The 144,179-nt window shown below is 40.7% G+C and overlaps 1 protein-coding gene across 1 annotated transcript; it reads left to right on the forward strand.

The window, feature by feature from the left end:
• Nucleotides 1-7,351: 7,351 nt before the first annotated feature.
• Nucleotides 7,352-117,274, forward strand: LOC137278676 (zwei Ig domain protein zig-8-like). The gene is made up of 8 exons (XM_067811182.1): nt 7,352-7,712; nt 62,969-63,135; nt 76,084-76,205; nt 84,052-84,265; nt 87,022-87,051; nt 99,311-99,595; nt 110,141-110,164; nt 110,605-117,274. The coding sequence occupies exons 2-8, from the start codon at nt 63,060-63,062 to the stop codon at nt 110,715-110,717; spliced, it is 864 nt and encodes a 287-aa protein (XP_067667283.1). The 5' UTR covers nt 7,352-7,712; nt 62,969-63,059; the 3' UTR covers nt 110,718-117,274.
• The last annotated feature ends 26,905 nt before the right edge of the window (nt 117,275-144,179 follow it).

The raw sequence follows: 144,179 nt of genomic DNA on the forward strand, positions 1-144,179 counted from the left end.
CAGGCACCCGGAGACTGTCGACGGGGTGGTCAAGTTTCTATTTCAGGATATGACTGTAACATCGTTCAAGGCGACGTTAAACTGAAATCATTCGCTCAGTCATGCATTAATTTAGACAGTGTACATGTCATTAGCCTTAACAAGGTAACGGCAGTTGGAACCATTTGCTTCTCCTTTCCCTTGACCATCAACAAGTTCCAGCGACACTGACCGGAGAAACTGGTGTCCACTATTACTCCCATGGGACGTTGCCCTCGTTGACCGCTAAACTGACCAATTCAGCTCGTCTTTTACAGCGCATTCAAACCCATTCTCTCTGTGTATTAATTATAGGCCCTGATGCTCAGGTCTATTGAAGCTGGAGGGCTTCATCACTACGGAATAGGATATTGTCTTTAACAATCAACCCTGATCATTGTGCTATGGAGCAAGTCGTAATTGGGTTCAATATGACACATCAATCTTCCTCCTGGTCACTAGACTGGGCACTCGTGCATTCAGTGAGATACGGGGAAAGGCACCCAGACACTGCATTAGTTGTGGCATCGGTGGGCGGCACCAGATGAACAACCTACCGATATATCCTCATCCAGGGTAACAGTTTCGTAAGAGAAATTGTGTTGATTAGTTGTTAAGGGGTGGGGGACAGGTGAAGATGGAATGACTGTTGTATAAGTAATTCATGTCATTACACTCGTGTTATCACACTATTGTGTTTGAGTATGTTGTCAGATCCTTGTTGAACCCTTCCCTCTAACTGTATGTAGACCCCGAGTTGTATAGTGTATCACATACTTAACTGTTATACGGTTTCAGGTTTTTGTCTTCATGAATGCCAGCTTTAAAGCTTAAATAGTAACTGTTGAATCGGAATAATTGTTCTTTTTTTTTTTGGTCTATGTTTGCAATATGTCAGCTGCCGGTATATGATCAAATAGGGCATGGTGGGCGAGCTGTCTGAGGTGCCAGGCTACTGACAAAGTGAACCTGGAGTGTACACCTGTGGCCGGGTGTAAACACTGTGGAGTCAGCTTTCTGTGCAGACTCTTTCAGTGCTGTCACAATCTCCAGCGCATGATCCTGTGCTGACAAACTGACAAATCCTTTGGAAAATGACCAGATGGTGGCCACATGAATACGTGCAAACACCAACTTGCAGGTAGTTAACACAGACAAAGTCCACCCAGTAGTGCATGAATACCAAGTAAGTATCGGAAAGACGCGATAACTTGGTGCGCCCAGTGGCTACAATTGTTGTATGCTCCCCAGTGAGTTGAGATTGATAATATTGTGTACCTTTGAGTCTGAGTGTCAGTTTTCGACAGCGCCTTGATCATGTACTAGTTGCATGGATATGTGCGCTATATAAATATGCTATAGCAGTAATATCTAACCGAAACAAGTCAGTTTGGAGAAAATAAAAATTACAGTGTAAGACAACGAAAGAAAAGACACTTATCCAAATTTTCGATTCCATCAAGACAAAATTTAATGTGTGGAAAGAAAGCAAAAAATGGGAAAAGAAAAATACATTTACCAGCACAAAATAGACTGTACTGAAATAATGAAAAGCTCTTTTGCATGCAACTGAAGACAAAGGATGATAGTGAGAATGAACGGCCTCTCGTGAATGCCAATGAAAGGTCTGAAAGGTTGAGGTTGTGGTGTGTGCCCGGTGACTGTAAGCTTGAGGCACCACGGGTCCGTTATTACGAGGTCTTTTGTCTGTTACACCTTACCAGATTGCCCGAAAAGGGTTATCAGAAAGTCCAAATCGAATACAGCCCTATGACCTGAAGGCATCCGAAACCGGTGCTGAATAACTATTACACTGCGCCCAAGCACCATTATTTTACTGTTTCACTTCACTGTTGGACACAGGCGGTGCTCCACTATGGTTCTGGAAAGGTCACACAATACTCCTTCCCCCAAAAGGAGACTTGACTGGTCCGCAAACCTCCGCCCTGTCACATATTTGAACACACAATATAAAATTTTCACAGGGTGTTTGACAAACCTCGTATCACCTTACTGTTCTTCGAATGATATGACTTACAGAGAGCAGAAGGGGCATTTGGGATGCTTTGGGTGCAAGGATCAATTTCTTGTACAAAAAGTGATTTTGGAAAAGGCTGAAACATATCACGCAACCTCTCCATCCGCTGGAATGACTACAGAAAAGTATGCGACTTTGTCCCACGTGAATGGATTCTAAAGTATCTTCATTGTATACCAATATGAGACACGTATACGATAGACTGCTGCTTGATATACATGTCTTTAATGAGTGGGGTGTGGTTCCAGGGCAGGTGCAGACTTTGAAATCTACTCCGATCGAAAGGGGAATATTCCAAGGGTAGTCATTTAGCCCTTTGCATTTTTCCCAAGATTCAGCACAGATTCCCAAGACCACTTACTCATCCCTTATATATGAATGACATCGTGTCCCTTGCCGAAGGAGATTCCAGTTTGAAAGAACAGGTTTCTAATGATGTTGCGCATTTGGACTCGACAAATGTAATGCCTGATTTGAAACGTGGCAAGTTACGGACACGTTACAAAGGGTATAGTTATCGAGCATCTTGTGGAAGATCAGAGTTACACATAACTTGCAATGCAAGTTCGAGATAAGCTTCAGAATGATAAGATTCAACAAAAACGTCGGATCGAGTATATAACTCACTTAAAACATCTGAAGCTCAGAGAAAAATATTAGCACAAAATGTCGACTGTGCAATGAATTTATAGAGACTGTCCAACACATTGTCAGTGGATGCCTTTCCTTTCCCTTCCGTTTTCGGTGCCCTTGGTTTGGTACCCCATGGCCATTTGGAGCAGATCAGGAGAGTGGCCAATTCTCCTCCGGGAGCCCAGCCCTTGTGACACTCTGGTTAATGCAGATGGCTGAGGTTTTGGGGAGTTCATAGTCTCCGCAAAGTTCTAGTTTTAGGTGCAACGCTTTGAGCTTTATTGAGCTTTAGGCGCAAAGAAAGAATATACAGAGTGAGTGAGTTTAGTTTTACGCACTCAGCAATATCATAGCTATATGTAAACAATTGTGTCTGCGCCAGACAGTCCAGTGATCAACAGCATGAGCATTGATCTGCGCATTTGGTAGGGATGTAATGTGTCAAACAAATCAACAAGCCTGACCACCCGATCACGTTAGTCGCCTCTTGCGACAATCCAACTCGCCTTTTGTCGGTTGTTGAAGACTTATACATATCCTACCCTAGAACTTCACGGGTCGAAAATATAGAAAAAAACCAACGTTTACGTTTCGTGTTACACAGCATACTAAGCGTATTGTTTGTATAATTTAGGCAATGCAAGTATGTAATGAAATTCGAAAATCATCCGTAAAATAACTGGAATATTATTAGACAAGTCCTGCCTCGATCATTTCATGTCATTTATCCGTTATATTTGAATAGACCTATTGTAAATACCTTTAGTATATGTGTTCACAGATTTCTTTTGCCTCACGGTAAGAACACTTTAATGGCGATAGGGAAGTACAACCCTTATTGATACAGATCAACACATAACATCTGTATACATATCACGGTTTCAATCAGTCAACAAACGTTGGTTTCCCAGAAAATGCCCCCATAGATAATAGGTAAGTCAGCTGTTCCAGTTACTTATACACACCTGTATCTCCTCCGCACCTGTAATCAATACCTGCATCTTTACGTGTTCGTGCTGCCGGTATTGAGGAGCATACAGACAAAGACCGACACCAGTTACATTTTGGATACAATCGCCTTTCTAACACGTGAAAAACGTTTGCACGAAATCCTGTTTACACTGTAAAAGGATACTGGCAAATACCCCTACATGTGGAGGACATATTTCTGTCGATATTCTGTAGATGATGATGGTGAACAAGTAAAGAGATATTTCCTGGTAGCTTGATAGGCCGCTTAACACCGCCATACATAGATGGCGCTCCGAGCAGGATGACAAGTGAAGACTGTTCCTGGCCAAGTAAAACATTATATTCAAGAAGTCTTTGAGCCACGGAGATGTTTATGTATATTTCCGGGGATACGGGAGGCACGGGGGGAATATTTGGACACTAAAAATGGATTGACCTGAAAGGTTTTCAATGGATGAAAGAGGAGAGGGGATTGCGAATCTTTTATTGGCAACGCTGGAAAGGAGAAAACTTTTCATTACCGTTTTTTTCAATTTGATTCATGAAATGAGTACAATGTGGTGTTCACTGACAGCCATATTTTGAGTTCCAAGCAAATGTGATAAAAATAACCACGTGCATCCCTGGCGGATCGGCCTGTGTTTTTTATTCATCCCCTGAGGATGGCGTGCGTTGAGTCTGAATTTCAGATTATCCCCATCAAACTACAGAAAATGTCCAAAAACACCAACTCATAACTTGTGCAAGTTAAGACTACTTCGGCAATACATGCCGAGATTGTGGGCGATAAGCGAGTAAGCAGGACGTGCCTGATGCCGGTCCATAACATCGCTGGTTTATCGCCCTGCTGTCAGTCAGCTCCGTCAAGTTTATACCCTAGGATTTCTACAATCAGCGAGGATAACACGGAAATATAGATGTCTGGAAGTAAGTATGGCAAGGTTATACTCCTGGTGTGTTTTGTAAGTCAGTAATCAGGTGTATGTGTGTAAATCATGTACACTGTGATAGCTTCACTGGGGATCTTCCATCTTTAGGAAGTTTGGTCACGAATTGTACCTGTGTGTCTGTATGTTTGTCTGCTCATCAATAATGGCAAACATCATTTTAGTAAAGTGTCTATGTATCTTCAGCAGCACGTTCAAATGTCTCAGAGCAGTGGCCTACTTCCCATCTGTCTACAAATCTGTCTATCTGTGTATAAGACAGGACTTACACATATTTTCCAAGAGCGGTATAAACCTGTTTATCAATCCATCTATAACAGGACTTACATATGTCTTCCAAGAGCAGCATAATCTGTCTATATGTGTATCTAAATGTATGTTAATCTATCTGTGTATCTAACTATATGTTAATCTGTCTATCTGTGTACCTAACTATATGTTAATCTATTTGTGTATCTAACTATATGTTACTCTGTCTTTCTGTGTATCTAACTATATGTTACTCTGTCTATCTGTGTACCTGACTATATGTTAATCTATTTGTGTATCTAACTATATGTTAATCTGTCTATCTGTGTACCTAACTATGTGTTAATCTATGTGTATCTAACTATATGTTACTCTGTCTATTTGTGTATCTAACTATATGTTACTCTGTCTTTCTGTGTATCTAACTATACGTTAAAATATTTGTGTATCTAACTATATGTTAATCTGTCTATCTTAGTAACTAACTATATGTTACTCTGTCTATCTGTGCATCTAACTATACGTTACTCTGTCTACCTGTGTACCTAACTATATGTTAATCTATTTGTGTATCTATCTATATGTTGATCTATCTGTGTATCTAACTATATATTACTCTGTCTATCTGTGTATCTAACTATATGTTAATCTGTCTATTTGTGTATCTAACTATATGTTACTCTATCTGTGTATCTAACTATATGTTTCTCTATCTGTGTACCTAACTATATGTTAATCTATCTTTGTATCTAACTATATCTTACTCTGTCTATCTGTGTATCTAACTATATGCTACTCTGTTTATCTGTGTACCTAACTATATGTTACTCTATCTGTGTACCTAACTATATGTTACTCTATCTGTGTATCTAACTATATGTTAATCTATCTGTGTATCTAACTATATGTTAATCTGTCTATCTGTGTATCTAACTATATGTTACTCTGTCTATCTGTGTACCTAACTATATGTTAATCTATCTGTGTACCTAACTATATGTTACTCTGTCTCTGTATCTAACTATATGTTACTCTGTCTATCTGTGTACCTAACTATATGTTACTCTGTCTCTGTATCTAACTATATGTTACTCTGTCTATCTGTGTACCTAACTATGTGTTAATCTATCTGTGTATCTAACTATATGTTAATTTGCCTGGAATGAATACAACTACCTTTTTAAATGCATTTGCCTCCCCATCCATATATATATATATATATATATATATATATATATATATATATATATATATATATATATATATATATTCGTTATCCATCCACAAAAATACGTATATGTGTCTTCGAGCACCTACTTACCTACCTACCTACCTACCTACCTACCTACCTACCTATCTATCTATCTAACAGGACTTACATATATTTTTCAAGAGCAGTATAAACCTGTTTATCCATCCATCTACAACAGGACATACATATGTCTTCTAAGAGCAGCATAAACCTGTTTATCCATCCATCTATAACATGACTTACATGTATCTTCTAAGAGCAGTATAAACCTGTTTATCCATCCATCTATAACAATATGTACATGACTCTTCTGAGAGCAGAATCTATCTATCGAACCACCTATTTATTTATAACAGCTCGTAAATATTTCTCAGAGCTGTGTCTACCTATCTATAACTGTACAAACACATCACTCATGTGGTGCATTTCTATTCAGCTACCCCTCTGTTACAGAACGAGCAATCTCTCGTTAGGTTAGCACATATACACATATGTGTGTATTTGTGTGTACGTGCATATATATTCTTAAAACAGTATCTATGTATCCAGATATTTAATTACAGTGCTTAAATATCTCTTTATAGAGCAGCTTCTGTGTACAACTGTACGTACATATCTCGTTTTAAAGCAGTATGTACTTATCACCCATCTATCATAGCACGTACACATCTCTTCTTAGTGCAGTATCTATCTATCTATCTATCTATCTATCACAGTACGTACACATCTGTCCTGAGACCACTATCCTGCTCTTTGTCGCTGTTCCTCTGATTGTCAGCCAGTTTGTTCTGTAAGTGCAACTGTGTACAATGTACATACGCATACATATGTGCTCGTTTAAGTGCCTCTATCCCAATTCCTTTCTGTATACCAGCGCCAGGAAATAACCACGAACAACATGTGATTAACAATTCATCACAAATTTAGGATACATGTTAATTCATGCATACCGTGACGTTTCTGTCACACAAGGCACTGTAATGCTAATTGCAAGTGTAAACCAATATTTTACAGAGTTACTCCCCCTACATTTCTACTCCCGTTCTCACCAAAGTGCGGATCTCATCCACTCTCGATAGCAGAGAAACTACACCAGCTGAGAGACGAGTGAAAGCGCCTCTCTTGTAGCTCCAGCATCGCAACAATCGCCAGCCTCCACTGCAAACCAAGCGACGAGGGACGCGGGAAGTTTGCACACAAGAAATAGATATTCCAAACTTGTCAGCCCCGTAATGAACCGGTAACAGCTGCGAAGACGGCGGTATGGGGCGGGCTATAGTAGTTGTTTATCCTTCACAATGAAAGGGAGCGAGAGACGCTAAACAGATATTGGCTTATATTGGTGTATCCCCACGCTTGACCTGAGGAAAAAAGGAGGCGGTCTTTCTTCGAGTTTTGTGTGTGTCCTGTGTGAGATGTGAGGAGAGCGAGAATTGGAAGGGAGTAGCACAGGTTGTCAGCTGACGCCTGGAGTCACTGTGTGAGTGGCTCACCATTGTTCAGTTGATTGGTGGAGCCTGCCTGATGCATGTACAGCGAACGGTGGACTCGGTGTGCTAGACTCGGTGGAAAGGATATACACTACTGGACTTAACATCAACAGGTGGGTTATTACATCGTCTTTTGCCAACCCTCAGTATTCTGTCAGCATCTCTTACATCCGTTGTGTAGACTTTTCAGTACGTTCAAAGTTTAGTCTGGCAAGTTTCTCGCATGCTTTGCTCGAGATATGTGAAAACCATTAGCTGTAATTAAATATAGATATATTACGTTTTTGCCAGTACGACTCTACCAACTCAGTATGTTATGAAATTGTGATTTTGTGATTTTAAAAGGTTATCTTCTCTGGAACTGGTGCCTGAAACATATTCGCTTATCTTGGAATCTGTATGATATACTTTGATTACACACTTGCAGATAGTTCGTGTGAAGAGAGTGAAGGACGTATAAGTGTTCTATCTGTGACATCAATACCCCAAACGGGAGACTTCATGTATTGAATATACATAGCCTCTGACAACTTTATCAAGTCGATTTCAGCGAATGTCAAGCACATGTCAGAAGGTACACTTCACGCCGTGTGATTAATACCGGTATCTTCCCTATTCTTTGTTCGCTCGGCGGGGTATTTATCACAACAGATTTTACAAACCGGCGCACCCTTGACGCCGGCAACGGGACATATTTATGAGTTCTTTTCAAATATAGTTTCGCACAATGTAAACTTTGATACACATTCAGACACATTGATCGTGAATGTGTGTCTGTTCAATACTTCTTTAAGTCCCAGTTAGCCTCTGCTGTCAGTCACAAGCCAGTGCTGCAAGGTGGTAGCATGCATGAAGGCATGTGGCCGTGGGTACATACCGAGTGGGGTGGGCTGTCAACCTCACACTGGCAGCATTCACTCCCCACAGTTATTAGTAATAGGTATGCTGCCAGACCCCTCAACGTCGGTCATTTCCTTTCACTAAAAGATTCATTGACAGTGTTGACATTTGCAGATTCCCAGGAAGCGATTCCATTCAATTTATGCTTCCTTGAGGTTAAAAAGAAGCAGTTCAGAAGTTGTTGTTTTATATGTTTGGATTAAACATTCAAAGATTGGAAAATATTATGTAGTTGAGTTGGTAGCAATCATTGTCTGATGGGGCTGTTAGGGTGTTTGTATGTGTGGTGGATGTTCCTTTTGGACGAAATAAATAGAATGATACCATCAGTTATTCAGTATTTGAGTCGGCACAATATATTGTGCTATCTACTGCTGTTACGTTTACATTTCCACCGTCTTTGAGGCGAAGGTTACAATTCTATTAGAAAAATGGGCGACATTCGCAGTAGCTTCTTTTCAGACACCACGAAACACGCCATGTAAAGTTCAAAATTATTGATTGATTGCATTTTGGCGGATTAACATTTGGCCATGTTATGAAGACAGGAGAGTACTCGAATTATTTCATTTGTACATGAAAAACTACAACAGCAATGCGTCATAGTGTACTTGACGGTTTTCTGGGGCGAACGAGGAAACAGTATTTGAAACTTTATTTTGTAATATCAAGATGTGGTCAGGCAGATGGGTCTACTGTGAGAACACAGATGGGACCGTTGTGCCAAATAAAACAAAATTGGCCTCCACATAGGTTATCCAAGTGGTCAGTTTGTAATTAACGTAGCGGCGGATGAGATAATGACATCAGAATTTTCTGTAATATCTCTGAACTGATCTCTAGGGATAGTCGGACAGTCGAACGGGAGTCCAATATCTCCACATTAATGAGATTCCGGAATACAGTAAACCTAACTCAAATGTCAAAGCGTTCTTCTTTAATGTACACTGATCCTGGCCCTGGGTGGACGACGGGTACTTTGTACATGGAATTGTTATTGAAGAACCCTATACAGGGTATTCACTCGATGCTGATAACATAGGATAGCAGGATTTAGCGGCTACCTAGCCGAAGTCACAATGTTGATGAATTTGTCTGCAGTTGCCAGCATCTGCCACTGCCCTTTGTGATATACTACGGATACTGAAGAAAAAAGTGAAAGGTTAATTGTTTTGTATTGAGGTGTCTTGACGCAGGCAAATATATGTACGGCAGAAGACTATGATTGATGAAATCTAACGGTGTAACTATCGGTCATCCGTATAAGAGACATTACGAAAGTAGTAATGAGAAAAAATAATCGAACAAGAGCTATTTTTGTTACTAATATCTATTACACCAAGTCCGACAAGCCATCTGCAGCATTGTCACTGATAGTGAATGCTATCTGGAATAAGTCTAGGTCTCAAAGCACCCATTGCATCCCAATAACCGAGGCAGTAATACATGGTGTTATCACCCAACAAATATCTGTGTTGTTAAAAAGGCGGCTCAACATACGGCATGTCTGCATCTACAACCAGCTGAATCTTGGCTCTTAACTCAGGCGTACTCTGGCAGTACATGATAAAATGAAGTTTGAAAGTGTGCTTGCGTGGTGTCGCTAATAGCTGAGAACACGTTGCACATTTACAAATACGTCCAGGGCGCCACCGAGGCATCGTCTTCATGTCCAGTCACTAACTCCTGCAGCCATGCTATCTTGTCGATGACTGATGATTTTTAATCGTCAGATAGTCTCGGTAAATAGAATATTTTCCGCACGTTTTTTATTTAATGTTTATTCTTTGCAAACGGGATAATTTCCTCTTCAGATTCCATTCAGACTTTTCCCCAGAAGTGATATTGATTTATTACCTTATAAGCTGAGTGATACTAGTAATATAATTGAATTTGTGAAAGTGTTAAAAACAATTTACTGCGAGATGACGTCTCGTAAATTCTGTTCACTAAAGCACTGATTTGCATTTTTTATTAAGATTTTGTAATATTGAAAGTTTCCATGATTTGAAAACTTGGCAAAGCTTTGGCGTAATACGATGATTGCTGTATAAGGTGATGTAGGCAGGACCATCGTTTAACTCGCTGGTTGGCATTTCAATACTTTGTGAACATATCTAGGAAGTAGGATAGTTGCCCACAGATACGCCGCGCTCATTATGGCCTTTGGGTTTATGGACGACAAGACAAGAACTAGTAAAGCCGTCTCTGAATATTTCCGGACAAGCTTAAGATAATGCTGCTGTCCGTGGAAGGCAAGTTGTGGTATCAGGCCGTAAACTGCTGCAGCTCGACCCAGGAATCACAGCCCAACCACGTTGCCATTAATCTTTTGTTTTTATTTAACCAAGCGTCTGTGTGTCTGCAGTCAAATGTACTTGATAGATTTATCAATATGTTGGATGGAACCATGATTTGTTTCGTCTGCAGGAATAATTCGTCTCCTAAACTCCATAAAACTTTCCAGTGCAGACAGTCTGTTGAATATAGTCTACAGACATCGAACTTCCCCATGTCCCTTTGCAAGCTACAGAAAGTGTGTAACAGAGTGCCGTCATTTTAAGTCCCATGGGTCTTTCGAAGTTACTCATCTAGCCGGAGGTATATCTACAGTCAATCCTCCTCATCCTCATGGCCAGTGCTCCCTACCAAATGCACCTAGTCCTGGGAAAGCCGAGTATATCTACTGTCACATCTCCTATCCTAAGTCTTTCATGCAGACCCTGAAACAAATGCATCTAAGAAAGCCCATTCAAACCCACAGAGGGAATGGTTGGGGTAGGGGTTGGGTGTTTTCAGGGGGTTAAGACCCTCACCTCCACGCCCCCCGAACATATCTATATACCTGTCAGAATATGTCCAGTGGTCCCACCCACATCCACCTAGATTCTAGCCCGGGGAAGCTTTGTGTAGTCTCTGTCTTACTTCCCACCCATAAACTTCCATGGCGTCAGGAGAAGTTTCAACCACCAGGAATGTTCGTCCATCCCTAACACAAGATATGCCCTCTGGAACCAAATGAACCCTAGCGCATAATCTCACAGCCATGGCTGTGAAGAGGAAATATCAGATTACATCTGATGGGATAATATGACTCTAAACCTCAGATGTAGTTCGGCGTTAATACCCAATATGTTGTGTCACAATTATCACTTGAAAAACGTTTAAAACGTCATACACAGATGGTAATGGATCTCGAAAGCAGTATATATCTTACTAATGGTATTTGTCCTTTACTATTTAGCTAAGCTGATGTGAATCCTGATAACAGTGTTCTGTCGTTCTCAAGTGCCATATTAATTCAGGTAGGGTGAAGACATCTTGGACTATAGAAGTAGCCTCGAGGATTTATGGAAATGTCCGCTGATAAATGCATCCCTATACCCAGTTATTTCGTGCTAAGCTTCAGAGGAATCGGTCAGGGATACGGTCTGTGGTGTTAGTGTGTCCTGAATGCTACACATACGCTAACAAGACCCAACGATGACCTGCATGATGATGATGACGACGACGGCGACGACGACGATGATGATCGTGACGATGGAGCCTCCATGAACGGCTCCCAGTGCCACTGAACAGACGCCTCCCCGAAAAGGGTGAATACCTCTTGATGAAGAGCAATAGGAGTCCCGTGCAATACTTCTCGGTTTGGTACGCATGCGTTCTTATTTTTACAGTCAAAACCCAATATCAGACCTACTGATAGACAGGCATGTCCGATAAAGAACAGACCTTCTCACGAATTTGAACTGTACCAAAACGTGGATTCCGAATGAAAACGTGATCAAAATGACGCCCGCATTATCAGACATGTTGAGATTCAATCGGTTCTTTCCAACATCGACGCCAAAATTCTCCTGCTCCTTTGATGGCTAGGTTTTGTTCCTGTAATGTAACATTTTGTTATGCTGTTATGTGCGTAGCAAGGACTAGGAAGACGTACTTTACGGTCACAGTTGGAGACCAATATTCCCTACTTACTGCCATTTATTGAATCGATGGTGTAAGAGATATCATCTCAAGATATCATCACAGGGTTGTTAGACGCGAATCATTAAGTACCGTCAACACAACGTTCCGAATGCTTGTCGTCGATAATTCCATTATGTTTGGCAAGATAGTTGAGTAATCAATATTAGTATACGTCTGTAAATCAGTTATACAGCTCGTAAATCCTACATATGAATGATGTAATTCAGTTATTGTATAAACCCGATGCATGCATTTCTCTCTCACTCTCTCTCTCTCTCTCTCTACACACACACACACACACACACACACACACACACACATACACATACATCTGTTGTTTGTGTTTTTGTAATTTACCCATATTTTGCTACAGTGTCCCTGTGTCTGGATCTCTGTTTATTTTAGAGATCTCAAATGTTTAAATTCTGTATAAAAAAGAACACTGAGGCGCAGTTTTCTTTACGTCCATTAAAAAAAACTATGTCCCCAGATAATATCATCTAAATCATGTTCAGAATGGTATTGCTTGCATTCTCCTCATAATCAAATCAAGATTTGATTGCTTGATTCAGATTTAGACAGGAGCTGTTTTTATAAGCCACCCCCACCTCCTCCTCCCCAGTAACAGCTGGTACTGCTGTATATTTGGAGCTAAACACCGTTCAGCATTTACCTTAAACTCTTGGCATCATGAATGACTAGTAAAAACATTAAAATCAGTTATGTCCTGATGATGACGGCAACAGGAAAAGAATGAGTAGTGTCTCCAAAACAAGCTCTTTCAGTAAACATGAAGAGGGGGAGTCACTTTAGCACGCGATTGTAATTGTAAATTGCTTTTTTTATACACGTTAATAAATAAGTTTGAATTTAGCGGACTCCTACACACCTCTACAAAACTCTTCCTTGCATATTTTGTTCCATGACGGTTGTGATGTATTTATTGCTGATTTTGCGTTTTTTTGCTGGTACCATGATAAGAAGTCAGATAAAATGAGGATCGTGAGGCTGGTGCATAGCAAACCAATTTGTGTGAGACTGACAGATATTATGTAGGCAAATAAGACCTACAAGCAGCTACATGTGAGGCTCGCTACTTTTGATAATCCCTCGTATTTATTTCAACTAGCCGACAATCTTTAAATGAAGCTACTGTTTTATAAATATTTTTGTTTATTTCAATCACCGCATCTTAGGTTTTGGAAAATAACGTCCTTAATAGGAAATTTCATTAATGGTAGGAGGCATGTGTGGCCGGTCCAGTGGGGTACGTCGTGGTTTTCATCGGTACGTCTCGGATCGGTCACTGCTAAACTGGTTACCATCTACCAATAGAATTAACAAGTCTTGTGCCATGATGAACCCGAACAACTTATATAACGGCATCATATCACCCCCAGCCCACGTCAGGATTAGCGTCATATATAAACGCTACAATGAGATGATTTATTTTTCACCATTGCAGATCGATAGAAATAAGGTAATATATACTACAGGAAAAATCATTGTTTTCTTACTTAGATTTACTGAATCTGAATCCCTCCTCCAGCATTTGACTTGTGGTGAGTATGTCTGCGATTGGGAACACCCGGTGCTGTGGCGGTCTGGATCTGGAATGATTAAGTCCTCCCCTTGAAATCTGTTCAATACTGAAGTTTCAGATATAAGTGTGCTATTAATAATAATGTCCACTGAAATATTGTGTTACCTTGAACATCTCTCTCTCTCTCTCTCTCTCTCTCTCTCTCTCTCTCTATATATATATATATATATATATATATATAATATGCCATCTTGCCTTATCTGCATACACACAACATCTACAATGAACCGCCTGCACACAGGGGATAACGTGCAATATAATTTATGAAGGCTTAAACCTCATTCTGAAACTCTCAGATAAGCAGTCTGTGTCCTCTCCTTCCTAAGTGTTGCCATTAATCCCATGACCTTCTCAAAAATGTTGGAGAGGTGTATATAGTTATGTTCTGTGTCCCAAACATGCAGACCTCCACTTCCCTCTACTGCTTGGCGATTTGTAGCATGTGTCATTTGCCATCCACAATTACAGTATCCAGGAGATTTGTCACGAAAATGACGAAAACACAGTGACGTGAAGAGGATTCGCAGCACCGATGACGGATTGGTATTTTAAGTCTTGACATTCCAATTTCCGACCTGCACCTCCAACCACGAAGACAGCCAGGATGACCCTCTGTGGCATTGCCGCCGTGACTGATTGTTCAATTGTGTCTTGAGTGTAAAGTTGTCGTTGAAGGTGACTCAGTAACATTTTATTGTACAGTGACGTACACAAATGTCATTTTGGCTGTGTTTGCATGCGACTTGTAATGTATTCATTGAAACGAATTAGGAAACGATGCTCAAAACACGAGTTGAGTTACGCAACGACTGCGGCTAAATGTGACAAGAAGTCCAGAATTTGCAACTGTCGAGTCTCATGAGCAAGTCACCAAGACACAGGTGTAATCTTAGTTGTGAATATCGCGTGTAGCAAGGTCATAGATGTCTTCTTATAACACCCCCTTGGCGCAGCAGATAGTGTACATCACCTGCTGTCATACAGTGTGCACACACTGTAGGTACACGCTCAAACATAAGGGCGAGTACAGGTCGTCTTCATTTGCCCGCAGGTCTACAGATATACTGACATCAAGTATGTCACACATTACCGTTAACGAGGGGAAGAAACAGATGACGGTAAAGAGCAGAGATAGACACCCTACACCCAGTCATTGTGTTCCCAACAGCGATACCATACAGCGCCATTGTGAGTCAAACGGTCCTTTTAACGGATAGATACACGTGATATGTTTTTCGAGCAGTGTTTCCTTATGGCATATTTTAAAGCCCAATTTTAAGAAATTATTACATCAATGAACACTGTATTACTATCTGTGGAATTATATTACAGTGCGTATCGTGCTTGTTGTATGTTGTGTGTGTTTGTTGTTAAACGTCGCAATAAGCAAGATATGGCCTCAGCCTGTAAATAATCGATTCTGGACCGGACAATCAAATCAAGTGATCAACACCATGAGCATCGATCTACACAACTAGCTATAGAATACAATGACATGTGTTATCTAGTCATTTAGCCTGACCACCCTCTGTTAGTCGCCTCTTACTCTTGCAACAAGCAGGGGTTGCTGAAGATCAATTCTTATCTCGATTAGCACGTGCCTTGTTAATCGCGATTTGTCGTTGTCATTACTCCTATTGATCTGTGTACAGCAAGAAGCGGGTAATATCGTGATATAATAAACTGTAAATTGTGTTTCAAACCGAACGTTTAACCGGAATTCATATAATTATCGAACCACAACTCCATGAGATTACAATGCGTTTAGGTCATATTCGAACTGTAAATATCAGAATGATCACTCAATTACGGCATGAATAATCATGCAGCAGTCATGTCGCTCACAGATGCAGCGGCCAGTTAACGTAAAGTGTTTTACATTTTATAACCTCTATATCAACGTCTGTGTCTTCTGATAACTACAGACGAAGTTAGTCGAGAGGCAAATGTTACGTTGGTGGTAACATTTTGCCCACCTTCCACAGCAATGTGGGCAATGCGCGATCTTGGCCACGGTGGCGGTAATGAGACTCGCTGGTTCACGCTCCGCGCGGGCTATTGATAAGAACATATTTTGACACACTAAGCATTGTAGCTTGTAGACCTGCACGATTCTATTAGGGAGTGCTTGAAGCAATTTGTCCAACAATATGATGTTTTGTCGTGCATAGAAATGACATATTCCAGCGGCTGTTGTACACTCACACGTGTGGTGTGTTTCGGTTTGGAGAAAGAGCAATGGACTGAACTGAATATAAGACATAATGCCAAATATGAAGGATTAGAATTTCTCATACAATGATGTCATTTGTTAGTGCACTTTGTATGAAAATTACATAGTTTTTGAATGTGAAAGGACATAATAGGCGTCACAGGTTTGAAAACATCAAATAATTTTGACAATCCATTTTCGCATGCGAAACGCGAATACACATCCGCTGATTAAGCACCAACTGAAACGTGATATTTATATCCATAAGATGTAAATGACAGAAGAGCTGTAGAATGCTTCTAAAGGCTGAGTGTTTGCATTCATGACATTTATAGAAAGTACTCATCTGTCGGGTGAACTTCTTTCTTCAGCATCGCGTGCGAGCAAAGAGAAAAGGAATTAATAATTCACAGAGACCGACAGTGTATTATTGCATAATCTCTGTTATTTGGCTTCGCGGGATGCATAACGTTCCGAGATGTGTTGGGTCGCATTCTGAAAAAGTCAGAACCGCATCAAAGAGGGTGATAATGGCTTGGTTAGCTGGAGAAGTTCACCACCTTTGAGCACGTAACTGCGAGGAAGGGTACACGCACGTTGAAGTAATTTTACCAACGCCTTCTGAACCTACAGCAATAGGGTTCACATAGCGACCCGGGAAACACAGCCTCAGTGGTCGAGACGCCGCCGTCTCAAGTTGATACATAGGTTTGTGGGTGGCTGTCGGACTTTGGGTATTAGTTTGAAGGAGGGGTAACATCTGAGCATCGCAGGAGAGACCTTCGTTACTAGGCGACAGCGGAGAGCGTGTGCTATGGGTAAAGACGTTAAAAACTCGGCAAACGTCACTACTGTCTCCGGTGTTTCGGTTCTGATGTACACCGAAACGTTTTCAGAAACATGTTGTGACGCCTAGAACAATTACCTTGATATTTGCATCAAATGGGTACCAGGCAGGGTAAAAGTAAGGATAAGCTTATAGGCAATTGCACATGGAGATGACCGGGGTTTCGATGTACGGTTAGAGGCAATCCCACTATTGAGTAGTGCAATTTTGCCTTTGTTTAGTAGGTAGGGATTGAATTCTACATTCAATTTTACATGTCGTTGTCACACTGCTGCGTTACAGGCAGAGAGATGGACAGATAGAGAAAGGTACACCTTCCTATCAGACTGACTATCAGAGAGGGAAGGAAAGGAATCGACTGTGATAGTCACACTCACTGTTACTCATTCTTGAACCTCATTCCAACACCTGTCGACATACATGTGGCGCTCACCGGTTGTGCCTTGCAGGAAAAGTGTTACGAAGTATTGGTGCGTGATTGTGTGGGTTTATATAGAGCTGCTGACACCTCAGTAAGTGGGGTACAAGTGTAATATTCATTGATGTAGGTCCGCTAAGGACTTGACGCCATCAACGTGTCAGTCCTCAGATCCCTGATGTAATTACCATCATGCTCCGACAAGCCTAAAACACACACAGATTAGTAATTAAGGCCCCGGCAGGAAATGATTTATTCAAGCAATGAAAAAAGACATACGCATATTAGAGTAGGAAGAACAGTATTCCAGAAACAACCACAAAAGTCCTGAAGCAGAAACTCCTCGGGGTTCTCTGCCTGTAGACCATTCTTTGCTCCTACCAGCGTCTACATAACACTGTTGTATAGCGGAGGTTGTGCAGCAATGGTAGATTGTCCATCAAGTCATGGGAAGGTACCAGGGGGATTGTAGACACGTGAACGTTGCATGTACTTTAAGAATACCTCTGTAGTTATCACATCACCGTAACAATCGATGTGCAGGAAATGGCGTTAGTTTTATCCTCATAAGAAAAAATACTTTCTCTGTGTGTCGCGCCATTGGACAGCAACCTTCTTGAACCTGAACTGATAACCGAGAGTAGTTTCAGGGTGTAAACTAGAAGGTTTTATGTTTCTGAGGCACCATTAAACAGTGATGACTCGTTTCCTCTTTTGATCTCATGCCAGCCTTATTAAACTCTATGGTAGCTTGGAGACATGCGTTTATTGTTTATATACAAACGTGAAAAGACAAATCCCGGATCCTGCAACGAGCCCCACCTGCATAACAATTCCATTTATGTGGTCGAATGTAATTTTGATGCATTGAAAACTACCCTCCTTTGATGGAGATGTGGATTGCTGGCTTCCACAGCTCCATCTTCACCGACTTTGGTCTTTGGACGCACACACAGAGATGACAAGTTCAACATCCTGTCTCAAACTTTGGGCTCATTATGACGCTGATATTGCCTTCCGCCCATACTGGACAGGTAGACGTGTCAGCATGGTGACCATATCTAGGAACATTGTAATGAATAATGCATTACTGCTTATCGATATAATAGATGGCTTGCTTTAATGGAATATGATATAATGGAAGTGTAAGCTAATCACTACAATATCGCGCGATTCTGGGTGTCTCGAAACAAGCTATTCGCCCCTCCTTTCTCAAGGTAAAACCGCTTACTTATCACTCTTCTATGTCGAGGTGAAAACCACACATTTGTCACCCTTCTATCTCTAGATACATCACACACTTATCACTCCTTCATCTCGAGGTAAAACCACATATTTTCACCCCTTTTATTACAAGGTAAAATACACACATTTACCACTCCTCTATCTCGACGTAAAACTGGATACTAGTCAATCTTCTATCTCGACATAAAACCACACATTTGTCAATCTTCTATTTCGAGATAAAACCAAACATTTATCACGCTTCTACCTCGAGGTCAAACCACATACCTATCACACCTTTATCTCGCGCTAAAACCACACATTTATCACCCTTTGCTGTCGTGGTAAAAACACACGTTCATCACTCCTCTATTTCGAAGTAAACGCCACACACTTATCACGCTTCTATCTGGAGGTAAACCGCACACTTATCACTCCTCTATCTGGAGGTAAACCACACACTTATCACTCCTCTATCTGGAGGTAAACCACACACTTATCACTCCTCTATCTGGAGGTAAACCACACACTTATCACTCCTCTATCTGGAGGTAAACCACACACTTATCACTCCTCTATCTGGAGGTAAACCACACACTTATCACTCCTCTATCTGGAGGTAAACCACACACTTATCACTCCTCTATGTCGAGTTAAAACCATCTCCATCTCGCCGCACCTTGCTGAATACACTTGTGTGATCACCTCCATCCGGAACATATCAAATGCATAAGTCAACGCTTTCGACCTATAATTAGGAGTTATCACCTCACTTGATGTGACACCATTCCATCGCTTTGTATAATTAAATGAGCTAAAACAGACCTGCAATGTCAGAAGTGCACAGCAGTTGACAGAAATAGTTCAAGTTTATGACATGGCGTTGAACGGTGTTAGTCACTGGAGATATATAAATCTCCCGTTATTGCACCAACACTACAGGCGTGGCTGTAAATTGGGTTTAGTGCAATTCAATACTTACACTACACCGTGGACTTATACATAGAAAGTATAATGTGATATATGCCCTGCCACCAGGTGCTGTGGTAATTCAGTTACGCTTCTCTATTGTGTAACGGAAACCAACGCAATGAATGCTTGGTAATTCCCTGCCTTTGTTCTTTTAGTGATGGTGATGAATGACTGCATAAAGTGTAACTCACGGATGAATTTCCTCAAAACTAATATTAGATTAGAGCAAATCAATACCCTTTTAGCCCGAGTGTCTGAATTTGTTTAATACGCCATACTTCTGTTTCCTGTTCCATTGACCAACTGTTGACATATGCACATTATATGCAAATAGATTCCATTTTGTCAACGTAAATTATTTTCCATTAACCATTTTTTGTAATGAAATATCTTTTTTTTCCATGACATGGTAGTAAATCATAACGGTTGCAATGTGTTCTGACGGTTCGTCTTATTAGTTGCGGAACTTAATGGCATTTGCTATAGACTTGCAATAACAACAGTCGTCTGTTGAACAATAAAACAATAGGGCAAATTGAACACAATTGTGTTTAGGACTCAGGGACGATATTGTGTTATCCATTTTGTAGTGCAGGTAAGTAAATAAATATCATAGCCAGCAGTCTGTACGTGCTCAGTATTCTGCTAGCAAATATCACCTCTCCCATGGCCTACTGGTATTTGTACTGTAGTCCAGACATATGTGAGAAGTAGTTGTGCTACAGACATTATCTGTGTCGTCATCTTTGCCAACCCAGGAGCGGGCAGGTGTTTCAGTTGAATAGCTGATATAACCCCTTCTCCTCGTCAGCAGTGTGATACAACATGAATAGTCAGAAGATGTATCTTAGGTAACTGCTGTGCTGTCACTGTTGTTGACGCTGGTGATAACTTGTTTGTATTCCTGGAACGTTTGATTTACTGGTACCATTTTGGCTGCTTGCCCCATAACCACCCCTGAGTATTGCCAATTTCTAAAAGGAAAAGTGTTCTGTTGGACCCTTTGATCGTAATTTCAAAGGGTAATTGTAAAGTTCAGAAAAGTGAAGCCATGTAGTTGAATAATTTAATGGAACTCTCCATGCTCACATTTGTCCTCTTCGGCGATATTACACTCCACAGAGGTACCCGGTACCCGGTACCATCAGATCCAGCAGGTGAATGTATTCATGCTGGATATGGACAACAACACATGACGAATATCTTCATCCAGACACAGTGGGACACAGGAGAAAGGCATGAAGGTCTTTCATCTCATCCGTCAGTAAACATTCAAAATGTGTTTGTATATAAATGAAAACATGATCTGAGGGAAAGGGAGGAAAAGAGACACTTGATTTATTTTTGATGGAAACTTTGCTTCCACATTCCACGAGAAGCCACTGTTGCTTAGCATCACATGCATCTGCAAGATCTCGCAGCTACAGGTTTTAACATTTTCTGTTGATCTTCTGCAACCCTGTGCACATGGCGTTACCCTGCATCGCGTACTGGATAGGGTATGTTTCAGTCATGGCAGAGTCGGCATACACATTTTACACTGATGTGGAGGCTTCCACCAGGATTTAGCCGGGTTTTCAGAGTGTGATAATTTGTCATCAATGCCGTGTAATTATTTCGGGCTTGTCGACTTTGGCCGCCAGTATAGTCGGTCCTGGGAGAAATGAATTTAGTTTCGTGTAAGTAAGTTCATATTATTGCTGCAAGAGTGACCGCTCTATCTGAATCGAAAAGACGTCAGGAACACCAAAAAGTACACGGTTCTGTTCAAAACTAGGTCAAATAGGTGTTAGAATCGATGTTCTGCAATCAGTATTTTTTGAAAGAAGCGACTAGTGGGATTGGATGGCACATGCCATTGCATTCCATTTACGTAGATCGGTCTTCATTATGTCAGTCACTGGACTGTTTGATCCAGCCTGGACTATTTGTAGACAAACCTCAACAATAGCTGGAATATTGATGAACAATAACATAAGCACTTATTTTGTACCAGACTCCATTCACGAGGTAAATGCTCATAGCGCTAACAGTCAAAGCAGGCATATGATTACCATGGATAACCCAATCTACCTGTTAGGAGCTAGAAGGTTATAGTCACATGACGTATGCCACCTGGTACCCATTTTCTGCTGGGTGAACAGAGGCAATTTGAACATACTCACTTGTCCAAGGTGAGACTACATTTGTCACATGTGCTTCGTTGTGGGGCAGGACTGCAGTCCTAGAACACGATCGCCCACCCAAGGACTGTCCGAGCAACTTATGCTGACCTGTGACCTCAGCTTCATGCCCAGGACCAAACACCACCACACATGAAAACTGACCGCTTATGGTGTTTTTGTATGTGTTTTACTACTTTACTCCAATAATAGGGGTTGGTGAATGAGGTTGCCGTCATCCACTCAGGAATGGACACCATAGCTTGGCCACAGCTGGAAATGGCAAGATAAGAAAGTTAAGCCTGCTGAAAATTTTAGTTTGGTTTCCTGAACAATATTACAACACTTATAAAGCGAAATGTTGTTGTTGCTGTCGCACAGGCCACAACAGTACTGCATCTTTCTTCATTGACGCAGATCTCAGCAATATTCAAGACAAACGACATCCGTCTGTAAATATTCAAGACAGTGTAGTGATGGACCTCACGATTATTGATCTGTGGATTTGGGATAAGATGACACCCATCAATGAAATCAGCAAGACTGACCATCGGATCCTGCCTCTCGTCTTTCACGTCTGTTTGTTAGTTGTCTGACGTCGCACCCAGCAATACTCGGAAATCAATATGTAATCGAGTCTGGACCACATAATCCAGTGACTGACATTACGAACATCGATTTGCTCAATTAGTATACAATAACATTCATCAACAATGCCACCAAGTCTGATCTGTAAATCTGGTTAGTCGCCTTTCGAGAAAGGTATGAGTTCCTGAAGACCAGACTGAACCTAGATCTTCTCGAGAGTGTACGGCTTAATCAGCAACACGGTGATTCACTTCAGACATGGATATTGCCAGTGTGGTCGGTACAATATAGCTGTTAACTCGCCTGAGAGGCATCTCATTGTTTAGTCATATACCTTCGTTTGCGGAAATTTAAGAAGACCTAGTTGGATGTAATGACTCTTCACATATGGACTCCAGAGGATTACTTAATGTGATATCAATGGTATGCTATTTCAGGGTATATCTTACATTATTTAATTATGAGGCAATTAGCTGCCTCTTCATTTAAGAATACCAATGTGGACGTGATTAGGAAATCCATAAATATGAAAACATAAATGTCTTCTCTCGCTTATACTGAACTGAGATTTAGTCCAAGAGAAACATTAATTGGCTAATACATCCTTTTAATTCTCGAAAACGAGTCTTCAGAACCTTGGAATGCGCTCCGACATTGAGATCCTGAGGTAATTGGCCAAATCGTCCTGCGAGGGAAAAAAAAGTAAGTCCCTCGCTGTCTTGTCTGATAGGCTGGTGCCAACATATCTTGATTTCTAATTTGTTGGAGATCAACGTGTTGAAATTAGGATCTTCTGTTTAGCTAGGTTTCAAACTTTCTTGCTCACAAATAAATCAAGAGGACTTCCTATCAGGGTGTATTAGGCTCCTGTTGCTCTTTATCACGTTAAAAACAGAACCTTAAATAGTGTTCGAAAGAATTTAAAGAATGAAAGCGAAAGTTGTTTGTTTCAACGTGGCATCTGGAAAATGGCATAAGATACTGAATGCGATTATAGAGTAACAATATTAGAATATCTGACGCTTTAAAACTGCCATTGTCATCATTTGATAGTTTCGCAAGAAGATAAATACTAATTACGCGAGTCAAGTCTAATACTAGAACTTCACGGAAGTACTGCCATTTTCAGTTTTTTAACTGATTGGATTTTTAGCAATGTGGTTATTTAGGCAAGTGGTTTGTTTTCTAATTAAATGTCATCGTTTGAATCGTGAGACAGGTCAAAGTTTGGTGAATGGCGTCACTGTTACTTACAGTGTTAGGAACTGCTTAGGGTTGCAAGGACGTTATATACGTCGTTACTCAGTCCTCTCCTCATTATCCACTTAACGTCTTGTTTGTATCCGTGTCTTGTGTTATGCTTGCATGAGGTTTCTCAATGTCTTCGAGGTACCCAACGTTTGGAAAAGCAGTCATAACATTTTAATTCGTCACCTGCAGCACTACTCGCAAGTATTTGGGAAATTCTCTAAGAGAGCAAAGGGGTACACTGCTCTATGTGCGTATCTATTTAAAAACAGCGATGAAAGGCCATGGTTGCTGGGAGGCTTTGAGAAAATGGGCCTCTACTGCTTCCTGGAACAATTTGTATGTCATCTCCTAACAAGCGCCCTGTCAGTAACTAGTACCGTCTCGCTGAAAGATGCATATTTATTTTTGCACCAAGCTGTGGTACATCTTATTAGCCTGCCATGGCATCCCAAAGCACTTTTCAGTTGCATGTCGGCTATGAAGCTTGACCAAAACGATTTTATGTTAATGTTAGTTATTTATTCCAGATGAAAACAGGAACTCAGTCTCTGCCAAACTGATCCAATATTATTTTCAGCTGCACTATACCGGTTATCCAAGCACTTGATATATTCATGAATAAACGCTCAACCGGAATTGAAAATGTGAACCTTGATTGGTGTGTAATCTAATTCATCAAAGATAAATAAAGACTGTTTTCCACATTATGATACCACATGTCGTAACCACGGGTGTGAAATTGAGTTAATGTTCTCACGACCAGCATCTTAAACAAAATCTGCATTTGAATCAGGAATGAAAAACAGTGAATGCATCAATTTTCGGTTTGTCACTCAAGTGCAAATTGCTTGATTTTGCAGAACAGAATATTTTATATGAGCCAAGCTGCACAAGTCCTATCAAAATTAGATGTTTTTGTCTCTGATTGATCAATTAGTTTAGACCTTTCACAGCACAGTATTACTCTCATGTAGCAGATGCCTGGACTCTTGCAACAGCCACGGAATGTTATCAGGAACTAGATTCTGCCTACTGGAACAGATGCACTATATCTGCACGTCTTATGTAGATAACTCCCAATCTTGCTGATTACTGAGACACATTCATACGCCACGGTAAAGATCGATTACAACTTTTTGATGACTATCGTCGGATATAATTATTTTTGCACTTATTTATGTAAAGGATATTGGTTACATGAGGTGATACGATTCAACCGCTGACATTCCATTGCATATTGAACGCAGAAAAGCTATCGAAACTTATAGCTTGCAAATTTTCCTCCGAGTTTTCAAGTAGAGCCGAGTTGAAGGGTAAGGTTGGCCATTAAACCAATCAGGTGAAAGATTAAAGGAGAGAAGTGATCACACAAATATTGGAGTGGCGCTCCAGGGTCGGTCAACGGGAATCAGAAATCGGGACACACTTCAGCTCAATCTTCAAAGCCGGAAGAAATACCGATTTTTTCCTGGAAGACAACGATCCCAAAAATATATGTTTCAGAAACATTTAATGCGAAATGAGACATGCATTTGACATCTGTAAATTAATCAGTTACATAAGGTGCAAAAAGATGCAAATCACAATAAGTTGATTAAGTTTACGCCTGACCCTGTGATACATAAAGATGACACTTGCAGCTTCATTGAAGACATTACCGGGAACCTGTCATTTAGATATTCTTCTTCATTTTGCAATATGGCAGGATTGACATTTACAAACAGAAATTATTATTCTCGAATTATCGAAATGTTTGCGAAATATGAGAATACCTCTAAATCGATAATGGGCCGCACTGGGCCGCGTATTTTCCTGCTGGCGATTAGCCCTTGATAAAGAACACTGCTTTTTCCCACAAACGTCAAGCAGATTTCGCTGCCATACAAACTAAATTAGAGAAGGTGAGATTTAATGTCTGAAACGAATGCCTTGAAATAAATTCCTGTGCAGCGATTAAAGTGTTATAGGAGATAGAGTCGAGCAGATGATGAAGGAACTGACGAAGCTCTATCTGTTAACGGCGCGGGTCCTGTGGTGTTTGTATCTAATTACAGAAAGATGCTCAACAGGGTTTTAACATTGGATCTCACTAATCTCTTGATTCAAATAGATGAGAAATAAAGAGTGCATCGCGGAGACCCATTGTGTAAAAGTATCTTTGCACCAGGGAAACCATATATTTGGCTTTCTGTTGAATTTAAAATATTTTTGTTATGTACTGAGCCCTCCTTGCTCAGCACTAATGGCTGATGACTATTATGTAAGGGCATCCAAACACTGCTTCTGACTTAACGATGTTTCCCGTGCTAAATAGACGCAAGAATGGGCCATCACGTGCACAGATCTTAAGCTGTCAGGTTGTCGTAATTAAACATATTTTCTTAAGAGATCCAGAGAAACACAAGCGGTACAAATGGATTAGTTTGCTTTGACGTAATGAATATACCTGTCAATGTTTTGAGAAATAGTTTTAAGGAAAGTGTGAGAAATCGAGACAAACATCTAGACACTGTCGACAGGCACTTCTCTAGAGGCTGTATCACGTGAGACACGTATCTACAAGCACAAACACGTTTATAACACCTCTCTAGATGCAGTGCAAGGCCTGACATCTATCTACAAGCACTAACACGTATATAACACCTCTCTAGATGCAGTGCATGGCCAGGCATCTATCTACAAGCAGACATCTATCTACCTTTACAGGTAGTTACACGTTTATGACACCCACTTACAGGCACTTCTATACATGCGCTAACCCGTCAGAGGCCTACCTGCAGGCACTTCTATACATGCGCTAACCCGTCAGAGGCCTATTTACATGCACTTCTATATATGCGCGACCCGTCGTATATGCTCTTCTGTATACGGGTAGATTAGCCAAGAGTTGTCTGTTTTTGTCGTCACTTATTTGTTCTCTGTTAGTGGTGCACACAGACGTTTGGTAATGTCGGACACATCTCTGTGAGTGTCCTAGCTTTAACCCACCATAGTCTTCTGTTAGCAAATCACACTAAAGCTGTGTAGTTTTTGGAAAGTAATTTGTCAGTCCTATGCACTCTCTAGTCTGTTAGAATATCCTGATTTCAGTTATTCCAAAACAATTGATTTTGTAATATAGTTTCCAACGAGAAATGTAAGGCCAGACTTTTTCCTTGACCCACGAGCCTTGACCACAACCTTAGAAGTAGTAGAATGTGTAGAATCAGCTGTAATGTGTGTGAAATGCTTGGCCTCCTTATAGATGGCAACAGTGTGAAAGGCTTTACACCCACTGCCGTCATTGCATGTCTATTGCCATATACATACAAACTGAATCCTCGGATGGTACCTGCGAAACACCAAGTAGGTCAGGGTATGGTAACGACCTGGTGTCGGTTATTAATGATCAAATAATCTGTTCCTTTCCACTGATCTACTCACCCAAACCTGAAACAATAAGAGCCTGCCAGGTTATTTTCACCGTGAGATCTATGCCATTCAGACAAATTCAGCTCAAGAGAAAGAGTTAACTTTGCTATGGTCGGTCGACGTCCAGGTTTGTGAGGTATAGTCCAGTATCTCTAGTCGACCCAACAGTAAGGTATGAGTATACCTGTAGCTAGACTTGCAAACTTGCTCTGACTTGATTTTCTCAAGGTCGTCGAATGAGGATTACAACATTCAAGACCTTCAAGAGGCTTTCAAAACTTTTATACGGTGGGTAGGGGCGTATCCAGACTTGATTCATCACCCGGAAATTTGATGTATTATTAGTTCCCTGTTTTGCAATCACCAGTGTGTCCGCGCAGTTTAGGTGAACAGTCGGTTTGCCTTGCCCGTGTGTGTGCGTACCGCTGGTGTGCCAGGGCAGACTAGTATGTCAGGATTAACTAGTCTGTAAGGATAGACTGGAGTGTCAGGATTAACTATTGTATCAGGAACGACTAGTATATCAGGATAGACTGGTATGTCAGGATAGACTGGTGTGTCAGGATTAACTATTGTATCAGGAACGACTAGTATGTCAGGATAGTCTGGTGTGTCAGAACAGAGTGTTATGTCAGGATAGACTGGTATGTCAGGATAGACTAGTCTGTCAGGATAGTCTGATGTGTCAGGACAGACTGGTATGTCAGGATTAACAATAGTATCCGGAAAGACTAGTGCGTCAGGATAGACTGGTGTGTCAGAGCAGACTGATGTGTCAGGATAAGCTAGATAGACTGGTATGTCGGGATAGACTGGTGTGTCAGGATAGACATATATGTCAGGACAGACTGGTATGTTAGGATAAATTTGTATGTCAGGATAGATTTGTATGTCAGGATAGAGTGGTGTGTCAGGATAGACTGGTGTGTCTCGGCTTTTGTATTTAATCCACTTCATAGTGTATCTGGATTCTGTTGCTTAAGATTGCTGCAGATCGACAATCTGTGTTCACTGTTCTCTCACGACTTGTGTGTTATTCAGGCAAGGCTTGAAGTTAACAAGGGGTAATGTTGTTGATGACACTGTTGAACCTATAAAGTTCCTCGGTGGTTTAACGTCCCTCCATTTGGCTTGCATGAGTTAATCTTGTCTAATAAAACCAACTTCATGTGCCATTGTTTTTTCGATATTCTGGACTTAGTTCGCATCAAGTAATGCACGTTATACGAAGTCGTGACAGATAATCTTCCCTTGTGACTTTCCATGTTCCAGACCAAAAACTAATTGTTAACGTAATTCGTTGCTGACAAAATCTCAAGGACAAAGATGTACAGGAAGCCGTTCTTATCACAGGATCCCCGTATCATGATATCTTGTATCACTACATGAAATTAAGGCATTGCAAGTCTCCGGACCTATTGATTCTGACGGACCATCGTCTTCACAATGTCGGTTGGTCGAAATACAAAGTGACAGTTTTTAGTGTGTCTCACAGTCCCTACAGCGCATCATCTTCCTTGCTGTGTATCCCTTTCTGCAGGGCTTTAATTTATCACCTTCATGTGCTGGTGAATGACTGTGTAGCAGTTATGACAATATGTTATGTTCAGTGATGCTCCCGAAAGTGTGAGCCTAGCCACGCACGCACGTGGATGGGGTGCAGACGACAGATTACATAGAGATGGTGTCATTCAATCCAGTATTGCAACTGTTCTATTGTCAAATGTAAACATCTCCATAATGACGTTCAGTGACACCTGTAGTAGAGCCTACCTATTCCGAGAGCTATTAATGAATAATTGATAAACAACGAATCCACCTTTGATTTCCGTTATCGTACAAAGTCCAGTTATAGTCTTACTTTCTCTATATAATGCATGCAACGGAAGTATTAACTTTTGATTATCAATTCACGAAAATGTCAAAGGCACGAATATCATATTTCATGCTTAATTCAGGTATATGAATTAATTACTCAGGTATATTATAAATTATTTTCCGAATCTTCTTCGGTAATGCAAAGAACATTGTTGATGTCAGGGGTGATCTAACTGTTGTATTTTACGACATCATATGACTACTTAGGTTCTTTTTATAACGGCATTTAGTTCCACTGACGTCATGGGAGGGGTAATAGTAGAATATGCCACCTCATGAAACGTTTTCTTCCTATCTCAGTTCCAAGTTGTGTATAAGTCGTACGAGGTAATAAACAGGAGTGATTTGATAGAGATGTAGAGGTTATCGTGTGCATATATTCTGTCTACTTTTTAAAGTTGTGTAGGAAAATACAACATAAATCAATGCTAAAGATATTTTCGCTCCAGCAACGATTGGTGCATTTGGAAGCGATTCACTGTGCCAAAACATTCTTTGTTTCGTAAAAATCTCACGATGTTCCACGTTTCCTTTGAAATACAACTCAACCATAGATCTCCATGTCTCGTTAAAGTTTTAATATCTCTTAAACCAGTGACAGCCTCTAAATCACGAATGGATTGTATTCGACTGAAAAACACAATCAAACGTGAGGTTGAAACATCGTAGCTATCGACACAAGGCGAGATAGTTGTTCGCTCTCTACAAGTCTTCTTAGCAGTTTAAGAGGCAAAACCAACTTCCCGATGGGGAGATAAAAGAGACAATTATCCTTCACTGACAGCTAATCGTTTTATGTAGTAACTCATTCAGTCTGAATAAGCGCGAAGTAGTCGATAAATCACGTGAGATATGCATTTATTACCGTGTTTCCTCGCGGAGTATCTGTCACTTGACACAAGTAATATTCTCTACCATCTGTAGTTTCTCCACACTGAACTGATAACCACAGTTGTCAAGTTTGTGTAGCAGGATGTTTTGATTGTTCTAAGTACATAATAAACAATTAATGTTTGAAGTTAGTATTCATATGCTTAATAAAGGATTTTTCTGTACTGCTTAATAGCATTATGTTTCCGTTATTACTTTCAAAGTTATCGACTGACTTTGCCACTTCTAGCTCACAATTAATAATGTATCGTATTTTCTGTTCTTGAACGAGAATCAAACGTTATAGTGACTATTCAGAAACTTGACACCTTTGCGTTATTTCTTTACGTTCAGAAGTACCTCGGAGTGATTGTACTGTATATGGCTAGAACGCTTCAAACAAGGTAATTTGACGATACTATCCTTTCTGTATTCCTGACATGTGACCTGCAGTTAGGAAGCTATGCCACGTTTGTGATCCATCCATGTGGCGGAGGTATAATTGGCCCACAGCAGGATCATTAACTATAGATGTAACTTGAGACAGGCTCACTGGCATCAATAGCACCTATTCTGCTTCGCGACTTTACACTTATGAAAATACCTCCAGTGCCTCAAGTGTAACGAGGCTAATGACCCGGTAGTGACGAAAATAGAAAACTTAACTGTGTATTTGATCAGGCGCATGCCATTAATTTGTACATTTTATATTTATTAGAACGTAGCACTGGGAAGTGTAGTGGGTTTTCTGTTGCGAGTTACACTTGCGAGATGGATCTTATTTATCACAACTGATATATTAACGCTGTTGTTGTAAATGTGGAGTTGTCAGTGTGAAGTCACCGACAACGCAGACGCCTTGTTTTACTGTACAGTAAGCGATACCCTTTGACGATAGTGTGGCATTATTGGAGATAATAAACACGGAAGGCTAATCACATACACAGGCAATCAACGTTATTGGTCTAGATATAGACACCACGCAGGGTTCTTCCAGTAAGCTGCAGTAGGCGCGCCACACTAGACCAAGCATATGATGAAATCGTGCATTGTGGTGCTTAGTAGCTTATAGAACAGCGTTGGCCATTCACTTCCAGTTCGTATCAGTTGGTTGTCAGAAGAAATGTATTGCCAGTTTACTGTCCTTTGAAAATTGTCTACTTGCGTATATTGCTTTCACTTGTTTCTTATGGACTTGGTGGAAAGAGGGCTTAATGTCGATGTGTTGAAGTTATTTAGGCAGAAGATAACACGACATGATACTACATCAAGGACGCAAGACAAGAGGAATATGGGTAAATGCGACATAGGAATCACTGACATCAAATCATTAGAAGTCATCATTCCCTAACAACAGATCAGTAAAAAACAAGTCTAAATTCCCAACAGCTGAGCATTGACAGTCATAATTTCTTAACAACTGATTATTACAACAAAGCCATAGTTCCTTTACAACTGATTGTTACAACAGAAGTCATAGTTCCTTTACAACTGATCATTAGAATCCATAATTTCTTTACAACGGATTATTACAATAAAAGTCATAAGTCCTTTACAACTGATTGTTACAACAGAAGTAATAGTTCCTTTACAACTGATCATTAGAAGCCATAATTCCTTTACAACAAAAGTCATAATTCCTTTACAACTAACTATTTCAACTGATTATTGCAACACAAGTCACAGTTCTTTTACTGCTGATTATTGCAACACAAGTCATAAGTCCTTTACAACTGATTATTACAACAGAAGTTATAATTCCTTTACAACTGATTATTTCATCAAAGTCATAATTACTTTACAACAGATAAAAGAGGTAATAATTCCTATGCAACTGATTGTTACTACTGATTGTTGCAACCAAGTCGTAATACCTGTACTACTGATTGTTGCAACCAAGTCGTAATACCTGTACTACTGATTGTTGCAACCAAGTCGTAATACCTGTACTACTGATTGTTGGAACCAAGTCGTAATACCTGTACTACTCATTGTTACAACCAGAACTGATCATAAGAAGTAATAATTCTCTGACGACAGATCTTTAAATCTAATATAGACACGATGATCCTGACTTACGCAGTGGTTGGCACGCGTGTGTAATCAGCAGGTGTCCAATGTGGGTAGGTGTCTGTAAACTGACAAACTAAGTACTGGATCATGTGTGAAAGTTTTACTCCAGATTCATGTAGAGTGGAGATCTCGCTAATGGACTGTAGATATCTTCCCACGAAGCAGATTACATACTAAACAAGACAAGGTATAGTGAAAGTGAATACAATATTTGGTTAAATAAGCATCAGCTTTCATAATGATATCGATATGCTATGATTGATTGACAGTTTAAATACTCATATCTGTTGTCAGCTGTATTGCCTACCCCTTGTCTGCTACTGATGGTAATTAGGACGCGAGGTGACAAGCTCATGCAGGTTAATGGCTGGACTGTGTGTATGTTACAGTCAGATTGTTAAATCAGTCATCTCCTGAAATGGGTAAACATTCAGTCATTTCGTTAAATGACGAAGAGGTTCAGCCATTTCGCGTCATTTTGTGTAACAACAAGCAATACTTCAGTCATTTTATGGAAGTTCATTTCATATGTATCTGGTGGACAGGGGCTTGTGAGGTGTGACTGCTCTGGACACAACCAGCTAGGTGTCAAACAAACAGGTGTGAATGCTTCAAAACAAAGTGACTGACCCTCTCAGTCATTTCTCGAAATGATTGAAATTTCTAGTCGTTTCATGCAATGACTGATTTCACAATCTGACTGTACCATATGCACCTTGACATGAAGGCAGACAGTGAGGTAAGTATACAGTCTATGAACCGTGCTTATCTTGCATGGGAACATCCAGAATATTACTTATCAGTACTCTAAGTATAATTACTGCCACTTTCCAGATGCACGCATGATAATGGTTTATGTTCACAAAAAGTTAAACAAGACCAGATTTACTGTGTTTTTTGAATCATTAGAATGCATCTGAAAATGAACACTAGGTTTGATGTAGTTTAGCACCACAGGTATTTAAAACAACCGTTTACAGATGTATGTAAACGGGGTGATGTGTGGTTCATCACCATTCATATCATAATGGGAATGAGGAACGCTATAATCAGAACATTTGGTGCTGGTTCACAGGGGACACACGGGGATTGAAGGTTCACCCGAAACTACTGACTTTGAATATACAAGAAGTCGTAACGGTGACCTGGATATCCGTCGGGCATCGACTGGTAAGGCTTCTGAGGGTACCTAGTGGGGTAACTAGGGCGTCGGTCTGGAGGGTAATTAGGGTATCAATGTAGAGGGTAACTGGAGTATCAGTGTAGATGGCAGCTAGGGTATCGGTGTTTAGGGTAACTAGGGTATCAGTGTAGGTAGTAACTACGATGTCAGTATGGAGGGTAACTAAGGTATCAGTGTTTAGGGTATGAATGTACAGGCTAACTAGGGTATTAACGTGGGAGGTAACAAGAGAACCAGCGTGGAAGGTAACTAGGGTATCGGTGATCCACGACGCTTGTAATAGGATTGCGAATCAGCATAGTAGTCTGAATCTGGCGGTCTGTTTATCGGTCTGGGCGTATCTGATTCAGACGGCTGTGTAAATCTCATATTGTCAGTCGGCGATATCCCGCTAGCACGGGACTACGGGATTTCAGATATAATTTTTATACTATACATTGTATGTCAGACGTCCACAGATTACACCAGCTAGTTAGTTTAAACTCTGCAGATTGTGACGGAAATAATTCTGGATATTCTAACATGGAACAGATAGAAGTACGAATTCCCAAAAGCCGAATGTTTTAATGGCCAGTCACATATATTCAGCGCTGTATTATATATGTATAGGTGCGGTACCTACACTTGATCCTCGCTAAGTGTATCCAACACGTCTAGTCATAGATCCCCATAATCCCAGCGTTTTGAAGGCTGCAAGTGTGCAATCCTCACTGATTTTCGTTGGTTTGAAATGTAATATTATGTGATGATCGAAGTAAAACAGAACCCCACGTGTAAACACGGCAACGGCTGTGGGAGGGAGGGTCAACATTCCAATTTAATGTACTGTGTGTATATCAAACATAACGTAATGGACTCCGAAGGAATATACCCATTTCATTAAATGCCATTGACAAATACACAGTCTTCCTGATTGCGTTCTAAACCAATGCGTCATAAATCACAATTTGGGCATTGTGGTCAAGATTCATGCAAACATTATGTAGTAATTAAACGCCTTTGATGTTTTTAGCATTCATCAAATTTGATATTATTTCCATGGAGTGTACAATGTCTATTCTTCCAAATAAAAAATGGATCCATATTTTGCCGCATCCATCGGCATGAAACCATCCAGCGCTAGTGTCTACGGTTACATGAAAAGCGTGAGCGATCTGGGTTTTTTCACTGCGTTTGCTAAATTAAATATTGGCACTTTAGGATACGCAATGAATCAACTTCCTGCGTTTTAAACTTTCTCAGCTTTCACTGACTGGACTGATGTTCATGTCACGACGCGTGCTTCATTGCATCATTCAATAGCAAAAACAATTGTGTCAATTAACAGAACAGTTCGGCTCGTGATATTTCTAGCTTCGGAGTTGGTTTGATGGTTAGTTTCTGGAAGGTGGTGGCGAGTCAGTGTGGATTCCGGAGGTAAGTGCTTTGATTTATGATATCGATTCTTGAAATTACGATGAAATTATCACAAGTGAAAACACATACCCTGTCATCTACTATACTCAGTTATTACCTGATACGACATATCCTGTCATCTACTACACTCAGTTATTACCTGATACGACATATCCTGTCATCTACTATACTCAGTTATTACCTGATATGACATATCCTGTCATCTACTATACTCAGTTATTACCTGATGCGACATATCCTGTCATCTACTATACTCAGTTATTACCTGATACGACATATCCTGTCATCTACTATACTCAGTTATTACCTGATACGACATATCCTGTCATCTACTACACTCAGTTATTACCTGATACGACATATCCTGTCATCTACTATACTCAGTTATTACCTGATATGACATATCCTGTCATCTACTATACTCAGTTATTACCTGATGCGACATATCCTGTCATCTACTATACTCAGTTATTACCTGATGCGACATATCCTGTCATCTACTATACTCAGTTATTACCTGATGCGACATATCCTGTCATCTACTATACTCAGTTATTACCTGATACGAAATATCCTGTCATCTACTATACTCAGTTATTACCTGATACGACATATCCTGTCATCTACTACACTCAGTTATTACCTGATACGACATATCCTGTCATCTACTATACTCAGTTATTACCTGATATGACATATCCTGTCATCTACTATACTCAGTTATTACCTGATACGACATATCCTGTCATCTACTATACTCAGTTATTACCTGATATGACGCTTCACTACAGCAACATGACTACCAATGAGTGACATTTCCATTCGAAATGTCACAAACAGGGATGTTTATTTGTCCTGCAACGCACTAACGGATGAATAAAAATTTAGAACATGTCGTAAAGGTTTGAAATATTCTGGCCTACTCAGCTCTGATTTGGTTATTTGCTATGAGATTCCGACGTTGAACTCTCACGTTAAACATGTGAATGGATATATGGTTGACCTTCCCATGTAAAAGCACAATTAGACGATACAATCGTATGTCAACATTTTCGTAGCCCGAAGCTGTATTGTTTGGCAAAACACAGGAACAGGTTGGGTAACAACTTTGCTCTAATTATAAGCACTACAAATGACAGACCCAGCGTGGTACACAGTATCACTTCCAGAAATATGGTTATAAACGGCCTTGAGACGGTCATCTTTTTGTAATAAGAACTTAACATGTTTCACATGTTTTTCCTCACAAACTAATAATAATTCAGTTTAACAAATGCAAACTTTTAAGGGTAACAGTTTGTTTATATTCGTTATCGTGGACAAGGACACAAGAGCTCTAAATATTTTACTGAATTGATTGAAAGAATAAGTTTCCTGTCTTAAAAAACATGTAGATAGATGAAACAGCATCTTTTCTGAACGCCAGAAAGTACCACTTGCGGGAGGCGTGTGTCTGGCTGACAGATTTCCACACAATAACTTTAGTTTTTTAGCTTCAAAATACAAAATAACCCGCTACACGAAAGAACAGTTCTTGGTATGAAGGATTTCACAGCATTGTTGGATTTGTAATTGAGTTTGCTTGCCTCAGAGCAGATGCAATGTAATTCACCACGGAAAAAACAAAAGGACTTTACAAACTTGTGTTGTATGTGTGTCATCAGGTTACGATGACAATATGTGTTGAAGGGGTCGTGTGTTGATGTCCATACACTGACGCTTAGTTTCTGAATATGTATAATTTTACCACCAGCAAAAAATGTCATTTGAAATGTCCCATTTCAGTTGAAAGGAAGCCCAGTGAGTTGGGATAACCTGGGAAATGTGGACTTGCTTCATTTAGGGCTTTAGCACTGCAGGGAGGGTTGGGCAGTAGGGAGACTACTGCGGTTCATAGGTTGAGATACAGACTAGTTTCACGTGTTAACGTCTCATTTCGGACTTGCCTTCACAGTGTGCTTACACGCCGCAAGGACTTAAATACTGTTCACAACGGCGTACACCACAACCCACGCACTCGTGTTATACACACAATGTAGCACACGTACATTCACGTATTGGGAAAAGTTTTGGTCAGCTATACGCCAGGTGCACCATCTGTTTAACTGTAGTATCCGTATTTTCTGTCCTATTCATACCTTCCGAAACACAGCAACAATTACAATTCACCAACGTGCCCAGTACTGAATGTCCAGGACCCAGAGCAGGCAGGTTTCCACACAATACAGCCGTGAGTAACTGTAATGACGGAAACATGATGGGGGAAGTTGGGGCATAGGGACCTGGTCCGCGTCATGCTCATTTTAAACTGTAGAAGTCGTGGGTTGGAACTGATGATTAAATGGGCGGAAACTGAAGAGACACCTCGGCAGCTCCAAACACTGCAATGAGATCAATCACAGATAAAGAAGTGCTGGTAAAGTAGTATTCGACTTGTGTTTCTTCCCACTAGCGGATTGGGTTTCTCCATTCCAGGGCACGTCTCCGTCAACGTCGGTTTCCATTTCTCTCTTTAATCAAAACAAGACTTAACTCCAACAAACAACTACAACTCAATTGATCGTATGTTAAGACATTTGGGTGTAATATGCCTTCCGTTGTTTTCCATTTAGTTTGTTTGTCAGCTGGCAATTTGTTTTAACCCCGTCCTCAATGACGTCCAAGACGGTCTCAGACCAGGATGAAGGGACTCTTTGCCTGTACTCTCTCCGACGATGCAGTAACAAGCGACGTCGTTGAAGAGTGGCACTGCAATCCGTGCTGTCAGAGGAAAAAGATTGTTTAATGACATGAGATCTGCCAGGCATTTGTTCCTGGTTAAATTGGATTGTTTTGTGATTGGAGTGCATTTTTGCTTAAGTGGACTCGTAAATCATGGGATCTATCGTGGTTATTTCATCTGCCTGTACTTAAGTATGCTACATGACTTCTTCAAATGACTTGGATGCCCAGCAGATGACCTCAGTTAATGCTAAAAGAATGTCGTTTTTCTTTACTAAATGCGTTTGAGTTAAAAGTGGTTTAAATGAAAGGAGACGTGTACCATTACACCATTATATAGCCCTACTGTAGACATGCAAAGTACTACATGAATATAGCCTCCAACTGGCCTTACGATCGCACGCTTTCAGTGACTTCGTTTGTCTGTGTACGCTCCAATATCAATTGCAAAATACTTGTCATAGAACAGTTTCTTGATAACCCATCATGCAAATAACTCCTGCTATTGTACCTAAGCTACAATGAGACCTTATTATGTCTCCAGAGAGCCGCCACGGTTCCAACAGCGACCATGTCGTGGCCAGAATTGTCCACCGAGTGTGCTGTTATGCCTTCTTGTCAGATGGCCACTGATTCATGCGATTTATTGCCGTAATATGTAGACGCATCCTTCTTGATTACAGCTTACAAATAATTCTGCAGAGCATCATTCATTCACTAGAGCTGGTCAGTTGACGTTATCATTCCACAACTCAACAAATGGATAGTGCCAGTCTGAACCGACACGGACGCTGAATATCGTTTGACAGACGGCAGAGATTGAATGGACATTCAATATTACACTTAATTTGCAACGAGATATCACTTCCGAATCAAACTGTATTTGGCCTGAAAGCATTGTTATAAATAAAGATGGATACAGGGGTCGTCCAGAGGTTAGTATCACAGGCTTACAGTTGCCTGTATGTGGACGCAGCAACTCATGTTATACTACGACTAGGTCTCTCGTAGAGTTAAACGTTTTGGGATTTGGGGCCGTTATCCCCCGAAATATCACACAAACAGTATGTCAACTCGTGCGTAGCGGGGGGGGGGGGGGGGGGGGGGGGGGTGCATGAGAAGAGATTTGGAAATGCGGTTTCTCTTTGTTCAAATGGATAGTACGTGTTTTCCCGAGCACCGGTTAACGCACATTTACGAAAAGTAAACTGAGGCTTTCAGTTGTTGGCAGAAGTTCATTCATAGTAACAAACACTCGCTCAAATCTTAGCTAAAAAGGAAATATTCACGCTCGTACAAAATTCACAATTCCATGAGTTCAAGTGGATGTGACGAGTTTTTATCGCTCGTATCTGTATGATAGCTCAGTGAGTATACTTGAATGTGCACAGAGTATCTGTATGATAGCTCGGTAAGTATACTTGAATGCGGACAGAGTATCTGCATCATATACTTGAATGCGGACAGACAGATTGGACAGGGGTGCACGTACCCGAATTGAACTTGCTGTAACGATGAGGTGATTATTTGACTCACATTGTCAGGACCAGGGTATTCTTCACCTTCTGGTGAATCTTCCTTTGTATGTGGCAGTCGCTCATGCCTCGACTGTACTTGGAATGTCTAACATAATCATCACTGAAGAACCAGCTATTTTTCTCCACATCATAATCAGTGACCAGAAAGGCACATCCGCAAAGGATCATTGAAAATTTGTGACCAATCATGAATAGTCAATGGCATAAATTACACTAAAAGTAGCTCGCTGTTTAATTATAGTAATGTAGGATTAAGGAGGTCTGTGACTAAGCTGAAGATCAAGCTGTAAATTTTCTTGCGTCGCTACTTTAGTGACTTTTGCCAGGTTTATGAATCCAATGCTGTAGGTAATATAACCGGCTACGTAGATACAGACATCATATTCTAGCCTGTGCTGTACAACCCATCAGAAACCTTTCACGTGGGTGCCGAAACTAGTGAAACTGAAATGTAATATTTCAAAGGGTGCCTCGTTTTACACCACAAGGAGAAACTCCCCCAAATCAGCACTACAAGGAAAACCACTAGGCACCTTACTGTTCCTAGAGGAGGATTTTTACGAGTTATGATGGCGTCTCCAGTGGTGCCTTTAAGTCTAACACATCTTCACTGGGAACGTTAATGAACTCATCCACTAATTTGACCTCACATTTGACCTGGTGACTTGTCTGTGTGTAATTAAGTAGCGGGCTCACCCTAATGGTGTCTTATAAGTTCCGTATAGTATTAGTCTATATGGCCTCTCTATTTTATTCTAATTGTCCAAGGCACTGTACAGCTCCAACAGGTCTAACACTCTCATGTCTGGGATCTTTCGGTGGTCCACTGGCCACTTGTCCAACTTACACATTGCCGGATTAATTACTTACTAATGGTGTGAATATCGTATTCTATCCACTAATTGGTCACCTCTATGGAGTCGTATGTGTGAATCCTTACAAGTGTCCTCAGTAACAACTTTGGTAGAGTGCTGCTATTGACCCAAGGCGTCTGTTTGTGTCCACCTTGAGAGCTCCACCATATTGTTCCTACATACTGCTTGACCAGTCTATTGACCAATGCGACCGGACCTCTGACGCTGGCATCGACAAGGTGGTAGTTTTGTCTGCCGTCTCTTACATTGTAGACACGGGAGACGATGGTGCGAACAATTCTGACGAGGCATTACGTCGGGTGCTGCGACCACGGTAGACGGTATGCTGTTGAGGTAATCACCACACTCTGTGAGTCCAAACAGTTGTGATGAAGTTGATACTGTGACATATGTACAAGAGGAAATGGTCAAATCTGTATCGGGATGAACATGGTGTGAGAGTTACAATGTTAAAGTCAGTGTGAGAGCCGTTAATGTTTCCCTTTGCATTTCCTGCGCTGAACACACATACTTACAACTATATAATCCACACTGAATTCACACTCTAATCACAGAAGACAATTAATATGTGTAGGTGTGTGTGTATGTGTTCAAAGCACACACTGATATGTTTAACACGGATGTAACACAGGGAGATGTATAACACACGCGGATATTTAAAACAGTTATATAGACTAAAGAAAACCAATTTCTAAAAATGCCTCTGAAAGAAGCGATACAGACTGTTACAAATCACCAGTATAGTACTACAAGTATATAAAGCACGGTAAACCTTCAGTGCCGCACGAGCGGTGAGTTTATGTCAGGCCATTTTAAGACTGGAACTCGTTGTTCTACTTTACTTGAGAAAATACATTCAAGCCGACATCATTGTTCGACGAATGTCATCACAACAGTTTGTTTTCTTTACATGCTTATCGTATCTGTTTTTCTCGTTCATGATCCGTTACTAAGCAACAAAACAATGTTAATAAATTAAGACTTAGAGCAGCAGGATAAATATATACATCATCCTTCTAATTTCAGGGTTAAAAACACTCAAGTATGTGTAGTCGCTCGTGTTGTGGGGAGACAATTCAGTGTGTACTGACTGATGATGAGAAAAACATTTGGGAGCGAGTACGTATCTTATTTGAAAACACTTCAACTTGCCATATTCGAATCACGCACTAACTTTCTGCAGTTGTCAGTCTTGTTGTTATCGCGTGCGTCTAACGATGATATGTAGAGTTAAACTGCGGTAAAGCCAAAAGTCTTGCTATTATCTACATTTAGGTATATAAATAAAGATAGTCTGCATTTATTTATGGAGTGTTTGAAAACTAGGATGAAAAATGTAACTTAGATACATCCTTAAATAATATTCTGTGTGATGAAAACGTTATTTACTGCGTGTATTTATCTTACGGCTGGTGACGAGGATGATGCAATTTTAGCAGCTGGGCATATATGTCTTTATCTTACGTCATGTTTATGGCACAAAGTTAAACATATGATGATTTATCAACTTGTAATAGAAGGAGCTTTTGGTTGGGTTATGCTGTGCTTGAGAGTATATAGTCTAAAGTGCTGACGGCAGAAGATTGTTTGTTTATGTGTTGTAAAAGGTGTATATGGTATTTCAAGAATGTACAGTTCTCACAGGAAGTTGTATAAATGATTTATAAGGAAATCGGTACATACAGCAGGATTTTATCTCACATAGAGAAGGATATATGCAACGACAATGAGCGCATGAAAACGAGAGTAATTTGGACGATACCGTTGGTGAAAAATGGCTCATTTGCCAGGTTTTACTACCAGATGGGTTTGAGAATACAAATTAAAAATAAAACTGAACTTATATCCGTATGTAAATACGCCCTGGTGAACTTGAACAAAAAGTCCATGTATGAAATTACCTTGCATCAAAAAGGTAGAAAAAACGGTCACAGTCGGAAAATATGTATGTGAAATAAACGTAAGATATTTATGTACATCTATTTATGTGTATGAGTAACATTACTAGAACCGAATATTTTGACATCTGTCGACTTACTGTTTGTATATATCAATGTAATGAATAAATCTGCTTTTATACTCATTTAAACTTTATACTTGAAATGTGTATTAATGCAGTCTCGTCGCTATATGACGCCGAGGTGACCTCAACTCACTGTGTTGTAATAACATTACGTCGTAGTTAGTTTTCTGCATGCGTGTATTTGTACGACCTGTTTTCATTTCCAAACATTGCTACTGGCAGGGGCACTGTGGGTGAGCTAAGGCACCAGGTTAGTGACAGGTGCCGGGATCGAGCCCACCTCTGACCAGGAGCCAGCATTGTGTGCAGACCTTGTGTGCAGTACACAACGCTGTGCGCTTGACGATCCGGAACCGAATCCGTTGGTATTTGACCAGGTTGTGGTCTCTCGCATACGTTCAAACACATAGCTGCGGGTACAGTTGACCTGGACAAAGTACTGTTATTATGTATTCCCGTCGTATGGATGCACCTTGGTGCTCCTTGTGGCTGGAAGAGTCGCATGATCCCTTGGAGATGGGGCTGATAATGCTGTGTTAAGATTGCCACCCAAAGATCGAGGAATTGTTGTATTTTGTGCATGTACTAGCTGCATGGATACAAATATCCTATGGTAAAAAAAATAATGATTCTCCTGCAGCTACTACTACTACTACTACTACTACTACTACTACTACTGCTACTACTACTGCTACCCTCTTCATGACAGAGGTGTAGTGTGCACTCTTGCACGTGTTTATTTGTATGATGATCCCCTCGTGACACTTGTCAAGTTTTACTCATCGAGACAAGAATTCAGGACGTAATCTCAATGTCAATGTTGATTTTGTTGATGGTTCCCGGTTGCTTGACGGCACAGCAATAGATGCCAACCGAGGGAGGTGGCTTACCAAACCGGTAACTTTTACACTGAAGGATATCTGAAGGACCGTTGCAGAGTGTTTGTGTGCAGGATTGAGAGCTGGAGCCCTGTGCGCTTGAACTATACTGGGACGTCCAAGTGGATGAAGTCGGCAAGTCTGAAACAGAAGGCTGTCGTCTGCTGCTCAGAACAATCTCTTCCTACTCAAAATCGTCAATGGTGATTTTACATCAAAATGTAATTATGAAACAAGTGACTCCACAGTTTGCATGTATCTGAATTGACATGATGGCGTAGAGTATTCATCTCATGATGACGATGTTCGCCATGCTTGAGGGTTTGACAGAGGCCCATCCACAGTACGACCCAGTCCATGTACAGGGAGCCATCAACAACGCTATTACTACTAAACTATATTTTAATAAGGCAGGACACAGCCTGAGACATATCCAACCAACAGCCCTGTCTATCGTTTTATAGAACGAAGGAAATTATGTTTATGTATGTTCTTGAATTAATATTCTGTCCCTTGTCGCTTGAATATGTTTTACTGAGAAAGTGAAATCCCAAATATGACATGTGTTGCATTTGACCACTTTCTAAATGTCATCGTGTAAGCATGTTTCACAAGATGGTGGTGGTGGTTAGACGAAAGCCTTGAGATGATTTTGAGCTTTAGTGACGCTGACTGTGCTGGGACCACGACGCCTTCTTTGTTGCGGTATTCCTGTATTAAATATTAAATATAACAGTTAAAGAGCCAAGCATATGTTTACCGCCAGTGACATAAACATGTTGTGTACGATATATCTTGGTAACAATTATTAAGTCACTGTTTTGGATTTGTCCTAACCTAATTATTAATAAAACATGGTAGCATAAGGCATTGAACATCTCAGAGAAAGTATAATCCTAAACAGGACATTTGATCCCCAACAAGGCATTGTGCATTATAACAAGCCGTTTGCGTGTTCTACTTATATTGGACCAAGGTTGTGGTGAGCGTGACGTACACTTGGTGAACACGGATGTGGCATATGTAAGCCCTAAACACTCGGTGGAGGCAGTAGGTCTAGTACAACCAGTAGAACCTGGGCGATGTAGTGGATGGGAATAAATATACACCAACACATCACTCCACAGGGAATGACCGAATACTGAATATATGAATCGGTTATTTCCCAAACGTTGATGACTTCAAAACGGGTGAGTCGCGTGCAGTGCTACTTTTAAGGATGTTAGACAGAGAGAAAGTCTTAAAGCACTCAGCTGCAGTTCCAGATCTCATCATTTCATGGGATTATGCATCCGCCGTACTGTGCGAATGCTGTCGAATGTGCGACGAGTTAATATGTACAACAACCTGTAGATCTGAACCATTTTGTTTCTGATTGCAGTGATAGTTACCGTATCAACCTCCACGTTAAATGTTTATGGGGCTAAGAATAGACAATCTTCTTACCTGTTTTGACAACACTGACTTGCAATAACAGCACATCACCAGTACGTATCACATTTCGTATGTTATTGTTCCTCAGTGGTAAAGAACACACCACAACATGTTTTAGCGTGTACTCAGAGAAATTAATTGGCGCCATATGGCTCAGCTCTGTAACACATGGACGATGTAACACGCGGAAGAAGTGTAACCGATACACCCATTGGCATTTGTATTGTTTTCGGTGTTCATTCGTCCTCCGTGTGCAGCTCGTGTGATCTAAAACCATTGGCGGCTCATGCGGTGGCCATTAAAGTCTAACTTTCAGTTTGAACGATCATCATTCGTTCTACTTTGACAGTATTATATCACTGTAAGTAGAGAGATATGTACCCGACATACAGAACGCCCTGACATCACCTCATATGTTCAATCGTACAGCAACTCTACATGGCGCAGTATTAGCTATCATGCATTCCAAATGTTAATGTTCTTGTCGACCGTTTGGTGGAAGACGACACATCGGACTTCATAGGAATTACAGAATGAACAGAACGATCAGCGTGATGCTAATGGATGTACACGTGGAGCCAAGAGAGATGTACGTGAGGAACTGTAAACACGAACATCCACAAAACCAGTTTAGTGAGACGTTTAATAATGCGGTGCGTATTCAAGTGAATATTGTTCATATAACAGATATATCTGCGCCTTAAGATGTACAGTCACCAATTATTACACAGTCCTATGCTAGCCAGGAGCCAGTGCGTTCACTTGTGTTTATCGTCAAGTGTAGTATTATCGTCATTGTGCTTTAATGACGCATTGTTACAACGTCAACTTCTGTCTCCACGACGTTGTTTGGTTCTAATAATCGCCTTGCTTGTTGATAAGACACTCTCTTAAACTCGACGTGAGCTGGGAATCGTTATTGCCTTGACATAGGCGAATAATGTCACCCCACCCCACCACGTGTAATTTACATCTGGTGTAAGTATCATTAAATTACTGTTATGTAAGAAAGCTTGTAAGTTAGCACATGTATTTTCAAAATGGTGACAATGAATTTGAACTATTACCTTTTACATTTAATGCTACTATCAATAAAGGCCACATATGCGACTTTTATGTTGAAAAATCAATTAATCACGGAAAACAGGTCTTTTATTACCTTCAAGGCAATATCATAGTAATTGCGCACTTCGTGTTGAATATATCCCTGCACATTGCACGAGCATTCCATATCACCTTCAGTGCCGGGAAAGACTTCATATATTGTCGACAAAGGTTGGACAATAAATATCACATGCCGCAGAGGTCTGATAGACCCTTTGTTCATAATCGTGTACAACGTCTCGCAGATATATTTACAGGCTGATTATACAACGTTTATTTGTTAAGATTACTCGCAAGGCTGAACTATCACATGGAGTTAATTTTATTTCATGTTGTCAAGCGAATTATCGCGTGTACGTAGGGCGGTGGCATATGAATTTCTGTTCACTGGAACTTTGGATATAAACTTCGGAGTGGAGTGCTACAGCGTTGTGTTGATCTTCATGATTGGATGTATGAGATCAATGTTCGGTATGGGGCAACAAGCGTTCTTGTGGAACCCTTGACAGTGGCGAAATACGTGCAGATATTCACTTGAATTTAATGTGATGTTTTAATGTGTTTCAGTTGTAATGTACGAGAGTGAACTGCTCCACAGTGACATCTGTAGCACATATTCGATACCTGGCTTTCAATGTTGTCAATTCACCTTAAAGGGGCTTTATGTCAACACACAGGTGTTACCGTCGAAAATAGTGCAACCAAAGGAAAGCGAATAGCCTCTGTAATGACAAATTGTGAATATTTCCTAAATATTTCCTGGTCGATAAGAGGAATTACTTTGAAACTAACCGATCGATTAGTTTCAGAGCGTCATTTGGGATTCATTAGAAACTAAGTGACAAAAATCGACCAAAGGATTAATACCTCGCCATGTTCAATTTTCCATCTGTCTGCATTTCCAGTGCTTACTGTCATGTTAAACACATCATTGCAATTTCCGTGGTGAATAATTTAATGGCTGTTACATGCATGCGCAGACACCGATTATGTGTTGGTGTCTGTTAACGGACAGGTGACAAGCCAAGTCAGTACCTCTCTTTCTTCTGAATTAATGGATATCGCTATGTCTTCATGCCTACATGCGTTTATACTCTTGATCACGAGTCATTGAAAATTGGCTTTATCTTTCGCTGGAAGGAGTTTGTCAGTCCTCACGACTTCAGGTGGTGCCTGCTATTGCTAATTTAGCTGCAGTTATCCAGTAAAATATACGTGACACTGTGGTACTGTTGGTTTTCAGCTGGATGCAAGATTAGTAACTAGATGCGTGTGACACGGCAGGTTAGGTGTATGACAGGTATATGACATGGCAGGATGGTGTAGGACATGACGGGATAGGTGTATGATACTGTAGGATAGGTGTATGACATGGTAGGATAGGTGTAAGACAGGTGTATGACATGGTAGGATAGGTGTGTGACTCGTTAGGATAGGTTATGACATGGTAGGATAGGTGTATGACATGACACGATAGATATAACACAGGTGTATAACATGACAGGAGAGGTGTATGACAGGTGTAAGATTGGCAAGGTAGGTATATGACAGGTGTATGACATGGTAGGATAGGTGTATGACATGGCACGATAGGTGTAAGACAGGTGTATGACATGACAGGATAGGTGTATGGCAGGTGTGTGGCATGGTAGGATAGGTGTTTGACAGGTGTATGGCATGGCAGGATAGGTGTATGATAGGTGTATGACAGGTGTGTGACATGGCAGGATAGGTGTAAGACAAACTTCAGTGTTCATGTCTCACTTTGGATCATAGGGGCCTGTTACTAACTCTACAGCTGTTGCTATTCCTGCAGATCTTCCTGTAGACATACACAAGTCTCTAAGGTAAAAATTGATAATTTTAGTGCAAATGTCTAAAGCATATTGCACTATAGACTTGAGTCCTTAGTACTGTCCGCATATCTAGACTTGCCACATCGAAAGATAGAATGACTATAGACCCATTGGCTCAGCATTCAGTACAACAGTGGAGCTAGCCTGGAGCTATCACTGATGCTGCCAGTACACTTCTACTATTACGACTACTACAGTTACTACTAGCACTACTACTCCTGCTTGGTTCAATTCCTATTATGGAAAGAATGTTTGAAACCCATTTCTGGTGTCCCCCTGAATGATACTGGAGAAAAGAATATTGCTGACAGCGTCGCAAAACTTCATCCCTTATTACTACTGTTGCTGCTGCTACTGCTTCTGGTGCTGCTAGTACTAGAGCTTTCCATGCTATTGCTAATATCCCTAATAATAGTGGGGACTCAGAATTCCTCATTTCAGAGGTATTATATTCATTGATTTCAATCATTTTGAAGATCATAAATAATTCAGTTTCCCCCTGTGCAAATATAAACAAGAGTTTCACGTTCACAATTTATGATGATTGCAGGAGTTTGAAGTTCGACATTCAGGTGATAATGAATCCAGAGTTTTACAGCGTTGGTGCTTTATCCTCAACTTTTAGAAGCACACACTATTTCAACATGCGTTATCATATTAAGTTTATGAGGTGAATACCACTTGCAGAATGCCTCCGTTCTCACCCCGGTTTCGTATTGCGCCCACGGTTATGCATCACCTTGCACATAATGGAGAAAAAACCCATTAACCGTTATTCTAATAAAATAAATAGGCCAATTGTTGTGTCGCATCAATCACCACTGACGATGTATTTTGTTTGTATTTGGCTGCCAGTTGGATAACGGGGTTCCGTTGTTGACCCCAACATCCTGATCAAATGTCATCCGAAACAACACCCCACCTCTCCACGCCAATAAACCAGGCACAGGAGCCGTAAATAACCGAGTCTCGGACAGACCGCTGTAAGATTTCTGCATCTCCTTTCCGGACGAACCTGAGCTGTTGTCACGTTGAAACACTTTACACAATTAACGTATTTAAAACCAGCCATAAAACTCCTAAATAAGCATTCCATTCGACGCGTAATAGCCCTATGGTACTTAGAACTAAACGGAGAGGGTTGGTGAGCACGGCTTGGTGGTGACTGGACCATATTGTACATGGACTATGTGTTTGTAGTTGCTGCCAAAGGGAGAGATTATGAGCACCATTTACAGAAGTATTTGTTTTTCAGGAGCAGAGAAAACGCCGAGGTTAAACTTTTCAATTAAATTTCTTTTGTGAACCGACCATCTTCGTCCCATGTCAGTCACAGCATAAAGATAATTATCTCAGTTCCGCAGCCAAACCTTTGCTTTTATTTCTTAAAATCACCATTTTAATCAATGAAACAAAAAGAAAGAAACAAATACAACGAAAACCCCTCTTTTATTGCTTGTTTGCACACGTATACTTGTAACAGATATTATTAATGTTTTTCCAGTCCACCAGACACAAGGAAAACCACAGGATATAAGAACCGGGAGCTAAAACAAACAGGAATGTTACTACACTATAGGTCTTGGATGAGGTATTGGGTGAGATATTGGGTGGGGTATTGGTTAGGGTATTGGGTGAGATATTGGGTGGGGTATTGGATGAGATATTGGGTGGGGTATTGGATGAGATATTAGGTGGGGTATTGGGTGAGGCATTGGATGAGATATTGGATGAGATATTGGATGAGGTATTGGGTGGGGTATTGGGTGAGGTATTGGATGAGATATTGGATGAGATATTGGATGAGATATTGGGTGGGGTATTGGGTGAGGCATTGGATGAGATATTGGGTGAGGTATTGGATGAGATATTGGGTGAGGTATTGGGTGAGATATTGGGTGAGGTATTGGGTGCGGCATTGGATGAGATATTGGATGAGATATTGGATGAGATATTGGGTGGGGTATTGGGTGAGGCATTGGATGAGATATTGGGTGAGGTATTGGATGAGATATTGGATGAGGTATTGGATGAGATATTGGGTGAGGTATTGGGTGAGGCATTGGATGAGATATTGGATGAGATATTGGGTGGGGTATTGGGTGAGGCATTGGATGAGATATTGGGTGAGGTATTGGATGAGATATTGGATGCGATATTGGATGAGGTATTGGTTAGGGTATTGGCTGAGATATTGGGTGAGATATTGGATGAGGTATTGGGTGAGGTATTGGATGAGGTTTTGGGTGAGATATTGGGTGAGGTATTGGATGAGATATTGGGTGAGGTATTGGATGAGGTATTGGATGGGGTATTGGATGAGATATTGGATGAGGTATTGGATGAGATATTGGATGAGGTATTGGGTGGGATACTGGATGAGATATTGGGTGAGGTATTGGATGAGGTAATGGGTGAGGTATTGGATGAGATATTGGATGAGGTAATGGATGAGGTATTGGATGGGGTATTGCATGAGGTATTGGGCGAGATATTGGGTGAGTATTGGATGAGGTAATGGATGAGGTATTGGATGAGATATTGGATGAGGTAATGGATGAGGTATTGGATGAGATATTGGGTGAGGTATTGGGTGAGGTATTGGATGAGGTATTGGATGAGATTGTGGGTGAGGTATTGGATGAGATATTGGGTGAGGTATTGGGTGGAGTATTGGATGAGGTAATGTATGATATAATGGGTGGGGTATTGGATGAGATATTGGGTGAGATATTGTTTGGGGTATTGGATGAGATATTAGGTGAGGTATTCCTCTGCTATAACGTACTCTACAGCTCTCCCCTGTCAATATGTTATGGCAAAGGGAGCACGTTTCTCTATGTACATTATAAAAACGGTTGCGTGTCTGGATTAGTTGTATAAAACGTAAAGGCGAGAGTATAATCGATTATCTGCTTCACGGGTAGCAAAGGCGTACAGGACACTGGTTAACATTGCATGAGGGGATCGCGGAAAGGTATGTTATATATAATAGTTCTTGTTTGGATGGTCTCAAACTGCCCGTAATATAACGCTGAGGATTCCATATAATTGTTCATTATAGGAGTAGGCTGTGGATCTAACATGGAGAATTTTAGGCGGAGATAAAGACTGCAGTCTCTAATTATAATGCAGTTCATGTATGGTAGAGTCAGGGGCAGCAGTGTTTAGGTCGGTGATAGGTTTGTAAAGGTCACGTGAACTTTCATAGGCGTATAATTCGTCATACTCCTCTTTACATTAGCGGTAAGTCTGAAAGATAAGAAACTACATTCTGGATATGCTCAGGCGTTTGTGAGATACATCAATGTCATGTTTATTGCTGGCTATCAATTTGGGAGATAAATATGCCAGGAGTATCTCGAATTGTGTATTCGTTACGTTATTTTCCTGTTCTCCAAGAGATGTAATTCCACCAAAAGGTGTTGATGATGTCGATATGTACATCATATCTGTTCAATTCTATCTGTGTTTTAATGACAAGTGACTCTTATCCTGGTCTTGCCCCTGTCCTCCGTGAGCCTACGACCCATGTACACACCAAGCGCGCACCGTCTTGTACAACATCTGGCTTGGGTAACTGGGTCAATGGTTTCGAAAAGTCAATATGTCCTAGCCTAGAGGCGAAGACCTGTGTGTTTGAACTCCGGGGAACCAGATCTTGTCCAGTCCAGAGATCGGATAAGGACGTAATATATCGCTATCCTAAGGCCCCAAGGCTTCACTTTGTCGTACAACCCTTCCTTGTATATTGTCAATTCAGGTCTTGCAATTTCTGTGTATTCCAAACTGACAAAATGACATCTGCTTCGTCCGAGTTTAATAAATTGTGTCCGTAGCCAAGAAGGACTATATCCTTTAGCATCAATAGGGTACTGATTTATCCAATTTCTGTAGAGTAAGGCCTTCAGCGCACAACTGGCATAAAACTTCTCAAGCAATCGGAATTGTGATAGCAATTTCAATTCAATACGATGTGTTCTTAGATTGAATTAATTTCCATTACGATTGGAAACTAATTTTAAGTGACTCACGAATCGAAGCAGTGTGTCTTTTGTAACCCTAAGCGTGGCCGAATTAAGCTGTCTATTCCAAAACTATTGGATTTCCTGCAAACACTCATTACCAGCAAGACAATCTCTAGAGTTATGCATCGGGCCAAGTCAGGCTCAATGTGATTCCACAGAAATATAATTGACAAGGAAACTACAACATTAATGTTGGCAAGCCCGTCCGTCATATGCTGACATCTGAGAATCCACTGTAAATAGAAGCAAGGTTAAAACCTCTTCAATAAGGCACCATTAAGACACACGCAAGTGAGCTGTTCAACCAAACTGACTTGAAATCACCTGCTTGAGTTCCAGTTAGTTCCTGTGATAAAGAGATGGGATCATGAACTCTTGTCCTGTGTGGTGGTGGGCACAGTCGATTTAAATGTAAATGCTGTCTAAAACTGTTCGACGTATTTTCTCCGATAATAGGTTCTGAAGATAGATTTATCTCCTGTAAAATGAGGCGTCATCATTGATGTGGGAATACCCTATCTAGCCTGAAGGTAACTTATGATCTGTTACTGCTCCAGAGAAAAGCGTCATGTCTTGGCCATGGGACATTCGCAGAATGTCTACCGAGCCTCACCAGAAAATACATGTTCCTTCAGTCAGGGATCTATATACATTCGTGGCAGCAAAATAGGTAAGGGTTCAAGTGAACCTACAGACATACTCCTGGCGAAGACCTTGGTCTGAGTCTCCGCAAGGTACAATGTGCCCTCAGTTCAGTCTGGGACTTTCGGCTGGTCTCGATGTATAGGATAAATACTCCGTAACCCCTACAGAAAAGAATATATGTGATCTGACAAGTCAGTCATGGACATAACCGCAGAAGAACGAAAACCGTTTGTAAAACCTTTCATTCCTAAAATGTAGAGGTTTGATTTATTACAAACAGAACAATACAAATACTGCCAGTTACATTTAACATGAATTTCCAAAGTTGTACGAATGATAAATTGCGTGAGACGTTAAAAACCAATCTGGACAGAATTCAATTTTACGCTCTATAAAAATCGCACACTATGGGCTGACGCCTATTTTACGGATCGTGCTGTTGTACGAGCGACCTGCCGTGTACGCAGCGCGCAGCTGAAGAGCTTACAGACTTGTATTCCGAAGATGGTGCACGTGTTTTGTTATCGATGTGTTGGAGAACAAAGCTCAATAACTTCGTGAGAGGTACAGAAGGGAACGTAGGCAAACTTTTCCTTGGTAATGGCCAAGTATTGATTTATAGTCATATGTGGGCCCCGAATCAACAGTCCTTTGTAAATATTATGTTATGGGAATATTTATAGAGCGTTTACACAAAGACTTGTCGACACCTATTCTTCTGGGATGAAGGATGGGGACTATTCCGAAGCTGTAAGGCTCGGCTTTTATGACTTCGATGATATCAAGATTCTAAATAAAACCTACTCCTCGTAAATATCGAAGTCATGTGCGGTAAGTCTGGCTGGCTGTATGATGCTCTCTGAAGATGGTCGTGAAGACCAGTGAGAGTGTTGCGCCTCATCACTAAGGAATCTCCAGTGCCAGTCTATCGTACAGACCCTGAAGCAAATTTATCCAAGAAAGCCCATGCATGTCAAGAAAATGTGGCAAGTCTAGATTCCCCTAGCTTCAAATTTGAAAATGAAGAAAGTCTCAGGGGTCCATTTCATTATACTATTCTTTTTCCTATCAACCCTTTTCAGGAAAATATGTTCATTTCAGAGACTAGTTGTTAGTCCACCCCAGCACGAGTGCCAGTCCCACAGAACTCGCCCTTCTCAAACAAATCAGACTGGAGCGACTCTCCAATCACAGAACCATTCCTGACAGTGGTGCTTCTGCAACGTTTATCTTTAAAAGAGCGAAATTCTGACCTACCTATTTAGGAGGATTAATATGTTAATTACGATTAGAATTAAGAAACGTAGATTAAGGATTTGGATGTGTGAGTGATGAGAAACACGTTTGTCTACACTGTATGACCTGCAACGTCCAACTGAAGATACAAACTCTCTGTCGAGAACAAATATATATTATGTTTAAAAGCCATCATCAACGTCTTTTGACTTGGTGAAGTTGAAACGATTCTATTAATTTGTTTGAAGAAACAAAGGTTGGATTAGGTTTCTCGATATGTGATCTCCATTCTATTTCCAGTATTTAAGTGCTCTATTCCACTGTGTTACGTATTTGGTAACGAGGCGTATAATATGATCTCAACTAGCAGATATACGTCTTACTCGTGTTCGAATCATCCAAGCTATTCTTTATATTCCTGTTACTGGTGGAAAATAACCTGTTTGATGTAATACAGTAGCTCAGTTGACATGGTATCGTCTTGAATCCAGTTCATACAAGCGCGAAAATAGCGATACTTTTTAGTACGTGACAGGTGTGTGACGGTAACACTTCTGTCGGTGGAACATTGTTTCATGGAGACACGTTCCTAGGTGACGGTAACATTTCTGTCGGCGGAACATCGTTTCCAGCGTGGAGCTGGTGGGCGATGGTAAGGAAGGTCCTGTGCTATTGCTGGTATGTTAGTATGATCTACTCGGCCGTTATTGGTATCGACATATCTGCGTGTTGCCGCCCAGACCTGTTCTACAGCCTCACATCATATCAATACAGGTGCCTGTGCTTGCCACATGAATCCCATCCCCCGACCCTCTTGGCAGTTGAGACTGGGCCTTCTCCTCCGTCGTTACCAGATACCTGGATTATTCTTTGATATCTCCACCCCCTCGGGGAGACTGACTCCTTACCCTGGGAGAGCACTTTCTAGTGCTTCATCCCGGAGAATCCTTAAGATGTGGAAACGCTAGCCGAGCAGAATATCCCCTTGTTTAGACCGCGCTGCGTATGTCTATCTCTGATCAGCTCTGGTGTTTAATATCATAAGCATGACTACTTATTTGCTAAGTAAATATTCACCCACTTGCACGGCTAGGTGTCTGTGATGTGCCTATTGCATCTGCTGTTGTGCCGAGCGCTCCGGGACGTAACATTGGTCTATTGCAGTGGTGTAGGGTTTACTAACATATTGCTTAAGCACTCATTACAATGATCATCGCACGCAGGGAAGCAGCGAGGGGTCTCGCTGGTATGGCCGTTTATTTAACATCACTTCAGGTGTATTATAACAATGCATGGTGAATTACCGGATGTAGACAACAGGTGCAAGTAGTATACACATAAATATTTGTCTGTGTCATTTCCTTAAAGTATATCAGTGTAGATGTATCTTGACTTTACTCACTGACCCTTGTTATCATCACCATGTCGGCGGTACAAACCGCTCTGCCCTAGTCACCGGACAGTGGTTTAATGTTGTACAGCATATCATAAATCATACATAGACACGTCACAGACGACAAGCTGATTTGGAATTAGAAATGAATGTTCCATTGTTCACAAACCGTGTCAAACAATTAATCGGCGATAACTAGTAGTGGACTTGTAATAACAAGTTGAATATGCTATTGCTTTAGTGATGTTATAGTAGTTTGTTATCTCTTGCTGGTCAGCTTCACGACTCAACTGTCTTTGTTTGAAATATGATTTAAAAATGAAGTTTATCACCAGACTTATGGCATTTTAAAGAAACATTGTTTTATACAGGAAATCCCAAAGTAACATTTTCTTTACTGAAAGGTTTTCTAGTCTCTGCGACATTGTCCATACACCTTTGACTTGTGTACAATACCAGAATAAGTAGCGTTGTGGTTTAATACATGCCAATACCAGAATAAGTAGCGTTGTGGTTTTGTACATGCCAATACCAGAATATGTAGCGTTGTGGTTTAATACATGCCTGTACCAGAATATGTAGCGTTGTGGTTTAGTACTTGCCAATACCAGAATATGTAGCGTTGTGGTTTAATACATGCCTGTACCAGAATATGTAGCGTTGTGGTTCAATACATGCCAATACCAGAATAAGTAGCGTTGTGGTTTTGTACATGCCAATACCAGAATATGTAGCGTTGTGGTTTAGTACATGCCAATACCAGAAAATGTACCGTTGTGGCTTAAATACTATCCTACTGGAGCTTCTTCGCGGATTGGGGCTTCGCGGGTATATCGTATTCCGGAGACATCGGAACCACACAAGCGCTTCTTTTCACATGAATCTCCTCCACACCCGTGTGCGTTTGACTGAATAGCGGAAACAGCCTAAGTAACAAAATAATAATGGACGTGTGAGTGAGTGAGTGGGTTGGTTTTGAACCGGAACTAGAATACTAATTAAGCAGCTGCGTCTACAGACTACGAAACCCGATCGGGCGATACATGTAGGCAAACCAGAGTAACAAAGGGGAAAAAACGTAATATATGTAATACAGGCCAACTTGACCAGATTCCCAGGATCACACATTGTAAAAGAAATGTACGTTTGTGATCCAGATAACCCATTCCAAATGATGGAGACAGTTTGCGGTTATGCTTATCTGGTTTAGTCATCATTATCTCAGTAGCCATCAGAATTCAAGCAAAGTTACTTAATCACATAAGTATTCGTGCAGTTATGAGAAACCGTCTATCTGATCCATTGTTATAATGCACCTTCCATCTACAGTCAGTGAGAACAAGTGCAGTAGATGCCCTAACCAGTATGATTATGCATTCCTGATACCACCTGTTGCCTCTATAATCTTGACAACTCACGCATAACCCGCACACGTGCTATGGACCGTGCATTGTCGATTTCCACTCCATCAGAGCGTGTGTGTATTTCAAACAGAAGTTTAATAACGATTGTTTACAAGAAAAAGTGTTATTTTTTAAGTTATATGTTGTTGTAACGAAATATTATTTGATAACAAAACCATAGTGTCGTTGTTTCCAGCATATAGTCAGGTAATGTTATGTTTCATATTAATACATTATGCATGTTTGCCGTTTAGGAGGTAATTACTTCCAAGTATGTGAATATAGTGTGCTTCATTAACATTATGTTACAGTAGAAGGTTGACCTTTTGGCATATGCTAGTTTTGTGTATTACTGTTAAGGTGATGAATTAAGATGAAATATTACTGCATTCCAGCGTGAAGTTGTTTGTCGGTAGCGTGACCTGCTGAGGGTCTGCATATGGTTGTATACTAATATTTTGTATGAGGCAGAAATAGAAACTGTTCACAATGTCCAACATTTTCGTATAGATCAGTGCCTGCTATGCGCAGTTTCTCAGATGTCATTTTCTTTTACGCACCTTGCATGAACAGTCTTCTACTTGGGACCCAGACTCCTAGTTGGGAGCCAATCTTCTAGCAGGGACCCAGCCTCTTAGAAGGGACCCAGTCTCCTAGCTGGGACCTAGTCTCCTAGTACGGACCAAGTCTCCTGGTAGGGACCCAGTCTCTTAGTAGGGACCCAGTCTCCCAGCCTTTTAGAATGAACCCAGACTCCTAGCTACTTGGGACCCAATCCTCTATCAGGGACCCAGCCTCTTAGTAGGGAGCCAGTTTTTGACCCAATCCTAGTCCTAGTTTTGACCAAATCTTCTAGTTGGGACCCAGTCTCGTAGTTGGGACCCAGTCTCCTAGTTGGGAGCCTGTCTCTGAGTAGGGACCCAGTCTCCTAGTCTCCTAGTTGGGACCCAGTCTCCTAGTATGGACCCCCAGTGCGACTCGCATGCATGCCGGCCTGGTACTGCAGCAACCGTGGTATTGTCAGAGGTGTGCAGAACACGTGGTATGCCAGTCTCTGTCAGGATGTGTGTAACGACATGTCTCAGTGCATGATAAACACATATTGGATTTCGTAGAACAACGTCAACCCAGAGAGTTGCAACGTGGCTCAATGTCAACACCCGACTGGTTTGTTCATCATGTAATGCCACGTGACTCAATACGAGGCCGTCTTCACGAAACATTGAAGCTCATGCAGCCGTTGACTGTGGGTTCTCCCTACCATGACCTGGTGAAACACCGACTTCGTTCCACCACAAACATTATTACAAAGACTATGGCCCTCCATACACCACGGCATCCTCCAAACCACAACACGCAAGGAATAACCTGGCCTCGTCAAGATATCCAGCTGTCGTAGTATCTGTATCTCACACCGTACACAAAGTCACAACCGTGGAGATATACAATCATTTTGACATTACAACCTTATTTCCTCCTTTCTCCACACTTGCCCCCGATGTGATGGATTGTAAACCTCACTTCGTGACATGATGCATGGTTGTTTATGACTGCTGAGTGTGGCCACCATACCCAGATTGACATACCATCTTGCCTACAGTGAGCTACAGTCGTGTAGGTAGTGCTGTCTGTTGGTGTAGATGCGTTGATAAAGCGCGGGTATTAAGTCACTACACACACAGTACTCTATTGTCCAAAATGTGGAAATATAGCGTGTGTGCTGCGGTTGTAATATTTCTTAAACGAGATATTCTTTTGTTTCTTGCCGTTTGTTTTTGAAGCTCGATATTCAAGGAACAAAAAGCTAATGAGACGCACTATAATTCCTCGATGACGTGATGAGACGTGAGGCTTAACGTCTACATGTTAAATACCTTACTTATCCCGCGACGTATACAGGCCACCGGAGGATCTAATGCCCGTTACACGGAGCTCTAGCACTCTACTGTGATTATAACGTGAATACAGTAAGTCAAAGTTTGTTTATCACTCCTCTTTAACTCATAACAACCGTCAATGACGAGACCTAGACTGGGAAACAACAAGTAACATATTTTACGATCTTTGGGTGTGACTGTGGATCCAAGCACCAATCTTCTGCTGACCAACGAATCGGTTTCTGTCAATCCTCGGTGTCATGTGTTCTGTAGTCATCGGGGACCTGGCCATGAGGTTGCCCGGACCAAGAGAGGACATATGGTGGGTGTCCATCTGTACTGTATGATAGAACAACAGAATACAGCCCGGCTATGTTGAAAAGCAGAAATATATATTCTCTCTATCACTGTTGGCTTGTCTTGACCTAGGTCCATCTATATCATGAAATTGACACCGACATTTAAATTGTCCCGTTACAGAATACTTGTCGACCGTATACCTTTGTTGAATCTTTGCTGAATCTATAAGACACCGTAAATAAAAATACCGAGTAGCTGGTACCCCCTGCAGGCGGCTACATTACAGGGGGGGTGACTAGACCGTACCCCAGGCCGGAGCGTTCTTCGAAACGTTAATATTTAGTGGCTGTGATAGGGTTGGACTGTCTGACTACGGCAGTGAGCAACAGTTTTTGTCTCATTCAATGTCTCTTCTTGGTTGTTGTATATCTATTTACTAAACGCATATTTTACATCGCTAAACATTGCATAGTCACGGCAAATTATCACCGAATATTTGCGTTTATAAGTCTGGACGTTTATCTGCTTCCAAGGTTCGAATGTTGATTCTACAACCACAACATGTTACAAAACATGCTTGATGTGAATTCAGCCTGTATCGGTAATTGTAGGGTGTATGCTATGCTAAGAGCTCCCAAAGGCATGTGACGTTCGAAAGGCATGCCTCATTGAGGCGGTCAGCCGCGGTAATACTCACACTGTTTGTTTCATTATCATCTAATCACGACGAAACTTACAGTATGTTTATTAAATCGACAAATGTCGTATATATAACGAAGACCCAGTGTATATCGAGCGGTGGACATTATTGGTATCGTATGTTTCACGTTTAACCAAATAAATATTTATTGTGTAGACTGAGTCTTGGTGATAATACGCCTGCTTCTTTTCTTGGCTGTTATCTTCGACACCAGACTGTGTTTCCTTTAGTAGTTGATCACTTGCCATGAAATGATTAATAGATTACTCATTCACATCATTTCACTCCATGAACACGTCATTGTACGACATGTAGCTCTACATCTATATGCATTAAGTTGTCATCACCAATATACAGAAAATGAAGTTCGTCATTAAAAGCAGCACACGAGATAATGCTGCACAGTTAGATGTTATGCCACGCTTCATGCTCCATTAGACTCTGATGTTCGTCAGCAACAGGAGCTCAAACTTAGAGCCATAATTCAATCAAAGAGGGGCAACATCATGCAAGCTTCTTATCTTCCCTCTAAGGGAAGAGCCCCACCGACTGGCCGGCCCCTTGAAGCAGATATACTCATATCTCCGCCTGTGGCTCTACCGACGTCCCCGCGGCCTCATCTACTTGGTTAGATCTTGAGCAAGCAAAGATGTCCTGTACCAGACGTGTAATTGACCAATTGATTCCTCCCTACCTTTATACAATCCGACGGCAATCAATAGTAATGGAATTACATTATGTCGCTTGTACCTAGGTCGCCTCCGATAACACAGTTACCTTTTATTGTCCTTCTCTTTTATCATCTGCTTGAGTTAATTCCCAACTGTTCTTATCAGTGTATTAGCGACGCCAAAGTACACGCACTTGCCTCCTCGCCATTCAGATGCGCGATATGGACTGTCCCTGGCCCTTGTTCGTCAGCACCGCCCAGGTAGGAATCGTCACTTGTTAACTTGGTTGATGCGAAAACTAAAAACCAACATATTATTCTGTTCATGAAAACGTGCGTGTTTGATACACACGGGCGATGTCAGCCGTTCCTATTTCGATGCTATTAATGGAGACAATAAAAAGCAGTGACTGGCTCGGATGCCTATTTACATTTAGAAAGCAAATGCAAACGCTGAAATATCTAATTTAAACTTGGCCTCGGGTGACGCTGTATTGTGTTCAACAGTATTGAGAGCGGTGGGTCCTTCTAAAAAAGGTTTTAACTGATATTGAAAGTGACATAATTTTGTTCGTTAGTCGAGCTAACAAATGTTTCAGTAGAGATATCCAACCAGATACGGACACCGATAGTTTTACCTACTAATTTATAACTGATTAACATGTTACAGGTGACAGTCGTGCAGTTTACAGTATGTTTTTCAAACGTAAACATTATAACGCACTGAATGAGAAAAGACGTTCGCCAAGACAAAAAATGGGTTTTCAAGAACATCGAAAGGAGACAACGTCTGTATCTGAAATATTACGAACATTGTGCTCCCTTTGGTGACGTCATGACCACGCTCACGATATTTCTGTCAACAGCATATCGACCTGTGTGGCACGAAATAGCTCAGTCAATATGAGATATCGATTGTTGTTATATATATGTATATACATCATATAAAAGGTTTTAAATACCCGTAAAAGTGCGTTACACCTGCGCGTCACCGTGTGAAGGTTGTTGTTACAGAAACACCTGGAGCTTTGGCTCTGCAGTCACACGGAATGGACCCCAGACGAAGTTCTCCCTCCTGTAAATGCAGGTTTTCCCTAAAACGTTTCATGAAGAAATTCACCCACTTGAAACTAGTACTCGAAACGTTAAGAACCTGCTTTAACGTGTGTTTAACCAATATATTTCTAATAGGTTTAAGTCAGTTTCTCCACTAAACTGTTTTTCAACGAGAGAGCTAGAAACGGAGCACACTACAACGAAACAGTTGCTGTCTTAATAAAACTCGACCCTTTTCCCTATTCACAAACGCCCGAGGGGCTGACCAGAGTAGCAAGAAGTCTGTCAGCTGCTTGGAGCACTGGGAACATGGGAAGTAATAAACTCCATGCGCTCGAAAGAAGAATCAGACCGGAGGCGTAGAAAGGGAATTATTTTGACGATTGATTACACGGTTACGTTTTGTATTAGCACAAAGCTGACTTCACTGATATTTTACATGTGGAGTGAGGCGATGCTGGCCAGTCCCTCTAGACTACTCGTGAGGTAAAAGTTGGGTGCAAAATGGTTCTTCGGTTTAATGTCTTTTCTGGGAGCAAAGAAATAAAGTCAAATGTACTGGGGTATAGACTGGAGGTTTAATGTCTTCTCTGATAAAAACTCTTCTGAAACGCAGCATATAAAACACCGACATACGAAGAAACACGGACATGAAACAACAAGCCAGGCACCCTGGAGTAAAGACAGACGTCTCACTATTCCTATTTTTAGAGCGAACCAATGTATCGAAGAATTATTGAATCTGAGGGAAGCCACAGGATTTCAGTTCAAATTAAGGCACCGGAACGCTTTCACGTAAAGTAAGAATTCTCCATTTTGCACTCCCTACACGATCGTTAGCATATGTTAAAGAATCTCTATTAATTTCTGATGTCGTTAGGTGTTTGTTAGGCATTCGCAGCCCCACCGGTGGCTCTCGTCACAAACACATCAAGCCTTCATCTAAATGTATCTTTTTTGTACAAGTCAAACTGGAGAACTGCTTCTGACATTTTGGTACTACTCTTTTGTCACGTGTGAAAATGCCCGTTTGAAGTAAGCAATATGACCTTTTAAATTAAAGGCGTAAGTTCAAACCTGCCTGATGAGGATTATTGACGCAGTACAGTTAGTTATAGTCTGGGTTACTTTGTATCCTTTTAGTATCACAGATCCCTCGTTTATCGTATCATTCCGGGAAAAGTGTTAACGACATTTTGTATCCTTGTAGTGTCACAGATCCCTCGTTTATCGTATCATTCCGGGAACAGTGTTGACGACATTTTGTATCCTTGTAGTATCACAGATCCCTCGTTTATCGTATCATTCCGGGAAAAGTGTTAACGACATTTGTATCCTTGTAGTGTCACAGATCCCTCGTCTATCGTGACATTCCTGGGACAGTGTTAACGACTCTTTGTATTTATCAGCTTGTGCTACCTATACTTTCACATTTCGTACTATCGTGTAAAGGAAGGATCTACAAAGCTGTATTGTTGTATGAAGGTCTTGTCTTCCCAGACATTTCCTAGTGCCTGTGCCTGTAGTAAAGGGCTGCTATCGGGGCTGGGTGGCTAGACTCGCCGATCTGATTATTGCACGTCATCGGGTTCAGTTCTGTAGACCGATACTCATGACGTCAGTCATCGGACTGCCTGGATTGACTCGACCAGTTAGAAACCGCCGTGGTGAAACCGGAGGACTGCTGGATGCGGCGTTAAACGACAAGAAACTAAACCGAAAACGTTTGCGTTCTGACGGAAAGACATATAGTGCTGAATGCCCTGTGGCGTTACTGCAACACAGCTGTAGTCTGCATGATGATACACCATTGAAATATATAAGTAGGTGAGTTTATAAACGTTTTCCTCAATGTCATGAATTGAATAGAATATCACCACCTGTCCGTTAGAAGATAAAACCCCAAGCTATTGTGTTAATAACACGAATATATATCAGGGATATCTTAGACTAATTCGACATTCGAATCTACGATCGGCAGATCCTGATACGATAAAGGGAAGCAGTGCGCCACACTTACCTTGTCGCCTCAGACCACCTTATCTCTCATCCGTTTTAAAATGGACAAATGTCAAAGTTTACGGTCATGACTGACATGTTCTGTGAGTCACGGTGTTGGCATTAGCCTCTCTGGGTCCTCCAGCAGGAGTAATCAACGGACTTACGATTTACGCAAAGCCATTTAAAGATATGATATGTTTGGAATCAAGAGTAACAACCTACGACATTATCATTTGCAAGTGAATTCTTAATCAGCCTTATCACATCCGTCCATTATGCTCGGAGACTGTGGAGTGTTCGCGCAGACGAGAATGGCGTGCTGCCGCCTTGCGCTCGGTCATTTTGACAATAATCAAGGTCTGTTGAGATAAGAAGTCAATCAAACACAAGTATTAACCCTGCCCTTTCTTGTAACATTTCAAACTTATCAACGACCCTTCTAAAGGCTGTTTGAACAAGTGTGATATGCTACTCGCCACACGACTAGTTACACGGGAGGGGGGAGCGTGGGCAATCTCAGCTGACAGTCCTCCAGTATGGATAGCCATAGCCAAGCACGGGGGTCTCCGGCTGTGAACGTAAAGGGTGCTCCAGCTGTTTACATAGAGGGTACTTGTGAACAGTTGATTACCTTGTATTTCTTTGTTTCAGTCTGGTACTACACTCCACAAGAATCGATGGAATTCAAGGAAGCACGACCCATTCCTCAAGGTCATCTACATATTGAAAGAGGAAAATCAGAATGAGTCGTCGAGCAAGTGATTTGTGCTCTCTGTTTGTCTCCTTCATATACCTGTGGGTTCTCACCCCGTCTGCGGGTAAGCATTCCATAATCTTTAGCTTGTTTGTGTGTGTCCGTCTACGGGTGAGCATTCCTTCATCTTTAACCTGTTTGTGTGTGTCCGTCTACGGGAAAGCATTCCTTTATCTTTAGCTTGTTTGTATGTGTCCGTCTACGGGTGAGCATTCCTTCATCTTTAGCTTGTTTGTGTGTGTCCGTCTATGGGAAAGCATTCCTTCATCTTCAGCTTGTTTGTGTGTGTCCGTCTACGGGTGAGCATTCCTTCATCTTTAGCTTGTTTGTGTGTGTCCGTCTACGGGTGAGCATTCCTTCATCTTTAACCTGTTTGTGTGTGTCCGTCTACGGGAAAGCATTCCTTTATCTTTAGCTTGTTTGTGTGTGTCCGTCTACGGGAAAGCATTCCTTCATCTTTACCTTGTTTGTGTGTGTCCGTCTACGGGAAAGCATTCCTTCATCTTTACCTTGTTTGTGTGTGTCCGTCTACGAGTGAGCATTCCTTCATCTTTACCTTGTTTGTGTGTGTCCGTCTACGGGTGAGCATTCCTTCATCTTTACCTTGTTTGTGTGTGTCCGTCTACGGCTAAGCATTCCTTCATCTTTAGCCTGTTTGTGTGTGTCCTTCAGCGGGTTAGCATTCCATCGTGCTCAGGTATGTCTACATGTTGTCAGTGCGTGTCCATCTACGGGTAAGCATCCCTTTATGTTTAGCCTTTTGACACGTGTAGTTTGGAACGATGGAAGCCGATATTCCTGTACAAGTGAGCAAGCAAACTGTACAATTTGCGAAATGTCTTTTTACTGGTTTTATGTAGTTCATAATTAGAGATACTGGCACACACAGAACCTACCCCTACAAGCAGTCTTTAGCGTTCTTGTAAGCCACTGTATGCGTTTGTTTTATGGACCTACACTATGTGTCAAACTTCTCTCGGGATATATGTGACTGCATGATCATCCATATACTGAGAAATACATAGAACCGACGATACGTGCATGATAAAACACGAAACGTCATCGCTTGAGATCAACCAGCCTCGACTTTCTGCTGAATCAGAGTGTGTGAGTGAAAGGCAATGGGTGAACATGATATGATTGAATCAGTGACGGTGGGTGATGACATGGATCAGGCATATCCTGCTGTACCACCCGCCATTCACACAGTCTTCATAACATGTATGGGCGTATTGCCTGACTATGCAGATCAATACTCCTACAGACTGTCAAAACTCACCTGGTGGCAAGTACAATATACACATTACCACGTCCTTTCATACATGTTGTGGACAAATACAGGATTAGTCTAAATTAAGTCAGAAATATGTAAATACTTAGAAGCTGAAGAAGGTTCGAATCCAGTGTTGTCAACATGATCTCAGTAAACAACCTCCACAGTTAAATTTCATGCGTTGACGAACCGTTTGTTTGAATGTAGATAATCTCAAAGTAATGTAGACCCATTACACGCAACAGCACTGTGCTAATCAAGACTCTCAGATCAGCGACCTTTGATATTTCAGTGCTCTTCTAGGTAACAATGTCACTCGTTAACGCACATCTAACATGCATGATTGTAGTTATCACATACAGGACGGATACTTAGAGAAAACGCGTGCACCCTGTTATTGGGTTCGGTATATTTTCACTGGCACTGACGTAGTCCAGTTGCTTCGGCATGGCGTACGTCAATGCATGTTTATCCCAGCAAAATCTAAAGTCACTGTAATCATGACTGGAGTCGAAGTATTGAACTAGCAAGTCGTCGTTTTGTAGAAATACAATAAATGTCGACAGAACCGAATGCCCCCTGCGTGACAATACTGAGAGTAAGACTTTTCCACATGTGTTGTTTCATTATATTCTCAGCAATTAATATACAAGCAGTGATTGTCATGTATTGTCATGTTATAACATTGCTATGTGCATATTCCACTACGTTAACGTGTCCCTGTAATGTAAAGGCTCTGTCATATTTGATGCTTTGCTGCAGTGTACTTGTACACCTCCAACGCTGCTCACAGGACACACGTTTCCTTTGATTTCTATACAAATGAATAACAGTTACTACAATCTTGGTTTGAGTAAAACGTAGGCTGAGCTAATTACATTACACGGCGAAGATGTATTAAAAAATAATGGACCCTAAAGTGCATGCGCCTGCCGAGTCATTAGAGCGAACGTTTACTAATTTTCTAAGGTTCAGAATGTTTGGCCTTAACACTGCTCTTTGAACGCTGTCTTTGACAAAAACACATTCATTTAGATCAGTCGAAAGGGTAGCCTGCAACCGCATAAACCTCACTTCCACAAACAAGTTTATCTCCATTTCCAGGAGCTTTTAATAAAGTGTTCCGTTTCTTTAAAGAAAATGAGAAGCGATTGCATGGGTGCTGACTCTAAAGACCGTGTATCTAATGGCAAGATTTGCAGCGAGGGGTTCGTGTCCAGACCGCGGTCAGTGGTTCTGATGTACGACTCGAAACTGAAACGGTGAGGAGACGCACAGCGTGCCTCACTAAACAGAGATTACATATATCTTTGCATGATCTTCCCAAATCTTGTGTGGAGCACACTGTAGACATGTACAGCCTTGACCGTTACCAAGTATTGATTTGAGTGTTCTTGCAAGACTATATACAGATTAAATTACTTCATGCCCACTGCATATACCCGTTGATGGCCGTGACGGTTGATATAATCCAGATGATGGAATTTGAAGCCTAAGACACGCAAAGTGGTGACGTGATGTCCATTATGTAACGTAAATGTCAAAGTCTATCACAAGTGAACGCCAAATTATGGGCGCATCAACGATAAAGCTGGCACATTATGTGCAGATCTGGAAGATACTTAATAGTACTTAAACTGCTAGGCTATGACATCAGCAGGACTGAAGACATGTGTAAGTTTATGTTCAACGTTGATCTTGTTTAGGGTTCAGATAATTCCGCTTTGCCGGTGAGCCATTGAGTGCTGCTTGGCCAAACCACATCCAACATATAGGGAGTGCGGTTACAAGTAATAGTGTTCCTTATGCATGTAGCCCCCTGGACCCCTGATTGAAGAACAGTGATTCATACACATACCTTGTACATGTATTTAATGGACATGTACCAAAGCAAATATGACAAGGCGCGTATAGGCGCTGTAGGTCCAAACTGATATATTGACGTCACCGATACGACGTCAGCATTTGAAAATGCAACGAAATGTAGTTCCTGCCCCAGAAAGGGGATGTTTACTGTGTAGTATATTTCAGAGGTTGGAAGACGTGGGTAGAGGAGCTATCAAACGGTGATAATTCAGATTGATGTTGATGTACCCTCTCTTCTTTCTTCTCATGGACATGCCCATAAAACAGTTGAAATATGATAAGCATGGCACCACGCCCATGATACGGTACGAGAACAACGTCATGATAACTCAGAAGGCCGCGCCGTTCACTGTGATGACAGGATACGCCCGTTACGAATGATCAATTTAGGTGAACGATTGATTTACATATGCAGGTATTGTTGATGGATGAAACCGAGTAAACACCCTTTACCTTGAATATGCTGTTGAAAGCAATAGGTATGTTCCAATATTGCTTTAAAATTTAAAAACATTGAAAGGATTGATTTCAAGTAGTAGTTGTAATTTGATTGTTCTGTCGCCAGACAAACATGTCCAGTGGGGTCAGTAGCTGACTACAATGCGTTGCCATCCCTGGACATCAACTCCTCCTGGAACGTGGTCGAGGTCATCCCTCACATGCCCTTTCGAGTTCAGACACGTAGGTTTGGCATGCCATTGCACGACATTGACGTTGTCATAATGTCATTGGATTTTGAAGGGCGTCTACGGTGACACGAGCTATTTCGTCACGTAGGAACAAATCCCTTTGTCGGCTTAGTATCGGAACAAGGTTTAGAACGGTTTGGTCGATGTACTGATTTGCTGTTCCCTAGTAGAGTCATAAAGTTAGATGTCCGTGTACAGGATATGACACCCAACACCATAACACTCTCGGCCACCGATTTCGTCGACCTGACGACCTGTGGAACTCCGTTTGGTGCAAAACGTTGTTCAGTTTCTCTGTTGATTCATGCACCGTGACTCAATCACATACGTTGTTGTCGATTCAAACGCCACTGTTCACTTATGTACCTCACAAATTCCCCCTGTCGCAGACGAATCGTCATTGTTTGGTCAGATATTCTCCTTAAACCATGGACATCAAAGACCAACGGTGGGCCAACACCCGTTGCGAGTCGGAAACCAAAAGGGACGTCATGATGCTAACGTGGACAACATGGAGTGTGGTTAGTTCAGTTAATGATACCGACCCTCACCTTAACCCATCCACCGACGAGTCTGTCACGAGGCCTGGGATCGAGACTTGCTTGACGTTCATTCCGACATCGCCAGTCAAGATAGTACTAGGAGAACCATGAACAATCTAAAAACATTACCCTTGATCAGCGACGATGACCCCAGGTTCGAGGCTGGGTTTTTCTTTGACCTGTGTTTGCGATATGGCGATTTGTAAGAAGCGGTACAGCCCGTGACCGTTGAGTATTGAGATGAACTGCATGTAATCTGTTCCTCATCACCGTTTCACCATGATCCACCTGTGATATTGTCTGTGACGCTGGGCGTCCTAAACGGGGTCGTCGTCGATATACAGACCAAGTGTTGCTGGTACTTAGTCCATAATACCATATTGGTCAATGTTCGCTGACCTGTGCCAGGCCAGAGTACATGTAACAAAGGGCCTCCACGATGTGCTGTGTCCATACTTCATACAGAAACAATGTATGGCTTAAAGCATGTTTCACCTATGTGATAAGCAGGATCAATGATATTGGAAGACATTATGGCCCACATAAATTAATCGATCCCACATGACATTGTCCAAAGGACTGAAACCCTACACGCCTTTGTGGCGGTACTCTCAGCGGCGCATGCAAGTTTCAGGCTGACTTTGCTATGATGCTAAGTTTCACAGGTTCAGGCGATCTTGATAGGGATGTTGCTTACGACAATTTCCCGTATTTTAATATGTATTGACCTCACTTACAAATCTTGTTTCTATACGTTTGTAAGAGTATTTTTGATTCATTATACAGTGATGCCACTGGGATCGTACAATGAAGCGTGCGTATGTTTTTGGTGACTTTAATTTGCTTCACATGTCTTCACGTAAGTTTTCCGAGGTCTGCTCAGTTTTGTGCCCAAAGTCACTGTATGGCAATACTGGTCTCCACCAGCAACTTGAAGTATGGCAATAATGGCCTCCGCCAGCAACTTGAAGTATGGCAATAATGGCCTCCACCAGCAACTTGAAGTATTGTATAACGTCTGTAACAAATGGGGTCTTGAGGTCAATTTGAAAAAAATAAGAAGTATTCATTTCGGAATGGACACGTATTGAAACGTACTAAAACATGGTGCTATGGGGGTTCTCAAACGAAGCCAGTCGATGGCAAGCAAACTATAAACATTTCCAGTTCGTAAAACTTTGCATTCTATTTTCAGTTTAGAAAAACACCACATATGTCCTGTAAAGCTGCATGTAATATATTTGACACAAACCTGGTCCCAGTATTATTATATGGAGCTGAGGTATGGGCATTAGAACACCACAGTGACATTGAACAAAGTTCAAACTATTCACTTTAAACATTTTCTTACGATTCGTAAGTATGCTTTAAATAAGGCAGTGGTTGGAGAATTCGGTCATTGTATTATGTTTGTAAGTAGTAAAATACGAGCTGTTAACTACTAGATAAAAGTGGTAAGCAAGAGTGGGTTCGCACACGCGCTCATTATTGCTTAAGTGTGGTTTCTCATTCGTATATTTTTGTCAAGATGTTGGAAATAAAAAACTATTTTTACATAATCAACAACAGGGTTGCCATGATGATATTTCTTCATCCAGATATCTGACATTTTATGCAAGTGTTAAATCTGTTTTACAACTTGAATACTTCCTGTTAAACGTAAGTGATAAATCTTTAAAAAGAAGTTGACGTAAATGCTGAATTTCATTACATGGGATCGGAGATTAAAATCATGTGACGGCAATATTGTGTGTAGCAATTGTGAATTACTTCAAACTGAAGTTGATTACTATGTATTCTTTGTTTGCCCAAAATATCTCATACTATACTATAGAAATACCTACCATGACTGTATAATGTTCAACCCAGTTAAAATGTTGTTATGAATTTTGAACGCGACAAATATAAACACCACCGAGTCTGTTGCCTTGTACTTGAAACATGTTTTCCTCACACAGTTCCTATAAATCACGTTTCTAAGAGATTAGAAATGTGACTGTAATTGTACAATAGGCCATTTGGCCAATAATACCGAATTAAAAATCTTTAATCTTGTAAAATGGTCATATTGAGCCCAACTAACTGATTGAAGTTTTGTAATCGTTAACAAACTTCTACGTGACAGCTCGTCATGTTCATTCATTTGTGATATGTTACAATAACAGTAAAGAAAACGGCTTTCAGACAATAACATAAATACGCACACTGGATTGTCATCAAAATGACAGTTGCACACGGCCGCTGAGGCGCATGGAATTAGCCACCGAGACAATGCCATAAACTCGGTACAGCACCACCAGGTACAGCTCCACCAGTTGACACCACCACCAGGTACACCACCACCAGGGACATCACCACCAGGTACACCACCACCAGGTGCACCACCACCAGCTGACACCACCACCAGATACACCACCACCAGATACACCACAACCAGATACACCACAAACAGATACACCACCACCATGTACACCACCACCAGGAACACCACCACCAGTTACACCACCACCAGGTACACCACCACCAGGCACACCACCACCAGCTGACACCACCACCAGGTACACCACCACCAGGGACACCACCACCAGCTGACACCACCACAGGTACACCACCACCAGGTACACCACCACCAGCTGACACCACCACCAGGGACACCACCACCAGGCACACCACCACCAGCTGACACCACCACCAGGGACACCACCACCAGCTGACACCACCACCAGGTACACCACCACCAGGTACACCACCACCAGTTACACCACCACCAGGGACACCACCACCGGCTACACCTCCACCAGGGACACCACCACCAGGGACACCACCACCGGCTACACCGCCACCAGGGACACCACCACCAGGGACACCACCACCGGCTACACCTCCACCGGCTACACCTCCACCAGGGACACCACCACCAGGGACACCACCACCGGGTACACCACCACCAGTTACACCACCACCAGGGACACCACCACCGGCTACACCTCCACCAGGGACACCGCCACCAGGGACACCACCACCGGCTACACCTCCACCAGGGACACCACCACCAGTTACACCACCACCAGGGACACCACCACCGGCTACACCTCCACCAGCTGACACCGCCACCAGCAACACCACCACCAGGCACACCACCACCAGCTGACACCACCACCAGCGACACCACCACCGGGTACACCTCCACCAGCTGACACCATCACCAGGTACACCACCACCAGGTACACCACCACCAGGGACACCACCACCAGGGACACCACCATCAGGGACACCACCACCGGGTACACCTCCACCAGCTGACACCACCACCAGGGACACCACCAGTTGACACCATGTCGTCGCTCTACATGCACTCACTACCAACCTGGTTATACATGGGTTGTACATCTACACAGATGGCTGTGGTTGTGTTACAACAGTTACTTTCACATGGTACTGAACACTGAAGCAAACCGGAGAGTGGGGTGGCACAGTATATAACGTTATATCCTCATAATGATGCCAGAGCTGGGAGCGTACAATGAAAGTAGGATAATCTTATATTATGGGTAACATGGTCGCCCACCAATTAAAGAAAGATGAGTTCATATATGTCAGCATGTGTGCTGTGTCAGTCAGCCAGAACAGTGTGCTATGTGCTTGTCAAGGTCTTAGTGCGACAACAGTTAGGTTTCAATTGCACTGTACTTGTCAAGGTCTTAGTGCGACAACAGTCAGGTTTCAGTTCTACTGTGCATGTCAGTATCTCCGTGCGACAACAGTCAGGTTTCAATTGTACTGCAATTGTGACGGTCTTAGTGCGACAACAGCCAGGTTTCAGTTCTACTGTGCATGTCAGTATCTCCGTGCGACAACAGTCAGGTTTCAATTGTACTGTACTTGTCAAGGTCTTAGTGCGACAACAGCCAGGCTTCAATTGTACTGTACTTGTCAAGGTCTTAGTGCGACAACAGTCAGGTTTCAGTTCTACTGTGCATGTCAGTATCTCCGTGCGACAACAGTCAGGTTTCAGTTGTACTGCACTTGTCACGGTCTTAGTGCGACAACAGCCAGGTTTCAGTTCTACTGTGCATGTCAGTATCTCCGTGCGACAACAGTCAGGTTTCAATTGTACTGTACTTGTCAAGGCCTTAGTGCGACAACAGTCAGGTTTCAATTGTACTGTACTTGTCAAGGTCTTAGTGCGACAACAGTCAGGTTTCAATTGTACTGTACTTGTCAAGGTCTTAGTGCGACAACAGCCAGGTTTCAATTGTACTGTACTTGTCAAGGTCTTAGTGCGACAACAGTCAGGTTTCAATTGTACTGTACTTGTCAAGGCCTTAGTGCGACAACAGCCAGGTTTCAGTTCTACTGTGCATGTCAGTATCTCCGTGCGACAACAGTCAGGTTTCAATTGTACTGTACTTGTCAAGGTCTTAGTGCGACAACAGCCAGGTTTCAACTGTACTGTACTTGTCAAGGTCTTAGTGCGACAACAGTCAGGTTTCAATTGTACTGTACTTGTCAAGGTTTTAGTGCGACAACAGTCAGGTTTCAATTGCAGTGTACTTGTCAAGGTCTTAGTGCGACAAGAGCCAGGTTTCAGTTGTACTGTACTTGTCAAGGTCTTAGTGCGACAACAGTCAGGTTTCAATTGTACTGTACTTGTCAAGGTCTTAGTGCAACAACAGTCAGGTTTCCATTGTACTGTACTTGTCAAGGTCTTAGTGCGACAACAGCCAGGTTTCAGTTCTACTGTGCATGTCAGTATCTCCGTGCGACAACAGTCAGGTTTCAATTGTACTGTACTTGTCAAGGTCTTAGTGCGACAACAGCCAGGTTTCAATTGTACTGTACTTGTCAAGGTCTTAGTGCGACAACAGTGAGGTTTCAGTTCTACTGTGCATGTCAGTATCTCCGTGCGACAACAGTCAGGTTTCAATTGTACTGCACTTGTCACGGTCTTAGTGCGACAACAGCCAGGTTTCAGTTCTACTGTGCATGTCAGTATCTCCGTGCGACAACAGTCAGGTTTCAATTGTACTGTACTTGTCAAGGTCTTAGTGCGACAACAGTCAGGTTTCAATTGTACTGTACTTGTCAAGGTCTTAGTGCGACAACAGCCAGGTTTCAATTGTACTGTACTTGTCAAGGTCTTAGTGCGACAACAGTCAGGTTTCAATTGTACTGTACTTGTCAAGGTCTTAGTGCGACAACAGCCAGGTTTCAGTTGTACTGTACTTGTCAAGGTCTTAGTGCGACAACAGCCAGGTTTCAGTTCTACTGTGCATGTCAATATCTCCGTGCGACAACAGTCAGGTTTCAATTGTACTGTACTTGTCAAGGTCTTAGTGCGACAACAGTCAGGTTTCAATTGTACTGTACTTGTCAAGGTCTTAGTGCGACAACAGTCAGGTTTCAATTGTACTGTACTTGTCAAGGTCTTAGTGCGACAACAGCCAGGTTTCAATTGTACTGTACTTGTCAAGGTCTTAGTGCGACAACAGTCAGGTTTCAATCGTACTGTACTTGTCAAGGTCTTAGTGCGACAACAGTCAGGTTTCAATTTTACTGTACTTGTCAAGGTCTTAGTGCGACAACAGTCAGGTTTCAGTTGTACTGTGCATGTCAATATCTCCGTGCGACAACAGCCAGGTTTAAATTTTACTGTACTTGTCAGTATCTCCGTGCGACAACAGTCAGGTTTCAATTGTACTGTACTTGTCAAGGTCTTAGTGCGACTACAGTCAGGTTTCAATTGTACTGCACTTGTCAAGGTCTTAATGCGAAAACAGTCAGGTTTCAGTTGTACTGTGCATGTCAGTATCTCCGTGCGACAACAGTCAGGTTTCAATTGTACTGTACTTGTCAAGGTCTTAGTGCGACAACAGTCAGGTTTCAATTGTACTGTACTTGTCAAGGTCTTAGTGCGACAACAGTCAGGTTTCAATTGTACTGTATTTGTCAAGGTCTTAGTGCGACAACAGTCAGGCTTCAATTGTACTGTGCATGTCAGTATCTCCGTGCGACAACAGCCAAGTTTCAATTGTACTGTACATGTAAGCGTAACATAGTTTGTCTTACTTGTGGAGAACTGAAGTTTTATACACTTATGTAACTGGTCACAATCCAAAATGGCATGGAAAGTTGGTGTCATAAAAATTCATTTTGAAGTCATGTCTCTGCTCGATGCTATTTTATCTGGTACATATTTCAAGAAATGGGGCCAATTTTCCGAGGTACTACTTAGGTTACATGAACGAATACTTGCATGTTTCCGACTTGGAAACGTGGTGCCACAGTAATTTGTACAGTTGTCACTACTTCTATCCCGTTGGTCTGAAACAAGGTTGTATATTATGTCCAATCGTTTTTTCCTCTTTCATCAATGAATTGTCAGATGATATTATCTTGAATGGAAAATATGGTGTTTAACCTTTTCCTGATATGCTTGAAATATTACTACTGATATTTGCTGATGATGTCATTCTAGTATCTGATGCTATCTCTCGATTGCATAGACTAAAAAACTAAATGTTTTAGAAAACTTTACTGACCCTTGGGGACTACGCGTCAACCTAAATAAAACTAAGATTGTTGTATTTAGAAGGGATGGTCGTTTAGCAAAATGTGAAATAGGGTTCTATAGAAATGAAATTATGTTAATTAAGTTAAATGAAATTAACTTTTAATACACACAGGTATCTTGGTATTATTTTTTCTTCTACCTCTAAAATCTGATCTAGCTCTCCGAGGTAAACGTGCACTGATGGAAATACTCCATAACTTGAATAAGCTGAATACTGTTGACCCCGCTGTATTCTAAAACAAACTGACTCACAGGTTGAACCTATTTTATTATACGGCAGTGGGGACTAAACCGATTCGAGAAAATCGAAAATGCACATATTACAGCTTGTGAAAGATTTCTAAATATTGTCAAACGCTAAATACTATAGCGTACGGCGAATGTTGCCGATATTCACTCTATATCAGTGCCTTATGTCGGGCTGTAAAATATTGGCTAAAGTTAATTGAAACTCCCAATAATAGAATACCTAAGAAAGCACATGACATGTTGTTTAATTTAGATAATCATTCATACACAAACTATGCTTCATCAATAAGTCTTTTGTTGTTTAACCATGGATTTGGTTTTGTATGGATTAGCCAATCATGTTTTAATAAGTTGATATTTCTTCAACGCTTCAAAGATGTTGCTATAAACATGTTTTATCAATCTTGGAATGGAGTTCAAAATAGCACAAGATATAGATTATATAAGGAGTATAAAAGTCGTCTATCTCCCGAAAAATACTTAACTGCTAGTTAAATGTAAATGAAGGCAGCTGGTCAAATGTTGATTATTGTTCAAGAATATACCCACTGTGTGAATTAGACGTGGAAAACGAGTATCATTTTCTATTTGTGTGCGAACATTATAATGACTTAAGAAAATTATATTTCCCATTGTATTTTTGTAGTAACCCAAATATCTTCAACTTGAAGCTCCTCATGACGACAGAATGATACACTAATGCTCAAAGTTTGTAAATATGTGTTACATAGCCTTAAAATAAGGCAACATTATTGAATGTATGATCATTGTCAGAATTGTGTAAGAATTATGCATTGCCATGTACATGTAGATGGGTATGAATAAACATACTTGAACTTAAACCACTTCTGTATTCTGTGGAGGTATTGTTACTCGATAGTTGTATGCTTATTCTAGTCTTGTCCCCAATGTTTGGATCCATAGTGGGAGATGTATTGTAGTCCGGTCCCCAAATGTGGATTTAGTCGATGATGATGTATTCTACCCCAATTCCCAGGTTGGGATCAATAGCTGGCGATGTAGTCTACCACGATTCCCAAGGTGAGATACAATAGCTGGCGATGTAGCCTACCACGATTCCCAAGGTGAGATACAATAGCTGGCGATGTAGTCTACCACGATTCCCAAGGTGAGATACAATAGCTGGCGATGTAGTCTACCACGATTCCCAAGGTGAGATACAATAGCTGGCGATGTAGTCTACCACGATTCCCAAGGTGAGATACAATAGCTGGCGATGCAGTCTACCACGATTCCCAAGGTGAGATACAATAGCTGGCGATGTAGTCTACCACGATTCCCAAGGTGAGATACAATAGCTGGCGATGTAGTCTACCACGATTCCCAAGGTGAGATACAATAGCTGGCGATGTAGTCTACCACGATTCCCAAGGTGAGATACAATAGCTGGCGATGTAGTCTACCACGATTCCCAAGGTGAGATACAATAGCTGGCGATGTAGCCTACCACGATTCCCAAGGTGAGATACAATAGCTGGCGATGCAGCCTACCACGATTCCCAAGGTGAGATACAATAGCTGGCGATGTAGTCTACCACGATTCCCAAGGTGAGATACAATAGCTACCATGTAATCTATCCCGGTCCCCAAACTGGTATTCAATAGGTGGAATGTACTCTAGTCCGGTTTGAAATGTGGGAAAAATAGTTAGCAATATATGTTGTAGCCAGAGTTCCCATGGTGGGATTCAATAGATGGTGGTGTATTTCAACTCGGACCCTTACGATGAGACTCGATCGTAGGCCCTTGTCGTCACTGATCGTTGTGTTGACGAACCTAAATACTGATTTTGTTGTAGGCGATGACCTGACGACGTTAGCACCCTTGCCGAAGTTCCTGAAGACGGACACAAATGTGACTTTCAATAAAGGTGAAGAAGCCAAGCTGCAGTGCGCCATTGAAAACATCGGCACACGAACGGTTAGTATGACCCCTGAAAACCGATTCCATTTGTGTCTCATAAAGCATCTCATTTTGGAGGGTTTCCATGGAGCTGTTCGTCATCCTTGGTTTAGGGTATCCAATCGTTTCCACGATGAAATCTACTTGGAAAGAAATGAATTCAAATAAATGCTGCACTTTGCTCTTTGTAAACACTACGATTTCTATGTTACAAGATCCCATACACCATCTCCAAATTACTTTTAGGCTTTTTACCAAAAACAGCTCACTTTGTTAAGAGACTGTAATTTTCCACTTCCTTTCTTTGACTCGTTAGAGCGGTTATTTCAAGGATAGTATTTAGTTTAAACGTCAGGCTTTCTTGGAAAATTGCGTTGAGATCCTACTTTTTGTTCTTATCTGAAAGATTAAAAAGCATACCAAACTGAATAAGGTACATTTCATGGAATACAGCATCATGACGGGCTCTCAAAACAGATACAAAAGTGGATTGCGATTAATATCTATGGCACGTTTTCAGATGAAAACGCCCACAAACATGTCCATTCTATTTTCAAAGAAACCATGAAGGTGCTGACTCCGCTGAGACTATACATGGCGGTCAATAGTGAAGAGTTCACCTGTTTCACCCGAACAGGCCCCGTAAATACAAATGAAATGTTATTGTTCCTCGACCTTGAACCATGGAGAGGACACGTTGTCCACATATACTATGGCCGGTTTCAAGAGATTCCACCTTTAGTTATTATACATTTAACATAGTATACCTTCAGGGATCTGGTAAATCAATTGAAAATATCTTAAACCGCTTAAATGTCTCAAATTTGTAAAAGGTTAGCCGTCAGTAAGAAAAAGCTTTCATCTTTTATCACAGGCTTAAAGTTCAACAAGAGAATATCTTCCTAAGAATTAAATAATCTACTCACTTGAGAATTCCCATAATCGGGCTTTTACGTAAAAAAGTAGCCAAACATTCATGTTTGACTTTTATGTAAATCAACCCGAAATGACGCTTGTACTCCCTCCCTGAACTCTCGAGGGTGCTGCGCATGCGGCAGATAGAGTTATTTTAAGTCTGGAATAAACACTGTGAGAAATCGTTCCTGCAAATAGACTTTACGCATACTTACTCTCACCGTCCGACTGATAACCGGTCTTTCTAAATGACGTAACGACAAAAACAAGCTGTAGTGTGGTTCAGATGAGGGCTCTGCTTCTGCAATGTAGCATAAGTGGGACTGCACATTACTGTAAAGTGGTGCTTGTTCCATTAATTCATGCAGGGTGCACACTGTGTTAAAGCGGGTAATAAAGCAAAATAACGGAAACAGTATGAACATTTTACGGTTGTAGGTTGAAATTGAAATTGGACTGAATATGTATATAAGGATAAATGTGTTAGCTATTACTTCATTTGTTGAATTTGTCAACTTTGAATAAACTCATACTACAGTGGGGCCAAACAAACAAAACTTAGCGTGAAAAAAAGTGTTTTGGATTGAATGTTACGTGAAATCTGTTTGAAGCGGTGTCTCAAGTCACAGAATTACAGAAAATAGGTGTCTGTTTCAGCTTTAAGTTGTAACTTCGCCACCATACCACTGAGAATTATTCACCTTTCAGTTTCAGGCTGGGGATTATCGAGATAGGTCTTGAACGTCCTAACTGTGAAGCGCGATAGAACATACCAGGTTGTTGGCATTGAAAGCGAGCGTGATTGATCTATGTTCTGAATCGTGCTATATATTTTTAAAAAAAAATATTTGTCGTCTGTGTTAAATGCGATTTATACATATAAGTCATAGGAGGACATCAAGTCACGTTTAGATCGTAACATGCAGGACGGTTTTATGGTTTGATTACACTACAATGCTGTTATGTAAGTTACTGCCTTACATATATACACGTTTGATATAGTTTTGTCAACTGTTCCAAATGACATTTTCACTCAATAGTTCAGTTTGGTAGCCTGATGATTAAAGCGTTCGCTCGTCACGCCGAAGACTCGGGTTCGATTCCCCACATAGGTACAATGCGTAAAGCCCATTTCTGGTGTTCCCCCGCCGTGATATTGCTGGAATATTGGTAAAAGCGGCGTTAAACCATACGCACTCACTTTTCACTCAATAGTATATACTACTTAAAACAAAACAGTCGACGACTCGTTCTTGTGAATATTGTATGATTCAACAAAGTGACCAAGGTGTTAAGCTGTTACGCAGGGCACAAAATCGTTTACCGCCCTCATACTTCCACAGAAACCACAGACTTCACACAGACATTATTACAGAGCCTTCAATTCTCCAGTCTTCTCGGCCCCTTCTTCGCACACTGTTCCCCTGGTTTCCAGGAGCGTAAATATATGTGGCTATCATGTATGGTATTAATGTCAACGTCATACACGTGGAAAGTTACGTGACACTGACCACACTTAAAAAGCTGCCAGTGCACTGGACTATAAAAGGACACATTTTACCTGTTGCCCAATGTACCTGGCCATGCCTAATCGTACCCGTGAAGATCCGAGTTTGAGGAGGTCATCATCCTTGAAGATCCAGGTTAACCCATACTTGTAAGACGCGACTAACAGGATCGGGTGGTCAAGCTCGCTGACGTCACTGATACATGTCATCGTGTACAAATTGTGTAAGACGATACCCATGATATTGATCACTGTATTGTGTGGTTCAGGCTGGATCTTTTAGAGACCGCCACCATATAGCTGGAACAATGCTGAATGCGGCGTTAAACAACCAACCAGCCAACTAACCAACCATATCTCACCATGACCTATCAATCTTGCCATTAAACCGTTATACACCTGTCAATGACCGTCCTATTGTTTACATAATTTTCTTAAACTTAAACTTAAGAAATTTATTTAAAAATGGTTTGCACTTAGGGACAGAAATATAGCCCCGACGGCAAATCAAAACTTCTGTTAATTACACCTCGTCATTGTCATTTATGTGAAAATATGCGTTTTGTGAAAATACGTTTGGTGAATGAATGAATCACAGAAACAGTCAGGATACCAGGTGTTCCTAAAAGCATACCTAAATATAAGACAAATCCAAGGAATCTTTTCAAGAAAACGCGTCAGTATAACAACAGCACCAAAACAAAAACCATTCCCCAAAAAAACCCCAAGAAACATTCCCAAACGAAGCAAAAACATAAGCAGGCTCGAGAAGGTTATGGCTTCATCAGTGTTTTAGTGACTGCCTCAAATAAAGAGCAGTGAGGAAAACATTCTATGCATCGAAAACCCACCTGTGGGTAATCGATAACAAAACACTACCTTCTGACACATTGGAAAAAAAACTTCCACTGTTCAGTCCAATTATGTAAATGGACAGTTGTAGTCGCCAAAGGTTTCATTTGCGAAAAAGAAAAGAAAATTGTAGCTGCCACCTTTGCTTTGCACTTGATCGGCCATGTTACCGTGATCGCCGGGAGCAGGATACACACAGATGGAACTGGGTGGATGTCAGCGTTAGGAATTATACAATATACTAGATAATAACATAAATATGCGAATGTAATGGTATACCTGCTCAGCATCCCTCAGCAGAATGTCGCCAGTGTTGAACACTCAAACAGTTTGACGACAGGGAGTGGAAATAAGAGCGTAAACGGTGCTCTACTTCAGTACATTATTCTCTAGTTACACAAAGGCATGGGTGTTTAGAAAACGTGGCTGTCTCTTTGCTTCAGACATGTGTTTTACAAGAGAACAGTTATGTGAACTCATGTCACGTCCTTCTGTGTTAATGATTAATCTGCGTTTTTTAGGCTATTAGGATATCACGTTATGAACATGATGTTTCCGTCGAATTTATTCAGCAATGAATGGTCAAGGTACACATTCCATTGGAATATTCTTTCCCTTGCTGGATATGTAGCCTCTGCCATATTAGTTCGATTCTTAGCATGGAGACGTTTAATCGTCATCATGGTTGATATTCGTCCTATCCAAACCAAAGTGCTAATTTCAATTCCGTTATTGCAATCCTCCAGTCGACATATGTGTGTAACTGTAAATATTGTACCACGTGATACACGAGTGGCAGACTCATGTAAGCATAACTGTCACGTTGTTGTATCCCAGACTACATGTGTTTTGTATATATTTCAATAACAGTGACAAGCGCTGCATTTCACAAGAGAGCAACGTTTGTGGCGGCATATTTAATTTAACTCATATATGAAAAACAAGGTGTAGTTTTCTCCTCTTCCTATTCATCATCAAGAACAATTCTGTCTCCCTTTAGCGCCCCTCAAACTCTAATGAGTATCCCTCCTCTAAACCACGACAGCAATTTATAACCTGAGTATACTTCAAAGAATAATTAAGGCTAACAATTCATGGCTGGGACAAAAACGAAGGTTCCCGTCTCTAATTTAAATAGAAGCAGATTTTCTTTGGTATTCATGTAGAATGTATCTGACGTGTGCCTTAATTACCCCACGTGTCTTTTCATAGAAACTACTGAAGTCCTCCGCATTAGGACTTCAGTATTACGACTGGGGATATGTGAGGGCAGCATGTTATTATTCTGTGTAGGAACCAGCAATCTATGTAGTGATAACGATCGCGGTCACCTTTGTGAAGAGCATGGCCAACATCCATATGTTCACATGCCAGCTCCCATTGTCACAGAATTAAGACCTGTTTGTTCCCGTAGAAAGACGCGATGTTGATACAGACGTTTCAACGGTTTCTCAAACGTTTGATTGCTGGATTAATGCTGAATAATTTTGTTAGGATAGCGAATAAAGTTTACATAATTCCTAGGTTAACGTCTGATGTTGGTAAACCCTGAAATACGGAATCATCAGTTTTATAAATAATGTTAGTTCTATGCGACTTGTCACCCTAGAGTAATTCTATCCTGTTCGGAATCACCTTACTAAACGCTTCAGGCCTGAATTACTTGCGTCTTGGGACCATATATATATATATCGCCGTCAGTGACAGCAGTGAGAGTGGACGACTTTAAACAAAGAAATCATCAACAAAACAAATAGATAAAAACAAGGATCATAATCGAGTCGAAATTACGTTTGGAACTTCACAAAGTATTGTGTATTCAGAATAATAAATTTAAGTCTCACACTGGTATTTGAATTCAACACGTCACAATTTAGTTCTCTCCGCACTGTAGCCCGCTCTCTCACAAGGGATTTGGCAAAAATAACTTGCAGCTGTTATGAATTTGTGCTATGGATGAAAAAATGAAACAAAAAAAAAAGATCGAAACCTCAAAATTTAAACACGCTAGCCGATGACCAGGCCCATTGGCCAGAGTGTTTAATGTCGCCCAGATTAAATGTTTTGGAGGTTGTAAATGAATGAAAAAATGTGAACATGTATCATGACATAAATTTCAGCTCGTTGTGACTTGACCCCGCTAGCTGACAGCTATTCGCTCATGGGCGAAAAACATTTGGCCCATGGGTGAGAGTATTTCTTTTTACTCTAAATGCATCTTTTTCCAAAGTTTCGGAGGATGTAAATGAATGAAAGTGCTTTTGTGAGTATCAGGACACAAAATTCAACTGATTTTGACTTAATTTTGCGAATTCAGGGCGATTTTAGAAAAACATGCCAGAATTATTACTTTGACTCAAAATACATCTTTCCTGTGTTTTTGATGTTGTAAATGAATGAGGATATATTTATAAGTATCATGGCGCAAAATTCAACTCATTTTGACTTAATTCCGCTAATTTATAACAGGTACTTCCACTCAATCGGCACTTCCACTCAAAATTCATGGTTTTTATTGTTTTGGAGGTTGTAGATGAATGAAGGTGCCTTCATAAGTATCATGACACAAAAAATGAAATCATTTCGGTCTTAATTCGACTAATCTCGCTCGTAGACGAAAATATTTTCATTTGCATGGATTTTTTTATTTTGTAAACATATGGTTTAGAAATAGATGAAATAATTTCAGATTAATTTAGTGCGTTTAGTTTTATGTCGAACACAGCAACATTCCAGCAATATGGCGGCGGTTTGTAATGTAATAATCGTAATTTGGCGGCGGTTTGTAATAATCGAGCTTGGACCAGACAATCCAGTGATCAACAGCATGAGTATCGATCTGCACAATTGGGAATCGATGAAATGTGTCAACCAAGTCAGCGAGCCTGACCACCCGATCCCGTTAGTTGACGGTATTTCACGTAATCAGAGACTGCGTATACCATGGCAGTGCCGCATGCTATAAGATCATCACACTACATGGGTTGTTTAGTCATGACATCTTACAAACTCTAACAAACTGAATGTGTGTGATCTGCGTGTGGTGTTTGTCAGCATGAGAAGAGATGGACACACTCACATACTAATATGACCCAGTACGTCTACAGCATAGTTCCTTGTTCTGGCTGTTTTGTGGGTGATGTGGTGTCATACGTACAACGTGTGGTTCATCCTGTGACAACAGATGTCCTAATGGTTCATCCTGTGACAACAGATGTCCTAATATTCGTCCTAAATATCATCAGTGTAGCTTCTGTAGACATACACTGTATCACATAAAGAACGTCAGAAGTTTATTGATAACTTAATCCTGTGTTGCGAGCTCATGGGAGCGAAGCATAACACATCAATCCAAACATTAATTACATCTGACAAAACCACAATATGCTTCAAAGAATTACTAAAGCCATGGTCAGGCTTGCTTTGATCAAATATTTAGCGGAATATGAATAAATAATGGATCGTTTATTGAAGCCATTTGTGATGAAGCTTGTGTTGTGTTGTACACTGTTTAACCAAGCCTTGTCGTGTTCAATATCGCCGTGTCACACACAGGAGATAGACACATAAAATAGCATTTTCAAGAATGATGAATTGTCATAAGTCCTTCTCAAATGAGCAGAGAAACTAACCCAGCTGCTCTGTTTTCTTTCGGATAACGTACTACAATATCACCAGGAGCTAATTTAATAATAGATGTATAATTTAAAAAAAGTAATGCAAGTCGTCGCCAGGGATTTTTGTGTCATATTATGGACACTTAAAGGCGTGAATTTCATTTTCTCTTTTTTCTCAATAATCCCAGATTACATACAAATAGATCATACTTTATTCAGAAGAATGGATATTAAACGCGGTACATTTGGAAGCTCAAAATAACGATTAGAAAGTAATTGCCAAAGGCAAAGTAAGTACACTTGAGATCCATGGTTATAAACGGGGCCTGTTCTAACCGGATATAATACGCTTACAGTTTAGACATGACAGATTATTGCCATGCCATACGACCTTTCCCATACAGCTAAGAGAGTGATTTGTATCGTGTATCGTTGTACAGTTGTACGGGTGAGTACACCCATTCCTGTATCGGTTTAGCAATCTGAAGCTGTAGTGTCGTGCTATACAGTGTAGTGTCGTGCCATACAGTGAACCAGAGATACAAATCTGCCACCAATTTTTTCCTCCACGGTCTAACGAGGTAACCAACGTCTATGTTTTAGAATGACATGCATACTTGGTGTCTCGCAGGAATCGTTTGAAAGTGGTTCACGCCAGAACCAAATACCACCAATATCCGTGTTTACATTTCGAAATGGCTAGCATGCGAGTACAAAAAGCAGAGTCTGTGTAAGATTCGTCTCTAGCATGCAACATAATCTACATGGCTCGTTTTTAACTATTTAACTTTACGTCATTCAAATACATTCGTTCACCCGCGCTCCATGTCAGCACAGATGGAATGTGCGTATTTCCGGTTCCAAGGAAGTCGCTATCTTAGCAAAAATTACAGATATAATGTGGTGATAAGTAAGCTCATTACAGCTCACCCCGTTTCCGCTATTGAGAAATGTGTCTCTTTTTTAATTGCAGGTAGTTTGGCGTCGTTCTTCTGATCCCAACCCTCTGACTATCGGAACCACAACGTACTTCCGGGATAAACGTCTTTATGTATATCATGAGAAACTCTCGCTTGAGTGGAACCTTCATATCCGAAATGTCTCCCTGGAGGACGCCGGGGTCTATGAGTGTCAAATCAGCTCAAAGACGAGGAGTATTCGACACAATGTTTTACTGAGAGTCGAGGGTAAGGTTTACGGTACTGTGTTAAAAAATACAAAAACAAAACAAAACAAAACAAAAAAAAAAAAAACGCTTTCTATCCCGTTTCGCCTATGAGAATGCTTTGGTGTGTACGTTTTATTTAACTGACCTGAAAACATTCAAATTTAGCACGACAAACTTGGCATTTAGACAATGCCTGAAATATTGTGCTATTCTTCACATTGACTAAATGTCCCGCACGTATTAAGGGAACACTTACTATCATGCTAGCCAAGGAGCAGCATTGGCAGCATTTGTGGAACCATTTCGTAACAAACCTGAGAGCTCCACACAGTGTTTAACATGTCTTCCATGTGCAGAGTTTGTGTTAGTCCGTCGAATGAGTAGAGCGTTAAGATGGATTAAAAAACTGTCTTACCAAGGAACGTTCAAATCCCCTGCGATGTAACTGTGCGAAACAAAATAGCTTTTATGCAATTTTCATTTTGGTTCAAATTATTTGTTTTGTAAGGAAAGATACCACATGACAGTGCCTATGCATTATCTAACGTTTAGAATGGGAGTTTTCAAGCTCGTGTTATGACGCATACCAAAATACCTAAAACAAGAAGGAACTGAATCTCATGTTCGTGATGTGCTTTCATGGAGGAATCTGTAAGACGAGTATAGTTGGTTTCATGAAACATCATGAACTAAAACTAAAAACTTACACATCATCCTGAGATCCATGTTTCAAAGTATATCAATATTTTCCCCATGGTTTGCGGTGGTATATAAGAGTCGTGGGGTAATCTCATTTCTGAAGGCAGCTGTTGTAACCTCGAGGTAAGAATCTACATCGGATACAGAAAAGGAACATGTGGAAGCGCAAACGTTTGACCACTTGTTAGCTGGTCAACACTAAACACCCACCCACTAAAGCGCCTGGATGTTATGAAAGTCGAATTGTTCAAAGGAAATAAGAATTTGCGAAGTTCGCTGGAGGATGATGTGGATGTCGTGTCACAAGAAGTGAATACGTTTCAGAAAACGTAGAACACTGGATCAGAGGAAATGTTCGTATTCTGACATTACCGCGGCAGAAATGTTTAGGACACGTATGTTTGCGGCTAGATTTGTCCACGACTTTATCCAGTGGTAATTCAGGAACATTTCATGTGAGATGATCAAAATGGACAGTGGAGTCTCTGCTAGGAATACAGCAGTGATAAGATTGCATTCTGAGTGTGTGTGCGTGCGTGTGTGTGAGTGTGCGTGTGCGTGTGCGTGCGCGTGTGCATGTACGTTTATGTTTGTGTACATGAGTGTGTGTGCGCGCGCGTGTGAGTTTATGTCAGTGTGATCGTCACATCGTCTTCTTGTAAGGTGAGATAACGGAGGCAAACGCGCCCCTTATATATGGTGTCAGTGAACTTGAACAAATATGCTGGTGTATGCTATCCTGGAAAGGCCCATGCGACTAAGTACATTGCAGTACCTTACAGTCTAAGTATGGCACAAATCTAAGTATAACACAGTGAATGTGACAGTTCATAGCTTTACACACAAGCTTTACTCATTGTACGCACGGAATGGGACATTGGACGCGTGCGTCATGCACATCATCTTCGTCTCACGTTTAACGATATGTAAATTAATTGAGATCACACTGTGTAGGTATATTGGAGTTTATGCATAATTATGATGACACACGCCTACATTATATTACTGACACCATTCGCTGCTGTAGCCAGTAACTGCATTAATTATATTGCCAAGTAGAGACTGTCAATTTGCGAACACATCTGCGTATATGGTATATTTTCCCCATCACACACACGGTCAGCGCATAGTCGTCGTATCAAGATAGCCTTGTGTTCAGGAAATGCACATGCGCCAATAAAATGAATGTATTGTTCGTACACAGCTTGTACTGCCGAGGCGGGATGGATAGAAGGCGATGTTTATCTAACATGTTACCGAACGATTTTCAGATCGATTCAGAAACTGTGTTCTACCCGGATTTCTCACGTACACAGCGAAACAACAAATATCAGCATATGCAGAGAAAAGAGTACATGCTTGCTTCGTCTCACCATGAGAGCACATCATACACAAGTGGACACACGCCCCGATTAATTGCATGACAGAAACTGTATGCGATCTTAATTTCGGTAAAAAAGTTTACATTAAACACGTACTTTGAGGGCATTTGTACAAACATCTACTTGTTAATGGGTGTACGAATACATACTTGAAAAATTGAAAAAAAGTGTACAATGTAAAAAATGTGCAAAACAGTTTGGCAACGTTGCAAAGATTCCTCCTCAGTACCCGCGACTTCGAAAACATAAGGCAATTTGATATTACCCTGTCTGGTTCTTCGCAAGTGTCTTTTTATGTGCACTCGTCCAGACTTTAATTTGAATTAATGGTACGGATGTAACGCTGAACAGGTGAAGATAAAGAGAACGATCATATTTCCAAACCAAGGAATTAGGCAGCTGTGTGTAACACGTTTGTTAATGTGGGACATCCTTTTCATGTACACATCCCAAGTATGTATTAATGATTTCCATGCTGCACACACAGTGTTTTAAATGATAATGAATCTAATGTTCATATATAGCTTTGCGGAGTTCTAGTGGTATTTAATATGTTGTTCATCAACGTCATAAATATTCTACAAATGACTCACGACGTACCGATGTTGAATGTTAAGCACTAGAGTCACTCTTTAAAGTTCTATGTTTGTAAAGCAGAATGTTAAACTGATAAAGTGTTTTTGTTTCATTTCAGATGCACCCTTCAGGCCTACCTTTAAACCAGGTAAGGTTTCTCCCCCCCCCCCCCCCCCCCCCTCCTTACATATTACGTTTTTGTAAGCGCTGATTTATTTGCAGGTCAGGGACGCTTAAATTAGTGCTGGTGATTTTAGTAGACACTGTTTATCATGAGCGTGAAGCATCAATAACCGACATGCATGATGTACCCTTCAAACAAACCTAGTAGAGGGACATTTGCTTAAAGCATCGCCCTGGGGTAAATGTTCTTTCACCAGTTCAAGAAAGGGCATGCGCACAGCTATGTCACGTACGTACTGACCAATATAACACAGATGAATATTTGTACTGACGAAACATATCAATAGTGCGATAGGTGTTTTCTGTGTTTCCCTTTGTCCAGACTGTCACCGATAGAGCAGGATCCGCTTACCTTTCCCTGGACACATGGTGATGTCACTATTTGATGGGGATTTAGCGACTCACGGTCTGAGCTGTATGACCGAGTGCTGATTTCTCGCGAATGTAAACCTAGTCCTCAGACTGAAAGGCTAATGTCATGTACGTCAGGACATGATGGCTATCAAGTTATGGATTGTTTGTGTGTCAGTCCCTGAGTGGTGAACAAACGTGAGACTTGTACGGACACTACTATGTTGTTCACGTGTGTTGTGAAGAAGAGTCTATAAGTGAGATATTTTACCTCTCGTGATGCATGTCCAGGAAAGCCGTTTTAATCAGCTTCGTATCGTGACCAGTCTCATTGTACTGGCATCGTAAACACTTTCCTGAAATGCAAACCCTTTTTATCCTGAATTAAGAAAATTAATGATATACTAAATTAGGAAGCCCAGTTCGGAGACAATGGCCACCTTGATCTATGTTGTAGAACCTGGCCTTATCTCTATCTGCATAACACCAGTTCGTGTCTATTACTGTAGCTGTTATGAGTAAACCCTGCTCCGTGTATAGATACAGACCATATGGTGAACAGGATACATTGAAGGTTAAGAGTATCGAAGAGATATGCTGTTTATTTTTAAACGTCTGCATCTCACGAAGCCTTTATTAAAGTTACGTCTTCAATGTCACCCCAAACATGAACTTCTTCCTGAATGAAGGTTTGCGGGGTAACGGAACGCCGCCATCTTGCACGTGGCAAACTTCAACTTCCTACGTCAGTACTCGTGTGGTCGGGATCTTGCCACATATACGCTATGGAACGAAACGAGGAATTCACTTGTTGCAAGCTACGGAGAGGCGTAATGCCGTGAGGCAAGTGATAAAAAAACCCAAATGGCATTGCATCCAACTGTACCGCAGCAGGGATGCAGCCAAGGACCGTCTGCCAGAAAGCTTTGCATGCGAATTCGTTTACTCCCTAGTAAACAAACGCACCACCCTCGGCTTCTAGTACGTGGTGGTCCGTGCAGCGTGTACACCAACAGCACGGGGCACGCATGCCTTCATAGAACAACACAGTCGTATAATAAACAGCAGGGGTGAACAAACGATGACAAACTTGTGAATATGGAAACAGTGATAAGAATGTCTAGTTTTATCCAGTATCGCAATAGTGTTGGTTGTCTGATATTAATGACTCTTCAGCTGTGTATCGTACTTGCTGTGACAGTGTCTCCTGGTTCCTTGGTCCATGTTTAATGTGTCAGACAGCAGGATCAAGATAAGATGTGGTCTTTGTTTATGGTTTTCTCACCACCGTATCATTTGTATCTCAAACATCGGACATAATTTTCAAATGTAACTTGGTTGCTCAGTATTGGCAATTACAGTGATTAGAATCATGTTTTGATCATTTACTTACAATTAGTTTACTTTTAAACTCCCGTCGAGAGCTATGGGGAGATAATTAATTTTCGTTGAATCTGTGATGAAGTTTTTATAACTAAAACGGTTTTAGATAACCTCGGTAAGCGCTGTGGCAGCTGATTCTGCAATAGAAGAGAAGGCGTTAAGAACATAGTCGAAGGAAGAGACAAAACCTTAAAGACGTTCCTGTATGCTCCTTGCGTTTGCGGCGTGAATAACTTTATTTTGCTATCTTGCACCTGCTCCCCTCTCAGGACGAAAACGTTTGATAAAAACTGCAATCATTTCGACGTTATTTGTCCGCGTGAAGGTTTGAATTTTGTATTTATTTTTTTTTCTTACTTTATGAGAATGAACAGAAAACAACAGAGACTAGATTGCTTCCTAATCTTTTTCACTATGCTAATATTGACACTGTTGTGTGAGATTCTATTTCACCATATTGCAGCATGAACTAGCTGCTAATTTTCTGTAAATGTATTTCCAGCAACCTCAACGATTTGTGAACGCTTGTCGCACTTATACTTATAATGACGTTTGTTTAACAGTATTGGTAGAATAGAATGACACTTACTTAATCAATATAGGACCTGGTTGGGGCCAGATGGAGACACGATTCGATGTGATATCTACACATGTGAACATCCAGGATAAAGACACACTCCAGTCGCTGGAATGTGTACTCGATGAAAAAAACAGTCTCATTATTTCACATTTTCTTAAAGTGAAGACTTGACAACCGATACTTTTTAGACAGCATCAGTAAGTGTTGTGCCATCTGAATATGCAATTTATAAATTATTGATTCTATCTATCGTGTTTGAAGAGTTTAGACGTACTAGTAGGATGTAATATACCTTTTGTCAATGGTGTACAACCTTTTTGCCTAACGTTACATTCGTTAACAGATGCACTGATTGTACACACGCTATTGCGTATACGTATGTACTTGCTTTTTGTTTACTCAGATTTGGAAAATTACTTTCCTGTTTATGTCAAGTAATACCTGTATATCAGTATCAGTCTATGGATCCAACTGTATAAAGTAAGGGATGTTAGGTTGGTAGCACTCGGGTTAAACCTCTTGCTTGTCGGCGGGTTTGATTCCATGCATGCGTTCAGTATGTGATCCCATTATTATTACAAATATTTTCGGCCGTGGACAACAACAACAAATGGGCATAAACTGTCCATCAAATCTATATTCTTGTAATTCACATGATTTAACTACTGGGAGTGTGTGCTACAGTGTCAGAGGTTGAATAACATGATTAAATTGGCTTCAGAGGTATATGTAGACTATACACAAAATCAGTGTTACTTCATAGACAGGAAGCTGCAAAACCTGTTGTATAAGATCCTATCAATGGTAAGAACGACCCTATGGCTGAACGGAGAAGAGCGACATTGATGTCTTTGTCGGAGTCTTAGTCCCGCAGACTTCCTAGCGCAGAGGGGATCAGTGGCCCAATGCCTTTCTGTAATGGCCAGAGAAGCAATTCCTACAGATCTAGCGTCTGGTCAGCGGTTGGTGTAAGCTAGTACATAACACTTGTGTCACACTATAGCGGATTTACAATGACCAGGCAACTTGACCTACACAAAGCCAATTTCCGCGAGCTTTGTTGTAATTATTTTCTCACCAACTCGAAATTCGCGGCTATATAAATCTCAATCACTTTCTGAACGTGTTAACGGTATGGAGATGAACGCTACCTTAAAAGAATGGAGCGGATAAATTCTCACTGTGTAGTGACCGTCGCGACTCAAATCTCCAGGCAAATCATTTCGAGTCGCGGCCGCATTTCTACCAGTCAAAGGTGTTCATTGAATTACATGCTCACATTCGTGTCGTGGTCTGTCCAGTGATAAATATGGCCATCGGGCATCTTTATTCAGCACATTCGGAGATTGTGGTTATGCAAAGAAACGAATATATTTAATCTAAACTAATGAACATATTTCACATCATCAAAATGTCAGTTGCATCTCGAGGGAACTTTGAATGACATTGAGAGTATTCCAGTTGCCTGTAGCTAAGCGAAGTGCCCTTGTACTATCAGGCCTATAGAAGGACTGGTTTGCCAAAGTGCTATGAGGGGAAACGTGTATTGCCTGTAGATTAATGCATGATCTAATGTAATATATTCAGTTTTAAAATGGTGTAAAACTGATCATGAATACCTTCGTTAATCACCGCATCGCCCAATCGTAATGACGTAATTGTTACGCGCAACTCACAATCATTATTGCCATAATTGGTCTCAGCTTGTCAATACTTAATCTCAATCCCTGCTTTGCTGTCATATTATTTATGGAATACTGGTCAAAAAGGCGAACAAAACAAAATATTCCACTGTATCTCCCAGCTGACCACTTGTTGTGTATCATGACTTGAACATGATTTGTAACACAGAACAGTTGACCATGGATTTGCTCAGCAAGTGTAAAGAACGTGTACTTCACTGTAACATTCATCAGTACTTATGACACATTTAAAACACGCTTATGATCGATCGACATCCTCGGAGACAGTGACAGTAATGAGGTATCTTGTCAACCTCTGAAGGAAGTGGGCTTTAGGCTTCCAAGCAAACACCAACCATCTGCTCGTAAATCTCAGCAAGTCATTGTTCATTCGACTAACCTAGTTAGCTATTTCCTAATGCATATCGTGTCTCCAGTTATTGTAGTTAATGTCACTTACAAAACACGATGATTGGAGGTCGTGCATAGAACAGCAGGCAGAAGGAGCGTGCTACCTGCAAGTTGGTACAGTGATGACAGCTCGCCTGCTGCGAGTGAATAAACCGAATACCTTGATTACAAAGTATACGGGAGGAATGCTCTGCATAATTAGCAGACATGCCATATTTCTATTGACATCAATAATGGTTCTGCGGTTGGAGCCAGAAGCAAGGCACATTGAAGACACAGTCACCTTCAGCTTTGTGAACTCTAAGCATAAAACAATGCTTTGGCATAAGATTCCTAGTGAAACAGCATCAAAAGAATATGACCGAAGTTTCAAACGCACCAATATATGGAACAAACAAACATTGGAGGAAAAACGATATGAATGCTCTACAATGTGTACATAGGGTACATTTAGTAGACACTGTAGATATTAACGTTCAAAAGGCTGGTGTAATTCTCCCTAATGTTTGCAATGCATATCTTAAACATATGTTTCAGATTCTCGATTGTTAAAAATAGTCAATACAAGAAATCTAGAACGAGAAGCGTTTCTTATGCATACGTTCAAGAATAGGACGGAAATACACTATTCAACAGACATAATTGTATTTACCAACGCTAAAAAATTATTATTCCAAGCAATGTACGTCAAGCTGTTAAATCTGAAGCACTTAACTGCAGCATACTCTAAAATTCCACGTGGCTAGTTTTTGGGACCATTAAGTTACAGTCAGCCGCCAACTTAGAGGCGGAATGAAACAAGTGTTTGGCTACAGCCACACGTCGGTTACTTGCGATCAATGCCAATATTTCCTCTACAAATGAGAAAGGATGCAATGGGACAATCCAATGTTCAGCATGAAGACGCGCTACCATGAAAGTGTGAAATAAAACTTAGAAAAGCAATTCATGTGAACAAATTGATAATCTTTTGAAGCAATGCTGTGAGTGAGGAATACCTCGTGTGTGATCTGGTCATTGAGGAGGATCAATGGGTTTATTAGGATATAAACAAATCGGTTTAATGGCAGCATAAATAATCTTGCCCGTTACCAATTATGTCAAAGGTCTTAAACGTCGTGTGATGCATCTCACCAGATTATTCACCATCAAATACTGCTTTGGTGAAGGACTGACGGTCACCACCAACACATTTCAGACTGCGGATGACCAAGAATAGGTGCATGGTTTAACAGGGTTATTGCTCTCTGTAAATTGGCTTAATGGAACTGATTTATCAGCCGAGATAAGTGTATGATTGGCACCATGTATGTCGAGAAGGATTCAGTTTCGAAGTGCTGTTTTAATATTTTGTAAATGTATAGAAGACGCGTGATGTTAAGTGTGAAAGAGCAAGTGTTACTGGACTGGCAAGTGGCAGTGACCATGGAAGTAATATTTTATCGATCAGATCGGCGCTGTTAATGAAGGGAGTATTTATACGTGAGTTTGCCGTGTAAAGTAACAAATGTTTATCATCGCTGGTTTGTTGATCTGGATGGGATTAACACAAAATAGGAGCATTGACGAATCAATCAGACCGGAGAAAATCTCTCCCAGAGTTTCTCCTTCTTCGATTGTAAACAGGATACAATCAGGAGATTTCAAAGTAAACCTCTCGTTGAGATATTCACAGAAATCCCATTCCTAGTGTTTACACAAAACGACTTGAACTTTAAATGGCAACTCAAAGTCCAAATGTTATATCAATGGAAGGTCAGCTAGCCAAGTTGAAGAAGAAACCGGGAAGGTGCACGTGAGGTGACTGTTCGAGCAATGCCCTCATCAGATGTATGTATTCAGCATGGGAGTTAACATGTACCCCGTGGCAACCTTCTTGTTCAAACATTAGCGTCAAGCAGTCTATTTATCTTTATTGGTGTCTCGGGTCGGCGGTTCCATCGATCAATCACGTCAATCCAGACATTCAAGTGTTCACCGCCCGATCCAGAACTACAAACGGGCATTTTACTCAAATTCCGGCTTATGGTTTCTCGTCTGCGCAAGTTTGCAAGCTTCAGAATCGGCTGACCCTGATTCCTGTCATAACAGCTATATCGAATTCTGAGGCAGTATGTCCTTTTGCGTAACATGGCTGCCAATATGCTCCTGTACTTCGTCATAATTAGGACTGATTTATGGTTGAACTTCCTCTTCGTCCACCTTACCGTTTTCCAGACGTAATGCTGAAATATCGAGTGGAATGCAGCACGATAAAACTGGCCATAATAACAACCATTTGTAATACACTAGCGTCCATTTGGTAATTATGCACTCATTTCTTGGTCTCAGTATCAATTAAAACCGGTGTTCCGTATTGAACAGATTCTTAGGATGCATCTAAAACATCAGGTCAACTTGAATTAAAAGAGTACGACAGATTTGACCTGGAACATCTGTCACAATGGGTGTTGCTGGGAGGATATCACATGCTGATCACCTTTCTACCATGATGGGTGTTATTAGATGGATCAGATGAACTGATCATCTTCATTCATGACGAATATTATTAGAGGGATCGAATGTCCTAATGACCTTGACCCTTTCCTCATTGGTTGAGAAGGGCATGCCCATTATCTTTCGTCCAGCTTGAGTGTTCACTCAGTATGGCACTTTGAATGTATAGGGCATACCCCTACATCTGTGGCGCTCTGAATGTATCAGGCACACCCATACATCTGTAGCTCTCTGTAGTCACATAGCTTTCTGTAATGTAGCTTAGCTCACTCATTACGCCATAGCAAGCCGTCATTCCAAGAAACACCACTGAGCTTTGTCAAATGTAATCTGGCTACTCTGCCTGGAGTAGGGACTTATATCGTCTTGATGCCACGTGTTTTAACGCTGGCATATTATATAATTTGTCTAATATTGTTAGTGTTAGGTCAGCATGCATGTTAAATTGTGTTTGCTAAGCACTGTGATGAATGAAATGTACAGCAGATCCTGGTTTTTGCCTTCTTTTTTCTTTCATCTGACAGTCTTGATTGATTTTGCCCGCCATCATGTGAATGTTTTAACACTTAATGTTTTCAGAATTAATTCCTGTAAGCGACCCTGGGCTTCAGAACTGTAAACGTTCTGTTAAACGGATTTATCCAAGACAACATGATAATTTGCCTTGTCTGTTATTATCAATTTTACAAAATAACGGTCTCGTGTTCTATTTCCTGGAATCTAATAGATCCAGAAGCTCATTGGAATCTTCAGTTTTTCTTTTGAAATTCGCACGAAGTAGCCGATTAAGGAATTTCAAAGAAAGTCGGCTCTGTCAAAAATGACACTTTAAAATCTAGTTAAAGCAAAACAGCGACGGTTCGTATCAATTCGTCTGTGGTTTCCAGTGTATGAAAGCATGCAGGAACCGCACATCGTCCGGATAGCACGGAACGTTTAGTTCCCATCGAGTTAAAATCAATAAGCCTCCAGTGGTCCACTTCATGTGCATATTACAGTGAAAGTAGTCATAGTTCTGAGTATGGATGCAGAGAATCAATTTAATGATGCATAGCATCATAACACCAGAACTGTATCGTCAGCCATATCGGGGTTTAACGCTTGGATAAGCACGGAAGCTAAAATATCGTTCTTAAAATAGAGGCAGCCCACTCTCAAGCACGTGGAGGAGGCGAATATAGGCAGACCTGGGATGATCCTATCTATTTTACTATGAGATACAGCTCGGTCAGTGTTACGCTGGCCATTCTTCACTGCCCGAGGTTTGCCCAGCGCCAGACAAAAGCGAATTATTCCACAGTAATGTGCGAATGTCGGATATAGACAATGCACATTAATTTTCCAGGCAGATGTCATGTGTCCAGTCTGGGAACTGGACAATGTGTTCAATGATTACCATCATTATAAGACTTTAAGGCCAGCGTGTGGGATGACAGCCAGTCTAGGACTAACTAAACCACACCTTCTGAAGGCTACTAACTTACACACGGTTCTGTCTGTCGGTCATATAATGCGAGGGGATACAGTGGACGCCTCGTCTGTCCGCCTGTCCATCCGTAATCATTTTGTTTCCGGAGCATAACTCAAAAAGCGTTCTATATTTTTAGACCAAACTTGATATATATAATAATCTGAACCTATGGTTGTGCCGTTTGCTATTTACAGAGTTTGGGCATTTTTATTTATTTATTTTTTGTTGTTGTTCCATGGAACATGTGTGTGTTAGTCTAATGGTGGGGTGGGCTTCGTTCCCGGAGCAGAACTAAAAAACCTATCAATATTTTTCAGCAGAACTTGGTAGATATATCAATCAGAACCTAAATTGGTACCTTTTTCAATGTACAGGTTCTTATGGTTTATTATTTTCTGAGGTTTCCATGGAAACGTCTCGGACTTAGTCTCAAAATGGAGGGATGGGCTTCGTTTCCTAAGCAGAACTCAAAAACCGTTCAATATTTTTCTGCAATACTTGGTAGATACTAGTATATTAATCAGAACCTAAAGTGGTGCCTTTTGCTATTTACAGTTTTTTTTATTATTTTCTTGGTTTCCATGGATACGTTTCGGACTTAGTCTCAAAAGTGAGAGGCGTGTTTCGTTTCCGGTGCAAAACTCAAAAACTTTTGAATATCTGACAGTATAACTTGGTAGATATGTGTGGGAAACCCCAAAGTGGTATCTTCAGGTATTTACAGGTTTTTGTGATTTTCTCGGGTTCCATGGAAACGTTTCGGACTTTTCGGACGGAGCACAACTTGAAAACCATTTCATATCTTTCAACAGACCTTGGCAGATATATGAGACAGACCTAGAAATGGTGACTTTTTGCTGAATACAGATATATGGCATTTATATTTTTCATGAATTCCATGGAAAAGAACAATAAGTAACTGGCAGATGATTTGTCCTTTCAAACACGTGGGAGGGGGGGGGGGATATGTCGTCTTCTGATGATTCTTGTTATTGCTGTAAATGTTGTTTGTTGTTAAGGGCTGAGTAAGTTTAATATAAGCAGCTTTCCGCAACACTCCAACAAGATGACAGCGGGGAAAACCTGAAATAGCCTTCACATATTATACGCTTGTGGACAGTGGAACCCCGGTCTTCCGTATGACGAGCGAACGGTTTAACCATTAGACCACTCCACACCCCGTGGTTGATAAGGAACCCGCCAGCTTGTTGTCGGTGTGTGAACATGGTGCAATCAATCTGTAGTTTCCCTTGGCTCTTGAAACGTCGAAACCCTCAGCTAGACGGGCAGAGAACATACGAGGCACACCACATACTGTTAATGACTTAATCCATACATTCTATATGGAACACAAAACCTGTCCAGAATGGCTTTAGATTCCCAGTGTGGGGTAGATGGTGCATTAAACATGAATGGACATTAAGAAACTCTGATGTTGTTATGGTGGACTAGTTTGCAGTGATATCAGTCAATCCTGATAACGATCACATCCGGGCGATGCAGACACGAAGTCCATTCTCTGGAACCACAAACATGACGTAACAGGTCTTCATAATAACTGTTGGATTCCTTGGGTGGTCAGTCAGGTCCGGTGCCATGTCTGATAGTGTGTCTTAATACCCCTGTGACATGGGTTATCGCTCACAATATCGATCATTAGCTCGTTTATTCACAAATTGCCGGCATACACATTGTTTTTAGCTCAGTGCAATCTGTTGTTTTAGTTATCATTATTATAGGATATTTATATAGCGCACATATCCACGCCACTAGTACAAGCTCAGGGCGCTGGTATTTTTACTCTCGATCATTGGATGCCAATCTCAACGGCACATCGGAATATCAGTTTCAGCTCCCTGGATATTGTAAAATTCTTGCTGCCGCTAGGCGCACCGAGTTTTCCCATTCATACGAGGTACCCAGTTTGTATACCATGGCTTGTCTTTGGCTTCACACTGCCGGGTTGGGTGTGTGCAAAAATATGTGAAGCTCTTTTCTAACATCAGCAAGCCGATATGAACACAGATAATTCTAAAACCTGCTACAGCGTGTCGCAAAAAAGCCCAGGCACTTACTCGATCATTTCATTGTTGAATAAGTAACGGCCGGAAATACGAATTTCTTGTCTTGGTATAACATAACTTAGTTTGTGTCTTATCGGTGCAAGAATCGATGCATCACAGGAAACTATATTCACAAATTAAGTCCTCATGGAAGAGGGTCATTGATTGATATTCATAACACTACCAAGGATGTCTGGTAGTGTGTCCGTAACAAGATAGTTAAGAAATTCATCTTCAGTACAAGTTCATGTTGTATTCAACTCATAAATATATTTCGCGTTTGCCTGTCCAGTCCTGCCTGAGTTGGAGTCGGTCAGCCGTGTATGTGGGGGACACCTTGCATCTCCCCTCAGGTCAACAAGACACTGCATAACATCCTACCTGTTCTTTATTATGTCTCATGACAATTGTGTTGCCCATCTCGCAATGGTCATATGTCTCCAGACACAATACAGCCGTCAATGAATGTGCATCGCCCAAATCACTTCATTTTATTATCATAGCAAAATGTCAACGTTTTTATCATATGTATGTCAGCAGTATAATTTCCATTTTTTGGCGAAGAAAAACACTTTTCGGCACGATATAAACTCGACATTTGTGTTTAGCTTTACGGAGCAGACAAGCGTAATAATGGTTTCATTGACACTAATCCATAGGGCTAGCCACCACACGCTCTACATAGGAGTAATTGAAAATTCATACTGAGTCTTTGGCATCACTTGCCTCGCAGTCGGATGTAATGATATAAACTTTTATCGAATTAGTCATCCACCAAAGTCTCCGACATTATTACCAGCGGGCATACGGAGCATCTTCATAGCGGTAATACGTCATGTGATGCAGGACGTTACATCGCTGCTTCTTGTGAGACGCGGCCTTGCTTCTAGCTGAAAAGCGCAGAGAGGCAATAAAGTTTGAAAGTACGCCACATTAAATAGGCTCCCAATCCGAGAGACAAGATATTCCATCATAATGGCCACTTACTGGCCCTCGGAGATTGACAGTTCACGACTCAAATGTACCATTTTCAATGATTCAGTTTGGTATCAGTGTCATATATTGTTCCGAACAACGTTGCCATATGTGCTCTAGTCTGCTTTAAGATAGAGGTCAAAGACAGAGTCAAATTAGGTTATGGGAGAGGAGATTATGAAACAGCGAAATGAATGAAAACTTGTTCATTGCAAGGACGCCAAAATGCTTCCCGTACAATAGATGTGACTTGATGTTCGGTTGTGCTTTAAACAAGTGTATCTGAAGTGCATGTCTAATATCAGCTGGCGTGTAACATTCATTGTACAGTTATTGGGGCACACCTACACTCATGGCATGAACAACCTTCTTCCGAAGAGTATTATCCAAAGTATTTACACCACAAACACAATACATGGCTTTTGTTATCAACACATTATCGCACTTCACTATTGACTACATACTGCGGTTGGTAGGCTATATGTACTATCTTACATAATGCCTAATCGTACTTAGACGTTTAAGATAGGATATCGTCTGTAATATATATTCAGTATGGGAAACAGAATCTACACGATGGCTCATGTCTTGCCATAGTCTGTTACGTTTTTTGTGTTCAGTTACACGGATAGAGGGAGTTTCAAGTGATTTAACGTAGTATTTGTATTCCACCTTCAATATTTTCCATATTTGTAACAACTATCAAACCGAAGATAAAATGTGGATGCATTATGCTTCCTGATTACTTCACGAACATATCAATCTACACATGTGTCTTGTGCCATGTTGTTTAAATATTCTTTTATTTTCAGATATAAAAATCTCCGGTCCCAGCTACGTGGAGAAAGGGAATGAACTGCGCCTTGTTTGTAATGCCACCGGAGATGGGTATCCCCCTGACGGTATTGACTGGTTCAAGGATGGCCACAAGATCACACAGGACGACCGACTTCACATTCAGATTGTTATGTCCATCGTCGAGAGAACCATAATCAGCGCCTTGTACATCAAGAGAGCCACGATGACAGATGCTGGGACGTATGTTTGCAGAACATCGGATCTGCAGATTACAAGCACCAAAGTCGTTATTCTCGATAGTAAGTTGCCCCCATATCGGCTGTGGTCATGCCAGACCTTGCCACTCAAGTCGGCTTCCATTTCCCGTTATGATATTTCCATTCTGATGGCTATTCACAGTCACCATCAATTTCCAATATACACGTTTGATATTCCCCCTTTAATTCCCATTCATGACCCTATGTTATCTATTGAGCCAGTTGGTGGATCTTGAAGATGGTGAGAATCTGGTAAGATCAACAGCGTTGACTCCAAGCAGTATGCCCCGAGCTGAAGTTGATAATACTCTCGTTTCTTACTGCGTCACGCAGATACAAACATTTGTATACAGCTGTCTTCTCTATCTCGCATATTGATTCTACCAGGAGCTGGCAGCCAGACATAGTTCAGTGCACTATGGTATAGGGAAGTTGCCAAATTACTTCTGTTGTCGACCGACGGGAACCTGTTATTGGGAATTATTACAACATTATCAATACAACTGCATAGCATAACAGTATCCCTCGGCTGTCGAATCCATTCACGTTAAAATAATTCCGCGACTGTACATGACGTTCGTTGACTTAATGCCGGTATTCTCCATTCTTGTAAGATAATGAGACACGTGCGTAGAAAAGTAACCCTCCTTGACTCCTACACCACTGGTATATTCCCGACATATTGACGTCAACATTGTTACGTTTACCGACCGTTTAACATGTTAACGTTAACATTCCCGAGCGCACACTAACGTTAACAGTGATATATTGCCTAACCCGGTATATTGCCTAATTCTGTAACACACTACTGTCAACACTGGCATATTGCCTAACTCTGTAACACACCACCGTTAGCTCTGGTATATTGCCTAACTCTGTAACACACAACCGTTAGTACTGGTATATTGCCGAACTCTGCAGTGCATTGACGTTAACACTGTCTTTTGCCTAACTTTCTACATGCTAACGTTAATGCTGGCATCTTCTCCGACTGTGTTACGCACTGAATGGTTTTATAAAACATACCGTTAACATGAATTCTCTAACGCATCGACAAAGTATCACTAGGGACCCACTTGATATTCATGTTTCTTCACACGTATTCATGACCTTACGTGTCTCCGTATATCTTGGTACAAACTCGCGTTCATATTTCGTTTCTGTTGCCATTTCACCACTCTGTACCACGACTGATCCCAGCAGAGGGAAAGTCAGTTTGATCAGTAGCGTATTTATAAGAGAAATTATGCAGAAGGCGTCTCGGGTGGCATGGTTCATCGGAGTCCAATTTCTGAAGCTTTATTTCACTCCTTTTAATTTTAACATTATGTTGGTTAATTTAAGTTTAAAACACAGGAATTAACTTGTGTTGTCTTGTAGAAATGTACATGATGGTTTCGTGGCGTGTGGAATGAAATACAGCACTATTAGTGACTTCTAATTTTCATACAAGACATTCATTCTCTATTTGATTTATACTTGCTAAGTGGTTTAGATTAATGACTTTACTTTGTAGTGCGATTGTTATGTCCCTAGTTGGCTGTTTCAGCGTGGGCTATTAAGCCTTTTAACGTGATTGTTACATCAAGCATGTAAGAAAGGCAATAATTTAGGACATCAGATGCTTACACAGGCACACATAATAGTTCGATGTGTTGCTGCCTTCGGCAATGTGATAACTTGTGAGAGGACACTACCTTGAAGTATTCCTCATTCAGACCGTCAAGGCAACTTCATTGCCAATGTCAAATTCCACTTCAAGACGTTTAAGAACACCTAATGTAGTAATGTTGGAGTTATGATGTGTAACGGATAGGGAAATCACTCCAGTAAAATGTTAGCGTTTCACAATTATAAGGCTTTTATCGTGGTTAACTGACGATGGGGATTACTGGGCTGTTTGTTTTACTTTGACGGCATTGCGCCCATTAGGTTCTGGCATCAAAGATACAGTCTTTAATTTCAAGAAATCGCCCATTACTATCATTCAAACTGGCGCCAGAATACCTTGTCAGTTTGACAGTTAAATAGACCTAACCTGCAAAAATATATTCATTTTCAGTACTAACCACATGATACAATCCGACTTGTAAAAATCATCATTCATGCGGGTGTTTTTTTCAAATCTGAAATAAACTCTCATTTTCCTCTACTAAAAGCATAATATTTACAATCGCCAACAAGGATTTGAATGTCAGAATGTGTCTGCGTCCCTCAAACCCATCTTCCAATAGGAATAAGATTACAACGTTGTGATGTGGAGTCTATATTACTCTCGTCTCAATTGACTACACCTGACAATCCAAGATAATATATTGCGTAGGTAAATATCACACTCCGCCGCCTCAGATACAAATAGGACGATGTATTTGCCCACGTTGTGATATACAACGACGTCGTTGATGATGGCGTGGCGTGTTTGATTAGGTAGATGAGTGTGACAAATCTGCCCTTCCCAATGAGCGGACGCAGCTCACCAAGCGTGAGGGAGAAGTTGCCGTGGCTGCAGCTCGTTAGAGGAACCTTGGTGTTAGTGCTGCTGCTTGGCTAGAGCAAGCACACAACCTATAATGGCTGTGGCTAGCGAGAAAAGAACTTCTTAGTGCTTTATATACATACACTAAACGAAAGTTCCATCTGAGGGGTAGAGCAAGTCCATAACCTATAACGTTTAGCTATCTATGGATAAAAGAACGTGTTCAAGCATTATATGCATATTATTGCACTAAGCATCACCGGCGGTAGATGAGTGCAAGGAGCGCCACGTATTACAGAAGAGCAACCATCGGCAAAAGATCTCTCAAATTAGTAATGTAATGTTTGCACAGACCTACTTTACTGCTGGTAGAGCAAGCTGAGATACAATTAAAGACAAATAACTAACCATAACAGAAGTCGTTAATGTAATATATGTATACAGACTTGACTCATGGTAAGTGTACACTATTAAGACCTCAGAGAAAGTCGTTTTGTTCAGTTACTGCTGAACTAACTGTAAAATGCTGATTGACTCTTTCAAAGATCACTCAAAAGTTTACCAGTTCGTTCCTGCTGTGGTTACAACGCCCGTAGCCTTTGTGTATTGCCACGATGTGCTGACACAGTGTTATGGAATTATACTAAAAAACAATATCATCTTACGACACTAAAATATGTAGCAAAATGATATGCCGGGATGTTTTTCCTTGATAAATTAAATATATGATGCGACACACAGGCAAACCTTTCCCCCGCCCCGATGTGCATCTCGCCACTTGTAGCCCAGTTCTCTCATCTTCATCAAGGATCTTTTTCAAGCCAGTTCATTTGTGTCTTTAGGGGCAATTTGTCTCTTGATGTATGTTTATTTAGTGCTCTGACAAATTCACTTCTGTAAAGGTAGGCTTGTTAAGGTCTCGCTGGCCGTCAAGGAAATGGCTGTTTAGACTTTATTTCGTCTTGGTGAACTCTCTAGAGGCACAAGTATCCTCATCACTCAAGTCGCCACTAGCTATTATCAGCAGCTGAGAACAGTCCCTCGATGTTTGTAAAACTCGGATCACACACCTGTTATGACTGTTCTGGAATAAGTATCGTTCTGCTACTGAGTATAAATCTCAATACAATATGATCAGTGTCCATGCATCTTCTTCGATTGGGTCCTGGGTGTCAGGGATTGTCAAACAAATGGAACAGGTTAACAAGGATATAATTACCAGAACCATTTGTCCCGTGTAGTTACCTTTAAACATGACAATAAACGTGGCTGCGCTCGCTTCATTTGAATAGTGATAAACGTTATGATAAGTTACACGTGTGACAACTGGGAGAACCTTTTGCCACCTGCTGTCTGTTCGTGCCTCAGTATTATCAGTTTGTCAGTAGTTATATTATGTAGTAGCTGTATAGGTATGTTAATATTGTCTAAATCGAAAGATATATTTAATAAAAACCTTGCCTGGTTTTTCATTTTACGAAGTTTCAGCTGTTAAACTGTTTGTGTCACAGGTTATGCAGGGATCTGCAACACGCCTGTACATCTGACGCTTTGTATCGTAGTAATATGTGTTGTACTCATTTTCCGAAACGTGTGAAGTGAATTTTATACTTTTGATCTATCTGTGATGGATATTCTTAGTCACGTGATAGTCCCCCAGTTCAGAAAGTTGTATGAAATGTTTTCTTACGTGAGTGTGATACACTGGATGCCTTAATGTAAACCATTGTGTGGGTTTGTGTCACATGAGACGTTGCAGCATTCTGCTTCCGGCCTCTGTATATGGCTCCATCTTCCTTCACGTCCATCCCTAGCTGAAGGGGCACAGCAACAATGCCATTCTGTAACAAGATAAGGTTGATGACATTAACCCGCTCAGATGGACATCATGGCATCACATACATGTATTTTGTATAGTCCGATCTAGATCAAGAGACGTGTCGTATACGTTCAAGAACGGTATATATGCAGAATATGTGTCGACCAGGCAAAGTTTCAGTTCGTTGAAATGAATATACATTATATAAGTGACAGTTAACCCAAGAGAAGCTAGCAAAGGAACGGTTGATAAAAGGAAAATGCAAAAGAAAATCAATGTCCTAAATGAAATGTATGTGCATAGGTAGGACATCTAGAAGACGATACACGGTTACTGAAGGTGAATATAGTTGTGTTCCATCCGTGGCCAAAACAGTGCACAAACAAATATAACTGGAACAAAGTACGTCCCATCACAAGAAAACCACACATGGCACAGGTATGGTCACTTGCACGACACTGCGGCCTACACAATGCAGACTCTTAACTGATACCAATACCGCCTTGTCTCATAAACCAATATTGACTTCTGGGGAAGTCTCAAGAATAATACGTCTAGTTCTGTAAGATAAATGAATGCGATAGTTGGACTAATATAGTCTAGACTCCCTTCCTGGTGATGTTGTGTGATTCTTTCTTCTTGATGACATTTGAGGGAAGAAGAAATTTACTTTCAAAGTCCCCACGACATTATTAAATCAAAGAGTGAGAATTGCTTCATTTTTTATTTAGTTATCCCTATACAGGTATATTAAACGACCAAGGAAGTAATCAATCATCTTTGCAGACTCAGCAAAGCAATAAATCATATATATTCTTTGGTTATACTGACCTTTACGACAGCCGAATTCAGATGAAGAAACAATATATCCGAATTCCTTGGTCCATTCCACAGTTTCCCTTAAAGTGCAGGCCATATGTACCCTTCAGCTGCTATTTTTGACGCGTCAAATTTTTCTATTTTTTTATTTTTATTTTTATGTGCATAAGCTCTAGTCTGCATGCTGGTTATCGTTGAGAAGAAAGGATTGTGGAAAGAAATGTGTTGGTGTGGTGAAACTGTATTTACAATTCCTTAGCTGTAACATAACATATATTTCAATGGCATCGGTACATTGGACAGGTTTCATTGCTGGGAATTAGTCTACGTTTTAGTTGTTTTTGAGCGAGATCGGTGAACTACGTGTCCAAGAGCCCACGCGAAAGGTATTTTACCATGACCTTGAGTCTAAATACATCTCATGTGCAGGCGTGTTGTATCATAACAAGTCATCCATTTTGCTTCACGAGTTGTAATGATGGAGATTCAAATAATGTTCGTTTTTTATTAAGCAATAAATGAATTTTTTTCAGGCCAAATGCCACAAGATTAGACACAATGAAAACATAACATTTAATACAGGGCCAACCTGGTGTGCTTTCAGTATGTGGCTGCTAGCGTGTTCACAGTAGGCATGTTGCGATTTACGAAAGTCAAAGCTTCCTACTGATGCCCATTATTCTATTGCAATTTCCGTCCTACCGGTCTTAGATTCGATGTAACAGTTTCCACGGTACAACTGTCTACACTAGGCTCGTCTGGCCATACGTAAATCTAGCGGGGATTCGCCAGACTGTCTATATTTTGGGGTTGGAAGTTTTTATCAAATGATGTCAACATTTGGATCGATTTTCCGACAAGTTGGCATTGCAAGCACCCCTAACTATCCCGGGGGACCTATTGTTCCAGAACCGGCGACTAACACTTGTAGGGAGACCATTATTCATCCCAGGGTTTCGCCAGAAAAGATCTTCTGTTGTTTGGTGAAGGACAATACAAAGGGAAACCCCCATAATTTGCTGCACATAATGCAATTAATATCCGTTTTACAAAACCAATTTTCAACTTAGCATGGCATCAGCTGATTAAGGTTTGGTTAGTTTGGAAGCGTGTCAAGCTCCATCCCGTCCCCTGTATTTACTTTAGTTAATAGATGTATTTAGATATTCCAGAAATAGAATAAAGTGTTCTCTTCGTAATGAATACAAATAGAAATTCGATATATATTGGATCCCGACGTTTCCCAATGTACAATTTGAATCTCATTTTGATGCCTCCGTCAGCGCAGATCGTGTTGTGTCATTACAACTCTTCAAGTTAGATACAATAAACGGAAACGACAGCCAAGTTGCCGGTCACAATCTCCTATGAAGGATTCACTGCACACAACTACGACTAACAACAGGATTGCAGTTTCAAATGCCAACATGTTTTCTTGCAGAGATATATATTTTGTTAGATAAAAACGCATACGCCCCTTGGTGGTAACTGAGCAAGCCTTATTAATTAGGAAATAGAAATTGGAAATCAATCGTATGTCGTTAGCAGAAAACATGATCAAATTACCTGTGCCTCTAGCTAAAGTTTGAAAAACAGGTGCAACCTGCCGTCTTACTGTCGAACTGTCTTACATGGATATGCATTATGCTGTATGAGAGCACATCAGTGTGGACCTCTCCAAAACTTATCAACCGAGAACTCCACATAGAAAGTCTCGCAATCGCGTCAATACAACAGATTCCCGTCTGCTTTTTCAGTAGAATTTGCTCCTCAAGGTTCATTTTGGCGTTTTTACGTACCGGATGCCTGTGCTGTATAACGCGAATGTGATTAACTGTTCAGTTCATAACAACGATAAAGTGAATGAATAAAACTGTAATTTATACAACTAACAGCTGGTGCGGAATGAGAGTCATTGTGTGCAGCAGGTATCTGTTGGCTTTGGGGAAACAGATATGTCGTATTACAATAACGTTGGTCTTGTGTGGAGAAATCTCGGCGTCGCAGAGTTACTGCGCCATTATCTGAATCAGTTTTATTTCGTGTGATTAGTATCTGAAGGAGGCGTTTTGCGAACTTGGCATTCCTCGATATATGCCGAAGTGTCATGGATTAACGTGGGCCTCAACATTGTCAGTGATCTACCCATAATATTAGCAGCTGATAACGGATATTCGAAATTGTTATTATTTTCTAGCTTTGACGCTATTTATTTCATACATGATTCTAAAGTGAAAACTGAATGTACATGAAGCCGAAAAGTTTCATCTGAAATCCTCCATTTTCATCGTTCACTGAAATATATCGGCTTCATTGCAGAAGGAGTAATGGACATGAATATAACAGGCTGGTGATGTTTAGGGGAAATCTCTTTGCACTTTCATGGTCATTGTCGAGATTGCCCCTGGTATGTGTCGTGATATTTGGAGATTTTTGACAAGAACCTTTGAGGTCTTTTAATGTAATTACAACCATTGACAGTTGATGGGCACAAAGCTGTGAATGTCGAAGATGGTAAAAGCAAAATCTCGATCAAAATTAGTCGTAAATGATTGGGAGCACCTTTACTGGCACCGGGACAGCCAGAGTCTATTGATTAGGACTGAGCTTTCAAGACTGCTTACAATCTAACTCCGAGGTGAATTTCAGACTGAAACTTCCAACAAGAGCCAGAATTTGTCTTAATTAAAGTAACCTTACGGTCCCGTTCATAGAGGGTATTGATTGAACACAAAGAAGCAATTGCGATCGAATTCACTCGATAAGCAGACAACTTTCGCAAGATATAAAATCTTCAATCTGTACGATATCCGACTCTATAGTCTGTTTCTGACGACTCTGTCCGCATAGGAAGCATGTAACGTGAGTTGTCTGCAGTATTGATTGTGCCACTCTCCAGGAAATAAAGCACATCAATTAGTTCACATGCTGTTGTTGTGATCACGTCTTACTCCGATGAAACCCAAGTGGCAATTTAACATTACCAAAATCATGACTGTGAATCAAGTGAAACATCGTTGTTTGTTTACGAAAGCTTAGAACGGCATTGCTCAACACAGCGAGATTCCAACTTTTCGAGTCTCCCGACAACTCAGAACGCCGCGTCAACAAGCAGAGGTGCAAAGAAATAATTACGTACCTATTACACGCTGCTGAACACACAGACGTTTTAGTTACAAACCCGCTACCGTTGCATGACTGAACGTGGCTTGTTTAAAAACTTAAGTGTCAGATTCCATCTGTGTTAGCTCAATGGATGTAATGTGTTTTCATACATGACATGTTCAATGTACATATCACCGACAGTCGCATCGGACGAAGGAATCCGATATGTTGTGGTCTTACTAGATCTGCACGCAGCAGTTGGTAAAGTCCAATGAACAAATAACCATGTTCCCTCGTGTCAGTCAGTTTGTGCAATAAATATGATCCATGCGGATATACACTTTTACAAAATGTAGGAATAATGAACTGTAAACGTTAACAAAAAACGTTTCAAAGACCGACATCTTATGAACGCGCCACCAGTCCCCTCCATTCCCCTCTATTACCCCAAAACACAACGCATGATATGCACGTGCACAACGCAGTGGCCCCATACACGTGCATGGAGTCCAATTCTTGATTTTGACCTTTATTGAAGAAGGTCCAGAAATCACTTAGAACATTAATTTTGACACACATCTTGCACCACACATTTGTTAGTGTTTGGTTCCAGTCGTTGTTTTAAAATGAAAATCGTATACATGCAAATTACATGTCATACACCAATCGTCTTTCAAAAGCGACTACATTCTTTGGATGTAAGAAAGTGCAAATGATGATGTACTCTCAAAACATTCAATAATATCATATCAACATTGATTGACTCCGATAAATCTCCTAAACAGTTTTAATTGTAAATAAAAAATGAAAATCATCTACTTTTTTGAGGATCCTCTACTTTTTTTAAGAGTATATTCCAAAATGTTGTGATCACGTTTGTGACCACTGACTACACGTGAATCTAATGACCCAAGCAATGGGAACTGTGTTCTCGGCGAATACTGTCTGTTTCGACAAAACATTCTCGGGTCTATAATTCCCTTCGTGGATATTCTCAGGAGATACTAACTGTCCCATTGTTATGGATGTGAGTATGCAACTGATCCTGACAATACGTCAGGTCGAGGTGCTTGGATAATGCGCTGGCTGCGATGTGTCTTTCACATACACTTTACCTACACTCCAGGGGGTTGAAGAAAACCTGTCTGTGTCCTGTACCACTGACTGTTGTACAGATGCAAGCACCTAATTGTAGCGTCCACTCTGCAAGATTTATGCTTCCAAGACGTTTAATTACACTCCTCTAGCAAAATCCCAGACTAAATATTTAATCCTCGCGTAAAATCCCACACCGTCTATCCACTCCTCGAGTAAAATCCCACACCGTCTTACAAAATCCTCGCGTAAAATCCCACACCGTCTATTCACTCTTCGATTAAAATCCCACACTATATATTTAATACTCGCGTGAAATCCATTACCGTCTATTCACTACTTAAGTAAAATGCCACACTGTATATTCAATCCTTTCGTAAAATCCCACACTTTCTATCCACTACTCGATTAAAATCCCACACCGTCTATTCATTCCTCGAGTAAAATCCCACACCGTCTAATCACTCCACGTGTAGAATCCTCCACCGTCTATTCACTCTTCGATTAAAATCCCAAACCATCTATACACCCTTCTATTAAAATCTTAAACCGTCTATTCACTCTTCGATTAAACTGTTACACCGTCTATCCACTCCTCGAGTAAAATCCCACACTGTCTACCCAATACTCGAGTAAAATCCCTCACCGTCCATCCTCTTTGATTAAAACCCCACATTGTCTATTCACTCTTCGCTTTAAATCCCACACCGCCTATTTACTCCTCGCGTAAAATCCCACACTGTTTATCCACTCCTTGCTTTGAATTCCCACACTGTCTGTCTACTTCTCTGTTTTATCCACTCCTTATGTGAAATCCCACACCGTCTACCACTCCTTATGTAAAATTCCACACCGTCTATCCGCTCCTCGAGCAAACCCCCACAAGGTCTATTTACTCCTCGATTAAAAATCCCACACCACACCGTCTATCCAGTGGCAGTTTGAATCATTTGTTTGATTTTATTAACTTGTTTTGTGCATAAAATTCTATATCAATACGCACTCATCTTCTTACGTAGTGCACGACGGTGTATGCAGAGTAGCTATCACTGTAAGCTCAAATATACTGGTTCATCTAATTGAGCCTAATGTAGTGCTGGTTTATTTAGTCGGCCCGCTAATACGTTAGTCTTTCATTGTATACGAGAGATCGATTGCTCAGTGTTGCTATTGCACTCCAGTATGTTTGTCTTTAACGCTACACTGCAGCGCATTTCTATCCAGCGGACACAGCATGACAGCATCTTAATTTACACTTTTTTATTTGTTGTAGCTCGAACGAACAACGAGAAAAGAGGTAAGATTTCTTCTTTGTAAATATATTAGAATATACTTTAATCTCAGTCAAAAACCAGTGAGACGCGGTTATTGTTGAGAAGCGTGCATTAAATTGAAACCGCAAAAGAACCAAAAAACCCCCCCCAAAACCCAAAACTCTACACGCCAGCCTCAACATGGCATTGAGGATTTTTAAATTTATAAGTCCAGTTTGAAGTCCAAACATACTTTGAGAGAAAATCATTTCTTCTCTCGATGCATATAGTATGCTGTTATGATCTGACGTTCGAGCATTCCTTGTGATGTCATTAACTCCTTCAGGAACTTTAGGATGCAAATAATCAAATCTATACACATTTAAAGTATTTGTTAATTTGTGCCACAAAAAGTCGCACGAACTCAACAGTATTTGTGATTTGTACAGAAGAAACCTTTTGCACGTACACGGCTGTGTTTCAGATATGAATGATGACAAGCCCAAGGGTTCAGGCTCTGCAACGACATGTGCTTCCTGGCAAGACATTGTGTGTGTGACGCTCTTTGCAGTGATACTCATCCTTAACCCAAGATGATAACAGTGATTGTCAACAGAGAATATGTGTGGAGTAATACAGTCTCTTGCTGAATTCACAGATCGAGATATCTATGTTTGTATGTGGGGCAACTATGCCTGCTGTTGTCGTGTGTTAAAACGAAGGCATCTGGGTACAACACTGGGAACCTAGGTGAGGAGGCTTCATCGTTGAGACCTTGGTAATCAGCGAACTCGGAACACTGCCAAATATACTTGAAGAATGGACGAGCAGTGGGACCATAACACGTGGAATGGCGGAAATTCAAGATTAGGAGTTCTTCAGTATTTGTCTTGACAACTTTCTAGTTTTAATAGTTGGCCGACGTGGCTGAACGCCGCTGCTGCTGATAAAGACAATTAAAGATTCAGCGACTGGTTCTCCGAGATATGGAGAAGGGTTCTACCCCATGCATCGTTATTTTAGTAGTCTGTTGAGATTCACCTGCTGATATGGCTCGATACTGCCACATTCTCTCTCATCAAAGTGCGCACGCAGGGGGCCGCCATCTTGTGTCGTGGAGGAACTACCAGACGTTGTAGAGAGCTGATGTACATAGTTTGTATGTAAATTCACTGCGAAATGAATATGTGATATTCGATTCGTGATAACAGCATGTTGCATGCAGGAGCCAGGATTTACGGGTCAGCGATAGTGCACAAAGCAATACAGCAAAGAATCTCTATTCCATAAAATCAAGAAGTTGGACTGGCATCCTGATACCTGTCATTAGACATCACTGGCTCCATTTTCACTTCCTCAGTTATAAATATCCATCATGAAACTCAAACATAATGATCACATGCTTTAGTTACTATAATTTAAATTTCTTAATTTACGACCAAGTGTCGTGAGAATGGATAATTAATACATTAATTAATGACGTATCCGTCTAGGTATTTCCGACCATTTTTCTATGCATACAGACACACACACACACACACACACACACACACACACACACACACACACACACACACACACACACACACACACACACACACACACACACACACACACACACACACACACACACACACACACACATACACACACACACACACACCTTTTTACGTACGTTCTGATATTGACTAACACGTATCATTGGAAAATCTAAATAATTAAACATATTCATCCAATTATTTCGGACCATAAAAGTTTTCCGTTGAAATGTAATCAATGTTTTAGTGAAGGCGAGTAGTTGTTGTATTGGCTGAACATAGTGCTAATTTACTGATGCCCGATACCTTGTAATTGCATCCACCAGAAGGCGGGTTGGAATGAATAGGAGTGTCAGGACTCGACCACTATTGAAGTTCTACGTTGCAATCGTGTCATAATTACTTGTAGCCTCCTTGCAGCATGGTATGCTGAATGCCACGGTTCGCGCACACTCACAGAACGCATTGCGTGAAGTCCTAGCAGGTAGACTGACGGCATATTGTACCAGAGTTGACTACTGTCATACGCATGCGCAACAACAAGGGGAATGATGCAATTCAGTTGTGACGCTGCCTCTCAAAGTTCAGGCTACTACATATCTCCTTCTCTTTCCGAATCCGGACACTTTTTCCAGCATTCTGCTCTGTAAACAGAATGCCTTTTTGGCGCCTCAGAACATACATTCACCGTATCTGACGTCGTTTCCAGCAAAATAAAAAAAACAAAACCCAAACTATTACTCCCCCTGGTCCAAAATATGGCATCTAAATGAGAACTATTAAGACGTTGCACCTATAATTAACCCTTATAAAACCGCCACATTCTCTCAGTATGGAATGTGTCATCTGATAGCAATCGAGAGCATTATCTAGTGATGAAGGATGAAATGGGTCAAAACAGATAGCGTATCAGAGAGATCCGGCCGATCCCAGCTCACAGTGCAGTTGGGACTGAGTTGTGAAGGTAGTTGACTGCGTACAGCCGCCTCGTGGGCTTTGACGACAGTAACATCCATTACAAACCATGTGCCCTTCAGGCATCAACAATCAAATACTGATGCTGTGCACCTTTCCTAATTTAGCATGAAAGGATGGAATACCTTCCCAGCTAAGAAGGAAACATCAAGGTTGTAATCCAACGGGTGAGATTTTTGTCTTTGTTAGATATTTAGATTGTGAGTCGTTACCCGCTTTAGCCTTAAGGTCAGTGGCTGTGAAATGGCGAATATGTTGGCGGCATACAGACTATTAAAGTGTAGCACATCTACGTCAACCCACGTGCTAACGTCCCGGATGAAGGTGAACTTCAAAAGGCAGCAGACGATGTTCCGTCAGGGCACGGAAATACCATGTGTAGCGGATTGTCGTAAAGGCGACGTTTAACGCCTTTGACGACGGTGCAGTGAGCAGAACTTAATGCGGGAACTGGTGCAGTGCCGGGCAGCACCAACTGACATTTTGATGGACTGGCAACATTATCAGCTCATCTACATGTAGATGCACAAGTGTTACTTAATGTTCTCGTTATCGTGTAAGACATGCATACAGTGAATGAGTCATATTACACGCGGAAGCTGACAGGCGAGCATGACCATTGGACAATCGTATCTGGAACTACAATCAGGGGAGTGACGCACACAGGTGTAATAATTGTACATCACCTTAGACGAACATAGTTATATATCCCTGATTTATTTAGGTTCTCGTTCTAATATCGAACTGTTTTATGAGCAATACAGATGAGAACTATTGTTGTCAGTGTAATCTGATTTTATGAAATATCATTTATACGCGTATATTTTCTCTTGTATGCACATGCGACGTTTCATCTACAGGGGACTTGCTGATTGTCAACCAATGTCTCGTGTTCTTTTTAATGGAAATTATACTTTATTACAAAATATGTTTGTATAGTAGGTGTTAATTCTCGTGCTGGAACGTCTTCATGATATGGACAAGGGTTTTTTTAGGAGAAAATACATTGTGGTAAATATACAAAGTGTCATGGCTCGGTTTCCGGGAGCTCGAGCACCCCATTACCCATCTTGTGTGTTGAGATGATATAAAATATATATAATAATATTATCAAGCTATCTTCCAATGGATCTTACACAGTATGGCACTTGACATAACATTTCATTGTTTAGCATGAATAGATTATCATTAAAACACTGCACTGACATTCAAATAACCAACAGTAAAGGATATATAGCGGTTTGGTACGCAAACAGTGGTTCGTATTTGTTTTACATGCATGTAGTGGACACACGCAAAACAGTGAATAAAAGACATATTTCAAGGCCGATTACCCTCGCATTTGACTGTGAACAAACTAGTCCCGGCACTGTGAGAGTATTAGAAATTGTAAGTGCCACATGTTGTTGGCACGTGCTGTATATTATTGTACATATAAAACACTTTAGCGACCCAGATGAATATACCCTGTTTTGTGTATTTATGTCCGTTCCCACTGGTGTTTGAAACATTGGCGTTCAGCCTGAGTTATTTAGATATGTATTAGCGTTTTCCGCTGCAATAAACAGGCAGTAAAATATGGTTTTATCAGAAACCGTCGCCACGAAATCCAGATTTATATTTATCATAGGTTTGTAAACATTATATATGTTTATATTCCACGCAGTGGGTCTACCAGTTACTGTGGGAACACCGTCTATCCAGTAGAAACCTCTTAGGTTGAGGTCACTCAAAAGGAAGCTTTACGCATGCGTTCTAGTAGTACACGTCCACCCACAAGGACAACAAAGATGATGAAGAATAGAAATTAAATTTTGGATTCTTATGTCAAAGGGTATTGAGGATGGATCTATGAATGATTGCTGCAAATTGTATTTGCAATTCAATTTGTATTTTTGTATGCCCATTAACAAAGGCGGAGAATCACCGCGGGTTTTATTGTGGAAGTACATCTGACATGCATCGTTAACTTTTGCAGTCAATTTTTGGCAAACGAGTTAATTTCCTCCTTTTATAACTGAAATCCTTACTTTCCAGAGACTGTCTACCATATAGCGTTTCAGTAAGTTTAGAACGTGGAGCGTTTCACCCAATAAGCCATCAATTAGGTCGTCACACATCGAGTCTGTTTCAATAATTAGACCCAGAGGTATTTACATTAAGTAATTAATTAACGCTTGGGGTCACATTACACCCATGCGTGCTGAGGGAAATTAAAGAGGTCACTCGACATTCCCGGTGGAACTTAAGCCAAATCGTCCATAGTCCATTAGAAGGCCTCCTAGTAAATGGACTTAGTTTTGTGGAAAACACAACCTCTCAATATTGGTCCGTTCCTTGTAACATTAACCTGAGAAGGCGAACAACTTCACTCTGTCGACCTGAAGCGAACCGTAACTCACTCGACTTCAGCTGAGATGTTCAGAAGTCATTCTGACAAGCACTTCTTCTTAAAGTACATGCCATGCATTTGTGGGTGATGTACAGACTCGAATGATGTGACAAAAACAAATCACTTGATCGATCTTCCAGACGAAAAACTCGGAAGAAGCTCACTCTATTCCACGTCTTTAACTAGCATGCCAGCAATGCTTCTATTGTTCCCTTTGGCAGATCATCCACATATCGCCTTTGTTTAAAGTTACGCCCCCAAGCGAGCTGGAACGCTTTCACACCTGTCGTAGCTCGTTTGGTTCGCTCAGCGTGTATATTCTACATTCTCTGCAGTCAGAAGCTGGTTCAGTCTCAGTGTAAAATATACTCATGGACAATGTGATGTAACTCTGAAGTTCTTCTATACTTTTGGGTGAACATATCCAACTGTACATCACATAATCGTACATATCCTTTACAGGTTTAGACGAATGCTGTCAATGTTGCATATATATGATATTGATTGATACGACCATCCACATAGCCATTCGTAAACCCGCAGTTTAATTTTGTAGATGGGGGGATTCTCGAGTGAAAGAGACCATTGAGCAGTTACATTTTAAGTCCTGTTCAGATAACCTTTCCTCGGCCATATCGAGCGCTATGACTGATTGTCGTACCTGAAACTGTAACTCGTTATTGAATTATATATGTACAATTTCCTTCAATCTTTGTCAAAGGTATAAAATTCAGCCGCAATGAATCTCAGGAAAGTCATCACTGCATTTACAAGATTCACAATGGCGTAAATTGGCTGCAATACGTCATTAAAGTGTGTGCAGAGTACGTCATTAAAGTGTGTGCAGAGTACGTCATGGATATCAGTTTCGTTTTCAAATCATAGAACTGGACATACCAACGTTATTTACAACACGGCATCATCCTGTATATGCGATGTTTCTTTGGATGTGGAGAATTGTTCTACATGATTAACTTGATACTGCCATCAGGCGAGAGAGGGAGGTCAAATAATTGCATCTTTTGTTGTCTCTCTCTATATTAATAGTAACTAGAGGGAATGATGGCCGACACTGTCGCACTTGAAACCTGCATCTTAGTGTGTACTTAACATATATATGTATATCAAGTCAAGTTGAAAATCACTGTACGCCTCCGCAAAATGACTGAAACGCAACAGGCTGCATCCATCAATTCAGTATATAAATGTTATTTGTATTAAAGCATTTTGTGCGAATATTCTTAGAGCAAGTGGTAGCGTGATGACTCACATTTATACATAAAAATAGTTCAACAAGATAAATAAGACAACCGTAATCTGAGAGAAATGGCGACTCCATATAGCTATGATGACCATTTCAGTTTCTTCATCACACGGATGTTAATGTTAGTGGAGGAAGTAGGCATTTCAGCTTCTGTTGGTAAACTGTTTTGTCACTCCCATTGCAAGAGACGTCTACAAGAACTTCTACTCTCATTTCAACACTTCTAGATAAACGGGTTGTGTAAGTACATGCCGCTTCCATTTCAACAGTTGTTAATACCAGTTATACATATTTCAGCTACCATTGAACTGACTGTATTGATTGATTATCTCCCACTTCGCTGGGTTGTCATTATTCTACCTCTGTATCCCCCATCTGGGCAAACTGGGGTGTGCTGCCACGGAGAACCTGCCTCGTACGTTTTGGGAAATGTACCCAATCATTGTATTTGTAACGTTTGACATTTCCTTCTTGAACTTTGGAGGCATGCATTAATTTGTATACCTGCCGAAATCCCACTGTCTGCATCAACTGAACTTATGTTAAATAGCCATCATTTATGTATTACGTCACAACATGTATGATGCATAGTATAATAATAGAGCTGGATAAGTCTTTAAGAAGTCGCATTTGACGAATACAATGTGTATGCTGTCGTGTATATTATTAGAACGTAACATTGACGTTACTTACATAGTTTCTTTCGCAGTTTGTTTATTTTAAAAACGTGTTTGAATGGACCCAGCTAATGGCTAGCTACAACGACACGGTGTGTCCCCGAGCAGACTGACGAAAGCTTAGGTATATTTGAGATTTTCCCTGCAAGGAATACCTGTCAAGTGACTGATCTCGTGGTGACTCGCGTGATGTCGTCTACAGACACTACATACACTAAATATGTTTGTATATATTTGATATGTAGATGTTCCATTTTAAGAGAAACATACAGTTCTTTATGTAATAAAGTCAGTGATTTTTCGAAAAAGTCCTTGTTTTTGTTTTAGGAAGGTGTATGAAATATAGTGAAGTAATGATGTTCTCCATTGTGTCCATGCATGATAGAGTAAGGGATGTGGCTTCCACCGTCTGGGGACCATCAGACTGGGACGACTGTCCAGTCTACAGCTCGCTGACCACTGAACTTCTGACTGCGATGTGGCCTCCAAGTGCCTGTGCTGGGGGTGAGATGATGACCCTGGTGGTCGGACTCGCTGACCATGTGGGTTATCTATTAGCATACAGTGACGTCGTGGATCACTGCTTAGAATATCATTCACTGGATTGTCTGGACCAGATTCAAATATTTAGATCGCCGTTATGTAACTAGAATCGCTGGAGCGCTAGGTGAAAACAAGGAAATATACACATCACGACACGGTACAGCCAAGATAAAAATAAAACCTGTTCTTGCCAGAGATTCACGAAAAATGATAATTAATAATTGTCAATATTAACAATTCCATCTCCGCTGCGGTGACCTCTCTCAAGAACGTGTTCTCCTTGAAACAACCGAGAAGTTATCCAGCTTGGTTTAATTCGCTATGTTAATACGCACCACTTACATCATGTGTGACTCTAAGTAACGGAATAACAGAGTTAATGACTGAAGATGTGGTTTAATGTGAAATCTCGAAAGTACACAGTATTTATAAACAATGATCCCACTGGCGCTGAACCAGTTTTGACAGGAGTGGTAAACATGAAATGTGCTGTGTTTGTTGCTGAAGACAATATCATTACAAGACTGGTCTGGCTCAGTGGGATATAATTCGCTATGGAGCAAGTGTTCCCCGTTAGAAGTGTGTGTTGTGTCTGGGGTACCTCTATGCTGGTACATTCCTATCTAAAGGTTGGGGATAAGCGGTATGCTACTACCTACAGGGATATACTTTGAAATCAGCGCTTTCATTTTCTCTTGGATCAATTTTCACAGGGATTTCGTGCCTCCATATTTATCCCCAGCCCTTTCAAATTACCAAAACATCAAATTAGACAGATAAAAACAAATTACAATTTTCTGAAAGCCGAAAAGTAGCCTTCGTGTAGGTTTTGGAGGTATCTCTGAACTATGAAACACATCCTGAGTATTTGTCTTTGGCACAAACTGAAACTCAACCCCAGTAACATTCCAGATTTGCTATCTCAGAGAGCAGTTACAGCATGTTTTCACAATCTATGCAAACAAACAGATGAAAGGAAATACGCCCCTGTCGTGGTGTCAGTGGTAGAATGCAACCCCGGCCCAGCAATGAAGCTAGTTATTTCTTTACTACGCGTCGTGGAAACACAAAGAGTCCAATCCTATTTTTTTCAAGAGGGAAGAAAGACTCCAGTTATTTCTGTACATTGACCGGACAAAGAGTGACCATTACATGTTTCAAGGTGACAAAGTAGCAAGTGTATGTTATTCCGTTCACTTGTCTTCAGATTCATCTGCAATGTGCACTGTCCAAGGCCAAGTTTGATATGACATTAAAATGTATCAGCAATTTCTGCCTTAAAACGTAATCTCATTTATGTCATGTTTCCGGACGAACAAATGCTAATCGTGTACTAATTTGAACGTAAAGAATTGGGTAATCCGTCCATTTGAAACAGAACACTGACAGAATTGTTAGATAAGCCATGATTCGTAATGAGGAAGCACTTGACATGGCATCCTACAGGACTGATTCCCCACCATATGCTGATTTTCAACGATAATATCTGGTCTCAGTGCAATCAGACATTATCCTAGTATCTTTATAGCTGTATTATGCAAATGTATTATTTTGTTTCATGCCACACGCCAGCACAGAAGATGTTGTCACAAGGATGGCTGTAAAAGTAGAACTAGCCCGGATCGTGGATGACAGTGTGGCTGTTGTGTTTGGACGGATTCCCAGTGAGCAATTCCACCAGTGGTGCACATGCTGTTCCATCCACGCCAGGCAGTCCGTGACGTAATCCATGATGTTAAGTCTTTAGTTACTCAAGTTGTAAACTAAAGTTTTTATATACCTCTAAAGGATTTGGATGAGTGAACGTAGCATTGAGTCATTTCTTCAGGTACTCTGGCTGCTAGCTGTGTTGAATGATATAAACAGTTGCAGAGTTGCAGAAGAAACTGTCAAAGAAAGCTGGCGTAGGAATGGTCTGAATCGGGAAAATGACGAACGTTACAAATGTTTACGAAACATGAATCATGGTATGTTTGTGAACCTACTACTACTGGAGAACAATAATAAACTTTCACAGATCAGGAATACCAACATACGTACACTTACACTGGGAAGGTAACTCTCAGTGGTCAGAAGCAAAATATCCACCCTTGGGTAAGCCAGGATTCGCTTGTCCCTGTAAGGCAACGCTCACCTTGATCATGATCGGTGCTTGCCAACACAAACATGAAGCCAAGCGGTAAAAGTGTTCTATTGCCGCCCAAAAGAACTAGGTTCGACTTCCCTCAAGGGCAAAGTTATAGGTGGCCTAATCGGACAAACTGCTTGCTGGCGTAAAGCCAAACTCAGTCACCGACACAACCTCAGTTAATTGAATCTCTCCATCAAACTGATACGATAATACTGTGATATTTCTCTCCCGTTCACAACTTGTACACTTGACAATACATTGTTTCTGTGAAGTGTTTTCAATCACCTTCAGTGTTTATGTAAAGTGTGCAAATGTAGGTTGCTAGCGGTAACAATATGCCTGCTTTGTTTGGCGTCGTGTCAGCACTAATTTCAGCTACTCATTTATATATTTTCACTGATATTTCGGCTTTTACTACCAGTAGATTCTAGTCCGGCGGATAATGTAGACTGGTTTATCTCTGCTGTTGGTGTGTAGTCTATACTACAGCCAGGAAGAACATGACGTTACCTACAAAGTCTGTATGTTCTCTAATAACTACTAGCACATGTTCAGGACCATGTAACTGGAGCTCTCGCTGCATTCTCGCGGCATTTTCACTGTTTAATAGTATTACAAATACACGTGCTTTATGGTATCGTATCGAGGACTGTTTCAGCTAACAGAGCTTTGCTTTTAAAATGGCACGATTAATGCCAGTGATGACATCTTACGGTACGATAACGTATTAATACTGCAGTATCCTCAGACAATTAGACATTGGATCCATGTCCTACTCCTTCACGTGCCGACCAGCTGCCGGACTATAGTGACGTTAAGGAGTCCAATAACATCCCAATAACATCCCAAGTGGAGGTGCCTTCAGGACACAGGGTACAGCAGCAGGCATCCGTGATGCAGGAGATAAGGTCTTACTAATCACACTACCAACGTCGGCGGTATTTCCTGAGATATGTTGTGTTTTAGCAAGTCATCATTACCCCCTCCATCTGCAGCTGGTACCTGCACAGTCAGCACCTTATGTAACACATATTTACAAAACACAACCCAATGTTTTGAGAGACGAGACAAAAGGATAAGTCCAACCATATACAGCCTGCCTGGAAGATTTAGTCCGACTGTGGCACAAAGTAACAAACAAACAAACGGAGTCGACCAAGTCGTGTATATCTCCAGCAGACTGCTCCATCTCAAGACATCAGTGTTACGACAGAAAATATTTGACTTCTTAAATATCCAGCGCGTGTTGGCAGAGAGGCGAGGTAGGCGTCACAAACAGCTTGCTGAAGGATGAGCGTAGAAGTTGAGAGCCGCCGAGCTGCTGTATACATACCAGCCGAATATTACTGAGGACTGACGAAATATAGTCCCATCCCCCAGTGTCTTTATCTTTGTCTTCCAAGTCTCTCCGTCGTCAGCTGCTTGTAGCCTGAAAAACAGGAACATAGGTTTTTCCACTCTTGATGATAGGCGAGAGATTTGAAGCAGCAGCGCTTTTCCAGATCTTTATCTTCCTCGTTAAGCATGGCTTTCTCCGTGTGATTTAGACTTGATAGATAAAAACAAAATAAGACGCACCGTACACGTCGGCAACAGTTGCCTGTGCACTTCTCTGAAATCAGCGATTTTTATCTCCAATACATGTAGCTAATGATATCTAGAAATAGATGCAAGGTCTGCTCGGGTTGATTGATCTGACGTCTCGTCTCATGTTTTCTTCTGCCCTCCAACCTGACCGTGGCCAGCACGTCCCACACATGGCCTTGATACCATATCACATTGTCATTGGAATAGATGCACTTTCAGTATCACTTGATCTGAACATGAGTGTTGCTTTACATCCCGGTGAGTGCCACACGTTCAAGGATATCCAGTCGTTAACGATAGTTACTTAGCTTACTTACAGTCTTCCGTTGCATTCATCAAGCCAGTGATTGCCTGACCTTTACGAAGGGGATCGCTGACGTGTGGGTACGCTTGACGTCGCTTGATATGGAACTGGGTTATATCCTCTGTTGGGTTAATTAAACGGTATGCTGGTTTCAAAGAAAATCAAAGCATCCACTTAACTTCCATCATGGAGTGTAACTAGACGAGACCAGTTGCCAAATTGGTAGTCTGATATTATGATTCGTCGTATCGATATACTTTGATCCTGGCCTCTAAAAGGTTAGTAACGTATTTATATATAGTGGGGCATGTGGTAGCCCAGTCACATCCAGTAGTAACATCACAAACCGACATTAGGTAAGGATAGTTCAACATAAGCATTGAGCAGCAAGCATACAGATGACGGTCCACAGTCGTACCAGATGATGTTTCAACAAAACGGTGGCAATCAGAGACATTCCCTGGTACATGAACGTGAACATTGAGCAACAGGAATATATATACTTACGTTGACTTATGTTTACTTAAGGGATGTGACAGGGACCATGACGAAACGGGCCACTGTTCATGAGGTATTAGTGAGTGAGGTTTACGCCGCACTCAGCTATATGTCGGCAGTCAATACAATACACAATGAGCATCGATCTGCCCAACCGATGACTTGTCGCTTTTTATGGCAAGCATGAGTTGCCGAAGGCCTATTCTACCCCGGACCTTCACGGGTAATATGAGGTATGAAATTGTGAATTCCCAATGATGTACACGTGGTCGTACTATTTTCGCACACAATGTTTGAGTTGGTGAGAGACTGGAGACTACAATAACATCATTAAACTTCCCTATCTATTTCTCATATCCATTATGAAAACTTAAGCTAATGAGTGAGTGAGTGAATTACATCGATTGCCAGTAAGCTTCATGTGGAAGGAAACGTCTCCGAGTGCCACCGTTTTGTTGAAGCCTCTTCCGGTACGGCGGGGATTCGTCATCTGGTATCTAAACCTTGTTCGAAGTCTTCTCAGATTGTACTTATCAAACTGAATTACCTGGCCTGAGACGATTAGGCCTTCTGTGTCTATGAAACATGCTATTGCTTCATTGTCTATTTCCATGTGCTTAACTGGATGTGTTCAATATTGTTACAATATTGTCAGGTTTGTTTGTCAAGCCTTTGACGTCATCATGACATAGCAAATGAAAGCAAGTTACATCTGCATTCAATAATGTCGTTAAGGTCTTGTCCTTGGCAAGTGGGAATATAAGGTTATAGCATACTCCGGTCCATGGATTGCAACGGGAAACAGTGATGAGAATGATGTTTACTGGACGCTGATGATCACAGATGACACCGGGTTCCTGTAGTAAGTGCATGTATATGGCTGTCGCTGAATAACACAGGATAAGATAAAATGAAATATGATAACTCTATATTCCCCGTAAGGGCAAAAGGATTAAAAGTTTATTTTGCTGTCTTAGATGTAAACATTGGGGATAAGATATCTACGACCAGAAGGTAAAAGCTTATAACGAGAGTTTAAAACATGAGATGGGCTGTTTGAAATTCTTGAGCTAAGATTAAAAACAGCTGAACTGTATAGAGCTTCTAAAATTTCACAATAACAAGGAGGCTATTTTCCTTAAACAAGTGTGATATGTCGCAGGGTGTGGAGAGACACCACAAGTGACATTCTTACCTTGGCAGCTTGTTGACGGGATTAACCTGTTTGATATTCCGTCATATTACGCCTCTCTCTTCCCATGCGTGGGCGACTTGTGAACAGTTAGTGACATAAAAATTTTACTTGCTTTGCTGAAACCAAAACCAATACGTTAAATACTTATGCTTTGCACAAGTGCCGATGTACTGCTGAGGGGTGAACCTTTAAGCTTTTACCATGGTAGGAACATATTGCGGTACAAAGTCTATTGCCTTTGGTCCTTTCGGCAAATGAGATATGACCATAATGCAGAAAATGACCACAAGAGCTAACCCTTAAAGAAATACATAGATCTTGAAAAAATAAGTCGATTTCTAAACATTTTAGAATATGTTTGAAAAGGTTAATAAAATACCGATTTTCTTCATTGCTTAACGGTATGCTGAGCTGAAGGCAAAATACTCTGGTATACCGTTTCACCAGTACTGCTGCTGCTTATAACTAAACAAAATATTCAATAAATATATACATAGTGCATTACAGTGGGCGAGGGTTTGATGCCTCGGCGCCAACATTTCATTCGTAGGTGACTCAGCAGAATTACTACATGCGACTGAGATGATGATGAAACTCGGGGACTCAGTTCACCAACGAAACATCGATCACGTCTAAATAAATATACACTGAGACATGGAGGTATGCTGATCCTGTTGCAGTGTGATACATCAGCGGGGGTTGGCGAGAATTAGAATCATGTACCAGCAGTAGGTTACCTCCACACCGACCTCTGTCTATGGTACTATTAATTTCTCCTTCTCCTTGTCGTGTCACAAAATTATTCTCATTCATCAAAACCAAATTTCCACCACGCCACAAGTGAGCCTTACACCAGAACTATGTGATTAATATGTCGCTTTGGTGGATTTTATGATGCTCGCCTCACGCTAGAAAGTAATTATGCCAATAAAACTGCAAATTTACTTCCAAGATATACAAATTTGTCAGTTTCAGCTGAATATTTCATTTCCAACACAGACACGTCTTTCACACTCGTAAAACTATTTCCATGATATTCGTGCCGATAGTCTGTAAATGGTACGGCATTCATTCATATCTATTAAGGTTTTGCAGCCTCAAAACGCATATCCCTGACCTTTTGACCTCAATATATCACTGGCTTACATTAAAACATACCGGGACAACAATAGCGCTACAAAGCAGCACACATACCCTATCCTGCCTGTGATTAAAGAAATTATATAACAGCCTACAAGTCTCTCTGGCACGACATCCGCTCGTTAACATTTAACCACCGTTCCTCAATGGCGGAGAAATACCATCCCACCTGATCACCACGCTGCCGAGATGTTCTCGAGTTGTTACTAGTTCTGTGCGAGGTGTCATGTTTCACAAGTGGTACTCATGTTGGTATACAGGTTCTTTGATACCCATATGTTGTACCCGCGGGAGGGAAGGCTGCTTGTCGTTCAGATATTCCCAGCCTTCAGGGTGCATCTGATTCCTGTCTATTCTAGCACGAAACCCGTTTTGATACATGCGTTTTGTTATGATCAGACAACAAAATGTTCAATGACATTTGACTCATGGTGGATCCAGTGATTTATGGTAAGGTCTGACATGAGGAAAGACGCACAGCGTTGTTTCCAACTCAGTGAAAGGTTTCAAGTCAGGACGCCTGGATTCATATTAAAGAGCTCATGCTGTAACAAAGGAATGTCTCAGCACAAGAAACCCTGGTTTTGTAATTGGTTTTACTAAGATGTATGGCAAAATCGAAATTCCAAAGTTGCAAACAAACTGTGTTTGTTTCCACCATTATTTGCATAGAGCGAAATAGAAACCCATCTGTTGAAATGTACTCACTCCTCCCATACTGAAGTCCACCCGGCATTGAAATGCATAATGCATATCAATCAAATAGTTCTCCCCACATCCTAGTTAGATGAATACCTTCGACACGGCGTAAAACAACTCACCAAAACGGCCTTAACCCAGACACTCAATCTGCCTCAATTCCAATCATGCATCCATAAACAACTAATCGTATGCTAATATGCTTTACACTTATCCTTTAACTAGCTATATAGTACATTCCTAAGAGAAAGTCATGAGTCAATTGGTGTTCTGGTCTTCATCTGTCCATAGCTTGTCTGTAGTACGTGATACCTACACATGAGACCCCTGCATGGTGGAGGGTCTCGTCATAACAGTGCGTCTATACACAAAGGGCTATGTAAGGGCTATGTTCAATTAAGGGCTATGTAATTGCTACTGTGCATTTCTAGTTACCTTGTTTTATGTGTCTTGAGATCTTCCCCATTTAAAACTTTGAACGTATTCGAGATGTTCCGCGTGTTCACATAAGGGATGAACATTACACAGAAGGCTTACAGTCTATACACAGCTCTTCATTAGATTATGCTGCCGATAGTAATTACATTCACACCACTCTCTTACATGCACGTCACTAGTAGCTGTAATTGTGTTGTTAGCTAGTCCCTACAGAGTTGAGTAGAAAGCCATGTCAACAGTCATTTGACTGACTTCGACGTTGCTTATTAGTAAACGTACGAGAGTGGCCTCTGTATGAGCTGTGATTTGCTTGTGTAGGGGTACATTTAACCCATTGTCAGACACGTGCCTTGAGTTTACTGCAGTGGAACAAGACCAAGACGGAAACGTGGCAACATTAGACAAAATACTCTCCTTAGAATAGCTAAATGGATACAGTCTAGTTTCGAACTTAGATTTTCTAGGCGATTTTGTACTTGCTGTAACCAATGATTGCGTTTAGATATCAACACCGGTGATACTATCGTATTACATTGCAGGCAGTTTTCACTGTTATTCATGTTGATTTAGTCATGTTGTTATCACCCCCGAATGTTTCTGATATCGTCATTTACACCTGTCTCCGATAGGTGATCATAACTTCATAATACAAGACACCCACACCAGAGAACACCCAGATTGCATTACCAGCCTATCTAAAGGGCCAGTTAGCACTTCTGTGTAGGAATTGATCAGTGTGATCCCACTGTTTTCAGGTGGAGGACTGGACAGGACCCTGATGTATCAATATTATGTCATTCTGTTGCCACTTGATCCTTCAGGATGAAGGAATACATTTACCAGAGGAGAGTATGTTAAATACTTCGGTGTGAAAACAAGCAACAACAAAGGAATGCTGAAAGCAAAGGACTCACGCTGGCAGTACACAATAAAGTGGCAATACAGTGACAATGCAAACTAAATTAGCAGTGTAAATGACAACAGAATCCGCGAAAACATAACTCACTTAACAACCACAGTGCCGCTATACATGATTATCTATGAAAAGGCATACAAAACATGCCTATGCTAATCCTCATTGTTGCGGTTGCTCTACGACCTTGGCTTTTCTGTTGTCACGAACAGACCGTGGTCATCTACTGAGTTATATCGGCCAATGCAATGTCAATACTTCTTAAAACGAACAACACTCCCACAGAACGTTACATAATTAAACCCGACCTCATCTTCATCGAATGTTTTCCAATCGGCGCGTACCTGTAGCTGATCGCACGTAATGCGCACGTATGCGTGACTTGGCGTTCTAACCATTCATACTCGTATATTCTGAAACAACAAAATGGAAAACGTAAGATATCCTCAGGTTTTGTTGTTATGACAAGAGGATGTCCGTTGGACGGAGGTTATTGTTCATACCGCATGTGCACCACAACAACAGAAGGATTACAACCGATGCCTAAAGCGGGGGGTAGCAGGTTGATGTTCAGTCAGGAACCCCATCAAGCCAGGAAGACGCACAGAGACAAATCAGGCAGGCTCGAACAGCTTTAAAGGCCAAACGTTATTATGACACAATAACAATTACAGAAATAGTGGTACAATTTATATAGTAAAAACACCTCTTTTGTTAGGTAGTATATTACGACTATAACGGCTGCTGTCCACAGCATATGTGTGTTGGGGTAAATTATCAGGTCAAGTAAATGGTATGGTATGGAATATGGGTTTTAGGGAGACTTTAAAGGTCTATTTGCGCCCATCACATCAAATTACGTTTAAAAAGAACTACATAATGCAAATGGGATGATTAACCAATCTTCAAGTAATTACTAGTTCGCTTCTGAAAAGTAAGCACTTGTTCAATGATAATGCAGAACAGAAAAAAACGTAAAATTTTTTCCGGTAAATAGCATCGTGTAATCACAGGTTAATGCAAATTTATTAATTTTCTATAAATATCTGATTTTCCTGACGCAGACACAGTTTCATAACTCTCACTGAATTAAACCATTAGATATGTTTGGGCTCAAAAGTGTAATGAGAGAAAATAATATTTCCGTCTGAATGTGCTGCTCTTCTCAAATTTAATCAGATATGATCTTGGCTTGGGCATGCTATTACGCATTGTTTCACCGTCTCGTGACTATTTTCATCACTTTGAATACATTGCAGATAAAACCTGGGTTTCGATCACTGTTGTACGCAATTGATCCACAGTGTCCAAGACGAGGTGTCGTAATTATGTCTTCCTTACGGTTCATACGGCGCAAGTCAGGTAAAGAAGTAACATTCAACTACTGAACCTGAACATCCAGTGATTGCATCTGACTGCGGCAACATGGTGTGTTGACGTGATATAGGGTAACCGAGGCTATGCTGTCTCTGTTCGCCAGATAACGAGGCTCTCTTTAGAGTCTCGAAAACAGGAGTTCTTTTGTATTCCGGAATTTTCCACAGAATTGATTTATGAATGAAGTTAGGTGATGAACGTAAATCACATACACGGTTTACATTAGATAGTATCAGTTTGTTTTGAACAGGTGCGGCCGATACAGGATCGACACACTTGTGTGGAATGGTTTCAATTCCCAATCTTCGCACATGAGGGATTTCTTGACAGGCAATCATGTTTTTTTTCAGTTTATGTCAGTTTAACACGTGGTAGCAGTCCTTCTTAACGCATGGATATTTCTTGATCTGTCATTTGTTTCACGAGTTACAGAGCTGAGAAATTCTCTGCTACAGTCCACCTACTTCATGTCCTACGTTACCATTGTATCACGAACTGTATGTCAAAGAACCTAGCCCGATCCTATGTTCCGCATACGTTACACATCTTTGCTTTCAACACTCAACAAAAATACGTGCAAGTAGATTGATTTCCAATATGACTTTGAGGCAACATTTCAAATCAATTTTGACAGAATGTTAATTTTCGAAATACCCTATGTTACTTACAAGCGGGTTGATGCAGACACACGCAATCTCTATCGTGAGTTGGTGTAGCTATTATTGCAATGACATGGCAAACACTTGTTTTCCCTCGTGTTCAAGAACCCATTTCTTTACTGAACGCTGTTTTGGCAGATAATCAAGACTGGTTTCCCCCGAAATTGACGACATTTGACCTCAACTCGTCAATGTTCCAAGGTTTCATGACGGCACACATATATGAAGTACACAATCAAGGTATTTATACCAGGACCCCATCGAACCGTGAGGTTGAGATTCGATGACATGTTTCGATCAAATTGTCAATCCGACATCAAGTGTCGACCTATTCGGCATGCTGGGTTAGGTTTTATGACGACACACACATAATCAAGGTATTTACACGAGGAGCATAGAGAAACAAGGTAGAGATTCGATGACATGTTTGAATCAAGTTGTCAATCCGATCCCATTTGTTGACCTATTCGACATGCTGAGTTAAGCTCTCCTACTACACAGCCGTAGAAGATCCATGAAAAACCGACGTCGAATGTTAATTGTAGGTCATTTGCTGATGTCACATCACATGTAACGTGAATAACAGCTTCTTCCATTACTGATGTCAGTCGGAGCCATAACCTTACTGAGGTTTATGTTTTGTGTTACGATATATACACAGGCAATTTCCATCTTCTGTGCGTCTGAGGAAAGGCGTTGAGCCGGCCTTTCTCTTTTGAGTTCAACAATATTCAGTTTTAAGGGGGCTGTTTGGATTTGAAAATAGCTAAGTTGTTGTGAAAATCGGAGAAATAGAAAGTAGCAAACCCGATCTAATTCTTGAGTTGTTAGCCCAAATGTCCCATGAAACGGACCTTCAGAAGCATCGGAGTAAATTGTGTTTGGGAATTGTTCAAATCCACTCTTGTGTGTAAATAATATGGTGTCATCAAAGATATTTAAATCATTTAAATGTTTAAATTTTGCTTGAAACGTGCCTTTTCTTGCGTTAACGTCCAAGTTGTCACCTCACTGTGGCTGAACTAGCTGTGTCCATCGATCTCTGTGTTTCTTTTCTGGTCCTCGGCTTGACTGCAGAGCAGTGTATACAACAGCAAGAGAATTAGGAAAGGACATTCACTGCTAACAATTTCCGACACCGTTCCCCATGGCCTACGATATATCTCAACAGATTCCGTCACTGATTACATGGAATGTATGCAATATGTTTTCCCTGTGACTGTTTAAATACATTATTTGTGATTTCCAATGCTTCCATTGTCCAAAGTGGGAAGTCTTTTTGTTGATGACCCCGCTGTGACGACACCGGACTGTCTCAGTCGCTGTACATCGCCTATACGAACATGAAAACCCAAACCTAAATGTCAGTAGGCGCCACTGTTCCCTTTCTTAATCTGAATGAGAAACCTAAAACTCATTGCTACTTGCTTTCCTAACATGTTGAAGCATTGTGACGCATTGTGTGGACATGTTTCGAGCGAATAATCGTCATAAAACTAACGCATTTCATAATCGTACGAAATCTAAAGTATGCATGTGATCAGCTACATTCAGTCAACAACGAAGTAAGTTAACATTTGTTGCAGGTAAACACGCATTTTAATGTGGTCGGGCTCAGGGGACATAAACAAACATGGAGGGTACCTCAACCCATGCTCCCTGAACGACCACTGAACAACGTATTTATCTTACCGAACACCTCAATGTTAATTTTGAACTGTTTGAAGTATGGGTATCGGATCGTACACTTCAGCAAAACTGTGTTAATGAAACGGTTCGATCGAATCTTGTAACCTGCTGCTTTTCCCGTAGGTAAATGTTTCGCGCGCGCACACACACACACACACAGACACATCGGTAAAAGTTCTAGAATTTGTACTTTACTAAGCAAGTGTAATCCCAAATATAACATATGTTACAGCTGACACCCTCTAAATGACAGTCTAAGTAAACTCATCCTCAGTATTTTACGTTACACTCCACCACTGAGTCTAACAAAACCTTATGGGAGGTCGCGTCAGGTAACCTTTGGGATTGACCAATATCAGAACACAGTTTACCAAACCGCGAAAGTGTACATTCGCACATCCCTTTTGAACTTTTTATCTCGAAAAGGTTCGTACCCGAATGATTCCGAATGCTATTTAGCGTACGATCGCTTCCGGTTGATGCACACGGCATACGTACAGCCATGACAACGGTGAGTAAACAGTGGCTGAAAATAGTGTTTTTGACAATATTCAAGGATGTTATCTTGCGGAAATATTAGCTAATGGTAACCATGCCAACAGAAACCCCAAAGCCTATATACTGCAGGTCAAATAACTGTGTTATTTGATTTTTGTTTGTGGAGAGACCTGTGTCGGTGACCTGAAAATTTTGAAAGCCCCTCCGATCCCTAAATAGTAGCCGTTGTCTGATTGGTTAGATCTATTTAACCGTCTCGCATTTGATTGGACTGTCATTGGTTGCTCAAAGGTTACCTGACGCGACCTTCTACTAGGTTTTGTTAGACTCAGTGGTGGAGTGAAACGAAATACACTGAGACTAAGTTTACTTAGACTGCTCTAAATGACATTGTGTAATCTCTCTTGAAGTTGAATTCCTCCGCCCAGAACGCTCATCGTAATGAATATAACACCTTAACAAACACTCCGACAATATCATATACTAGGGAAATGCCACAGGGTCATGCATTTTCCTCTATCAAATGTAGTTGTATCTTAAGCCATCATATTAGAAGATTATAGACATATGGCTTTCATATTTGTTGATATAACGTCCTAGACAATGCAGTTCAGCAAATAGTAGATTTCTCTGCCCTGAGTGTTTGCTACAATAAGAACAAGGAACAGAATTTATGTCGGCTTTTCTTGACCTCGTTACGTATTTGCTTGATGCCGTGGATGCATGAATGTACGGGTCGATGTTTCTGTATAGACTTCGCACATGCAGTTTGGTGTGGAGGCTTGATGAACGTTCTGATTTAATGTGCTTCACAGCTTATTTTACCATGTCGGGAAGCTATCACACGTGGGTTCGATTCCACACTGAGTAGTATTCTCATTTCATAGCACCATACCCGTACTTGGATGTCACAAGGGAAGAAAACGTGAATAGAGTGTCGCACGTGTGGCTTCCTCATACAGTTTGCTCATACGTGACTGAAATACGGCACCTTCAGACTGGCCAAAATGGTAGGGTGTTGTATGTGTCTGCCCATTTATGTTGTATATTTTCTTCTGCCAAGTGTTTTGAATAATGCCTAACTGGACACACACAGCTCCCTGTACATCAATATGAAAATGTGTATGTAAACCTGCCACAAACACACATCACCCTTTGGTAGCTCATGCCTCTGCTTCAACGTAACTGGTTTTCATTATGTCTGATTGGATTGACATCACGATTCAAATAATACAATCTAAAACAAACAAGTCAGATTCTCATATTACCTTCATAATTAGATACCCGTGTAAAATAATTTAACACGTGCATATGTACATATTCCATTATTGATGGCGTAGTATGCAAACACCTGTTACTATCGCAATACGACACAACGTACCACTGCATTGTTTATGTAGACACAGCTACAGCTGAGGGAGGATCGCTAATTCACTGATTAAATACATGTTAGTTTTACTTGCTCAACGTGCCCTATCAGAAGTCCAAAGTACTACCTATTCCTTGACCAAAAGTGGATAAGGCAATAACAACACCAAAGAATGCATGCATCAACCACTGATGGCAACAATAACCCCTAACCGTTCCTTGACCTTGGCACCACACCGAGATAAAGCACTTGTAATCGTTCAAGTAGCCGTGTATTTTATCGCATTATAAAACATCCACTAAGAAACTTGGAGATCCAATATTGGAGGCTCGTTACATATTTCATACGTGGGATTTCGAAATACGATCCCCTGCGAAGACGTGATATATAGCGCTCTCTGGAGTTTTAGAGGTGCGAGCACATTTAACTCATCAGAGAAATATTTCTGGAATAGGTCTGACCTGCAATTTTATGCTTCATTTTCGAAAATACCAACAACTACGAAGTACGGCTAGGTGGCTAAATACACCAATCTTTCAGTAACTGATAACTTCACGCACAACGCTATCAAGAAACTTATAATTTGAAAATACAACCCAATATATATGTGACTCGATATCCAGTCCTCACCTAAACGTTAGTAAATGTCATGTTTGCTGTTGTATCACGGTCTGTTACGACACGAGGCAGAGTTGAAGCAGTTGATGAGTGCGTCAGTGAGTGATGTGGCTGTGACACGCTGAGAACATTATCCCAGGTGTATCACTGCTCATCAGTGGAACATTGGGAAAATCCTTAACTGTTGAAAGTCTCAGATGTTTAATACTTCGGCCACATCTGATACAATGTTCCTGACAAACACAGACACATAATCGGGACGAACTGGGATTCGAACAAATAATTCAGTTTCCGGCTTTGTCGAGGGACGTAACTGTTTAAGAGGCCACCGCAGCGTCTGCATCTTAATGGCAAGAGGGGACAAACTGGTACTATAGTATCGCGTTAATGCCATATAACCCATAAATAGCCTCTTGGAGTAATATTAAAGCCTGAAGAGTTAAGACAAGCGAACGTGAATAAAATACACTGACTGTTTATCGATGGCGCAACCACTAGCAGAATATGATTGCAAATATCTGACATGTTTCATCAAACCATGGCCTAGTATGAGATGTTCCCAAGAGTATTTTCTAAACAATATGTGTCACATGTCATGGTCAGCATCATGGAAACGGCACTGCATCATCATGGCTTAAAAGAGAACCTATGTGTCTGTCAGCTGGAGTTCTTGTCGTTTACTCCTTGATGAAGTCACATGTCGAATGATAACTGATTGTACATTCCACGATGGTTAAGACAACATTTCATTCAATCGAGAACCAATATGACATTTGTGTTCCGTTACTGTATAAGTTCGAACTATTTTCAATGAGACGACTGTGCCGTTTGGATCAGAACAGTTTTAAAGCTCTAGAGTAACAATTATGATATCATTGAGGTGGTCTTAAAATGTTTTGTGCCGTCATAATTCCATTGGCGCACGCATGTCATACTAGCGGATGGTGTTGTTTTGGAATGTTTAGTTCTTTCGAAACGTCCTCGTAAATACCTTTCGAGATATCATATCCAAACACCGCGTTTCCTGCTCTATACCACAGATTGTCACTGGTCGCCTGTCAGACCCTTGACGACTTCAGACTATGTGGACACCTTGAAGGTGTTATTCAGATCCCAGGTGCAATAGTTGGGTGTTCTCTCAACAAACACCAGTCCCATTATTGACATGAACATCAAGCTAAAGGACAGCCTTAGCATCAGCTGGTTTCAATAAATTCAATAACACTAATTACTAATTACTAGGTCAGATAAAATTTGTTTTAAATGAACGACGCGGTCGTTTCAAACCAAGACTATCAGCATGTTCACGGAGGGGTGTCGGGAATGCTGATGACGGAAGACACTGATTGGGATTACAAACTGTATTGAGAACTGTCACCCCTCGCATTAGTTGAAGACCATCTCCATAACGAGGATGCCTGGAATCAGGCCTCACAACATGAACAAAACTGGGACCGATCGGCCAGTTCAACACACCGCCTCGACTGTGAACAGAGCAGACATAGTCCTTGTTCTGACAGCAAGTATCTTCCAGGTGAAAAACGTTCTAACTTACTACATTTGTTCATAGTGTGTTTTGCTTTTGTTGTCATGTCGGTTTGATAGATGTCGTGGATACACGCTTTAGAATCGATGTTGAACGCCTCGACGGTCTAATCATGTCCCCGTGGGCTTAAAGATTCCAGAGCTTTCTTTATCAAAGTTTTTGTTCATAGCCATGCTGAAATCAATTCATTTATGATGTAATACTTACACGCTGCAGTGTGGCCAAGTGTTGATCGGTCCTTCAATGATGTTCCCCCGATGTGCCTACCTTCAGTCATGACAAACCACTATTTACACATACATATCAGAGATTGTACAAGATGTCACGCCTGGAAATTATGTTTCATCCACATGTTTAACCAGTTCATTTAAACAAGGATAATTTACAACAAGGATAGGTCACTCGCTGACATCTGATGTTATATTCCCCTCACAAAAATTAATGGTGTATGTGAAAGTCGTTTATGTAACAATAACTACAATTATTCAAGCATCGCTCTGTAGTATTTCAGTGACGGACCAGATCAGATCGGTGTTGTGTCATTTCTTTCATACACCTCAAATACACCCTAACGTTTTCATAAAAGTTATAAAACTATCATTTTATTACTAACAAAAACGTTTCAAGTAAAGGTATATTTCTGAAAATTAAACGAATATGTGCGAGAAGTTTTTAGTGATAGAATTTAGTTAATTTAGTTTGAATGTATTTAATCTATTGCACTGATGCTGACACAAATATCTATTATTTGAATTGACAGAATAGATGTCATGCATGAAATGTTTTTACCTCTCGCAGAAACGAACGAAACCAGAGCTGGTGTGAGAATGTAACGTAAATAGATTTCATAAAAAATTAATGACTGCTCAGAAAACAACTGTCATTGTCTTTGTGAATCAGTATTTATTTTAGACATTAAAACAGCTAAACATCACATCTATTGTTCACAAATATGGAGCAAAATTGAAATTATTGTCACTTTAAAAAGCAGAGCTTTCGGAGTTACATTCAACCTACTGTACAGCAGGTAATGTTTCAGATCAAACTGTTTGACGTGTGTGCATATTTGTATGAAAAAATCATGTCATGTGACTCAGTCCGTGGCTCCTTACAACTTTTAGATATTGCACTAGTGCAACCTGAACTGCAAAATGTACCTCATATTTATGGCCATACTTTTAACCCTACTTGCACACTGTGTTCATATTCTACTGCTCTGGGAAACAGACTGATGATCCAAACTCTTGGAGCAATGATTACACTGACAGTGATTGAAAGAGAGACTTATTTTTTCATGTGATGAAATTTTATGAAGTAATATGAAATTAGCATACCAGACCCAGAATAATTTTGTTGTAGTGAAGTTGTGAATATGGAATATCAAAACTACAAGTGGCAGATAATTAATTGTTGAGCAGGAGGTGCAACCTGTGTTAGTCTGTGACATCAAGGTAATCATGTAAGGTGGCACCAGGGACAAATAGATTTCTTTTTCCTAATATTCAGCTCTGCAGTGAGTGTTTTTTGTTGTCCAGTTTGGAGCTATTTCATTAAGATTTCAATTTGGAATTTTTCATTGCCATATGTATGTGGCAAAGACATATATCAAATGCTTCCAGATCCTAAGCGAAAGACTGCTCAGTCCTTGGCATTTTGTTATTCAAAGAAGACTGTTCTTAACATTTTTTGTTTTATGATGGTTTAGGCTATTGAACACTAAATAATTGGAGTATATCATTATCAGACACTTCAGCAAACAGAAACAATCCTTGAAAGTTCCATAGATTCATTTCATATTGTGACATTGCTCCTAAACCCAGGAATAGATAATAAGGTAGAATAATTTCTATTTACAGAATATGAGGCCTGTTTACTTTCACCGGAGACAATATAACTTATTACATGTATATAGTTTCTGTTTTCATCAAATGATAACATTTTTCTGATAAATATACTGTTACTGCAACAACATAAATGACATTAGTCATGCGTGATTCAAAATAATTCGCCAAACAAAGTGGTACTGTTGAAAACAAAAATAGTTCATCACCCATTTGTATTTGATGTACATTTTAGCAGGATATTATAAAGACATAAAATACACAATATAATATGAAACATCTATCCATATACTTTTATGGTATACATGTAGTTGTATGAAAGAATTATGTAAAATTGTCAGTTTTCCATATCACTGAAAGACATTAATTTAAATTTGGTTATTTACACGTTGCTAATGCATTGACAGATGCTGAGTGTCTTCGCCCATCACTACTTGGGAGAGAAAAATACTTGTCATATTATTAATATCAATTAACATATGATAATATATGAAAAGATTTAAAGTTGTAATCAGCTATGAAACATAAAGCATTGACAAATTTATCGTAATTATTCAGCAAGAACGTTAATTTATTGTATAAAATTATGAATGTAATTCAACTTGTTCTGAAGTGAGACATATAATGTTTGCATACATGTAATATGAACGCAATATTTATCAAATCATCCACGATTTCATGTTAGTTTATAAAACATGTATCTTGCAGTTGCTACTACGCTACATCGTTGCAAAAAGAAACGCATGAATGTTATTTTGAATGTTATTTTCCGGGCACCTGTTGTTGAGGCTGATGTTTGTGAACGTTTTTGTGTCAGACCATGCGAAAAAGAGAACAAGTTATGATCAACTCGCATCACAATTATATCTTTGCTATCTTTTAATTATATTCAGTGAACAATAAAGTACTGTCTCTAATATGACCAAAACTTCAAATAAAAGATACGGAAAAACTTGCATCTGTGTTGAACGACTACTGTTTCCAGGTCAGGGAAGCATACAAGGTCAAACTGGTTCGGCTATGTGCGAATTATATCGACACAAATACACCAAGAAATTGCTATGAGCTCTGATTATTCATTTTAAACAGTTGTTTGTGCTAACTTTGGGTTTGGCAGACGAAATATCTCCAACCTTTTTTTGTTAATATTCAATAACGAATGAATTTCATCAGGCAATCCCTGTCTGTGACATCACATCCGGTGATCTTTGCACTTACTAGAAAACAAGTTAGATTTCACGATCTTAATTTTCGTCTGTCTCTCGTCATACTAATCGGAAAATGATAAATGAAACACTTGTAGAATAAGAAATTCTCCCTTTTCGGCAGATCTTACACAGAAGAGTTCTGTAAACTTCCTCTGACCAAAATAGCTATATTTTATGTAGGAGTTGTACGAAGCGTACCATGTTTGTTTTTCGTACTTCGTACGATCTTACACAGGCTTTTCGCGGGTTTGTGCAAAAAAAATGAACCATAACACTTGAAATTTACACTTATGAATGTTTATAAGTCATGTATTTTGTTCTGCTATTTCATGACAGGGCACCTTTAAATAAACGTAATTGTGCCATTTCAGTAAGACCTGTAATGACATCGAACATATGATTTGTTTAATACGATATTTGCCGATACAAATATACAAAATTAAAGTCAGATACAGATATCAATAATAAGAACATTAATTAATATTGAAATCGGTTTGCGCTAATTGGACAGGTTATTCGGTTCCTAATATAAAACGCCTCTGGCTGTCAATCGAGTAATTCAGGTAAATTCAGGAAAATTAAATTTATTTATATTTGTCTTGTAACTAACCTCTGTACGTTTGAAACTGTATGGATATTTTTCATAATCACCCATCCTTTTATCAACGCCTTATGCTGAAATTAATTCAAGAGGCTAAAGGTTAAAAAAAATTATGCTGCCGTGTATTGACTACACGTGACGAGCCGAGGCATATGCTAAGGGCCTTTTTGAGGAGTGACCACTCCTCCTTTTAGAGTCTCCCTGATTTAAATGTGCGGAAAGAATAATTTTTTCGTTAAAGGTGAATGTGCATTCAGACTTTCACAAAAAGATACAAAAATTTCTGCTCGCGAAATAGTAATTATGAAGAGCTGCCAAAAGGAAACTCGGTACTGTATGTTGTGCTTTCCCATCAACTAACAAAAACAGTTATCCCCATTTCTGAATTTGTCATGCCGTTCACCAAATGTGACTTAAATTATTGGAAATGAACTATCACGTTTCGAACCTTGACATATTTTAAAGAAATTTCCTATTTGTAACGTGTCTCAAAAATAAATAAATAAATAAAAATAAATAAAACAATTATAAAAGAACAAAATTCTCTTTCATTGTGAATGTGGATGCTGATATAACCTGAAGGGAATATGGTGATGTCGCCGAGAGGCTGAACTTATCAACGTTGACTTTTTGAGTAGTTGTGAGCAATTTCGGTAATGTGTATTTGTGAGTATCGTCTGCATAGTATCTGCAGAGTCCATAAAAACGTGATGGAAATATAGATCAATACAGAGTGATTGAGTTTTGGCATGTTTAGAGACAACTTTTTGTGGAGTGAACTGTAAAGTCATAGATTAACAATATAGCCAGGATGATTTTGATTCAATTCTCATCATTTATAAAATTTCATGTCAACACACTAATGGTCACGTGACGTGTTTCAATCAAGCTGTCAATCCGATCCTATTTGTCGATGTGTATTCGACATGCGTTACAGGATCCATGAAAGCTGACGTCGATGCATACTGATTTTAGGTCATCTGCTTATATTCTTCGCCACGTCAAATGCAAAGTCAAAAACAATTCCTAATGTTGTTCATAGGCAATTCCCATCTTCTAGGCGTCATAGAGGAAAGGCGTTAAGCTCTTTGGTTTTCGTGTCAGAACAAAAATCCTCATTTTAGCGGATTACTTTGGATTTGTATATAGGTTATTTTGAAAACCGAAGAAATAGAAAGCAGCACGCGAGATGTAAGCCTTGAACTTTTAGTCCAGAATGTGAGAGGGTGATGGTCATCCCATGCGATTGATCTTCAGAAGTATCGGAGTAAGTTGTGTTTGAGAATTGATCAAATCCACTCTTGGGTGTAAATGATACGGTGCCATCAATGATAATCAAATAATTCAAATGTTTTCCTTAAACAAGCATTTACGGGCGTTAACGTCCAAGTTGTCACCTCACTATGGCTCAGCTAGCTGCGCCATTCCTTTCTGGCCCTCTGCTTGACGCCTGCAGAGCACTGTATCAGTGTGTATAACTTCAAGAGAATTCAGTAAAAGACACCCACAGCTACTAATCTCAATCACCGTTCCGCATAGCCAACGTTATATCTCAACATGTCGTCAGATAATTACATGTATGATTGCATGTTACCAGTTTTCCATGTGACTTTTGAAAATACATTCCCAATACTTTCATTGCCCAAAGAGGGAAGTCTGTTTTTGGTTGAAACCTCCATGACGACAGTGGAGCTATCTCAGTCGCGGTGTATTGCCTGTGTGAACAAAAAACCCGAAACCTAGATGTCAATAGGAGCCGGTGTTCTCCTCTTTTAATCTGCGTGAAAACCTGAAATCCACTGCTTCCTGCTTACCAAATATGGTGAGGCATTGTCTGGACATATTCTGAGCAAATAATCGTCAACAAATTATGGTTACTGGCTGCATTCAATCAACAAATTAAATTTAACAAAAGCATAAAAAAACAACGAAAACAAACAAAAACAACAACAAACAGGTAAAACAAATATCCCCCCAAACAAACAAACAAAAAAAGAACCAAAACAGAAAGAAAGAAAACAAACAAACGCAAACATCAGAACAAAACAAAACAAAACAAACAAAAAAACTCGTCCCTGGCAAAGACGCATTTTCATGTTCACCAGTTTAGATATGAGAAGCTTCATCTGTTGGGTTGAATGGGTTAATCAAAGAAACGTTACACCTGAGCTCATTTTAGGGAGTCATTTCACATGTTTCAGATAGATAGATACGTTTCTAAACATATCATCTTTAAATTGGGCCCAATGTTGATTTATTTGTCTACTTAAATAATGTGAACAGATGGTGATATGACGTCTGTTGAAATACCTCTGAAACCACTCGTGACAACCCCAGCGAATGTAATGCACATGATTTGGTATAGCTGTTGGTATAGTTGTGCGCATAGCTGTGGTTATAGCTGTTGGAATAGATGCGGGTATAACTGGGTATAGCTATTGGTATAGTTGTGGGTATACTTGTGATTATAGCTGTTGGAATAGATGCGGGCATAACTGGGTATAGCTGTTGGTATAGTTGTGCTTATAGCTGTGGTTATAGCTGTTGGAATAGATGCGGGTATAACTGGGTATAGCTATTGGTATAGTTGTGGGTATAGCTGTGGATGTAGTTCTAACTATAGCTGTTGGTATAGTCAGGGCATAGTCGGGGTAGAGCTGGGCATAGCTATTGGTATAGTTGTGAGTATAGTTGTGGGCATAGTCGGTGCATAACTAGGTAGAGATGTTGGTATAGTGTGGATGTGGGTATAGCTCTGGGTATACTGGCATCCGTGACACGACTTATTGAATCGGTCGGTGCATGCGCATAGACGTCAATCGACGTCCAGTATGTCAATCACTGGATTGTGTGGTGCCCAAGTCGATTACCAACAGACAGCCGTCATATACCATACAATATTGCCGCATGCCAACCTAAAGTAAAGGTTAACGAACTGATAGCCGACAAGAATGCAGTGTACAAATGTTGATCTAATCACCTACTGTGATCGTGACGCTGTGTTTCATGGCCGAACAGTTGATATTACCATATGGTAGAATATAGACACCATCTGTGGCACTGACGTTGGATTCTCAGCAATAAGACTTCCTCTTGTTACCTTCACCTTGAGAAACCGCTTCCAGCAGTAATGAAAGGGATAACCATTAAAACTGAAACTACGCACGTAACAAAACAGAAACGTCTGGTTTCTTGGTCGAGGAATTACTATTCAGAACGAGGAACCTTTTCTACATGCGTTTAAAATCATTCCCGCCATTACTTTACTACCTATTGCCTAAGTACCAAAAAAAAGTTTTATTTACGAAAGTTTATTTTACACACCGGAAAGAATTATGCTACCATGGATTGTGTAGCAGTGTGGCATATTTTGTATATAATTTGGCATAAAATTGGCATTTTTGGTCATACATATTTTATATACATTTAAAAACAAAACAAAAATAATGTTAAAATTGCCTTGAGTGTCCTTTGGGTGCTGTACTAACACCCATGTCATCCATTTCATTGTGGTGTCTTTTCATGTTTACTAACACTGGCCACCATCTTGAATTTTCTGAAAAAAAACACCAGCTTTTTCTGAATTGGGAATCATTCCAATTCACATCAATTATTCTTTTCTATCCATAGCCTTACTTCGTTTTTAGTATTTACCTGACCTTGATTGGCTTGTTATGCCAAACAACTGTTTTCTTGGCTTCGATTGGCCCTGGTGGTCCTTCATATTTGCTCACCTGTCTATTGCCTCTCAGTGGGTGCCTGCTCCTCATTCAGAGACCTATTTTATACATTTAAGTCAATCTTCTTCAATACTTCATCCTAAATTAGGTTAGGCATAAGTTACGTTTATTAAATAGGTTAAACATTAAACATTTATTAAGTATCAATTACAACATTATGAATGTGACCTTGGCCACGAGCTCATTTGGCGTCGGACATGACAGTTATCCCATTAAATAATTACTTGTTACAGTGACATACTGTCAATGAATTAAATGTCTGTGATATTGACATAATGTCATGTCATATTCAGTCATGAGATTAGATTAGATATTTGTATATTGGCCATACTGTCCATATTGTCTTTCCTGTTTTTAAAAGTGATGTTTTTCTCATGAATGGGTGCCTGCTCCTTATTGAGATACCTTCTCTTTCATACAGGTCCCCACACTTGAATACCATTGAATAAACATTTGAATTGTTGGTCAGACTTGTCCACTTGTACGGCGGCGTCCAGCGACCCGACTCCACACCCTGGACCAGGGTCTCAGTTGCATTAACATTCTTTGTGGAGGGGACATTGAATAGGTTGATCTCAATATAAAAAGTCTGATTCTTCTTTGCATGATTGTGACAGGACTGTGATATTTACCATATGTATTTGAGTGTTTGGGGAGCTACTACATAGACAAGCAAACCGGAAATTCTAACGCCAAACTGTTAACATGAATCCACTTGAAGTTCTATTCCTCCACCCAAAACGCACATCCTAATAAATGACAAGTTAACAAACACACCGACAATATCATATACTAGGGATATGCCACGAGGCAATGCATTGTCCCCTATCAAACATGGTATCTAAAGTCAACATATTGAAAGATTATAGACATATGGCTTTCATGTTTGTTGATATAACTTCAAGGGATAGTTCAGGAAATGGTAGTCAGTCTGAAGAGATGCCGCTCCTTAGATTTCTCCTCCCTGAGTATTTGCTACAATAGGAACACGGAACAGAAATTATGTCGTCTTTTCATGACATTGTAACGTAGTCTTTGCACACCGTGGATGAATGATAGGAGTCATCTTTCTGTCTGTCATGTAGTCTGGTGTGGAGACCTGCTGTGAGTTCGCAAGAGCTTCAACTGCCCTCGTGTAGCCATGTCGGAAAGCGTTGACACGTTGGCTGGGAAGTATTTTCGTTTGATAGGACCATAGCAGTACTGGGATGTCCTAAGAAAAGAAAACGTGATGAGCTAATTCACTCATTAAATACAGCGTGCCCTATCAAAAGCCCAAAGTACCCACCTATTCCCTGGCCAAAACGAGACAGACAGTAACAGCATGTATCAACCATTGATGACAACAATAAACCATAATACCTCCTGTTTTCTTTGATGTGAGAAAGCGTTCACGAACAGGTTCCTCTGCCATATCTGCCTTTGTGGGTGAAAAGATTATTACACAAAAGACACGGAGAGACAAGCTTGAACGAACACTTGACCTAGGCACCACACCGAGGAAAAACACTGATACTCTTTCAAGTAGGTATGTATTTTATCTCATTAGTTACGTATATCCACTTGAAATGTGAACTTTGTCTACCAGCCGTGGAGATTCCATATTGTAGACTCGTTATGTATTTCATATGTGGGATTTCTAAATAGGATCCCCCGCGAAGACGTAATTTATAGCGCACTCTGGAGTACGAGCACAATTAACATTCTGAAATAGATGTGGCCTGCAATTTTATGCTTCATTTTCGAAAATACCAACAACTAAGAAGTGCGCCTAGCTGGCTAAAAGCATCAATCTTTCAGTAATTGATAACTTCACGTACAACGCTATCAAGACACCTATAGCTATACCCAACATTTATGTGACTCGATATCCAGTCCTAACCCAAACGTTAGCAGATGTTCATGTTTACTGGTGTGTCACATTCTGTTACAACATTAGACAGGGTTGAAGCAGTTGAATAGTGGGTGAGTGAGTGATGTAGACGTAATTGACACTCTGTTGAATGTCTCAGGCCTTTACCACTGAGGCCAAACCTAACACAATGTTCCTGACAAACATAGACACATAATCGTGACGAACAAGGACTCGAACCAATGATCCAGTTTCTGGCGTTGTCAAAGGACGGAACTCTTTAGGAGGCCACCGTAGCACCTGCCTCTCACTGACAAGAGACTGCGGTATGGTACGGAGGTACCACATGGCAGCATATGACCCTTCAGTACCCTCCTAGATTAACATTAAAGTCTCAGGTATTACGACAAGCGAATGTGATTTTGAAACAACAGCACGACTCAAACACGGTGAATGTTTATCGATAGCGCAACAACGAGCAGAAGATGATCGCAATGTGTGACATGTCCTATAACACCATAGCCTAGTATGAGGTTTACCAAAGAGACTGTTGAAGTCGATACTGAACTACATTAATACAACAAGAAATGTACTAACATTTTTAGAATGATGGTTGGTTACAAGCGTTGCATTTTCATATCCAGTATTGTTGCACGTAGCACAAATAGATACGTCATAACGGAGCTGGTTTCGTTGTCACTAATTTAGACCTTCACATTTCATTCAATCGAAAATAAGTTTTACATCTGTGTTCTGGTACTGTCTAA

Source organism: Haliotis asinina, chromosome 3, assembly GCF_037392515.1.
Source record: "Haliotis asinina isolate JCU_RB_2024 chromosome 3, JCU_Hal_asi_v2, whole genome shotgun sequence".
Lineage (NCBI taxonomy): Eukaryota > Metazoa > Mollusca > Gastropoda > Lepetellida > Haliotidae > Haliotis > Haliotis asinina.

What these genes read in the sequence shown, in the direction of transcription:
- LOC137278676 (XM_067811182.1), top strand. Translation starts at nt 63,060, where the DNA reads ATGAGTCGTCGAGCAAGTGATTTGTGCTCTCTGTTTGTCTCCTTCATA. An exon ending in AAAACATCGGCACACGAACG is followed by an intron (nt 76,206 to 84,051) that starts GTTAGTATGACC and finishes TTTTAATTGCAG; the next exon opens with GTAGTTTGGCGTCGTTCTTC. An exon ending in TGTTTTACTGAGAGTCGAGG is followed by an intron (nt 84,266 to 87,021) that starts GTAAGGTTTACG and finishes GTTTCATTTCAG; the next exon opens with ATGCACCCTTCAGGCCTACC.